This window comes from Notechis scutatus, chromosome 2 (assembly GCF_049901735.1).
Source record: "Notechis scutatus isolate UNSWTSFEM ecotype Mainland chromosome 2, rNotScu1.2, whole genome shotgun sequence".
Lineage (NCBI taxonomy): Eukaryota > Metazoa > Chordata > Lepidosauria > Squamata > Elapidae > Notechis > Notechis scutatus.
In genome coordinates this window covers 247,194,020-247,338,198 of record NC_142010.1, presented here as the reverse complement: position 1 = coordinate 247,338,198, position 144,179 = coordinate 247,194,020, and the positions used below count along the sequence as shown (strand labels likewise).

Genomic DNA, 144,179 nt, shown 5'->3' with positions numbered 1-144,179 from the left:
CATATTGTTGCCACAACCTGGACATATCTCTGTCCTTATATTCACCATGAAGATGCTAAGGTGATTTTACTTCAAAGCACTAGATGGCAACATCTATTCAATCTTCACTGATCTTGCAAAGTTATGACCAGACCTATTTTGTTCTTGGATGGGAGACAATATGGCAACCATGATTGTACGGGATGTTGACTGGGAAAGTGGAAGAAAGTTCCTCGGAGAATCATTTACATATTGGAGAAATAGAGCTCAAACAATGAGTTTGGTAGTTATCAAAAATTGTGAGGAGATTGTTACCACAGTATCTGAATAACCAGGTCTGTAATCCATGGCTGGCTGTTAGCTCCATTCACTAGGATAGTGGCATCTCATATCAGTCATTATACATCTGATTCTGATTCCATAGAATCAACTGCCTTTGACTTTTCAAGCAAAGCCTCATTTAATACATTTTAAAGGGAGATTTTAAAAAAGTATGTTACTTATAGCCTTACTCTCATGAAATAACTGACACTATCCACTGGAGATGTTATACCATTAAAATGCATTTTTTCTATTTTATGGAAGCTAGTAGCTTAGGAAAAGTTTGAAATTGATTGTGTATATAAGTTTGAAATTGTGTGTATATTGTGTTACATGTTCATTTTTACTAGCATATGTATGATATGGTATCTCGCTAAGTTTATTGCGCCAATTCAGCTAAGGAACTAGGCATGTTGCTACATTATTGTGTTGAGGAACAATTTCATTGTTCCTGTTTTATTTTCCGTATGATATGGAGTAGTTGATAAAATAACTTTTATTACTACTACTAACCCTATTTGGACATTCTAATTTTCTCCTTCAAAGAAGAAGAACCTTGTACTCAAGCATTGGTTTATCACAAAAAGACGTCTTTCTCAAATTTTGGAGAGCACTTGCTTACCTGAAATGAAAAAAAAAAAAAAAAAGATGGACAAATATAGGATAATGGAATGCCATTTGACAATACATTGTTATGGTATGAAGGGGCAGCATTTCATCCTGGATAATGAACTGCAGGACTCTCTGCCCGTGTTATTTGATTATCAAAGTACCGCAGTTTCATTGCCTTGGCTACCGTTCTTATATCTCAACTGCGTCTCCTGATAACATCTATTGCCTGGCTGGAAAGACTAAAACATTTGTCAAGGCAAAATGCTGTAAGTGAAACCAGGCATCTTCAAAAAGGGAAGGCGGTGCAAGTTTTCATTCCTCCCAATAAAATTAACCACTTCAACATCACTCCAAAGGGTAGTAGTACATTCTGCTGTATCTTATCCACCATGGACTAAACAAAGACACCAGTTCATGTCACCATTACTTTATGCTTAATTATAGCTGCCTTGAAGTAACCTTTGGGAATAATATATCCACTATAATCACATCTCCATTATCTTTCCATTCCTCCTATGCAAGATTAATTTTCATTTTTTTATATACTGCATCCTGCATTTGGTCACCATGACATAAAAAAATATATTGAGCCTCTAGAACAGAGGTGTCAAACTCATGGCATCATGTTGTCATCACGTGATATATCAAGATTTCCCCCTCTTTGCTAAAACGGGTGTGTGTGTGGCCAGCGTGTGATGCATCTGGCTCGTGGGCCATGAGTTTGACATCCCTGCTCTATAAAGAGTGCATAGAAAAGCAACAAAGAGGATTAGAGGACTGGAGGCTAAGACATATAATGAATAGTTGCAGGAGCTGAGTATGTCTAGAATAGCCAAGAGAAGGACTAGGGGTGACATGATAGCAGTGTTGCAATATTTGAGAAGCTATCACAAAGAAGAAGGGAGCAACCTATGGCCCAACAAAAAGTAACAGATGGAAACTTGTCAAAGAGAGATCCAATGTAGAACTAAGAAGAAATGTCCTGACAGTGAGAACAATTAACAGAAGAATGGCAGAAGTTGTGGCTGTTCCATCCCTGAAAGTTTTTAAGCAGAGATTGGACAGCCATTTGTCCAAAATATATAGGATCTCTTGCTGGATCAGTGGGTTGGACTAGAAGACCTCTAAGGTCCCTTCCAAGTCTGTTAAGATGTTATTTCGCAGAAAATGAATACAGTAGAGTTAATTCATTCTGAACAACTCTGGAATTCAATAAAGCCTCCAAGAAGCTTTTGAAATATCATAAGATCAAGAAAGGGATTTTAGGAAAAAACGTCGTTTTTCATGTTTGCCTGGAAAGGGTAATAATGCAAGAAAAAGTTGGTTGCAAGTTCTAATCAATACACCATTAAGTTACCAACAGATTTCTGAGATAAGATTATATAGGTAAGAAATTATGAAACCATTTAGTTTTCTTATTTTCGGGAAGAAGAAAAATAACTTTGGAAAGTTTCAGTTGTGTTTATTTTTCAACTTTACCACTCAAAGTAATCTTAAGTTCTTAAAACCACCTACCTGAAATCTGTCCATCCTATTTTGCAAAATGACTTGAATTGTCAGAGAGTCCTATAAAGAGATATTGGTTTTTGATGTTTAGAAAGTATATATTTGTTCAGCTGGCTGTTTTGTTTCTTAAAATGGAATTTCTGTGTGTGCTTTTAAAAATTGTATGAAGCCACTCCAAATTGTTTGCCATTGGGCAGTCTAGAAGTTAAATAAATAAAAAGGTACCAGGAACCAAACTTGCTTCAGTTTATCCTTCTTGAATCAACACACATTAATTCAAAGGCTTTGACAGAGAAGGTCATTATACTATAGCTTGGGATGGATGATTTCAGGCCTTTTCAGTATGGTAATTCTTGATATAAAGCAAGTTATTACAACTTGTTTTGGGATAATGACCCTAGTGGTTTGGAAAGAACCAGACAACCAGCTTGGTCTCAGGGCTCTCTTAATTCATGGGCCTGATGGACACTTGCCTGTGGACCCCACAAGCATAGGGGCCCCAATGTATGTTAACCCTTCAATGCACCTTGTATCATATAAATACAGCAACATATTCATTATATTTTACTACATTTTAAAAATTAATCAGTGTTATTTTATTAAATAACACCAATTTTATTGGAAGTGCCAATAAAATAAATATATGTTTAATATTATCAATCGTTTACATTTTTATTCCTGTGAGTAATTGTCGTAGGGATCCCAGTACACTGCTTTGCCTGTGGCCCATAATGGTGTTAAGATGGCCCTGCTTGGTCTAATGTAGGGTCCTACAAACTTGGCAACTTTAAGACTTGTGGACTTCAACTCCAGAATTTCTCAGCCAGCACAAGTCTTGCCAAGTTTGGAGACCCTGGTCTAGTGGTCTAACCAAGCTAGAAACCAGGGGACTGTGAATTCTAGTTCTGGCTTAGGCATGAAAGCCAGTTGGGTGACTTTGGGCTGGTCAGTCTTTCTCAGCCCATGACATCAGGTTTGGACAACAAGCTGGTCAATCAATTCCTGTCACAATTAATGGATCAATACTCAGTTGATCTGAAAAAGTGAGCCCTGTATTTGTAGGGAAAATGTTGGGGAGAAAAAAGAATCTCTCTCTGTATAGGATTATAGTCTATCAAATCATTGTGCATGGCAGAAGTGTTATTCAGCAGGTTCTGACCACTTCTGGAGAACCAGTAGTGGAAACTTTGAGTAGTTTGGGGAACCACCTCTGACTGGCCCTTCACCCATCTATTCTCTGCCTCCCGAGTCCCAGCTGATCGGCTGGGTCTTCTTTTGTTGCCCTGCACAGGAGAATGAAGCTGGAAAGCAGGTTAGTGGGGTGGGGAGGGAATGGGATTTTGCAATAATCTTCCTCCAGGAGTGGGTGGGAATGGAGATTTTACAGTATCCTTCCCCTGCCGCGCCCACCAAGCCACATCCACAGAACTGGTAGTACAAAAATTTGAATCCCACCACTGGTGCATGGCCCATGTACATATAGTATAACTAGTGTTTCCCTTGTTTGCATTTTGTAAAGTGGGACACCGTAATCATAATGGTTTGTAGGTTTGCAGCTTCAAAGATTTAGAGCAGGCGTTATAGAAATCTAATGAGAAACAGTGAATTTAACAGTGGATGTTAAGCATGTGATTTTCTATTTGCAAATAGATGGGAAAATTGCAAAATACCATTAAGTCTCTTCATTGACTTTATTCAAAGGAAATTAACCAGAGGCTGCCCAGAGGCTGATCTTCAAATGCTAGAAATAAACTTTTGACTTCAATCCAGGTGTAGACCTAGAAATTAGAGGTAAAAGTGGAAATGCCTACACTGCCATTGTCTTAAGAAAATAAGCAAGGGGAGGATAAAATGGCCATAATAAACCTGTTATTTTTCATGAGAAAATATTGACATTCTCTTACCAGACTTTTCTTCAGTCACCCAAGAAGGAAGGAACACGGGAAGATAAATTTTTGCTGGCTTATTACATTCAGTCGGATGAGGAGCATTCTGAAAATGGGTAGGGTCTGCTGAATGCTAATTATCACCATAATCATACGTTCAAAACAGTATATTGAATGTCTTCCAAAGAATTTCTTGTACAGTACTAGGACATTACATAGATGTAAGGAAGAAAAAAATAAAGATAACAGCACCAACAATAGACAAGAGCACCAATAGAAAACAAGATCCTTAGATGTTTTCAAATCCATGTTGAAAAGAAATAACAGAGAAGCTTTTTTGAGTCTTACATCGCTGAGATGTCACGCTGTGCTTTGGATGAAACTAATTTGAAATTTATTGAAACTTTTATTTTCATTGCTGTTGGTACATCTAAGCACAGGCCCTATAGACCCAATATTCTATCTCTTCCAAGGAATTGTCATTCTTTTTGTGTTATTTCTCCTCATGCAGTCCCAAAGGTATTGACAGCTCCTCTTTTCTTTTTTCTTTTAATCCAACCAGTTTTGTACTTTCGTTATAAATGAAAGTTGAATTTTACAGCATCTGAAGACATCTACAAATGTTAGGGGCTTCAACTGCATTTTTTATTCTCAGTCGCTCTTCTCACATTCATCTGCTGATTTGGGAATTCCCCCAACACTGATGTTTCCTCTGTTACATGGATAATGTGATGAAGCCAAGAATGCTTGAGGTACAATTTTTTTTCCATTTGGGAATGATGTCGATAGCCATTTTGACCAAGCATATGTCTCCTAAAGAGTATTTTATTCAGTTAAATGATAGTGCATTTAATGTTTTAATATTGAATATACTAATTTTGGAGATGAACCAGGAATGTGTAAGCTGCCCAGAATCATATACATGAGATGCATGGTCATATGAATGTGAAAATAATTAAACTCATTTTGAAAATAGTAATTCAATTAATTTTGTGGTGGGATCTGCCTTGCAGTTTCTCAGATCTCTTCTTTCCTTGCTCTTCTATCTTCTGCTCAGAACGATTGGCAAGTTAATTATAGTTGATTTGGGAAGAATCATGGTGTGGATTTTATTTCTTTAGGTGGCACGGGACGCAGGTGGCACATGTATTTCTGGTGTTATTGTGTTCTGCTCTGCGTATCTGCATCATTCTGCAACCTCTGGACTGCGCTTACCTGCCTTCCTGGAAAAAAAAAAATTCCATAGGAGCAATATATCCTCCTGATATTGTCTCTTGAGATTTAATTGATGCAGCTGAAAACCAGGGAGGGTGCAGAGTTTAAGATGGAAAATTCACAAACCTCAGCCAGCTTGTAATTAAGTAAGTACAAGATCATCATCCCTGAACATTTCCCCAAAGTTCTCTTCTCCTTCAAAGCTCTTTCTAAAGCCAATTTTTCTCATCAGAGGGAGGGAGAAATACATTAGCAGAATATTTTTGCCCAGCATGCATGCACATATTAACATTATCTTAAATTTATAAAATTCTCCAGTCTGCTGCTATTCTAATGCTGCTTCATGCTCCGTGGGGGTTGACTTTTAAGCAAACAAAATCAAAACAAATGATTTTCAGGAGAATGGATGTGATGTCTGGGATGTGATAGCATTTTAACTGCTGCTATTGACAACGCTGCCGACTTTTTCTGAATTAGAAGTATAAAAGGAAATATCTCATTTTACATGCCCATTTTGCAGCAGTGATCCAGATTGTTTTAAACTTGCAGGTCTGATGTTAATGAAAATATACTGACCGTTCATAAGTCAAATTTTATTTTAAAGATATTTCAGGTGTGTTTACAGAGCTTAGAGGAACCCAAATATTGTGCAAGCATCACAACAGATTCTACAGAAAATAGAATACTTTATTGGCCAAGTGTGATTGGACACACAAGGACTTGGGAACAGAGAAAAGTGGAATCTAGAGTCAAATGATAGTGAAAAATTATTGGTTCAGCCAGGTGTACCCGTTTCCAGGATTCTCCATCTCATGTACCCACCTGACCTAGTTTTTCAACAACTACAGTCATTATTCCATAACTACAGAGTTCACCCATTCAGTTGTTTTGTTCCCCTTAGATTTTCTGCCTATTTTTATATCTGTGGTATTTTACTTCCAAACATTCATGCTTTGCAAATTTCTAATTTTTCTCTCTTAGATGTGAATGCTGCCATTTTGGCCATAGTCCCTATACAGCTAAATCACAAGGCCTGACTCCAGTGGTGGGATTATTATTTTTTTACTACCAGTTCTGTGAGCGTGGCTTGGTGGGCTTGGTGTGGCTTGGTAGGCGTGCTTTGGTGGGTGTGACTTGGTGGGCGTGGCAGGGGAAGGATACTAAAAAATCTCCATTCCCTCCCCACCCCACTAACCGGCTTTCCAGCTCCGTTCTCCTGTGCAGGGCAACAAAAGAAGAGCCAGCCGAACAGCTGGGACTCAGGAGGCAGAGGATAGATGGGGGCAGGGCCAATCAGAGGTGGTATTTGCCAGTTCTCTGAACTACTCAAAATTTCTGCTATCGGTTCTCCAGAACTGGTCAAAACCTGCTGAATACCACCTCTGCCCAAGTCCAACAAGGGCACATTTGTTTTGTTACTGGTTTTGCATTTTTTTTCTCCAGGAAAAAATGGCTCTCTATAGGTGGGAAGGCAGTGATATTACATTGCTGCTCATTGAAGAATTAACAGCCAGAAACCCTCGTTCTCTATTGCAGTAAGATATATAGAGAAAGTGGAGAAAGGCAGCTTGTGGAAGGAATGGTATGTCAAAAATAATCCTTGTCAAAAATAATTCTTGTCCCCAAAGGACTACTGATCTCAAAGGAGATAAATAATCCTTTTTTTCCTTCCTGAGCCAAAGATGCTTTTTCAAAAGGCAACTGGACTTCGTTTTTGTTTTTTTGCTTGAAGATGATTAGCTTCTCATCCAAGAAACTTTTCAGTTCTGAATGATGGTGGAGAATGGAAGGATTTATATTCCTTGCAGTCATCTGGCCATCAGCTTTTATATTTTATATTTATATTCCTTTTATTAAGGAATATAAATCTTTCCATTCTCCATCATCATTCAGAACTGGAGAAGCTTTTTGGATGAGAAGCAAAATGTCTTCAAAGGAAAAACAACATCCACTTTGCCTTTTTAAAAAGCACCTTTTGGACAACCGTTACCTGGATGACTGAGAATCTCATAGACATTTTCTTCCTCATGAATAGGGGATTATCCTTTGTTTATTTATTTAGTGTATGGCATAGACCGCCAGGGAGGCTACAAAATTATGCCCACAGTAGAAGTCCTGCCAGCTGACAATTGCTAGTCTGTTTGTTGCACCAGTGCACCACCAGAGGGAGAACTAACTTCACACCAGTTTGCCTGCAAATGTCCTCAGAGGATATTGCTAATCCAAGACTTTCCTCCATCACTCCTCCATCGATCACATCCAGGTATATCTAGTTCCAGCTTCCTGTGCAGAATGCAGCCAGAAGTTTCCCACTATGTATCTACTCGCAAACAATATTTTCAAACTGTTAGGTGGGCAGGTGTCAGCAACCCGCGGCTCTGGAGCCGCATGCAGCTCTTTGGGACCTCTGCTGTGGCTCCCTGTTGGGTGATCCCACCACTGGCTCGCCCTGCCACTCACCCACCCCTCCCAGTCACTTCTCACTTGGCCTGAGAAGGTAAAACACACACACACACACACACACACACACAGAGAGAGAGAGAGAGAGAGAGAGAGAGAGAGAGAGAGAGAGAGAGAGAGAGAAATGAGAGGGAGGGAGGGAGGGAGACCCATGTCCCACAGAAAACACCGGGAGCCACAAAACCTGGGTAGGCATGGTGGGGGTGGATGGGTCATGTGACTGGGTGGGAGTGAAATCGAGTTGGCCATGCCCACCCAGGTTTTGAGGCTCCCAGTGTTTTCTGTGGGAAATGGGTCCAAATGGCTCTTTGAGGGTTTAAGGTTGCAGACCTCTGAGCTAGGACAAGACACAGGAGGTCACCAGGTGGTGTTCTGGGTTGTACTTGTATTTTGGCCACACACACATCTCACACACACACTATTGATGTAAAAAAAAAAAACAATGGTTAAAATAAAACATTCTTAGAAGGAGCATCCAGGTTCCGCCAAACTCTTTCACAGCAAAGATTCTATAAAGCTGTTCAAAGTTATTTTTCCTGCTGGTAGGAGACATTGTGTGGGAGGAAGATGTAATGGAATGTGTGGCTGGCCTTGGGGGACAAAAGAAAGAGATGTTGCCTAGAAAAAGATCAGACAACAGAGGAAGGAGCCTGCAGTCACTTAACGGTCAGAGAAAGAAACTAAGGAAAAACCTGCCCTAATTGATGAGATGGTGGCGGAAGGAAGTTTCTATTTCAGACTTGCAAGATTCCGTCAATCTAGCCTTACAATAAAGTAGATTTAGTTCACCTCGCTGTGTTACCTGGGAGGCCTGACCAAAGAATGGTGGAGAATTCACCAGCTGCTGCATTAAACACTGGAAAGAGAGCAGCCCTGCTTGGCTTTGTTCCTGAGACACAGTAGAGCTTAGCTAGTAGGGAAGCACAATTTATATTGATATATTTTTCTGCCCACTCAAAGATGACAGGAAAGTATATTACTGTGGCAGCCTGGATTAACCCATTGTCTTTCTTGGCGGCAATGTTGAATTTGGAGGCCTCTTTGGGTTTGGCTAACATAGACTATAACACTCAGCTTTATACTTCAGAAAAGAAGGAAATATAAGGAGCAGAATATATCAGCTTTTTTTATGATGGGGTAAGGACAGGCAGGGTATGGTTCTTTGGAAAGCTTCAGTGGTTGCACCAGACTTCCCCACAGATTGTATATGACCCACAGGTTGCCCATCAATGATGGACTCATTACGAAGCTCAGCAGGCCTGTTTAATTTTTGGGAACCTTATTCTATAATATTACGCCCAATTATTTGCAAAACGTAAAGGATCTGTTCTGTATGTTCTGAGCCAAGTAAATCTAAAGACCATTTCTCATTTTGCATTTTAGTTTGGTTATGACAACACAAAATCACTTAAGACTAGTTATCTTACTCCCCATACTTTATGAATAACATAAAAGGAATTAAATATTGTCTTCATGGCACCGACTCAAATATCTTTTTCATCTAATTCATTCTCAAGACAGAGATGTTCCTGTTTTTCCATCTATCATGAAGTAAAAATTCTGTTAAGCCCACAGGACCAATTGCTGTTCCTTTTAAGCCACAGGCTGCTTACTTATCCACCCACTTCCTGATACTCATCAGGCAAATTTCAGCTAAATATCCTGTTGTGTGGGATTAACAGCAAGCCCTTCCCAGAACAAACGGTTGTTGGAATGGTGGGGAATAAGACCTGATGCACAGAATTTTAAATAAAACCATCAAGTGACAACCAGATTATAGCTCAACCGTCCTGACTTAATGGAAGGCAAGTTTATATAGAATGAAGGAGAAATTAGGGGTCCTTGGCACTTTTTGCCTTCCTTTGAAGAAACTTCCACGTTTGTAAAAGTTTTTATTTAAGGCACTGAGCATTGATATTTTTGAATGGTGAAATATCTTCTTGCACAATAGTTACTATGCTCCTAATGCAATTGGACTTACTTCAGAGGACATGAAGGACCTCTATCTATAAGACATTGATCCTAGAGCAGGAGTGCTGAGAAATTTACCAACATATATTGAATGCTCCTGTGTTTCTATTGTTGTTGTTGTTGTTGTTGTTGTTGTTGTTGTTGTTGTTGTTGTTAATCTTTGGTGAGATTCACAGCCTTTGGGGTTGGTTGGTAGCTCAACAGCTCGAGTCCTAACCAAGGACCTAGGAACTGTTAAGGTAGCGTCGGAGGATATAAGCTGTTCCAAGTAGGGTGGTTTTTTGTAGAATCAGGCTATTCAAGTCTGATAAATTCAGAATTGCCAAATAGCGAGGTAGCCCTTTAGGTATTGCTCCAAGGGCTTCAATTACAATTGGGGTAACACATGATTTCTTTTTGCCAAAGTTGCTCAACTTCAAATTGTAAGTCCCAGTAATGTGTGGGTTTTTTTCTTGCTGCTTGTCTTCAATTCGTGCATCACCAGGTATTGCAATGTCAATGAACCAAACCTTTTTCTTTTCAACTATTGTTATGTAATTGTGTTGTGGGCCAACTGCCTGTCGGTCTGAATTCTGAAGTCCCACAAGATCTTGACTTTTTCATTCTCCAGAGCCTTCTCAACCTGATGTTCCCAGTGGTTGTTACTATACTCAAATCCAAACTTTTGGCACAGTTTCCAGTGAATGGTTTTAGCAACTCGTTTATGGCATTCTAAGTAGTCAGTTTGTGAAATTTTGCTGCACCCACTGATGATGATGATGATGATGATGATGATTATTATTTTTATTGATTAGCCCTTGGACCATATCAAAGTGCAGAGTTCCAGAAACAAATTATTACTAAAATTTGACAAAAGCAATTTAAAATGGAGTTGGATAAAATACAATTTAAAATGAAATTGGAATAAAATACAATAATTTAAGATGTAGATAAAACATGATAAAATTATATCTACAGTCTACCCCAATCAGTCTCACATATGCAGATCTCTACTGAACCATTTTGCTTAAGTACTGTGCTGTGTTAAACGTTATTTTCAGATTTTGGCCACACATAAGGTAAGTTGTTTTGATATGGGGGTCCCAATGGATCATTTGTTTGGTATATAGACCAAGGTACCTGTCTCTCACATTCTTATACAGGCAACGATCAAATAGGTCTTCTACGTCTGCTGCTCCACAAATACAGAGACCTCCATTGTAGGGTATAGTATGGAATCTCCCATATTTGACCATTGTGTCAAGCTGTTCGAATCTTGCTCATGTAAATATCTCCCTAAGATGTTTTGGCAGTTGTAACTTCAAGTAGTAACATTCAATTTGTGAAAGAGACCATTAGATATTGGTTATCTATATTATCTATAGTTATTTTATCTATACTACCCAACTGCCCCATCATCAGAGCAATGTTTTTTGGAGGAGAGAACTGGATATCCATCACCTTCTATTAATCCATCCCTCACTATCAAAATGATCTCAGGGTGTGTTTTTCTGCTCTACATCCAAAGCAGTGGTGGGATTCAGATTTTTTTTACTACTGGTTCTGTGGGCTTGGCTTGGTGGGCGTGGCAGGGGAAGGATATTGTAAAATCTCCAGTCAGAGGTGGTATTTGCTGGTTCTCCAAACCATTCAAAATTTCCGCTACTGGTTCTCCAGAACTGGTCAGAATCTGCTGAATACCACCTCTGATCCAAAGTAGTTTTTTGTGTTTTGTTACATGAAGGGTATAATTTCAGATAGCGCACTTCAGTTCGTTGCAAGCTAACCATAGTTATAGACAGACTTAACCCTAGATTCCATTGGGAAAATGTGACCATCTTAGATCAAGCCAAGTCCCACAACACCAGGGAATTCCCAGAAGCTTGGCACTATGACAAATCAGCCATTAATAGACGCATAGACATCAACAACGTCTATAGACTATGCAAAAGAAACAATCAACCAGCCAAAATGGGAACGAAAACACCCAAGCACCTCTCCACCAGCAACCAGCACCCAGATCAACATAGATTAACTCCAGGATTAACATCAGACACCAGTAAACAAAAAAGAAACAGCAAAGGAGCCAACAGTAAACAGCCGAACCAAAGAATCTCTAAGGCCAATCCCACCAACATTGACAGGGCAAGCCATTGGAATATAAACTGACAGCAAACTGCATTTCTTACTGAGCACTGATGATGTTACCTAGTTTGGGTAATGAAATGTCTGCAAGAAAACAAGCAAGCTTAGAGAGCACCAAGGATGCCCCCTAAACATAGTTATTCATTGGCTATTTTGCAGAGGAAGAAGCACCTCTGCAATCACTGATACTTAACATCAGGGGTGGGATTCAACCGGTGTTACTACCGGTTCGGTGACTACATTTTACATGTTCTGATGCATGCGCGTGTAAACAAACCTTAAGCTGTGCCGCCCAGACAGCTGAAAAGCACTGCGCGCAGGTGCGCAGCATTTGAAAAGCCACTTTTCCTCTGCTTTTTCAACCTCAGCTGTGCCACGCAAAACAGCTGAGGTTGAAAAAGCAGGAAATAAAGGACAGGTAAGAGCCCAGGCCAAACAGCAGCAAACACAGAACCAGTTTGGTGTCTGCTGCTCTTCAGAGCTACCTGATCTATAGAACCGGGCAGAACCGATAGCATACCACCCCTGCTAAATGTGCATTCTAATAGTTTCTCTACTTATTCCCATTGATGTAGAAATAGCATAGTGGTTGTGAACCTTGCATGATATATACAAGATTGTGGTTCAAAACCAGGCAGGATTTCGATTTCATTATATTTTTATTTGCCTCGACAAGCTTTTTTCCACCTGTTTCCCCCTCCCCCCTCCAATACCCAAGGATGCACCATTTTATCCTTTTTTCACTCACCCTCTGATCCCAATGGAAATCACCCATCCAGCTTTTTTCATCTATATATTTCATAGAAATAAATGTTCATAGTGAAAAGGACATCCTGTCTCAGTTAAGAGCTTGACTGTACCTCCTGCAATATTGGTTAGGCACAATGATTGAATTCAAGCAAGATAGCTGTGGATGGAGCAGATTTGACAGCATCTTCTATCCATGGAAAATTTATGGTGTTCCAAATGTTGCTGTGCAAAACTTTCAAAATTCCAGCCAATATGACCAATGTAACAATCTAATTCTGGTACAAAGACAATAGCAATAGCACTTAGACTTATATACCGTTTTACAGTGCTTTACAGCCCTCTCTAAGTGGTTTACAGAGTCAACGTATTGCCCCCCAACAATCTGAGTCCTCACTTTACCAACCTTGGAAGGCTGGAAGGCTGAGTCAACCTTGAGCCTGGTGAGATTCCAACTGCCAAATTGCAGGCAGCCGGCAGTCAGCAGAAGTAGCCTGCAGTACTGCACTCTAACCACTGTGCCACCATAGCACCACAATGAATTATAATGGATTGGCAATGCATGGAACACATGTGGTTTTCAGCCTTTCCCCCAAAAAGGCAAGACTGAAGATTGGGGGCTTTTTCTTTAAAAGAAAAAAAAAACATATTATAGGACATCAAGGGACTGTGGTGAGGGTAGGTGTTGTTACCAGCCAACAGAATATATCTTTAAAGATGTTCCCTGATACTATCTGAAGGACACGTTCTGGAACAAGAAAATGGAGATCCATTTGCATGATAGTAAAATGTCCTCCATCACAGTTTTACATCTGTCTTTCCTAAAGTAAGAAGAAGAGTTTTTAGATGCTCACTGGAAAAAATATGGGGCAGAGGAAGCCTCCATTACAACAACATTCAGCTTTCTGTGCAGAATAATTATTACAAAGTTTACATCTGGCCACCAGCTGGATTTTCTGCTCAGCAATGCTGTGTACATTGATTCTTTAGGATGTTGCTTTGCAATTCTCCACAGGAAACAGCGCTTTTCAAGCTCCAGGAGTTTATTCCCATGTTATCTTCAGTGCTGAAATACTCTACTTCTTTGCTGTTTACAAATGGCCATTTCCTTGGAGCATAAAAGAACTGCTGTTATTGTCAGCATGCAGCAATACCTGCTGAGAAGAAATCTAGTCTATCTTTTTGTTCCTTCTTGTTAAATAAAAATATATGGGAAGCAAATTCAGTTCCTGAAAAGGATACTTGGTGCATCAGTTCATGCTTGGAAGTACATAAGACAGAGATTCCCCGCCTCCTCTCTCAATCATGTATGATTCTTGGAGATGGCCTGAACAGATCCCTGAGCTTTTCTTGACAAGGTTTTTCAGAACTGGTTTGCCATTACTATTTTCCTAGGGCGGGGACACAGTGACTGGCTCAAGGTCACCCAGCTGTCTTTTTGCTAAACTAGGACTAGAACTCACGTCTTTGAGTTTTCAGCCTGATATCTTAAGGGAGAGGGGGGGGAGAGAGAGAGAGAAAGAGAAAGAGAAAGAGAAAGAGAGAGAGAGAGAGAGAGAGAGAGAGAGAGATGAAATGGTAGAGAACTTCCTTACTACTTTAGCTTATGTTAAAGGAATGTTTTGTTCCAGTGGTGGTATTCAATTTTTTTTTACTACCAGTTCTGTGGGCATGGCTTAGTGGGCATGGCAGGGGAAGGATACTGTAAAATCTCCAGTCAGAAGTGGTATTTGCTGATTCTCCAAACTACTCAAAATTTCCGCTACCAGTTTTCCAGAACTGGTCAGAACCTGCTGAATACCACCTCTGGTTATGTTCCCGGCCATTCTTTAGCAAACAGAATCTCTGACCTAGGAAACAATATGGAAAAAGGCTTTGGCAGAAACAGCCTTTCCATTTTTACTGTGGGATCCTTTTCTAACTACCCCATCTGGAGGACAGCACATTCTGTCTCTTCCCTTGGGATCATGTGAATGGATACAAACATTCTAGTTGAGTTGTGAGAGTTCAAATTACAAAAAATATTACTTGGGGATTCATTCATCTGTGTATTCTGTATAAGAACCAGTCTATTGATGAAAGACTCAAAATCAGAGGTGGTATTCAGCAGGTTCTGACCAGTTCTGGAGAAGCGATAGCGGAAATTTTGAGTAGTTTGGAGAACTGGCAAATACCACCTCTGACTGGCCCTGCCCCCATCTATTCTCTGCCTCCCGAGTCCCAGCTGATCGGCTGGGTCTTCTTTTGTTGCCCTGCACAGGAGAACGGAGCTGGAAAGCAGGTTATTGGGGTGGGGAGGGGATGAAATTTTGCAGTAACCTTTCCCCAGGTGTGGGGAAAGAATGGGGATTTTGCAGTATCATTTCCTTGCCACACCCACCAAGCCATGCCCACCAAGCCACGCCCACAGAACCGGTCGTAAATTTTTTTTTGAATCCCACCACTGCTCAAAATGATGGTGCCTTCTAAATATACGATTACAACTTCAATTATCCCAAGAAGTATGGTTAACAGTAGGAAATTCTGATTATAACCCTCACAGATTTGTAGGTATCAAGTTGGGGAAAGTTGGGTAATATTGTAGCCAATGTAGCTGCAGTTAACTTTTGAATACTGACCTAGGAAGGGAAAGGACACTAGAATGTTAGCTTACAAATTGATTAAAACATTTTTAAAGGCAAATGTTAATGTTGAAAATATTGATATTAAACCACGTTATTAGATTCACAGCTTTTGCATTCTGATTTTTTTTAACTGCCAAGGCTAACACATATATTGCAGGTCAATCCATTTGTGCACATTAATTGTTTAGGATATAATCAGAAGAGCTGTGACTCTACTAAAAAGAATTCCTGCTCCTCGCTGCAATTTCCCTGGGTCTACTTGGAGTTGCACTTGTACTGCTCTTGTTTCAGAGGTCGGCAACCAATACATAAACCATCTTCTCATAAGGAAAGCTGTTTTCAAGTTACAGTATAAGCATCTGTTTCACTCTGCTTATCTTAATACCTTTCAACAGTACACCTAAATCATGCTGAACTGAACATTTATTTGAGCAATATAGAACTTCATTATCCAGGTAGGTTTTATCATTCAAGGAAAGATTTCAGCCCTAAAAAAAAGTCCCCCTGGAGCCAAATTTTGTTTTCAGAAACATCCTGCTCTGAAATTGTTTAAGCATTTCAAAACCTCCAGGTAAAGTGTAATGAAACGCTTCTCTGATTTATCCACTTAAAATGGAGAATTTCTATATCAGGATCAAGTTATAATGAGTTATTTAATACTAGCTCTATACCTGTGCTTCGCTATGAAACTATGTGGTTGGGCTTAGTTTTTGGGGAGGAAAATAAGGGCAAAACAATTCTGCCTCTGCCTACCAGCATCCTTCGGTATTCATCTGGCTAGTGTGTGAGAGAGTTGAGGGCTGAAACTGAAACAGTATTTGCTGTGTGAGCAAGAAGGAGACAGCAAGGAGCCTGGGTGTGGCTTAGCTCAACTGTTCTGTACTAAAGCTGGTGCTGCTGTGAAATTAAAACTGAAACTGAAACTCCTCTCCTCTACTTGTGTTTTGCATTTGGAACAGATTTCTTTTCAGCTCGGGAGGTGGAGTAGAACTCCGTAGCATCAAAGTGTGTTAATAAGAATATACGAAATACTAATGCTCTGATGGTCATTTCAAAAAATCCTTTCTTAGTGACCACCTAGAAGCCAAGAGGCCAAATTTCAAGTTTGTAGGTATTACAGTTCTGGAGATTTTGTGATGATGCATGAGTAGTATTTCGCTTTTATATATATACCATTGCGTTAGTGATGTTGGGATAAGCCCCTGTGCTTGCTTTCTTTGATTCCGATCCTGCCCTTCTAATCCATTGATTTTTTTTTTTCAAAAATGAACTAGACATGTATGAAATTCAGTGTTTAAAGAAAGGAAATTTTTTGAAACCAATTAAAAAATTGTAAAAAAAAAAAAAAAAGCTGGAAAATTTAGTTTCCCTTCTGGACTGTGCTGAACCCCTTCACACAAGATCAGTTTAGTGGTTTCAGCTAGAAAGTATCCCAAATTGGAAACGTTTTGAGATGTCCTTGAATTGTCAGATTTTGCTAGAATGATCAATATTCAGTATTAGTGGTGCCATGTTTGTCAACAAGAGAATTTACTGACAATTCCCAGTTCCACAAGATTTTTTCCATCTTCTACTTTAGTTGTGGCTTGATAGGTCTTGAATAATGGATCACAAGAAAGAGATGTTAATACACAAGGTGGACATGTTTACAGTGCTGCCGTATCTGTCAAGCATTATACCTAGGCTTGGCAGTAAATCACCAATCTCCAGACACTTAATCCTTGGTTCAACTTCTCATCTTGATTTGATACAAGATTTAGGCACAACTCTGCTAGTTTAGAATCTTTGTCATAGACAGGCAGACATGCACATCTACAACAGTAGGTTGCAGTGGGGCTTTGAGAGTAGACATATAATTACAATAACTGCCAAAGTTAACCTGGGACCTGTTTTGTCTTGCCTTGCCATTCTCAACCTGTACCATATATTGAAAGTATTATAGATTAAATGTGTAAACTATTAAACGGTGTGATGTTGCAATAATCCAGCTACCACTACATGGCAGCAAAGGGTGACAGGTTTCTCTTAGGTCTTTGCTGACATCTAGTGGTGATCCAGTTGAGATCTACTTGCCATAATGTAATTCTCATGTTAAAAGGCCATCTTCCTTTTTTCATCTTTCAAAGTGGCAGACTGCTCTAAATAAGGCAGGAGGGAACCTTGTGATCAAATTATCTCGATGTACAAAACTCATGGCACGTAAAAAATTAAAGGTCAGGAGGAAAAGTAAATGTTAATAAGAGTTCTTCTTGGGGTGATAATTTCTGCAGATTTCCCCTCCACCAAATGTTTTGGTTTATACCCATGGATGTAAGCACTGTATATGTATAAATCTCTACATTGTTTTAATTCTGTATTAGTGTGGCAGTCCAGTTGATGCATTTCAAAGAAATCAGCTGTGTTATCCCTGTTTTTATTTGCAACTTTCTATCAGAAAGCTTTTGTAGCCAACTTTGTTATTGTATCACGTTTAATGAAAATTCACTGATGAACCTTTTGTTCTATATCAAAATTTGCTTAATAGCAATCTTTTCCTTCTGATAGAGTTTCCTGATTGCAAGGTATTTTCCTTAATAGAGCTATTTTTTCCAGAAGCATATGTTCTTTTTATACACCTCTCTCACAAAGCCATATATGGCATTTGAATTTTTTAAAAAAGATAGACTTTATCTAATGCTATTTGTCATAACTGACTTTATTTTGGAGGAACCTATAAACCTGTCCTAATTAATCTAACTGATTCATTTTACACTCATACCTGTAAGATAACTGCAATCTGGTCAATGGTGCAATAAAATGGCAGACAAATTAGCTTAATTTTAATTAAAGCATCATTTTCATTCAACTTATATCAACTACTTAGATTTCTCAGGGATTTTTAATAACTGTAAGATAGGAAAGTGAATGCAAACATGAATCATTTTACATTTTTGAATCAATATACAAGCTGAAACATAGCATTCAAAATTCATTTCTGTAAAATTACAATTAATCTATATTTACATAAATACATTCATTAATGCTTACAATTTAAACTTCAGTTTAAATTGTGAAAATGTACAAAATGAATTGCATTTGAGAAATTCTTTCTTGTTTCCCCTTTTATTTAAATATACTAACAATTAATGATACAGGGGGATATAGAAGAAAAATGCATATAACTTTAATCAGATTATTTAGGAATCTGGAATTCTGTAGGAGGCAATTATTATGCCTTTTTTTAACTTATAATTAAATTATTTGCAAAAGCTGGGCAAAATCACACCCGCAAAACCCCTTGCATTGAGAAATGTATACCCAAATGCATATTAAACTTAATGAAAACTTTACATAATCAAAGTCAAGCTTAAGAAATTGAATGTGAGAGCCTGAAATGGACTTTACTCCTGTTTCTGTATGAATTCATACAGAGTTAACTCATTGACTCATTATTCTCCTTTATGAATTAACTCTTGCTACTTCCCTCCTTTTTGTTGAATGGCATTGCCTATAGTCATGTATAAAACAAGTACCCTCTTTTTCCTTCTCAATGGATGACTATTCCCTTCCCCCATTCTCCAGCTCATCCTGTCCTCTTCACCACTAATCCTTAGAAAGGTTGCTATAAAGGTCAACCATCTAGGAAGATTAAACCACATTTATCTGCTTAACTTAGTATCCTCTAGGACACTTACGTTCAGTTCTCTAACTATACTAACTTGGACATAAAGACACATACACATCCATTTTCAACAAGACTTATATTTGGAGAGCATGTACTTATGGTGACATCTGTAGTCTTCTTCTGCTCTTGGTCTTTCTCAGAAAGAGACTGCTAGATTAGTTATCAGAATTTCCAAACCATAATGAACCCCGGATGGATAAATATGTTGATATCTTTTCTCCCCTTCAATTATTTTTGTTCAGTACTCTTGTACTGTATATTTTACTTGGGTGGGAAGAGGCTGTTCAGTCCAATCAAAAGCACACTATCCTATTATAGGATCTTAAAGACAGAATATCTGTTAATTCATTTTGAGCTTTCTTACTCTCTTCAAACAGAAAAGTATTGACTTAGGAAAATCAATATGTGCAGAGGGTTTCAATTTTGTGGATGGTCTGCGACTTGTATAACAGTATTTGTCTATTTAATTTATATACCAGTTCTTTTGTAAAAATAAATTGTACATGCTTGCCAAAATACAGGAAATCAAAAATTCAAAATGAAAACAAAAAAATTGGAAAGACAAATACACAAAAAGTGGCTGTTTTAAAATATGCCTAAAGCACACCAACACTGTGATTTGGGTTGTCACCCATTGGCAAAGCATGTGCTTCTGTCTTTAGTGTAAAAAAGATTTTATATGGAAAAGAAACATAATGGGAGTCATTGGTTTCATTGATTAGAAGCATTTGCATTCTAAATGTAGCTGTTTCTTTGAATTTATTTTACAGCTCGGGAGAAATGGCTTTTCAAAAGAATATAAACATGCACATTTATTTATCTAGCTATCGCTTTTAAAATTTTTGGAAGATAAATAAGCTGGACGAGTTCTTCAAATTTGAGTAGAAGACCAAAAAGGTACCGTGTTTCTCATATAATAAGGCTGGGTCTTAATTTTTTTTTGAGCCCTGAAAAAATGGCTAGGCCGTCTTTTCGGGGGTGACTTAATTCCCCCCCCCCCTTGCATCTTCGGGCGGGCAGGCAGCGACGGCTTGGATGTTGACCTCGGTGTTGGTGGGGCACTTCGTATCGGGGTCAACGCAGGCAGCACCATATCCGGGTGTGCAACAAAAGTACTTCCTAACGGCAAGCCCCCCCCCACCATTCCCCCCCCATTTCGCATGTTTTAATATAGGCCTTAATTTGGGGGGAGGGGCTTAATTTCATTTCATGCCTATAAAACATGCTGGGACTTCCTATTGGGGGAGGCCGTATTGTTGGAGAAACAGGGTAGGACTTTTCTTCCATTTGTCAGTCCTTCAAGGCTGTATAAGGAAAAGGCACAACAGTGTACACTAACTTTATCTATTGTAAGGATTCATTATAACAGAATCTTGCAAGCCTGAGATATTTCTTCCTCTTTTCTTACTGGAAAACTAGGGAGGGTCCCTTCTAAAATGCTTCCTGTGTCAACTCTTAAAACATTCCTATGCCTGTTTTCAAGTTGCCATAAACAAGAGGGGGTGGGAATCTAAAGGAGCAGCACAGCTGCAAAACCAGAAGTACATCCCACCATTATCTTAAAAAGATTGTAGCTAGGCTACCAAATCTTCTGGCTGAAAAAAATCCTTTATTGGAGAACGTGATTGATGACACCCAGCCCGAGAATCTGATTTATGATACACCTGGGGGGGAGGAGGGAACAGGGTCACAGGTGACTATGAATTATGTATGCCAGAGTTGGCTTCATTTAGGTTAATGCTGGCATGTTGCTCCTAATAAATCTTTTGAGGTGTTTTTTTTTTTTTTTTTTTTAAGCTTGGCTTGAGGCTCATGATTTAATTAGAGCTATTGCCGGAACCCTGACATCCTGTTTATTCTCCAAAGCACCTGAAGGCTGGACAATAAGCAATGCCTGGAAACTAACCAAGGAGAGAAGCAACCTGAAACTAAGGAGAAATTATCTGACAGTTATAACAATTAATCAGTGGAACAACTTGCCTCCAGAAGGTATCGATGCTCCATCACTGGAGGATTTTAGGAAGATTGGCCAAGCATTGGTTTGAAATGGTTTCCTGCTTCACTAGGAGGTTGAATTAGAAGACCTCCAAGATACTTTTCAACTCTGTTATTCTGTTAAATCTTTTACATGCTGGTTATCCAGTCTGTGGAAATTCCTCCTGTTTCCCAAGATCACTTGCACATACCATCACCTGATAAAAGAGTAACACCCCTCCAGCAGAAAATCCTATGTGGCAAGTTCTCTTCTCTTAAGGTTTAATTGAAGCATTGGAAGTGAGGGAGGCTACAGACTACTGCACAGCTGAACTTGTGGGACAAGAGAATTAAAACCAGCAAGATGGAGAATCTGTGACACGGCACAAGCATTGCATTAACATCATACCTGCATTCCCAAGGGGAGGGGCTTCTACCCTGTTTCTCCAACAATACGGCCTCCCCCAATAGGAAGTCCCAGCATGTTTTATAGGCATGAAATGAAATTAAGCCCCTCCCCCCAAATTAAGGCCTATATTAAAACATGCGAAATGGGGGGGAATGGTGGGGGGGCTTGCCGTTAGGAAGTACTTTTGTTGGACACCCGGATATGGTGCTGCCTGCATTGACACCGATACGAAGTGCCCCACCAACGCCAAGGTCAACATCCAAGCCATCGCTGCTCGCCCGCCCGAAGATGCAAGGGGGGGGGGGGAAATTAAGTCACCCCCGAAAAGACGGCCTAGCCATTTTTTCGGGGCTCAAAAAAAAAAAAAAAAAAAGACCTGGCCTTATTATATGAGAAACACGGTATCACCACACTTTTTCTACCATAACTTGAACTTAATCCCCATAGATGATACTCCCATTGATTAGAGAAGTAGATGGTGGCAAACAGGACATTCATGCACACATTTGCAGCCCTCTGTGAGTTATATGGTTGCAAGAACACCACAGAGCAGCATGTGAGAAATTCTCCAAAATTCTCCCCTGGAAAAAGAAAATCTAAAAAAATCTAAAGCACATATTCTTTTACCCAATTAAATAAGAAACTGGTAGCTGGCTGGTGTGCTGTTTGCTGACTGTTTTTTGTTTCTTAATCTCATTTTCTTTTGTGATCTGTTCATGAAGTCCAAGATGGATCTGGTTTTTTTTTATCCCTTGGACTAAGGATGGTCAATCCAATACTATCAATGAAGCTGTACAGATATAAGAGGAAGTTGTTTACAGGACTACAGAGAAATACTTAGTGGCCAGCAAGAGAATAAATGGATTTTCTGGTAAAGAAGACAAAGCAACTTAAAAACAAAAACAAAATCAGAATCTATAAAAATACCAGAGTAGAGCTTTTGTGACATATAGGTTTATGAGTCTATGAGAAGTTTCCTTATGTGAAGGGCAAGGAAAAATGAAAAATAAAAGTACAATGCAGTTAGTTCTCAACTTACACCCATAATTGAGCCCAAAATTTATGTTGCTAAGTGAGACGACTGTTGTCAATTTTGCCTCATTTTACGACCTTGCCACAGTTGTTAAGTGAATCACTGCAGTTGTTAAGTCAGTAACACAGTTGTTAAATGAATCTGGCTTCCTCACTTGCTTTTTCATGTCATCCTGGGGCACTGCAACCGTCATAAATATGAACCAGTTGCCAAGCATCCAAATTTTGATCATATAACCATGGGGAGTGCTACAATAGTTGTTAAGTGTGAATATCAGTCATATAAGCCACTTTTTCAGTGATGTTTCAACTTCGAAGAGTCACTAAATGAACTGTTGCAAGTCAAGAAGCACCTCTAGACATTTATCACAGACTGGAATAACACTTTTCATTTATTGTTATTTTCTGACTAAGTACTTATTTCCTTCAGTACTAGAATACTTTTTAGCTGCTTAGGAGTTGTTTTCAAGCAAGAACCATTTAGCATCAAGCTCATAAATGTTCCTTGGTTGCCTGGGAATTAAAGTCACACCCTAATTCTAGGATATAAACTCAGGCCTTAAGTTACACATTCACCAAAACGCTGGGCTGGAGTCATGTCATTTCATGAGCTACAACTTTTAAAAAATTCTCTCCTAGAGAAGAATAGAAATCCTTTCTATTAGGGAGAAAAGATTTTTCCTGGTTTGCATTTTGCCATGTTAGGTATCTTATCTGCAGATCCTTTTCAGAAAAGTAAAATGCACTTTGGTCTCACAGGGGACATGGAGACATCATTCTCTCCCCTTATAGACCTTTCTGAGGCTTGCATAGACCAGGCCTCCAATGAAGCCCAGGGGAGATAGGGGGACTGATGGTGCATTCCACCCCCCACCCCCCACCCCAAAATATATTACATCAGATCTTCTGTAGATACAAATGTAGTTGCAAGCTTATGTTTCTAATAGTGTCCTCTGGGAAGTGAACTGGTTTTGTCACATGAAGTTGGAAGTTCTTGACAAAAATGACACAATTTTCTTTCCATATGCGGAACAATAGCTACTTTCAGGCAAGGTTGTTTGGTGCCCCTTACTTTAAATAAATTGTCTAGCTGGAAAATAGGCCTCCTCCATAAAACATCTATATTAATTGCAGCCTGATTCATTGGTCACTGCAAGCTAAAATTAAGGGTTTTTTTTCCACTCAGGAACAAAAAGATCAGTCTTTGGAATTTCTAAATACATAAATCCTACTTGAGCTAGTGTTTTAGTTTCCCCCACCCCCTACTTACTACATAAATAATGTAAGCCCTTGGACATCATAAGCATATTTTTAGAAAAAGTATGTGAAAAAATGACTACTTTGCCCAGGGAAAACAAAAAAGTGATAGATACAGGATATCTATATCTATATCTATATCTATATCTATATCTATATCTATCTATCTATCTATCTATATCTATTTATTTTATTTATTTTATTTATTTATTTGATTTGCCAATTGTTTACAAGATAATAAGTATAAGAGTATACATAGTTGTGAATACATGAAATATATCTATAGATAGATAGATAGATAGATAGATAGATAGATAGATAGATAGATAGATAGATAGATAGATATAGATATAGATATAGATATAGATATGATATAGATATAGATATATAGATATAGATATAGATATAGATATAGATATAGATATAGATATATAGATAGATACTGATAAAAAAAATCTATTCCAGGTTGAGGCTTATTCCTTCCTAAGGTAAACCTCACCTGGTCCCTTAGAAGAAGAAGAAGAAAAAAGTTGCCACCCTCCCCCAAAAAGGGGATTAAGAAAGACTTGAATTGCAATCCGTACCGGGAAAGTTTCAAGTGAAAAATCCAAAGGACTTTTAAAAGAGGCGGTTGCACGTCCTAGAATTAAAATCGAGAGAAAACCGGACGAAGGGCCGAGAGCGGGTGTGGAAGAGACGGCGAGGGGGTTCCCTCAAAAAGGGTTCCTTCGTCCACCTTTTGGGCGTTGGCGCGCTCAGCCCGCCCGCGCCTTTGCGCTTTGCGCTCCGGAGCGCGGAGTCTTGCCCGCCTTGACAACGACGCGCAGCCCCAGCATTTTCCTCAGGGGGGCGTCCGCCGATCGCACCGCAGGGAAGACGGGGCGTCCTCCCCGGGCTCTTTCCCTTCTCGGGTGAGAAAGAAGGAGCGCCGGTCTCGCTCCTTATCGCCGTGCGCGCCGTTTCATTTTACGCGAGCTTCTCCTATTTATACAATCCCATCCAAAGCCAGTCTCCGCCCCGTGGCGTGTGTGGGAATCCTTTCTGCTTTAGCCCGTGTCAAGCTCCTCTTAAGCGCCGTCTGGCTTCTGCACACTCATCGGCCTCTCTTCTCGTCCGTCTCCCCCCTTTTTTTTTTTTTGCTCACTTAGAAGCTCCTCCCAGATCATCCCTACTTTTTTTTTTTTAAAAAAAAAAATTATTTAGTGGCGTTGCCTCGGATTGCAAAGCCAACCTTTTACGCGCTCCAAGTCAACTTGCCCAAACTTTGATTGAAACAATATCTGGGGAGGAGGGGGGGGAGGAGGGGGAGAGGAAGGACTCTAGAGGCCGTCCGACCTGAGCCAGAGAAAAGAACATGGGTTTCAACGGCCGAGGTGGTCGCAGCTGCCCCCGCCTGGCGCTCCTCGCGTTGGTTTGTTGCGTCGGACCTCTCGCTGCCAACCGGAGAAATATCCCGAGGCGACAAGGTAAGGATGGGGTGGCTTGATCAATCCCGGGCGTGCGTGATCCCCTAGCCAACAAAATTGCCAAATCCCTCCCCCGCTTTCCCCCAAAAAGTGCCCGGTGCGAGACCAGGGGGGTGGCGGAAGGGCAAAGGAGCCGCGAGTAGTTGCAAAAAAAAAAAAAAAAAAAAGGAAGGGCAAGATAAATGCTTCCCTCCAAGCAGTGTGTGTGTGTGTGTGTGTGTGTACCCGCAAATGCACTCACGCGGGCGTGGAAGGGCGTCCTGGCGTTTATCCGAGGCTCGCTCTTCAATCCGTTATCCTTGCACACTCCTCACCTCCAGCTCAGTTTGCTCCGCTACTATATATCTCCCGCTGGATAAACCTCAGCAGCTACTGAAATCCGCTGGAGCTGATTCCATGTGGTCTCAATTACTGGGCGCTAGGGGAAAAAAAAGACAGACAGACAGACAGACAGACAGACAGACAGACAGAAAGAAAGAAAGAAAGAAAGAAAGAAAGAAAGAAAGAAAGAAAGAAAGAAAGAAAGAAAGAAACGGGGGCGGAGGAGAGAGGTGGGGGCGGGGAGAGAAGGAGAGACTACTTAAAAGGGGGAGAAGCGTTTTGGAAAAACAAGATTTATTTAATCCACATTGACAGAACGGGCTGCTAAGCTTCCTGCGGCGCGAGGCGCAATCCGAGGAGTTTTTGTTTTGCTTTGCTTTCCTTCTCCCACCTCCCAGCCCCAGGGGCTGGAGACCAGCCGCGGTTCGTTACGGACGAAGCCAATTCAAGCGTCCAGAGACACATTGCTTGGAGATGGCACATTGAAGATGTGGTTGGAGATGGCACATTGACTTCCGACATTTGCCTCGAGACGACATCTAGGGGGTTTAACTCTAATGGCGCTTTTTTTAAAAAAACAACCCAAAAGGCATCCGTGGACATATGTGTTTTATGGTATTTTAGGATTGATCTAAAAGCACTGGGGGGGGGGGAGAGAATCGATCCTCAGTTCTTTGAGAGAAAAGGGGGAAAAAAATCAGGCTGCCTCCAAAGTAATTTGACTATCTTTTTAGGGGGTTGACGAGAGTTAAGAGTCAAAGCCCTCCCTGGGCTTTGAAGGCAGAAATTCAACAAGTGTTAATTTCCCCATCACTGTCTCCTCATGCTGGGGGGAAAAAAAGGTCAGTCTTTCTGAATTATGGCAAAATACCTATTTGTCAAAGCCTAGATTGGAAAAGACTGTTTCCAAGGAAGTTATTGCAATCTGAAATCTAAAATAGTAGGCTAGAATCATTCACCTCTGTAACCCCATTAATTCCAGTGGAGCACTTTCTTGACAGTAGCTGATCTTTGCGTTCAAGCAGGGTGCAGGGTGAACAAAATTATTAGGCAGTGCTTTTTAGCAAAAACAACAAAAGATTTTAAGAGGAAGCAAATAACTTGCTATATAGTTTTGGAAACTCTCTTCCTAATACAGCTGAAACAAACTTTTCTTCCTGTTCTCTCATTAGAAGCTGGTTTAATTATACAACTTTATCATTCATGGTTGGGATTCAGTGCAACAAACAATTGGGAGAGATGTCCGACATTCTCTTCGACTACTTAAAACTTGATGGTTCATGGGATAACAGGGCTGCATGCAGATCCTTGACCCTGATACTGCACCAAAAGGGAGCATGGTACTTGGATAAGGCCTTCTGGCTTTATTTATTTTATTTAATTGGCATATTTTTATCCCACCATTATTGTTTTATAAGTAACTCAAGGTGGCAAACATACATAATACACCTTCCTTCTCTTCTTTTTCTTCTATAACTACAACTCTGGGAGGTGGACTGAGCTGAGAAAAAGCAACTGGCCCAAAGTCACCCAAACAAACTTTCGTGCCTACGGTGGAACAAACCAACAGTCTCTAAGCCTACCACAACAAAAAAATGGCTACAGAAATTGGCCAGTGTAGGTGTCCTCCTGTAGATTCTAATCTATTGTTCTTTTAAAAATGAGATGATAAGACAAGTATAAATAAGACAAGTAAGGTACTGTAGAAATATGGAACTGTTCATTGGGAAGGGGTGTTTAGTTAACTCAATATTTGAGTAAATGTTTCCTCTTTAAATGATGTTATACGCTGAAAGATAGACCAAAGATGGTGTATGCAGAAGGCCTCATCTCAAAACCAGTATCTTCAGATCAAGTGGGAAGGTCAACTACTTCCCAAAATCTTGGAGAGCTGTACTAATGTGCCTTATTCACTCAGCCCAATTTAATTGAAGACTTCTAGAATGATTCTAGACAACCTGCATATATTTAAAGAAATGTGCAAAATCCCTCAATGTGCATCCAGCATGAGTGATAGAGGGACCTCTTTGTGTGCTTGTTTCACTCCCCCCAAACAAATCCCAATTTCCCCCTGCGGGGAACCTGGTGGCCAGGCAGGTTGATACTGGAGAACCAGGTCATCCAGCTCAAATCTGCATTCCCACATATTCATTCCATGCAAGGCAAGTCGATATGAGCTGCCCTGATCATTAGTCAAGAGTTAATGAGAGTTATATCCAATGATATTTGGAAGGCTACATGTTTTGGAATTAGCTTCATCCAGAGTGAACTGTATTTTTTAAACCATGCTCTATGGATACGCCTAGCATCAAGTTCTTCTATCTATAATAGCTTATTAATACTTAAAGCGGCTTTGTAATATAAACAGGAATTGTACTTGGTTATCATGGGAGCTTGCTAGTAATTTGGAGTAGTAGTTAAGCCATCAGGGTAGAAAACGGGAGACTGAGCTCAGTCCTGCTTTAGGGATGAAGCCAGCTGGGTCACTTTGGATCAGTCACTTTTTCTCAGCTCTAGGAAGGAGACAATGGCAAACCACATCAGAAAAACCTTGCCAAGAAAATTGCAGGGACTTGTCCAGGCAGTTGACAAGAGCCAACAATGAAGGCGGTCTCACACACACCCAAAAAACACATTGTGTGAGTCTTTGCCTCTTGCCTTTCATTGAGCCTCAGTGGCGCAGTGGTTGGAATGCAGTATTGCAAGCTACTTTGCTGCCTGCCGGCTGCCTGCAATTTGACAGTTCGAATCTCACCAGGATCAAGGTTGACTCAGCCTTCCATGCTTACGAGGTGGGTAAAATCAGGACCCAGATCGTTGCGGGCCATATGCTGACTCTAAACTGCTTAGAGAGGGCTGTAAAAGCACCATGAAGTGGTATATAAATCTAAGTACTATTGCTATATATTTTGGTCAGTCTTGCATATGAAAAAATACTTTACATACCCATAAGCAATTCTTAAGGGACGAATATGTGAAAGCTAATGAAGGACTTCCAAAAAGGAAGGAAGCCAGGAAGGGCAGATAGCAGACTGTTCCTTTAAGAAAGCTGTTAATAAAACCGGATGCACCTTTGTAAAAGCTGTGCTGACTCTTCTTCAGTGAGATTTGACTTTCAATATTCTAGATTTTTAAAATATTTAATAATACTTTCAATCAATTTCTCAAAAATAATTGTCCAGTTCACAATACGTTCTTTTAAAACGTGTGTTATACTTTCTAGAAACTGTTAATCATCAAAATACTTTTCCTATAATTTATTCGTACTATTCCTAGTGAAATGCAAACTAAGTCATGTTTGCACATGCTGAACCACTGCCAATGATTTTGTTTTATGTTTAAACTCTGCAGTGGCATTCAGTGGGAAATATTTGGAGGTACTAATTGATGATTAATATTCTCTAGCACTGAACATGCACTTCATTTTGTCTTCTAATGTTGTTCAGTATGGCAAGCTTTGATTTGTTTTTTTTTGCAAAGTAAAATGTATTAGTTGTTTGACATCGAAATAGGTACGAGAAGAGAGGGGAGAAATAATATTTGTGAAGCCCAAGAGAGTACCTGAATTTTCTTAAGCAATGATATTCTCCTTTGTAGTTCCTATGATTTGAGTGAGGAAGAGAAGAGATCTAAGTCTGGTTATGAGCATGCTCTAAATGTGGAAGAGCTATTTTTTTTCCACCACTTTAAAGTTTTAGAGTCTAGATGCTTTTATCAAACAAGTGACTGGCAAGGGGTGTATGTGGCTTTTGAATTTAGTCGCAACAATGTAAAAAAGATGTTGAGACTCTAGAAAAGAGTGCAGAGAAGAGCAACAAAGATGATTAGGGGACTGGAGGCTAAAACATACAAAGAATGATTGCTGGAATTGGGTTGGTCTAGTCTGATGAAAAGAAGGACTAGGGGGTGACATGATAGCAGTCTTCCATTATCTCAGGGGCTGCCATAAAGAAGAGGGAGTCAAGCTATTCTCCAAAGCACCTGAGAGCAGGACAAAAAGCAATGGGTGGAAACTAATCAAGGAGAGAAGCAACCTAGAACTAAGGAGAAATGTCCAGACAGTCGGAACAATTAATCAGTGGAACAACTTGTCTCCAGAAATTGTGAATGCTCCAACACTGGAAGTTTTTAAGGCGAGATTGGATAACCATTTGTCTGACATGGTGTAGGGTTTCCTGCCTAAGCAGGGGGTTGGACTAGAAGACCTCCAAGGTCCCTTCCAATTCTATTCTATTCTATTCTATTCTATTCTATTCTATTCCATTCCATATTCTATTCTAGAGGTACATCTGTTAGATGCAAATCTATTTTACTCTTCACTCATTGATTCAACCTCCTGAAATTCCACAAAGAGAGAGAGTCTTTAAGAAATGTACTGTAAAACTGAGATTACAGGCTCAGATTGAGAAAACAGAAGGGGTTTTAAAATGAACCTTGTGCTGAAAGAAGATACTTATAATAGGGATGCTGGAGGACACTGTCAACTGTGGGCCAACTGTGGGGTTGCCCACAGAATTAGTACTACATATAACATCCAGAATGTGTTGGAAGGATCTCTCTGTCCATCCATGGACATTATTATGCAAAAAAAAAAAAAAAAAAAAAACCAACCCTTGCAATCATTTATTTTAAAAACATCATTTTGCATTCCATTCTAATGCACACCAAACACACATGGCTTCATAGCTCCCTTTGTGTGGTCATTCAGCATGGATTCTCTCAACATCAGGGTGTCAAGCTCAATTTCATTGAGGAACACATCAGGGTTGTGTTTGACCTCTGGGGGCAGGGGTGGGCATGGCTGGGGTGAGCGTGGCCAGTTTGTCGCTCGTGTAGTGGCCCAGGCGAAGCTGGGGGATCCATTGTCTCCAGTGGAGGAATGCAGAGGCACCACGGGGGCACCACAAGGCAGTCCTTTGCTGTTTCCAGGGTGGCCCCATGGGCCAGAAATAAGCATCTTGTGGGAAGGATCTGGCCCACGGGCCTTGAGTTTGACACCCCTGCCCTATATGGAAGCAATTGGGTAGAATACTACTCTATACATACATTGAGCCTTACGCTCAATTACTTGATCACAACAGGAACTCTCATGCATCCTGTTTGCCACAGGAAAATCAGTCTGGGGTTTGTTATAGTGATAAAAGACCTGGGAATTATAGAACCCAGGAGATTCTAGTCCTGCCTTAAACACAGAAACAGCTGGGTGAGTTTAATTTCCATATTCCATTTCAGTCCTAGAAGATAATGGCAGATCTGTTTTTGAAAACGGTTGCCAAGTAAACTGTGTGGACTTGTCTGTGTAGTTCCCAAGAATCAAGACACAATGGAAGCAATCAAGAAATAATATACACAACTTGTAGATGGATGGGTACTCCATTTGGACTGATGATTGAAATCCTTTGTATAGGTTTAATATGTTTGCTATTTGCTTATTTTAAGCACTGCTGTTTTGCTTGACTTAGAAGCCTGGGTCTTAATCTGAGATGAGTCTAGTTTATGCAGTTAAGGAAGCAAACAAGCATGAATTCTTATTCAGAAGCATAGCTTCTCATGTTATTTCACATGCATCTTCCTGTGGGCTCAGGCAGGGTGAGTCAAATTAAATTCATCTTTTAGAAATTTGAATTGGAAAAGGCTTTATAACATTTTTTAAAAAAGGTGATGTGTGTCCCAGAGTTCTCTTTAAGCGAATAGCAAGAGCAATTAGACTTATATACTGCTTCACAGTGCTTTACAGCCCCCTCTAAGCGGTTTACAGAGTCAGCCTATTGCCCCCAACAATCTGGGTCCTCATTTTACCCACTTTGGAAGGATGGAAGGCTGAGCCAACCTTGAGCCTAATACTCAAGATACCTTTACACCCTGCAAAAATAGAACTAGTATGAAATGTTAACATAAATTATGAACACTTAAATTAATATTAAAACCAATTAACAATTAAAAGGACAGTGAAAGGAATGTAGCTTCATATTGTTTTAAAAAAAATCCTGAGAGTTGAGAGAGCAAACACTGAATCCTTCCCCACCTGAGAAGAGGACCCTAACGTCCATGCCAGAAAAATAGCTCTGAGCATCTTCTCAAAGAATTCTTCTGTGCATCACAATCGCTGTACAATTGCAACAAGATAGAAGGGTCTTAAGAAGTTTTTTAAGCCTCAGAACTTGTATCTATCTCCCCAAGCCCTGTTGTGCTGCTTCATCATAGTGGTGGGTACTCCTGGGAGGGATGAGTAAAAAACATTGAGAGTGCACTGTATGCCAAAAATATATATCCCCAGAAATGCCACTCAAAGTGTGGCACTCATCCCGGATGCCCAGGTAAAGAAAGCAGGCACCTATATTGGAAAACAAATATAGGAAGTTGCAGAGGCAAATGATGACTTTAGTGTCAGTGGCAAGGGCATCAATTCATGCTACTCAGAAGAAAGCAATGGTAAACCACTTCTGCATATTTATCAAGAAAACCACATGGATAGAAATGCTCAAATAATGGACGATGTAGTACCAAATGCAGGCCACTCAGGCTGGACACCATTCAACACGCTACTGAGGAAGAGCTAAGGATCTTTTGGAGTACTAATGGTGTTTGTGACATGGGTGGATTGAAGCAGGAGTGTCAAACTCAATTTCACTGAGGGCCACATCAGGGTTGTGTTTGACCTCAGCCTGAGGGCCATGGCCAGGATAGGCGTAGCCAGCTCTATGGCACTCAGCATGTCTCCATTTTTGGCTGCGGTGACCTCCTGCAGCTGTCTTTCTGTGAAAATGGAGCCCGGGAGGGCCACACATGGCACTCCTGAGCTCTGTTTTCACTGGCAGAGGGCTGAAAGAGGCTGTCGCAGCCAAAAACGGAGTCCGGGAGGCCTGTGCACAGTTCTCCCAAGCTCTGTTTTTGCTGGCAGAGGGCTGCAGGAGGCCATTGCAGCTGAAAACTGAGCCTGGGAGGCCCACACATGGCCCTCCCGAGCTCTGTTTTCGCTGGCAAAGGCACCGCAGGCCGGTCCTTCACTGTTTCCAGGATGGCCCCTTGGGCCAGATCTAAACACCCCTGTGGGCCAGATCCAGCCCACGGACCTTGAGTTTGACACCCCCGGAATAAAGCCTTCAGGATGTGTATTTGCTGATGCTGACATACAGGAAAACAACAGAAGCTGCAAAGATAGAATGACGGTAGGAACATGGATTGTAAGACACATGAACACAGGAAAGTTCAACACAATTTTTTTTTCACGGTCAAAAATCTATCCCATGTGGTCACTAGGAGTCAAAAGTGACTTGATGGCACATCATCAATCAATCACTTGTATATGAGCCAGCGTGATCATTATGAACCTTCAGTTTGGAAAGCATGCAGACACTTTGGTCTCAGTGCCCAGTGGCACATGTTTGGATGACTGCAGGATTGGGAGCAGCTGGGATTTTAAACAATGGAGATTTTCATGCTCATGAATGGTAGCAGACGGAAGGAGTCAGGCAGCAATTCTATTGCAAAGTAATGATGGGCCTTTCATGAAATGGTGGTTTTGTGAAGACCACGGGTTCTGAAAGAGGGCACTTAAAAGTGCATAAAAGCCCCTCAGAGTCTTTTGCTATAGTTGATCTGAAGTAGAATTCCCCCTTACATCACTGAGGTTTTTGCATAAGTATCAAGGGCAGCATTAGAGCCTTGATGTTGAAATGTTTGAGGAACCGATTAAAACGATCTTTGTATTCCGTATAGTTCTCCCCCTGCCCCCCACCACTGCTTTTCCAGAATAAATCTGTAGAGAGAAAATACAGAGTCTAAAATGGCAGTGGGAGCACTCACTGTTTTAAGTCATAATGCAAGGGGCAAAATTACTTGCAAACTTTTGCGAGCTTAAAATGTAAGGGGGCTGTCAAAGATGTTCCTTAAAATGCAGATTAATTATGAGTATAGATTATTCATATTCCAACTGAGAGGTGATCAAAATTCTCTTTTTGTATCTGTTCTCAAACTTATAAGTATCGCTACCAGCAGAGAGTACATTTAAAGTTTCTGATGCATTTCATTCAGCCATTGTTGTTTGCAAAATTAAGGCATGAACAAGACAACTGTGGCATGTTCAACAAGTTATAGTTAAATGTGCAAACCCAATGATTGTGGAAATACAGCAGTGGTCACCATTAATGTGTCATGTTAGTGAAGAAGAATGAATCATTCTCTAAATTGGATGAATGGTACTCTTTTTAGAGATGAGGTACATTGTTCCCTCTTCAGTGGCTACATAAAGAATGGTGATAGGCCAGATGAAATGTCAGGGTAACACATAGACATATACCTTTTAAAAACACCTGGTTGCATAATTATTGCCCAATCCTAATTTATGCATTACGCATACATGTATAAGACTTATCCTAAGAACTCAGCTGAAATATGCCTCCTGAGAAGAGAACTCAGGATGAGTGTTGGTCTCACACATTCTCCCTTAGTTTTCTTAGTTTTTAAAACATGAAGAATGGTTACAGGAACTGGGTATGTCTAGTCTAGTAAAAAGAAGGACTAGAGGAGACATGATAGCAATGAATGGAAACTAATCAAGGAGAGAAGCAATCTAGAATTAACAAGAAATTTCCTAATGATGCGAATAATCAACCAGTGGCATGGCTTGCCTTTAGAAGTTGTGACCCATCGCTAGAGGCTTTTAAGAAGAGAATGGATAGCCATTTGTCTGAAATGGTATAGGGTTTCCTGCTTGAGCAGAAGGTTGGACTAGAAGACCTTCAAGGTCCCTTTCAACTTTGTTATTCTATGTATTCTATGTTAAAAATCCAATTACAGTTAGTCCGCTGTACTGTGTGAACATATTCATAATATCTGAAGTCAGGAAACTGATTCCAATTAAAGGCTGTGGAATTATTGCCGAGGAAATATTTTACAGAGGAATAAGTTTAGATGTGCTATTCATTGGGAGTACTTATTAATCGAACGCATCATAATTTGGATGACCCAGTATATCAAAACTTGTCCCTAATGTAGTAAATTCTGCTCATGATACACTTGCAAATGTCAGATTAGTTCATTTGGTCAGAATGCAGTTTTCAGAGTAACACCTGGATTTTATCTTTGATAATATTTACTGTTGCTGCAGACTGCACAGTTGGGGATATAATGCTTAAGAATGGGCAGAGCTTAAAGCTTTTATTAGACAGATGGCTAATTTTGTTGGCCTGACCTCAAGGATCTATCTGAGTGATCCCTGTTTAGCTCACTAGCTGCCAATAAATTCTAAGATAATTGTGATGGACAAGTGTATTTGAATTAAATGACCACCAGCTGTTTCTAGTCAGGAAGGCAAATGAATAAATGACAAAGTGTGTCTTTTATCAGCTGTGGCTGATTATGTGGCTCAGTTTCTATCTTGACATATCTTACCATAACTGGTCATCTGACAGCAAAAACTTAGGAGTTTTCTTGTGCCTTCTAGTGGTCATTCTGATTTTGGCCACAGGGTCTGGTAGCTCTAGTTATAGATCGCAAGATACTATGTAAGGTTACATTTGAAACCGATTTGGAATTTTCCACTGGGCCTTATTACTTGTATGTACAGAGAAATTAGATCATAGACTACTGATTTTGTAATCAGCAATGGCTGCCTTGTGCTTCTGAAGCTAATTCAAAAGGTTGTGTGAAGCACAAAAAGTTGAGAGACTACCTTCTACTCATCCATGTCTGTGTTCCTGCTAGGCACAGGCGGGATTCTATTGGTTCGGGCTCAGAAGATCAGCTGGCAGCAAACTGGTTTGCTGTGACGAGCATGTAGTCCCACCCACCTCTGCTCTTTCCTGTGCTTTATTTCATTTTTTTAGAGCACAGCTGATTCGCGCGGCAGAACAGTTTGCCACACCTCACTGTTTTATTCACGGGGACTGCAGTAGAAGATTAAGTATTAGAGCTTTTTAAAACATGGAGTGCACGCGCAGAGCGTGCTATCACCAAGCCAGTTGTTATACCAGTGGAATCCCACCCCTGCTACTAGGTCAGGGTGCCAAACTCACGTCATTATGGCGGCATCATGTGACCTATCAGGACTTTTTTCCCCTTCGCTAAACTGGGCGTGGCCAGGACATGATTCATATGGCCTGCGGGCCAGGACTTTGACAGTCCCCATGCTACGTTCTCAAGATGGCTTTACTGAGCTGGCAATTGTAAGAAGCAGGAAGTTCCCTGTCTTTAAAAAATTATTTCATGGGACAACTACTTAGTATTAGCTTTCTTATTGTGAAATTTAAAATGGATTCTCCAGACCTCCATACTATCACCTATTTTCCTGACTAACTGAAAGAAGACCCAGACCTTCAAATACTTTTTATTCCAAATATATTATAAAAACCGTAGCTGTGAACATGACTTTTGTTTCTTATTCATGCATATATGTTATTTTATGATTGGCTTAACATGCAATTAATATGTCAGTCTTACAGAATCTCACCCTATTCTGAAAGATAGTGTGCAACTTTTAAAAATAAGTAACATGCATATTTTTATGGAACGTTAACATATCCTACTAAACAGTTTAGGAACAAATGTCCATACTAGAAATTTATTGATGGCCTCTAGAGGAAAAGAGTTCTACCATTTTCATTTTATGGCCAGATAGGTCAGTTTAGTTTTACTGCAGAATCATAGAGCTGAAAGGGGCCATTTACATTAGTAGGGCTGTGTACAATTCAAAACTGATTTGCAAAAGAAAAAAAAGAGGACCTTGCATGAACTCAACACCGGTCTGCTATTCATTAAAGTCTCCCAGCATTTTTTAGACGGCTAGGTGTCCTTTAGGTAAGCTACTCATTAAAATGAATGGGCTATGCAACACTGTCGATGTGAAAAAGAAAAGGGTATTTCGGAGTGCGTATGGGTGTCAATAACTCATTAAACAAATACCCATTTTCTGGCATTCTGATAACAACGGCAGAAGGCAACTGCATAATGCTGGCCAAAAAAATATCAGCTCCTTTAAAGAGCTGCTGCTGACTAGGCATTATAAGAACGCTGCTGAATGTTCGTAAGCATATTTTCCCCTTTGAAATCAAAGCCCTGCTAGTTAATAGACTGAGTGTTGTGGCCTGTTGGCCGCTGGCCCCTCCAGCAGCCGAATCAGAGGAGGAGGCGTGGGAGTCAGGGTCAGCATGAGAGTTCCGAGGGGGAAGAGGGAATATTTATTTATTTATTTATTTATTTATTTAGTCAAGCGATTATAAGATTACAGGTATAAGTATAGACATAATTATGAGTACATGAAATGGATACATATAAGAAAAATAAAAAGAAACAATAGAACAGGGACGGTAGGCACATTGGTGCGCTTATGCACACCCCCTACAGAACTCTTAGGAAAGGGGTGAGGTCAATAGTAGACAGTCTAAGGTTAAAGTTTTTGGGGTTTGGGGAAGAAACCACAGAGTCAGGTAGAGTATTCCAGACATTGACCACTCTGTTGCTGAAGTCATATTTCCTGCAATCAAGTTTGGTGCGGTTAACCTTGAGTTTGTATCTATTGTGTGCTCTTGTATTGTTACGGCTGAAGCTGGAGTATTCATTGACAGGACATTGCAATATATAATTTTATATACTATACTTAGATCGGACTGAAAGCAGCATAGTTATAGGCTTTCTAGGTCTAGAATTTCAAGTCTGGTGGCATAAGGTATAGAGGAGTGGAGAACTCTTCTTGTGAAATATTTCTGGACTCAACTGTATTAATATCAGATACATAATACGGGTTCCAGACTGAAGAGCTGGATTCAAGTATTGGTCTAGCAAATGTTTTGTATGCCCTAGTTAGTAGTGTGATATTACCAGAGAAAAAGCTACGTAGGATTAGGTTAACAACTCTTAATGCCTTTTTGGCTACGTATTTACAGTGGGCTCTAGCACTTAGGTCATTAGAGATGAGTACTCCAAGGTCCTTGACAGAGTTTGGATCATCAACAAGGTCTTGACTATTCAGCATGTATTTTATTTTCTGAATTTTTTTGCCAATATGTAAGACAGAGCATTTATTTGTTGAGATTTGAAGTTGCCATTTGTTTGACCATTCTGATACATAGTCAAGGTCTTTTTGAAGGGTAGCAGATGGTGTGGGGAGAGAGAGAGAGAGAGAGAGAGAGAGAGAGAGAGAGTGCTATCCATCAGCCCTCAGATGGAAAGTCTAGAGGTAGTTGTAGTTGAAGAAGAGGAGGAAGAGCTGGGTCTAGTGCTTGACAGGTGGCTGCACAGAAGGCAAGGGAAAGCCATGGGCCGATCCTGGGGAGGAGGAGCCATTGCTGCTAGCGAGGCCCCACCCTATGTCTGGGGATACAAGGCATGGGGTGGAGATGAATAGGTCTGGCAGACAACTAGTTAGCCTGCAAGAGAAACTTTTTGCCCGGGCTGCCAGCATTCCTAATGAAGGAATCTGTTGAGTTCATGTCAGAGGGTTGGGGAGCTGAGTCAGAACACATAGTTTCGATTTCTCTGATCATCTTTGTTGACCATATACACATGTTTCTATTGATCTGAATCTTCAAAATGTGGTACCCGCAAGTAGATAAGCAAGGTCAAGGTAAGGTCTGGCCAATGCAGAATAATGAGGAATCTCCATTTCCTATGATTTAGAAATTAACTCTTCTCTTGATGTAGCCTAAAATTACATTTACTATTTTTTTGTGCAGAGGTGACTGATAGGCAATCTGCAATCAACTGCTATTCACAAAGTATTATTACCAAGGCAAATATCCCTCATTCTGTACCTGCATCTTTAATTTCTGTTTTCCAAGTCAAGAACTTTCCATTTGCCTCTATTAAATGTTCATTTCTGACATTTTTCAGAGCCTGTCACTGAATCATTCATATCATTTTGATGTTATTGTATCTTCTAGGGTAGTAGCTCTTCCACTCAATGTTCTGTCAGTTCGATGAACTCTGAGAACTATTCCCTTTATCTTCTGGTAATAAAACGGTTGAAGAATACAAAATCCAGGACTGGACCTTGTGGCACCCCAGTTCACGGTCAATGTTATGAAGAACTGATGATGATCTCTCTTTAAGTATGAGTTTGGTGGTAGCTCTATTGATTTTATTGTCATGCCATCCAGCAGATCCTTAACTAGCTTGCTAACATCAGAATGTTATGGGATGGAATACTTTGTAAAATGCTTTGCTGAAATCGAGGTATGTCTACATCTACAGCATTTGAACAATCTAAGGAAGTAATCTGATTTTAGAGATTATTATGGCCAAACCTAATTTTTTTTTTTATAATTTCATGGTAACTTCTGGCAATTAAGATACACCTTTTTCTGCTCTGCTGAAGAATCTGTCAATCTCTTTTTTTAAGCCGGAGCTTCAAATTCTCTAGTCTTCTAACACTTTATCCATTCTCTACAGCAGGGCTGTCAAACTCCCGGCCGTGCCCTTGCCCAGTTTAGCAAAGCGGGGGAAAGTCCCGATACATCACATGACGACACCGTGATGTGAATTTGACACCGCTGTTCTACAGTAAAGCATAAAAGTTCTGCTAATTCCTTCCATAGCCAAGGACACAATTTTTCCTAGCCCTAGAAATTTAGAGAAACTTGATTCAGAGGAACGGGTTTTCTCTGACTAGGTTTCAATTAATATTGGGGCTAATAATTCCCTGGTAGAGGCTTTATTTCATGATGGAGAACACTGAAGCAAAATTGCTTTGCATGCTTGTAACATTTTTATTAATTGTCCTCTTTCTGTTCATTTGAACTAATCTGAAAATTCTACTATTTGTACCATCACTGATCAATCTCAGCTCATCCTGAACATGTGTAACTCTGGGGAAATGATATACAAGGTCCTTATAGATACTGGGTCAACTTACCACATACAATTCTGTCAGCGTTATCTAATTGTTTCTTGATATCATTTTTGCCTTTGATTAAAACAACACAGTATTTCCCAATTCTGGTCCTCTATAAGTCAGACAGCATACTGTATGTAGTATGCTTTTGGATAATATCTCCATATATAGAATAAACCACATTCCATTTCCTGACACATCTTAGATGGATAAAAATGGAATTTTGCAAATAACAGCTGACCTCTTTCTTAGAAACTAAGTTTATCCATCACACTAAGCTTAAGCTTCCTTCAACTGTGGCTGTTCTAAGGAACAAACAAACCATGGTTTACAACCTTAATAGCTGGGTTTGGTCTTGGTTACTTGAGGGACCATTTCTTTCCCAATCTCTAGTGATCCAATCTGCCAGGGTTTGCGTGCTCTGGCTTCTTTCAATTAAACAATGACATCTGTTTTGACCATGCTCTGCAGCTACCTTTGCCAGGAATTAAACCTGAGTTAAAGAAGATCTTTCTCTTTAAACAGGCAGGAGTTAATCTGACCTGTTTAGTCATGTTATAACTATAATTTAGTTGAAGTCATAGAGAAGAATAATTTCTATATGATCTGCAGCTTGAAAAAAAAAACCCACCCAAAATTCTGCAGTAATTTCCTCTCTATCTTTTTGGGATGGGCTTCTCTCTTATTTTATGGACCTTAAAAATATTGTTAACCTCCTTAGCAAATTGTTGGTCTCCAGTTTGTGCCCAGTTCTACTCCTGACAATAAACATCCAAAAGAGGCAACTAGGTACATTTCAGATGCTAGGGTCCCAAATCCATGATGGTACTGTGCAGAATCAACTTCCAAATTTCAAAATGGGAAGAATATGTGAATTTCTCTCAGAGGTATTTTCTTTTATACTCTGCATTTAACTCTGAAGCACTCCATGTATTGATTAATGTTTATAGCACATGGTTTTTCCAAAATCAGCATTTGGTGGGGTTGCTTTTTCTTTTTTTTTTTGCAGCTGGACTGTATCTTGGCTGAAGCCCATTGCAGAGACAGCCAGTAGGAAGGAAATATTTAGAAGCTTCTGTGAAGCTCCCAGTTGCAGCAAGATTCAGAGAAGGCAAATGGGGTGATGGTGGTGTCTCAGTTTGTAGTTTAAGCCTCTGGTACCCTGTGCCAATGGCCATTGCAATTGCAGCGTTGTAGAAAAGATATTTTTTTTGCTGAAAAACATTCTATGAAATATGTATTTTTCAAAAGATGCTGCAAACTGGCATTGTTCTAGGTAGCGTATATCTCTGTTTTGGTCCTGCTGTGCATTAGAGCTCAAACAGTTAAAGATGAAAGGCCACTGTGATCTTCTCCAACAAAAGACCAGGAAAGGCAATGCTTGAAAGCTGAAAATGAGTGAAGAGACACTTTCCCACAGGCCCTGTAAATAAACACCGCATTTGAAAAGAGGAAAAATTAGGCATTGTTTTTTTAAAAAAATCCTTTACATTCCTCTTAAATCTATTGGGTACCACTTTGGTCTAGTGCAGGGTTGGGGAGCCATGGCCCTTTTATGATTTGTGGACTTCAACTCCCAGAATTCCTGAGCCTCCCAATTCTGGGAGTCCACAACCACTCCTGGTCTAGTGGTTAAGGTACTGCTGGAAGAAATATCCTTCTGGGTTCAGTTCTAAGTGGGGGAAAAGACACTGGAATCATGGAAGTTGCTGGGAAAGAAGGTTTATTGATGAACAGGATCATATGCCTTGGAGATCTTGGGTGAAGAAAAAGGGCAGAGATGCTGGGTTTTATACCCTCTCTGGGCTTTGAACTTCCTGGGGCACAGGAAGAGTATTCTGATTGGTTGCTATCAGAGGTCATAGCTAGCTCTGTAGGTTGTCTGTGTGCTATGTTTGGTTGAAACTTGGTGGGTGGTACAATGAAGGGCAATTAAATGGCTCTGCCTGAAGGAGGTAGATCTTTGTTATATAGAATAGACTGGCCCAGGCCTTAATGGCCCATTAACAAAGATGGGAGGGCTGAGTTTCTGCCTTTTTGAGTTTCTACTTCTGTTTTAGGGGAAATATTCTGCCTTTTTAATATATCCTAAAATATTTCATTTTCCTAGGAGAGGGGTGGGTTTTAACTTCCAACAGTACCAAGCAAGAAACCAGGAGACTGAAGACTTCTAGTTCCACCTTAGCCATGAAAGCTGGCTTGGTGACTTCGTGCCAGTCATTCTATCTCAGTTCAACTCACGTCACAGAGTTGTTGTTGTGAATAAGTAAAAATAAAACAAATATTGTGGATTGCTTTTGGACAGAAGCTGTTGCTTTTTAGCCCTTTCTCCCCTCCCCCACTTTTATTGATTTTTTTTTTCAGATATTGAAAAGAGAATGGTAGAGAACACAAGAACACAATAAACAGGGTTTCTCCCTCCCGCGTTTAATACCAATAGTCAGCATAATGCAAGAATTGGTCATCCTGAGAGACCAGTGGTCTATCTTATCCCTTTTCCATGATGAGAAGGGAACAAGAAGGATCTGGAAGGGATCAGGAATGAAATGGTGGCCAAACTCACCTTGTTTCTCTCTCTCTCTCTCTCTCTCTCTCTCTCTCTCTCTCTCTCTCTCTCTCTCTCTCTCTTCCATTTCTTCTGCTGAGAATCTTCCCAGTCTAAACAGATCAATTTTGCTTCTTCTATGAAAGATGTAACTGAGGGAGAAATCTATTTCTGAAGCTGGGCCGGTGGTGGAATCAACTGTAAAATGAAATGCCACAAACGCAGTTTGCTATAATTAAACACCATGATCAAAGCCCCTTGTGGGTCCGATTAGAAACCTCTTGATGACCGTTGGACTCATTTAGAACATTTATTTATAGTCGCCTTTGAAATGCATTATGGATGAGAAAAAAGAAAGTCAAGCCCAATTTTGAAAAGGGCAGAATTAAACGGTAGCTGTCAAGAATCTGGCTGTATCAATAAATGGTTCCTCAGAGACTTGACTATTTCTATCTTATTTCTGCCATTTCTTTCTATAATTGCTGGGAGGACTCGTTGCTTTAACATTCATGCTTTTTCTTCACCCAAGCTTTGTACCACAGTACTGCTATTCACTTTCATTCCAAGGCAGGTTGGACTGGTTTGCTGAAATGGCTGAGCATCACAGCATTCGCTATGCGCAAAAATGATCATAACAATCATAATAATGAGGCTTAATTGTGCCATACCAGTAAGTAGGCAGCCTAGAGACCAGAGTTCCTTTTGGATGACTTTACCTAAATGCTAGTTTTTACCTTGCAGCTCATTGCCATTTCTTCCCTACTAAAATACTGTATTTTGGGGAAAAAAACATGTCAGGATAGAATAAATAAAATCTATCTTAAGTATGTCAGAAATAAAAGGACAGACATCTCTGGAATGGGGTCTTCCAATAGCTACTGTGAGAAAGGATTGTAAAATTCAAAATGCCCACAGCCTGGCTTTGTCCAAATTGTACCTGAAAAATTGAGGAAGGATTTCCTTGTTCCTCTGATGCTTTATTTTTAAAAGTAGGGCCATTCAAAACAACAGGCAAAAGTGGTAGCATCTTTTTCTAGTAGACTTTTTCCAGTCTTGGATTTTTTCCTGTGCAGTTCTAAGCTTCCCCATTAAGGCAGTGAGTTAAAAGTTAAAGAACACACATTCTCCAGCATTGTTCATGCTTCCTGATTTCCTTGTCCTTGAATTGCTTTGCTTCATTAAGATTTCTAACTGCGTACTTGCTACTCAATCAGTTTAATTATTCTGTGGTTTATTTGGAGAGTTTTAACATGTATATTATTTGGCTGCCCCAAGGATCATTTAGAATATGATGATGATATATTACTACCACTAATTATAGTGGAAACTGCACCAAGTAATAGGTGGAGTTAATAGCAATAGCATTAATGGGACTTATTGGGGATTATTGGAGTTGAAGAAGAATGCTATTAAGCTTTTTGATTCACAAGGAATTTTCTATTTCTCTCTTTTCTGGCTGTTTTTCCCTAACTTTCTTTGTCCCACAGTGCAATCTAATGCCATTTTTATTCCTCATAGGAATTTAGTCTTCCATATACTCCACCTAGGACTGTGACATGGTAGCTTCCCCCTTACCCATTGTTCTGTATATTAAATTTATTACCAGGAGTCTCAAAGGTTTGCACATTGGTTTCTGAAACTGACATTATCCCAGTGTTTCCCAATGTAGGAAATTTCTTGTGGACTTCATCTTTTAGAATTACCCAGCCAGCATGGCCACGGCTGAGGATTATGACTGTTGAAGTCTACACATTGGGAAGTAGACCTGGATTCAAAACTGATTTAGTCCAATTTTGCCTGAATGTGCTCTTCCATGGATAATTTGAATATTTTTGCTCCTTAGCAAAACTTGCGCATGTTGCTACCTGCTTCTTAGTTTTCAGTCTGTCCTTATTAAGTCTGTTGGTATGGGGGCACTGGATTTATGACTGGAGAAATTATTTAATCCATTTAGATTAATTTATACTGCTTTAGAATATAAGCTGCCGTTTTCAACTGGTGTTGTGATCAGTGCTGCATTCCAGCATCCATGGATATTGAGCAGATGGAAAAGGAAGAATAGAATAGAATAGAATAGAATAGAATAGAATAGAATAGAATAGAATAGAATAGAATACTTTATTGGCCAAGTGTGATTGGACACACAAGGAATTTCTCTTGGTGTAAATACTCTCAGTATCCATAAAGAAAAGGTACATTTGTTAAGAATCAAGAATCATAACGTACAACACTTAATGATAGTCATAGGGTACAATCAACAATCAAATCATACTAGGAAACAGTCAATATAAATCGTACGGATACAAGCAACCAAGTTACAGTCCTACAATCACAAGTGGGAGGGGATGGGTGATAAGGAGTGATGAGAAGATTAACAGTAATAGTAGTGTACACTTTGTAAATAGTTGAACAGTGTTGAGGGAATTATTTGTTTAGCAGAGTGATGGCTTTCGGGAAAAAACTGTTCTTGTGTCTAGTTGTTCTGGTGTGCAGTGCTTTATAGCGTCGTTTTGAGGAAAGGAGTTGAAACAGTTTCTGTCCAGGGTGTGAGGGGTCTGTAAATATTTTCACAGCCCTCTTTTTGACTCATGCAGTATACAAGTCCTCAATTGAAGGCAGGTGGGTAGTAATTGTTTTTTCTGCAGTCCTAATTATCCTCTGAAATCTGTGTCTTTCCTGTTGGGTTGCAGAACCAAACCAGACAGTTATAGAGGTGCAGATGATAGACTCAATAATTCCTCTGTAGAACTGTATCAGCAGCTCCTTGGGCAGTTTGAGCTTTCTGAGTTGGCACAGAAAGAACATTCTTTGTTGTGCTTTTTTGAGGATGTTTTTGATGTTAGGTGTCCATTTTAGGTCATGTGATACAGTAGAACCTAGAAATTTGAAGATCTTTACTGTTGATACTATGTTGTCTAGTATTGTAAGAGGTGGTAGTATGGGAGGGTTTCTTCTAAAGTCTACCACCATTTCTATGGTTTTGAGTGTGTTCAGTTCCAGATTGTTCCGGTTACACCACGAGGCAAGTTGTATAACCTCCTGTCTGTATGCAGATTCATCGTTGTCTCGAATGAGACCAATCACTATTGTGTCATCAGCAAACTTCAGTATTTTAACAGATGGATCGTTTGAGATGCAGTCATTGGTATATAGGGAGAAGAGAAGTAGAGATAGCACACAGCCTTGGGGGGGCCCTGTGCTGATTGTACAGGTATCGGATGTGATTCCGCCTAGCTTCACCTGCTGCTTCCTGTCTGTTAGGAAGCTTATGATCTACTTACAAGTATGTTCAGGTATCGCTAGTTGGTTTAATTTACTTAGAAGAGTGTCTGGAATGATAGTATTGAATGCTGAACTGAAGTCTACAAAGAGGACCCTTGCATAGGTATTTGGAGATTCAAGGTGTTGTAGGATGTAATGCAGAGCCATGTTAACAGCATCATCTGTCGATCTATTTGCTCGCTGTGCAAACTGCATGGGATCTAACAGCGGATCCGTGATGGTTTTCAGGTGGGACAGCACAAGCCTTTCAAAGATTTTCATAACTACAGATGTTAGAGCAACTGGTCTGTAGTCATTCAGTTTCTAAATGGAGGGCTTCTTTGGCACTGGGATGATGGTAGAACGTTTGAAGCAGGAAGGAACATCTCTAGTGATCCATTGAAGATTTGGGTGAAGATGGGGGTGTTTGAAGCAGGAAGGAACATAGCACATCTCTAGTGATCTATTGAAGATTTGGGTGAAGATGGGGGCCAATTGGTCAGCACAGACTTTTAAGCAAGAAGGAGTTATCTTGTCTGGCTCTGGTGCTTTCCTGGCTTCTGTCTGTGTAATAGATCTTGCACTTCTTTTTCTGTGATCACCAGAGGTTGTGAGCCCAATGGATTGGGGCCAGTTGTAGGAGGCTTGGCTGTTGTTGGTGTGTTTGAGATGTGGGTTGTGGAGATAGGTGGCTGTCATTTCTTTTCAAACCTGCAGTAAAACACATTCAGGTCATCTGCTAGTTGTTGATTTCCTTCTGCTTGGGGAGGAGGTTTGCTGAAGCCAGTGATGTTTTTAAGAGTTTTCCACATGTTTTCTGGTTCATTGTTGAGAACTGATTCTTTAACTTTTAAGAGTAGCGTCTTTTTGCTGCTCTGATCTCTCTTGTTAATATGTTTCTGGCTTGGTTGTATAGCATTCTGTCACCTTTTCTGTAGGCTTCCTCTTTGGAACGACGTAGCTGCTTAAGTTTAGCTGTGAACCAAGGTTTATTGTTACTATATATATGGACTTAATTTGGACAATTTTGGGGTTTTACTGAAAGGGATTGCTGGGGAATGTTAATAAACCCACTGAACTATTATTATTATGTGTGTGAGTGGGACAGTACACTAGGAGACCCAAATTATTAGGAGCTGTTCTGAGTTTTAGATGGCATATTGGAAGTCATAAGGATGCTTGATTTTCCCAATATATTCCCTCCTGAAAATTTTTGTAATAAATTCTTCACCTCTGGCAAAGAGGGCTTCGCTGTGGTGGAACCATAGCTTTTTATACAAAACTCAGAGAAAGAGATGTCACATTCATAATGTAGGTCTCCATGTTTCTCAGCAGTTTAGAAGATTGTTTTCTTTTCCCTACAGTAAATCCACTGGCAACATTCTTTTATGATGACTTAATTAGAGTTTAGTCAGGCTGCTGGGGTTAGGTGAAATTGCTTCGTAGGTTGGGGTTTGAACGTTTCTACTGTAAAGAAAGGAAGAAAAAAAGAAAAACGACCCATTTCATTATCTGCCACTTTATTTTTTTTTAATGCAACATTTTCCCACCCATTTCCTTAATACTATATTCTGTTCCATCCCTATTTTTTCCATGTCTTCATGCTTTATTTATCAAAACCACCTTGCATTTTCCTGATTCCTTTGTACACTGCATACATTGCAGGGTTTTTTTACATATTGCTTCTTACATGTTTTCCTCTTATCTTCCTTTTTTGCAGCAGTTTTATGTTAGAAATCTTTAGGTTTAAACCACAATATTTGTAAGTTTTTTTTTCTAAGCAGTTACTCAACAAAGTATTCACATTTATTCTTGGATCTCCAAATGCCCAATAATTTCTTCTGTACTTTCTCCATTCCTTCCCAACCACTCATTTCATTACATTGCATAATTTTCTCCAAAACTCATCCCTGGTTTTTCTGTTATTTCCATTCACTGGGGGAAAAAAGTATGTAATGATCACCATCTTATGACTTACTACTTTCATACACAACTTTTAGGATCTCTCATCTAGAATCTACTTGTTAGCTAATGTATTGCTGTTGTGTACACCAATTAGTGCATGTGTACTGACACAAAATACTTGGTAAAAAAAATCAGAATTAGAAATGATCTGAAATGGATAGATTATCCATAGGCCGAAATCATACAAACTATAGCATAAGCTATGGTTTGGCATACAGGTGAAACTCGAAAAATTAGAATATCGTGCAAAAGTTCATTTATTTCAGTAATGCAACTTAAAAGGTGAAACTAATATATGAGATAGACTCATTAAATGCAAAGCAAGATAGTTCAAGCCATGATTTGTCATAATTGAGATGATTATGGCTTACAGCTCATGAAAACCCCAAATCCACAATCTCAGAAAATTAGAATATTGTGAAAAGGTTCAATATTCTAGGCTCAAAGTGTCCCACTCTAATCAGGTAATTAAGCCATAACACCTGCAAAGGGTTCCTGAGCCTTTAAATGGTCTCTCAGTCTGCTTCAGTAGGAATCACAATCATGGGAAAGACTGCTGACCTGACAGTTGTGCAGAAAACCATCACTGACACCCTCCATAAGGAGAGAAAGCCTCAAAAGGTAATTGCAAAAGAAGTTGGATGTTCCCAAAGTGCTGTATCAAAGCACATTAATAGAAAGTTATGTGGAAGGGAAAAGTGTGGAAGAAAAAGGTGCACAAGCAGCAGGGATGACCGCAGCCTGGAGAGGATTGTCAGGAAGAGGCCATTCAAAAGTGTTGGGAACTTTCACAAGGAGTGGACTGAGGCTGGAGTCAATGCATCAAGAGCCATCACACACAGACGGATCCTGGACATGGGCTTCAAATGTCGTATTCCTCTTGTCAAGCAGCTCCTGAACAACAAACAACATCAGAAGCGTCTTACCTGGGCTAAAGAAACACAGAACTGGTCTGTTGCTCAGTGGTCCAAAGTCCTCTTTTCTGAGCAACTTTTGCATCTCATTTGGAAACCAAGGACCCAGAGTCTGGAGGAAGAATGGAGAGGCACACACTGCAAGATGCTTGAAGTCCAGTATGAAGTTTCCACAGTCTGTGTTGATTTGGGGAGCCATGTCATCTGCTGGTGTTGGTCCACTGTGCTTCATTAAATCCAGGGTCAACACAGCTGTCTACCAGGAGATTTTGGAGCACTTCATGCTCCGCAGACGAGCTTTATGGGGATGCTGACTTCATTTTCCAGCAGGACTTGGTACCTGCCCACACTGCCAAAAGCACCAAAACCTCGTTCAATGACCGTGGGATTACTGTGCTTGATTGGCCAACAACTCGCCTGACCTGAACCCCATAGAGAATCTATGGGGCATTGCCAAGAGAAAGATGAGAAACATGAGATCAAACAATGCAGAAGAGCTGAAGGCCGCTATTGAAGTCTTCCATAACACCTCAGCAGTGCCACAGGCTGATAGCTTCCATGCCACGCCGCATTGAGGCAGTAATTGCTGCAAAAGGGGCCCAAACCAAGTACTGAGTACATATGCATGCTTATACTTGTCAGAGGTCCGATATTGTTCTATGTACAATCCTTGTTTTATTGATTGCCTGTAATATTCTAATTTTCTGATATTGTGGATTTGGGATTTTCATGAGCTGTAAGCCATCATCATCACAATTATGACAAATCACGGCTTGAACTATCTTGCTTTGCATGTAATGAGTCTATCTCATATATTAGTTTCACCTTTTAAGTTGCATTACTGAAATAAATGAACTTTTGCACGATATTCTAATTTTTTGAGTTTCCCCTGTAATTGTTAATAAATAAATAAAGCAAGGAAAACTTCTAAACATTCCTAAACAATGTCTATATGCATCATGGAAAGGCAACACACTTTGTAAAATGAAGTTCAAGTTCTAATTATTATCATTTTTTAAAAAACCAAACATTTTTAAAATTTGAAAATCCTCGTGGCTATTTGAAAAATCTCCTGCTATATGTTGTATTTCAAGAACACTAAGAATTCTTATGGATTAAATTTATTGCCTCAAAATAACACACAGTGGAGGTTCATGTCTTGTTTTCATATTCAGTACAAACAATGAAAGATCAAAGACATATAGCCAAGACTCTTATAGTAAAACATTCAGTTATCTTTTTTATCCAAAACTTACCAGCAATATTGTTGGATAAATATGCGTTTATAAACACAAAATACTGATGGGTAAAACTCTAGGAATTTAATAATGCAACAGACAAATACAGCAATGGCAAATTGTAGAAATCAGATTTGAGTTGGATACTCTGTTTGTATGTTTGATGTGATTGTGTTCAGGTTCTCGGAGACTTACACAGAGATACTTCCTGGGTTTAAAATGGGGGTTGGATTGTTCTCCCCAAACTGTATGACATTTGAAGACTTCCTGCTACAGAACCTTTTCAAGGATAGCAATATAATTAAAGGACTTCAAGTTGTATGAAAGGTTAAAACATTCGCTGCTTGTTTTGTATTGCACACTTTCTAGTTGCACACACAATAAAACTATCCAATCATCTTTTCAAGTCAACAATTTCACCCTGGCTGATCACCATCATCTTTAAAATAGCTAGCTCTGAGACAATTGGCAGGGGGAAGGAGATTGCCTTACTGGATTGAGAAAGTATGGATTTCACAAATAAGAGGAAAATGTCATCTTTCCCCCCCTCATTTTGGCCTCTTTTTCTTTTTTAATCTCCCTGTTTCTCTTGTCATGTTTGTCTTTCCTGACTGTTTCTTTCATCCAGATCTCTCTGAGAATATCACATGAGCATTTGGGGTTAGAAATACGAAAAGCACTTCAGTGCCTAGAGCAGGTGTCAGCAACCTGAGGCTCTGCAGCCGCATGCGGCTCTTTGGACCCTGTGCTGTGACTCCCTGTTGGGTGATCTAACCACTGGCTGGCCCTACCCCTCACCTTCCCTTCTGAGTCATTCTTTGCTTGGCCTGAGAAGATAAAACACAAAGAACAGAAATGAGAGTGGGGAAGCGAGACCCATTTCCCACAGAAAACACCGGAACCACAAAACCTGGGTGGTGGTCATGTGACTGGGTGGGAGTGACACTGAGTTGGCCATGCCCAACCAGGTTTTGTGGCTCCTGGTGTTTTCTGTGGGAAATGGGTTCAAATGGCTCTTTTAAGGTTGCAGACCCCTGACCTAGAGGAATCAGTGGCTGGGTCTGCATATGATACTAAGCACAACCATGGTTTTAATAAATCATGGTAGGCAATATTCAGAAAGCATACTACTCTATAAGCCAGTGTTTCTCAACCTTGACAACTTTAAAATGCGTGGCCTAAAACTCCCACAATTCCCCAGCTGGTATTTTGGCCAGATGAATTCTGGAAGTTGAAGTCCACACATCTTAAAGTTGTCAAGGTTGAGAAACACAGCTATAAATCATGGTTTGTGAACTACAGTGCATACTTGCAATAATATTTTGTTTTGGTATATTGTGTTGCATTAGCTACATACGTCAACCAAGCAGTCTGCCTGCATGTTTTCTTTTTTCTCTCATATTTCCAAAGGCTTTCCCATGAATTAATGGATTTTACTTCAGATTTAAGAATGAAAACCATGTTATCTTTTTTCTTTTACTTTTAGGAATACATTTGAAACATAGGTATACTTATCTGGATTGCTTGAATTTTAGGATCTAAAATGTGCCTTTTTTTAAAAAAGTAAACCATGCGGGTTGATTCCCCTATTTCTTTATTGAACAATTTGTAAAATTGTCATTAATAAAAAAATTGCAATTTTATAATTATTTCTGGAAATAGGATCCTTTGATCTTCCAATTAGGCAGTTACACTTTTAGGTATTGAGCAATCAGAATTTTCAAGGTAGCTCTAAAGAAGATCGTAATTTTAAAAAATCCTTTAAGTAAGCTTTTAATTTTTCAGCTGCTTCTTTTAAAACCTGTTTCTGATATCGATCAAATTTAGAGAAAAAGCCTGTTTTTATTTTTTATTGTTTTGTTGGTGTTTACACCCGGGATAAATGTAGTCTTCCTCAATAAGATCCTTCCAGAAACATTAACTATGGACTAAATGAAGATCGTTATAACATCTGAAATCCCTGAAAGAAACTCAAAGTTGTTTTCTCTCAAGGACTATGTAATGATTTTATATCACAAGAAGGTAGATTCTAAGGAAACATTTAAAAGAATATACATTTTAAACAGTATGTGAATGTTAACGCTGAAACCAGCCACTCAGAAATGTGTTGGACTTTTAAATTTATTTATTTATTAATTAAATTTTTATGCTGGCTATTTCCATTGGCTATTCCACTCTGGGCAACTTACAATTTCATAAAAACAGCAATATAAAAGATTTATATTAAAGAAATGAATTCACTGAATATTAAAAGTTAACTTGTGGAGTTTGGTAGCCTTAAGCATTGGATGAATAAATAAATATTAGAAATATTCAAGCAGAAATCTAACTGCATCTTTCTAGGACAGGGGTGTCAAACTCATGTCGTCATGTCAAGATGTGGCGTATCGTGACTTTCCCCCCTTTGCTAAAAGAGGGTTGGGTGTGGCTAGCGCATGATGTATCCAGGCTGTGGACCATGAGTTCAACACCCCTGTTTTAGGAGGTCTGAATTTGGATTTTCACACTGAGCGATAGATTGGTCTAGATCTAAATACAGGTAGTCCTTGACTTACAACTGCAATTGAGCTCAAAATTTCCATTGCTAAGCAAGACAGATGTTAAATAAGTTGTGCCTCATTTTACAGCCTTTTGTTGTTAAATGAATCACTGTAGTTGTTAAGTGAATTATGTGGTTGTTAAGCCAATCTGGCTTCCCCCATTGACTTTGCTTGTTGGAAACTGACTGGGAAGGTTACAAATGGTGATGACATGATCCTTGGGGATGCTGTCATAGTCATAAGTGTGAAAACCGGTTATAAACTAGCTTTTTTTTTCAGTGCTGTGGTAACTTTGAACAGTTACTAAATGAATGGTTGTAAGTCAAGGTCTACTTGAACCTCTTTTCAGCTGTCTGATTCTATGATTCATTTATTCTTCTCCAAAACATCTGGAGAGACCCTCGCTGAACTAGGCTGCTCTAGAGTTAGGCAGATTAATAGGGAGTAGAAGACCATGGTGGCGCAGTGGTTAGAATGCAGTACTGTAGGCTATTTCTGCTGACTGCAGTTCGGCAGTTCGAGTCTCACCGGCTCAAGGTTGACTCAGCCTTCCATCCTTCTGAGGTGGGTAAAATGAGGACCCAGACTGTTGGGGGCAATAGGCTGACTCTGTAAACTGCTCAGAGAGGGCTGTAAAGCACTATGAAACGGTATATAAGTCTAAGTGCTATTGCTATTCTCTGGAAAAGCAAGATGCATAGTTCTCCTCTTTAGCAGACCCGAAGAATGTGTAAATCTATCTAAACGAAGGATCTTTTCTGGTTTCTGTATAGAGATGCAGTTCAGTTGTTTTGGCCCTCAGTGCTGTATCTTAGTCATGCCGGATCAATGCTGGAGACTGGGATATATGCATTTATGTAAACTTTATTATACATAAACCATTCATATCCTTATTCACTTCAGACTTATTGGAACAAGAGACTCTCATTTTCTCCATAGCAGCCGGCCTGCTTCAAATCACCACTTTTTCATGGGGCTGCTCTGCTTCATTCTTCGGTATTGAAAGCAACGATGGCAGTTTGTTATTCAGATGATTGACAGATTGCAGGGTGGCTACATATTGGGTTGCGGTTCACACAATGTATTGTACAGAAGATCATTATAGCTGGTAAGGCTGCCCACACTGCTTTATATGAATGCTTCTCCCCCCACCCCCCAGTGTGAATTTATTTGCTAACATTTGCATAAAAATTTGTGAAGTTTGAATCCAACCAAGCAATTGCATTTTCTTTGTCCTTCTCCCAATTTTTCCATAGCAGAAAACAGTCAAACGAATTGTTTGGAAATCCTGAATGACATTTCCCTGTTTGCTTTTTTTTCTAACCTCCTAACATCTTGTTGCTGATCAATACTGGCAAGTATTTTAGGCTGTTCAGTTTTGTGCTTAGCTGCAGATCAAATGTTTGTGAAAATGACAAGAGCAAACTTGATGGAAGCTTGTCTCGCATTTTCTGAAATGACCTTTAAGATAACTTCCTCTCACCTGGCATTTTTGTCAGAATTGGTTGAAAACCCCTCTTTTTTACAGCTTTTCGCCTCCATCACAACAACTAAGATCAGCAATATTGTTTGCTTCCCCAACATAAAAGTCAGTGTGCATATATAGAAACATCAATGCATGCACAAATTTGTTTACTTGGAAAATTGTTGTTGCACCCTGATTGCATATTATATGCCTTTGGTTTAAACTCCTTTAGAGAAAATACACATCTTTCACTTATCTTTTTTCTTTTCTTTTTTTTTTGTCTGGGAAGAAATGATAGAAAGTCTTCCAATTTAACAGTAAGTTCTGCTCTTGATTCTTTAATTCCAGAATATACCAAGGAACAAGAATGTTCTGCCATAGCTAATGAAAGTTTTAGAGATATCCCCAAAGGTCAAATTTTGTAACAAGATTTCTTTATGCTAAATTTGGAAGAGAACTGAACCCTTTAATTTTATACTGGAAAACACATTTAGAGAGAAGATGTTTGTTCCTTAATTTGAAGAGGGAAATAAGTTCATATGCACAGTCTTTGCTTGAATAGGCTACCTAAATAGCCTACCTATCCGTGCAAAATTCAGTCCAGGTAGGCCAATACTATGCAGCTGATTCCTCTGGTAAATCAGCCACATAATTTTGTAGTAAGCATATTAGATTTAGAGTTGAGACAAAGTTCTCTGGGTGACCAAGCCCATGGCAATCTCTCTACTCAGTCTACCATACAGGCTTTTAAGGATAAATTTGAGGAAATACTATATCAGAGGTGGGCAACTATGGCCCCTTTATGACTTGTGGACTTCAACTCCCAAAATTCCTGAGCTAGCATGGCTTGCTCAGGAATTCTGGGAGTTGAAGTCCATAATTCATAAAAGGGCCATAGTTGCCCACCCCTGTACTACGTCATCTTAATTTCAGTAGGAAATGTAGTATGAATGCAACATTTTAATCTGTTTGTACCCTTCTGTTCACTATGATGATGGCAGAAAACAAGCAAGCATGTATATAAATCTCAGATGTCACTTAGACTCTAGAAAGAATGAAGAAAAGAGCAACAAAGATGATTTGGAGGCTAAACCATGTAATGAACAATTGGGGGAACTGGAAATGTCTAGTGTAATGAAGAGAAGGACTAGGGGTGACAAGATAGTAGTCCAACAACTGAGGAGCTGTCACATAGAGGAGTGGGGTCAACCTATTCCCCAAAGCACCCGAGGGCAAGACAAGAAGTAGTGAATGGAAGCTTAACAAAGAGAGATCCATCCTAGAATTAAGGAGAAATTTCCTGTCAGTGAGAACAATTAATCTGTGGAATGACTTGCCTCAAAACGTTATTGGGCGCTCCATCACTGGAGGTTTTCTAGAAAGAGATTGGACAGCCATTTGTTTGACATGGTATAGGGCAGGGGTGTCAAACTTGATTTAATTGAGGGCCCCATCAGGGTTGTGTTTGACCTTGGGGGGCCAGGGTGGGTGTGGCCAGCTCACTGTCACTTGTGTCAGGAGCACTCTGCCAGCAAAACTGGACTCCCAAGCTCTGTTTTCGGCTGCCATGGCCTCCTGCAACTCTCTGCCAGCAAAAACAAAGCTTGGGAAGGCCACGTGCAGCCCTCCCGAGGTCTGTTTTCATTGGTAGAGGCACTGCGGGCTAGTCCTTTGCTGTTTCCAGGGCAACCCTGTGGGCCAGACCTAAGCATCCCGTAGACTGGATCCAGCCCCCGGGCCTTGAGTTTGACACCCCTGGTATAGGGTCTCCTGCTTGAGCAGGGGGTTGGACTAGAAGACCTCCAAGGTCTTTTCTAGCTATGTTATTCTGTATTCTGAATCCATCTCACTAAGGTTATATAAAGAAAATATATTCTTTTTGTGGTTTTAATGTATTCTTAATTTATTATTTTAAAAAGGAACTGTTTTCTTTTTTTGCATATCAACTGTCACAGTTGATAAAAACAAGCATGTGTTAACCAGCAAAACTATTGGCGAACTACTTTAGGTGTAACATACTGAATAGAGCATTCAGTCCCTTGAACAGGTGATGTGAGCAGCTTTAGTCTTCCTCCGAGGTGGAAAATAGAGGACAAGCTCCATTGATTCTATGCTAGTGAAGCGTATAAAAAACTTTCGGATGCTGCCCAGGTTTTTGTTCCCTTCCATATTAATTATTTCTTTGAGGATCTTGGCAAGGATAGCTAGCAATTAACCAAGAAGATATATTAGCTTCAGCTACACAGGTGCCTTAAGATGAAATATTATAACATCACAGGTGAACATCCATGGCAATAATTAAATAATTACCACTGGGCGACTGAATCAAACAGAAGGGCAACCTCCATCTGAATAAGCTACTCTTGCAAATGTAATTGATGTATAGGATTAATTGGCTGATCAGATGCATGTGAGATGTTAAGGATTAACCCAGGTCTGAAAAAAGCTGTACAAAAGATTTTAAAATTCTTAAGAGTCCATCAGAAGAATAAACATGAATACACAGAGGTTTTGGCTAGTCCAGATGAGCTTTTCCTCTCTATATCATTTGATCTCAGTGGGTCTTAGGACAGTTGTTGTTATGAATATCTCAAGAAATTGGAGTCATTGCAGTTATCAACATATAAGAATAACTAGCCAATGTTAAAATTTGAATTTATGGACCATGATTGATGTTTCGATTATGTGTCAAGTCAATTCTTAGTGATCATAATAGATTTTTCTCCAGGGTGATAATGATTTATAGGTGTGTGTGTGTATATAGAAAATAAGGATTTTGTTTAGCTAATTGAATATAGTACTTCTGTATTCATTGGCCAGGACTTTAGAAGGCAAGAACCAAGTTGGGAAATGCTTATGATAAATGCTTGCTGCTAAACATGTCAAAACATTGTATTGGTAGCTCCCTTGACAGGAGGAGCAGTGAAATTGTGCAACAGGTCATGGACCATTGTAGTCAAGTTTTTCTTCACCCTCCCTGCCTCACAGTTGGAAGCCCCATCTGTTTGTGTGTTTCTTCTGACCTTTGTCTGTCAGTTGGAGAAACAGCTTCCTGCCAGCTGCCTCCCGTTCCCCTTATGTTCTCCAGAAACTGACAAAGTCACATAGACAATTTTCAGTTCACTGTGGGTGAGAGAAGTTTGTAGGGGAGATAGTGCAGGTTGAATAGCTCATGTCCTCAACAGGCTGTTGTATTGTTCCAGATATCCATAAATGAAAAAAAAAACTTGTAGTTGAGTTCACACTTTGCACTAAGCCCCCAGCATAGCTTGCTTGGTTTTGGTTTAGTATGTTGTATGAATCTAGGCACTGCTTTTGAAAACCTATGGTTTGTGTGATGTATAATCACAGCCACTGCTATTTATTCAGAAAGCATTTTGTAATCCAGCATTAGGTTGCAATATACATACACGTTTTGCAACATAATGGAAATCAGTGGGGTTTATTTGTAAGGTGGCTAAGCCAAAGAATGACATAGAACAATTCAGGCACAGTTTAGTTTTTTAATTGCTGACACACAGTTGACAGAATCTTGCCAGATTAAACTGTTACTACTCTTACCCTAATAGATATTGTTAGGAATGATAGTCACCTAACAGTTGGGTTGGAAATATATAAACCAGGATAGTAATTTAATACTGTATCTTTAAGAGAATGCTGTAATTGTGATTGGATGAGGTTCCTCCAACGGCCATAAGATGGAGCCAGAAACCTGGTTTCTTTCTTCCTTGCATTTCCTGTTTTGCTGTTTTGCCTGATCATCGTTCTACTTGGATTATTGTAAATCTTGCAACTGTTAGCAAACTCCATTTACTGAATTTTGTTTATGATACTTGACTTCGTTTTTGGATTATCCCTGGACTGATACTAACTGCTTTAACCGTGTATGATTTGGACTGTTTGTTGGACTTTGTTTACCCATTTACTGGAAGTAAAACCTACATTTTACTATTCAGTGTTTCTGTATGCTGGTCGTGTGTTATTCAACATCACTCTCACTATGTTTCCCTGAGTGCACTCATTCTCCTAACGGGGAATACCTCAACAGATATACCCCTGGAAGATTCTAGGTAGTGGCTATCCTCATTTTCTTCCTTGCATATCCATCATCCACCTCTGGCTATGCTGCTTCTTGTCTTGACCCTCTTTCTGGAATGGACTCCCTCCTTCCTGGGAAACTGTCCTTTCACTATAGTTGATCACACTGGCTTCCCCTCCATAGGCACGATTGATCAGAGTTGTCGTGTATAGGATTGCAGTGATACTGTTTAAAATCCAAGATGAACATATCCCAGTCTTTGTTTGGTAACTTTGTTGTTTGTATCTCTCAGAGGATTTCCAGTACTAGCAATTTGGAAATAGGAGACATTGTTTTACAGTAGTCCATTCCTATATTTCAGGTAGATTTCAGTTGGTCCTTTGAAGCTATGATGTGATATCCTTTTTGGCTCCATCTTGTCTCCAATGCATTTTAATAACTATGTGAAATTTTGGCTAAGAGTTAAATGCTAGGAGCATGCTGAAAACACTCAAATATATGTTTTGTATCATTTTTGGTGACGATGTGGCTCCTCTGACATATCTCTCTGCAATTGATAACTGATTGGATGAAGGATCATATTATTTTTAGTTGATATGCCAACTTTGTCCCTCCCAAGAAGAAAATATATTGGTCTTAATCTGAAGTTGCTCCACTTGTAACCTTGAGACTTGGCTATTGCATGGGACTTTCTGTTTAGTCCCAAAATTTCAGTTGAAGCAAAATACATCAAACAAGTTGGGCTCGGAAAAACTCAGATCATATTATATGTGCAGTAAAGTAACTGCACTTTATTGGCTGCCAATTAATTTTGGGAGAAATGCAAACGACTAGTTATTAACTTTTAATGTCTTCTATGGCTTATGCTCTGGGTATTTGAGAGAATGTTTCTACCTGTATAATCACCCTCACCACTGAGTTCACCAGTAGACATTTGCTGATAGTTATCGCAAGCCCATCTCATCTCTTTCTATGAAAACACCCTTTTTTAAAAAACAGCTCTTTTCCTGTGGGTTAATGATTTTCATAGTTGCTTTTTAAATGTTGATTTTAGTATACAGATAGTCCTCGACTTACGACCACAACTGAGCCCCAAATTTATGTTGCATTTGTTAAGTGAGCTTGGCCCCATTTTACGACCTTTCTTGCCCCATTTGTTAAGTGGATCACTGCACTTGTTAAGTAAGCAGCACGGTTGTTAGCTGAATCTGGCTCCCCCATTTACTTTGCTTGTCAGAAGGTCGTAAAAGGTGATCACATAATCCCACGACATGGCAAAGGTCATAAATACGAGTCAGTTGCCAAGCATCTGACATGAGGCTGCTGCAATGATCATAAGTGTGAAAAATGGTCTCATAAGTCACTTTTCTAAATGATGTAACTTTGAACAGTCACTAAATGAATTGTTGTAAATTGGGGACTATCTGTCTTTGGTTTTTAACAGTGGCTTTATGTTTCGTTGTAATCTGGAAGACACTTCCAGTGATTGCCTAAATAACAATGCATAGATAACATTAAACGGGCGCTTGATTATCCATCTTCTGTTGAATAAACCACAGTTCATTAGATTCATAAAATATGTTGAGCCAGAACCAAATACTCCACATTATAACCTTGTACAATGAATGAACCCAGGCAGTCTTAGTGAAAGTTGTGTTAATTAAAACCTCTGTTACTGTTCACAAATAACAGGTTCTCTCTCTGAATTAAAAAGTCATTTGTGCTGGTGGTGGCGTTTTTTTGTTTTTTTTGGCATGGAGTAAGTCAGTAGACATTGGGGGAATTTAAAAAAAAACAAAAAAAACAACAACAGTCACTGACAGTTATTGAAGAAGCTGACCTGTCTAGCTGCAAATTCTTGGAAGCCCTGTGGAATCGATAACATTTCAGGGAAATGGCCTGGAACAATTATGTTGTCTCATAAGACATGTTGAGAAGGCTTAAGCAAGGATGGCGGAATAGTCTTATCATACTGATGTCTTGGGGGCATGGCAAGGAATGAACAACTCATTTCATTTCTGTGCACATACAGAGACACCTGAATGATAGAATAGAGTAGAGTAGAGTAGAGTAGAGTAGAGTAGAGTAGAGTAGAATAGAATAGAATAGAATAGAATAGAATAGAATAGAATAGAATAGAATAGAATAGAATAGAATAGAATAGAATAACAGAGTTGGAAGGGATCTTGGAGGTCTTCTAGTCCAAGCCCCTGCTTAGGCAGGAAACCCTACACCACTTCAGACAAATGATTATCCAATCTCTTCTTAAAAACTTCCAATATTGGAGAATTCACAACTTTTGGAGCCAAGTTGTTCCACTGATTAATTGTTCTAACTGTCAGGAAATTTCTTCTTAGTTCTAGGTTGCTTCTTTCCTTGATTAGTTTCCATCCATTGCTTTTTGTCCTACCTTCAAGTGCTTTGAAGAATAGCTTGACTCCCTCTTCTTTATGGCAGCCCCTGAGATATCAGAACACTGCTATCGTGTCACTCCTAGTCCCTCTTTTCATTAAACTAGACATAACCAATTCTAGCAACTATTCTTTATATGTTTTAGCCTCCAGTTCCCTCATCATCTTTGTTGATTAGAACAAAGAACATGTGGTTGTACTCATTTCTGTCCCATCTAACACTTCCCCATTTCTATATAAAGTTAAGGCAGATGTATGTATTGAGGAACTTTAAAAGTCAGTCCAGAGAGCTTATTAACACTTAACAATAGCACTTAGACTTATATACTGCTTCACATTGCTTTACAGCCCCGCTCTAAGCAGTTTACTGAGTCAGCATATTGCCCCCAATAATCTGGGTCCTCATTTTACCCACCTCAGAAGGATGGAAGTCAACCTTGAGTCAACCCTGAACCTGGTGAGATTCGAACTGCAGGCAGCAGGCAGTCAGCAGAAATAGCCTGCAGTACTGCATTCTAACTACCACTGCACCACCACGCTCTTTCTGTATTGACAAAATGAACCAGATTTCCCACAGTTCTTAGCTTTGCACAGTGGCCTTACACTGTAGAGTTCATGGAAAGGGAAGACTAGTTTGAGAATAAACCCCAACCAAAGAGTTTGCTTCTTAGAAAGCAGAACATTTTGAGTTTTCATTAAGTCCCATTGATTTTTTTTTTCCAGTGGGGAGTAGAGTTTCAACTAAGGGTCAAGTACGTTTGTTACCTTCATGATCAGACCTATTTTCCAGCCACTGCAAATGTGGGCATTAAATTTCTGGGCCCAATTCAGAGTGCTGGTTTGACATTACATAGCTTGATCCTAGGGTTATTTTAGGAATTGTCTTCTCCTGGGGGAATCTTTCTGGTCTGTTCATAGAGATATGGAAAGGATACTTTTCCGTAATTCAGGGAACATGAGCTCAAAGGTGATAACTTCATCTACAGCTTGTCCACCTGGAACCCACGCTGTATATCAGACATTAACACGATTGAGCGGAGGTATTTCAGAGGTATTTCTCGAGAGGAATACTCCACTCCTCTACTCACAGTAGAATTCCCTATGCCTCCAGGCTTGAAATTTTGGGCTTGGACAATCTGGAACTACGCTGCCTGCAGTCCGATCTAAGCATAGTACACAAAATTGTCTGCTACAACATCTTGTCTGTCAATGACTTCTTCAGCTTCCACCACAATAATACACTGGCAAACAATCGATACAAACTCAAAATAAAGTGCTCCAAACTTGATTGCAGAAAATACGACTTCAGCAACAGAGTAGTCAATGCCTGGAATGCCCTATTGTTACAGCCACAAACCCTCACAGCTTCAATCTCAAACTGTCTACCGTGGACCTGACCCCATTCTTAAGAGGTCCTTAAAAGGGGTGTGCATAAGTGCACCAGCGTGCCTACCGTCCCTGTCTTACTTTCCCCATTTATCTGTATTTACTTCCTTTGTTCATGTTTACGTTCATATCTACACTTGTTATCTTGTACATGTTTGACAAACAAATAAATAAAATAAAATAAATAAGACCATGCCCCCAGAAGATTGTTTGGTACAGCACTCTTCATCCTAGCTTTCTGTAAGCTGGTGAAAACTGTCTTGTTTGAACAAAAATTATAGGTTGCTCAATTTTTATTCTACATCTCTTGTGCTTTTTGTTGCTGTTTGAACAATTGAACTGGGTGATATAAAAATACAATAAATAAAGTATATTTCAGTTTTTTTTATTGCTTTTTGTTGAGGAAAAGAATGGCAATTCTAATCGGGTTAATATAACAATTCATGAAAAACAAAGATGTAAAGATTTCTCTCTCTGGTCATGAAAATCTTTTCAAAGTCATAGCACCTAAACCACATACCATTATCTATCACCAAACATCCTTCTCACTGGTTCTCACAACCTTTCCCCTATTTTATAGGTTGTAGTTAGGTAATCTTTGCGTAAGGAGGGCACGGGGAGTAGCAATTAAGCTTCCTTCCCTGCAGTTCCAACCCAGGTGGGATATGCCCTTTTTTTTAAATAAAAGAGAGAAGAAAATAAAACAGCATAGTGTGGTTTTAATACACTATAAAGCTTGACCATTTGAAATCATTCATAGGAAAAAACAAACAAAAGCCATGTGTGCATCTGCAGTCACTTTATATTACTGAAGATGTTTTTGTTTCTTGCAACTCCTTAATGCTTTGTCTTTTTTTTTTTTTTTTTTGAAACAGATAGGTTGGGGCCTCCTGTGGACATAACACTGGATTCTTTGAACTGCACCGCACTTAGTATTCAATGGAGAATGCCTCAGCAGCATGCAAACGCCATCACAGGGTACACTGTAAGTATGTGTTGATTTTATTTTTCTGCCAGACATATGCAGGTAATTAAAAGCGCTTTTAATTAGATGGGCAAAGTCAGGAGCATCCACTAGGGGGAGTGGGAGTGTTTCAAAAGGTCAAGATGGTGCTTTGATTATGCAATAGAATGCAATGTTCCTGGTCACTTTCTTCATCTTTTTGACCATCCATGGTCAAAAGTACTAAGTAGGTGCATGACTTAGATCAGGGGTCTCCAACCTTGGCAACTTTAAGCCTGGTGGACTTCAACTCCCAGAATTCCCCAGCCTTAGATTGATTAGATTCTAAAGTGCATACCTTAGATTGCTTTAGTTATAAAATTCTAAGTTGAATTTTGCTCAAGTGGGGTGAACAACTTTTCCTCTTTGCAGAAGAACTGGCTTCCCTTGTACTTCCATTGTTGTGAAGAAGATGAATATTTTCCTCTGGATTTTATGATAAATTATGAAACCAGTTTCTGTTTCCTAGTCTACCTGTCCATGGGACTGATTGGTTTACTCATAGTTTCTTCTTTAAGAATATATATCTTTATAAAACCAATTAAGAAGGTACTTTCCAGGGCTGTCACCTGAGATTCATCCTGGTTATTTTAAATAATAGAATAAATGTTTAAATAAACATTATAGAAGAAAGGCATATGAGAAAGGTGAGTATTAATATCAGAGTTACTGCATTGGTACTAGAGAAGGAAATGTACCCAGTTTTGGGGATTGCTGGAAACTCTTGGATAACCTTGCCTGAATTTTGATATTTAATGTATTCAGGCCTAGTTAGTACTTAGATGGGAGATCATTAAAGACTACCAAAGCCATAAGGATGGCAGGAAGTTGAAAAAATATCCAGAAAGATAGCAGTAACAACCCATTTCTATACTGTTTCCAAGACAACAATATGCAGGTCCATGGGAACTTCAGGTGTTAAAGTTGACCTGAAGGAAACTTTATTTTTCATTTGTTTTAGCTTTAGCAGGTCTCTGAAAAAAAGGTATACAATTTAGTGTAAAATACTCATTGCTGTTGGAGAAGACTCTTAAGAATCTCTTGGATTGCAAGGAGATCAAACCAGCCAGTCTTAAAGGAAATCAATCCTGACCATCCTTTGGAAGATCAGATACTGAATCTGAAGCTCAAATACTTTGGCCACCTAATGAGAAAGAGGACTCGTTGGAAAAGACCCTGCTGTTGGAAAGGATTAAAGGAGAAAGGGGAGGGAGAGAATAACATGATTAGAGAGTGTCATCTATGCAATGAACATGAATTTGGACAAATTCTAGGACACAGTGGAGGACAGAGGGTCTTAGTTCATAGGGTCACAAAGATTTGGACATGACTTAGTGAGTGAACAACAACAGAGACATTGCTAAATACATGCTCCACTACATTTTGCTCTATTGTATAAATGAGAAGGTGATATCTACTGCAATGGGTGGCTTTCAGTGGATATCCGCTTCAAACAAGTATGCAATTTCTCAGACTGAATGAGACCAAGTGGTGCCCTAAGCACAACCCAACAATGGTGCCCCTCAATGACTGTGAAACTCTCATGCCATGAGACCGAAACCAAGGTGATATCTGCTGACATCTTCCAACCAAACTTTTAAACTGTAGTCATTCACCTTGACAAAGAGAAAGGTTTTAATTTTAAACAATACAGATTAAAATCAAACACAGCAGATGAGGACAATTGCAAAAAAAAAAATCAACTAAGGACCAATGTGACAATGAAAGAATTAAAGGTGTGATAGCTGGGAGGGAAAACAATCCAATGCCCCGCTTCCCTTGGTGCCCTAATAATAACATACTTGCTTTGCTGAATGGTTAATCCAGGGCTGCAACCACTACAAATGTGGCAGTAAAATTCAACAAGGTATTTTATAGCAAATTGAAGAGGGGCTAAATGTAATATCAAGAAGACATGAAAGCATAATGCAGTGGCATGCCTCATGGTTCACCTGAGTAACTTTGCTGCATGAGCTGCATTGGCTTCCAGTTGCTTTCTGGGTGCAATTCAAGGTACCGGCTATCACCTTTAAAACCACTATATGTCACAGGTTACTTGCAGGACAACCTTTCCCTGAGGTACCTGCCTAGATAGAAATGAAGTTGCCACCTGATGAGATCTCAAAGGCATGCCTTCTCAGTAGCTGCCCCAGTGCCTTGGAATAACCTCCCACCTGAAACCAGTGGTATTCCTACACTTGTAGTCCCTTACAGGTGTAAGGGAAGGAGTGGCAGAACCTGGGGGTAGAAATAAAAGAGGGATGAGCCTAGAATTTCAATGTAGCCACAAGTGAATCAAATCCAAGTCACCTGGCTAACTCCTAGCAGTTGCTAACCATCAGTTGCGAATATTCCTGTGCAATATTTATTGCATGACTAGCAATAAATCAGTTTAATTGGACTTTCACCTGTCTTTTGCACCTGACAAGAGGGTTGTGAAGACCTGGCTCTTTCCAGTGGTGGAATTCAAATAATTTAACAACTGGTTCATCCAGGGCAGGTTGGCTGTCGTGGGAGACGTGGCCCATCCCTTCCTCCAGCTCCACTGCACAGGTGGAACGAGCTTCCCACGACAGCCAACCTGACCCTGGGTGAACCGGTTGTTAAATTACACCCCCCAACACACACACACTATCAAAGTGGATCCTGGGTGCTGCGCTGCAATGGAGAAATGGGAAACAGTGGCCAGCACAAGGAAAGGAGGAGGAACAGGGAGGAAAAAAGAGGAAAAAAGAGGGAAAGCGGCCCCCTTTCCTCATGCCGGCCGCTTCACTGCCCATTTCTCCATTGCAGCACAGCACAGCGCCTAGGATCCACTTTGATAGTGGGGGAGGGGGAATTTAACAACTGGTTCACTCAAACTGGTGCGAACCAGCTGAATCCCACCACTGGCTCTTTTCCCAAGCACTGGCATGGCTAGGCTAGGGTTGAGTGAGAAGAGGTTTGGTCTGTGTCTGGGAGAAAGGGTACTTTTATTTTTAGACATGTTTTTGTGGATTGTTGTAAACCATATAGAATCAGATTCTGGAATAGGCCATGAATTATTGGTATCAAATATATGAGTTAGAATTATAAAATTAAAAAGACTACCTGTGTTGAAGATGAGAATGTTTTTTATTGCTTTCTATTTTTTCTTTCTATTTTCTTCTCCTTCTTTTCTTTTCTTTTCTTTCATTTGTGTATGTGTTGTTGGTTTGTTTAATTGTAAAATTAATAAAATTTATTTATAAAAAAAAAGACTACCTGTGTCATCAAAATTTGACTTGAAGGAGCTAAATATTTATACTGTCCAATATACAGTATTGCCTCAATGTCCTTGTGTGTACTCTTTCCATGTAAGGTAAGCAACTTCCTGTCATATATAAATCCAAAGCAGGAGGCAAAAAACATTCCCAGAATTTCAAAGAGGAATTTATTTATTTATCTCCCTGCTAGAGAAGCACCATGTGTGGATTAGTTAAACTTGTAATAAAGTGCCATCATCTCTTGATCAACAAAATATGGAACAAGACTATATGGTTTAGACCTTTTCTCAATTATATCTGCAAATATCTGAAACTGAAGAAGGGAGGTGTGAAAAATTTCTTCTTGCAAGTAAAAGAAAAGAAAAGTCCAATACATGGAAAAAGAAATGGTGAATTAACTAGTAGGATTCACAAAAGGAAGAAGGACACGGGATCCGATACCTGTCATATAAAGAGTAATGGAGACAGCAAGAGAATATGAGAAGGAGATATACCTTTTTCTTTATTAACCACAACTAGGCCTTTGATTGTAGGTCATGCCAGAGTGTGGAATACATTAAGGGTAATTGGCATGCCAGAACATCAGATTATTCTTCAGAGGGACTTTACAATGAGCTGCTGTAAGAAATGAATTTTGGAAAAATGAAGTGGTTCAGAATAAGAAAGGGAGTGAGATAAGAATACATATAGTCCCCATATATTTAATTTATATAGTGAATATATTATAAGAATGGTAGGAGCAGATGAAATGACAGCTGGACTCAAATTTAGAGGCTGACATGCTAATCCTTTGAGATATGCAGATGATATCCCGTTATTAGCCAAAAATAAAGGAGATTTAGCTAATTATTAAAGTAAAACTGGAAAGTTAAAAAAATCCTATCAGTTGATCTCAGAACAAATCAAAACTGATTACTACAAGAAATAGAAACTTACATATTTTGGGCATGTGGCATGAGCAGATGGTGGGCTAGAAAAAATGACTCTGCATGACAAGTTGGAGGGAAGTAGAAGGACAAGAGAACTATGGATAAGGCAAGTGGGTAATATCAAAGTGTGATATAAGACCATTCTTGGAAGAGTTATTGGAGACAGGATGTAAGGATTACTATTTTTCCATGTAGTGGAAATATAATATACCCATGTATTGATTTCTTTGCATTTTTATTGCTTTAATATCTGCTCAAGGTGTTCTACACTGAGGTCAAGGCTGATGAACCAGTTAGGCAACAGTCTCTTGATGTACCTCTCAGTTTGGATATGCTTGACATGGTGAGTGGCAATATTTTTATATTTATTATACAAATATTCATATATTTATTCTCTGGATTTTTGACAGACACCCATAACCATATAAATAAAAATATAAATCAATTAAAAAGGCACAGAATTTCAGTGTACCATCCTATCATTTTCCATCTCACTGTGGTTCTCATCAAAAATCTGGTGGAAATAACAGTGCTTTTACTGCCTTCCTAAACATTAATAGAGTGAGGTCTATCCTAATGTTGGGCTTAATAGTAATAGCACTTAGACATATATACCACTTCATAGTGCTTTACAACCTTCTCTAAGCTGTTTACAGAGTCAGCATATTGCCCCCAACAATCTGGGTCCTCCTTTTACCAACCTCCGAAAGATGGAAGGCTTGAGTCAACCTTGAGCCAGTGAGAATTGAACAGCTGGCAGTCAGCAGAATTAACCTGCAATACTGTATTCTAACCATTGAGTCACTATGGCTTTTATAAGAAGGCTACAACCGAGAAGGCCATTTCCAAGCCCCACCCTCCTAGCTCTGTTATGCATGTGAAGTGTTGAAGCTTCTTGTATATAATTAAAAGGACAACGTTATCAACATACATGACCTCTCATTTGATGTAGTCCAGTATATGCAGAGAAGTAAATTGAGGATAAATATATAAATCAGGGCTGCAAAAATCCATATGATCATAGGACACAATCTCAATTAACTTTATTCCATGTATTGATCAACTGAATTTTTGCAGCCCTGATTTGGTAGTCCAGTCAGATATATCATAATTCTTATTAAGGACTTCTCATTAAAAGCTAATATGGTTTTCTGTCCTATCTGTCAGAAATTACACAATAGGCTTCCTCATTATGAACCACAGTTTACTGAATTAACTTTTATAGGTTTGCCTGAGACTATGAATGATGTACCAATTGCACAGGCTATATTTATATACCACACTAGGCTATTGAAAGCAAGCAAATAATATGGTACAATTTTGAAGCATATAGGATTTTCAGCCAAAGTGTACCAGAATCCATGCCAGTCTTTCTCAAACTCCTCTCCTACAGTTAAGACTGTTAACTCCCAGAGTTCACATCAGCTTTGGCAATAATGGGACTTGTAGTCTCCACATATCCGATTAGGATAGGAAGCCTGGCCTTGAGTGTCAGTATTCCTGGTAAGCTGATATAGAGGAAAATGTCTTCCATATATACTTTTTGCAGGGGTATCAAACTGGCAGCCCGCGGGCCGGATGCATCCCGTGCAGGCCACGCCCACCCCGGCTCCACAAAGGGAAAAAACATTGTTATATTCACATGACATTATGTGACATGATCAAATTTGACACCCATGTTTTAGAGGATCTAGCTCCATGGTTGATTTTACAAAGTTAAGCAAGGGGCACCAAACCTGATTAAGATTGACGATTGCAAGAAAATCTCAGTGTTAGAAGAAGAGAATTACAAATATTTTTAGTGCTATGATTTGGTTAGTGGTTAAGGCACCAGGCTAGAAAGGAGAAGACAGTGAGTTTTAATCCTCTCTTAGGCATGAAGCCAGCTGGGTGACCAAGGATGCAGAAAGAAGGCAAAGGCAAACATTTCTAAAAATCTTGCAAGAAAACTGCTGTCCAGGTAATTGCCAGAATCAATGAGGACTCAAAGGAACACCCCCCCAAAAAGCTACCTGAACTGAACTACAAACTCCAGGTGACCCCAGGATGATAGCAAAATGATTCAGACATAGTTTGATGCCATCTAGTTTTGCCCAGGTCCCATATCTGGTAGCCCTGCTCTACGTATTGTTGCCAAGTAAATTACAAGGGCCTGCCCATGAAGTCATGATAAATTGAGTTACTTGGAGTTCTAAATCACTTAGGAACTAAACTATAGCAATATATTTAATCTTGGGTTTCTCTAAATCTTATCTTTCTCATTGCCAGAAGATTCAAGATGGAGTGGCTATTTTCCTTTCTCTTGTCAGTATAGCTGTATTACTACTGCCCAGGGAGAAATTCAGCAGGTGTAATATTTCCTATCACAGCCTTCCTTTCTATATTAGGAAAAGCTGCACCTGTTGCAATACTAGGTACCACCCAGCTGTTAACCCAAACTCTCAGAACAAAAGGGGGATAACACAGCAGAAAATGTTTCTTCCATTTTGGATTTAAGAAACGGAAATATTGCTGCCTGCCTAAAAACACATGTGCCTGTTTTCATACTGACTGTAAGCATGATGATTCAATTAGGGAGAAGTTTGGATACAGGAGGAGAAATGTCTAACAGTGACATCTTTCATTCAGAGAGAGCTGTGACATGTGGAACCAATCTGAGCCATTCCATGTGCAAGATCTTATTTAAAGTGCAGACATACCATTTATATACAAGCGAACAGCTCTGTGCTCTAAAAAAAAAAAAAAGCAGGCTCCAAGTTTCCTTTTGCAATTGAATAATTTGGGTTGATATGTTTTTAAAACTCAAAAGAGGACTAAAATTGAATTTGCAGCTAGGTTTGGATTAGGAGTCACAATTCTCTGTTTCCCCCTTTTGGTCTTCTTTTGATCTGTTTTTCTACTTTGTGTGGGTGCTCTGTTCTGTTCTCCTCAAACCAAAAGGAGGAAGTATTTGCTTTATTCTCATGCTCAATGTCCTCCTGCTCAGATTTAGAGTTGAAGGGAAAAAAAGGCAAAAGAGAAAAAAATTGAGAAAGATGGAATAATACCATCTTTTCCGTGAGAAAACAGAAAAGGGGTAGTCCTCGCTTAAGGATCAGTCACTTAACCACCATTTGAAGTTACAAGTCTTCTCAAGAGTTACTTACAACCAGGGGTGGGATTCTACTGGTTCAGACAGGTTCGGGCAAACCGGATGTTAAAGTTACATCCACCGAACCGGTATTTCAACAGACCGGCTGGTCCTACCCACCGATCCCCTCCCAGGAGTCTCCACATGGCCCATTTTCGATGGAGGTAAGTGCAAGGTCCACACAGAGGCTCTGGGAGGGAGAAAAACAGGCCTTCCGGAAGTCTGGCAACGGACCTGTTTCCAGCTTCCGGAGAGGCTCGGATCTTTGGGAGGGCAAAAAAATGGCCCTCCCAGAAAAACCAGAAGTCATGAATGGGCTTGTTTCTGGCTTCTGGTGGGCCTCCAGAGCTCGGGGGAGGCTGTTTTTACCCTCCCAGAGGCCCAGGGGAAGCCTCCGGACGCTTGGGAGGGTGAAAATGGCCTTCCCCGGCTCTGGAGGCCCACCGGAAGCCGGAAACAGGAAGTTCCGGTAAGCCATGCCCACCATGGCCACGCCCACCCAGCAATCGGGCAGCGAACTGGTTGCTGGGATTTTTGAACCCCACTCCTGCTTACAACCTGTTTTTGAAGTTACGATGGTCACACCAACCCATGGTCATGTGATTGCATTTTGGGTGATTGGCAACCATCCTGGCTGTTTGCAGTGCCCTGCAGTCATGTGACTGCAATTTTCCATGTTTTTTTTTCTTTTTTTGCTAGTTTCCAGGGTTTACTTCTGGTTTCCAGCAAAAAAAAAAAAAAAGCCTATTTAATGAACCCATTTAACAACTGCAACAGTTTGCTTAACAACTGTACTTAACCACCACCACAGAAAAGGTCATAAAATCAGGTGGAGTCATGTGGTGATCTGCATAACCACCACCACAACTTACAGCATGGGTGTCAAACTCAACCCTGTCATATGACATCACGTGATGTTTTGTGACATTTTTCCCATTCGTGGAGGTGGACATGACCTGCAAGTGCCCGCGGGCCATCAGTTTGACATCCATGACTTACAGCTGTAGTTCCAGTCTCAATTACAGTCATAAGCCGAGGACTACCTGTATTCCAAATTATTGCAGAGTTGTGTATTTCAGATGCAAATCCTTCCTCTTTAATTCCAAAATCAGATACATGGAATACACATGGAAATAGGATCAATTGAAGATCTATTGTGAAACTGTTTTAAAAATCAATATAAAATCCAAAGCCAGGACTAATAGCAAAATACAGTTGTACAAATAAAGCAGTAACAAACTGCATGTACTCCAGATACCAATACAATCAAATGACTTCAAAAAAATATTGAATAAAACAATCTTTCCTAAATATTAGATATATCTCCTATCTTATATGTCGTGTGAGATTATATGTTTATTTTATGTTTTTTAAATGTTATTTCAAAACTTGTGAGGTTTTGAAAAGGAAGAATTTGGAGCAAAGTATTGAATATGTGGTTGTACTAAAATGACATGTTAATGAATCCTTTTTAGTTGGCAGCTGTATGGTTGCATCAAAAAAAGTTTGCTATGTAGAAATCTGCATGTGAAATTTTAATAGGATGGAATTAAATGTAAAATTTGTTATGGTATAAGCTGAAGAAAAGTGTGTATTTTCATTTACTGTTAGTATCCTGACAGAGAAATCCTGTTGAGTGCCTGCTAATAAATTAATCAGTTAGGATTAGATAAACAGGTTTGAATCTTATCACTAAGCTGCCTCACAGTTGTTTCTTCCATTTGATTTTCATGTAATTGTTCTGAGTGGATTTTAAAGGGGGGGTTAAAATAGCATGAGTGACCATGTGTGTTTTCTTTTGAAAGGATATATTTATGACTTTTCTTAAAAAAAGATTAATGGTGTACATCCTAGTGTAAAGTCTATTGGATGTTTAAGTCATCTTGCCTAATGTATTTTGGTTTCATTCGAGTGCATCATAAAGAGAATGTTGGCACTAAGATGTCTAATATTTTGAATAAATTAAATCAGCATGTTTTAAATCATCCTGTTTCTTAATTTTTTTTTTCCTGCTAGGGTCAGATGGATGGGCAAACAATTTTTGTAAGTACATGTATGTATGTATTTGTTTAAATGTAAACAATGTTTGTTTAAATGTAAATTCATTGTGAGAATTTGCCAATTACAAAACTTTGCATGGGTAACAAGGAATGGATATGCTTGATTTTAATTGCTGATGATGAAGAAGAACTGAAAAGTAACTTCGCTCGAGACAAAATCCCAACAAAATAAAAAAAAGGTTTCTGTGGAATACTGATTGAGAGTTCATAGAGAAACACAACTTAAACATTCATGTTCAGTATTTTCATTCAAAGTGAAATTTGTACAACACAAACCTGTATTTAAATATTAGAAATAAAGTCAATAACTGATGATCAAATTGTATTGAATTTGTTGTTTATTGCAGAGATTTTCAATCTTTTATTGCTATGTTTAGTTTCAGTTGTGACATATCCAGTCATAGTCCAGTGCATTTAAAAAGTTGTGATCTTCCCAGTTTATTTTTACAAAACAGGCTATCAAATCATACACTGCCAGATTCCATCATACAATTTTTAATAGATCAGGAAGAAAGTGTACATGTATGCATTAAAGGCTTCAGATTCAACATCTGATATTGCTAAACATTTTCTATTTTTTGTTCATGCCCTTATAGTTGGAAGATTAGAAAAGACATTTATCCAAAACTGCCAAAGAAATTGTCGGTTGGAAGAGATCATTTACAGAATATATCCCCAAGCTGACACACCAAAATTTAGCAGCCAAACAACAATATTCAGCCATAAAAATGAGTATGAATACAGGAAATAGGTATGAATAAATGGGGACAATAGGACAGGGACAGTAAGCACGATTGTGTATTTATTATTTTATTATTATTATTATTTTATTGTGCTTTTCCACCATTACACATCTCTTATATATTCATTACAACATAATACTGTGACATCGATACTTTCACGTATATCTACATACATATGTATATTTTAATTCTTATTTCTACTGTGTAGCCAACTATACCACTTATCCCAGACTGTGTAATATTCCAATTCTTCTCTATTTTGCAGTTCCAGAATTAATTTAACCATCTCTAACACCTTCTATATTCTAACACCTTCTTTATTATCATATCATTGGAAGAGGTATTATCCCATTTCCAGCTCTGTGCATAAGCAATTCTGGCCACTGTTACTATGTGCACTATGATATACTACATTTGATCTTTATACTAAATTCTCCTCTAATTATTCCTAACAAAAATATTTCAGGTTTAAACTCAATTTGGAGACCTATAATTTCCTGTAACTAATTTCTTATTTTAATCCAGTATTTCCTTGCCTTGGGACATGGCCACCACATATGAAAGAAGGTACCGTGGTTTTGTTTACACTTCCAACATTTTGGGCTTATATTAGGATATATCTTTGTTGGTCTTGCCGGTGCTAAATGCCAGCAATAAAGCATTTTTTTTGTACGCAGCAGACAGTGTTAATTTCTAATTTTTAGTCCATAATTTTTCCCATTCTTTCCCATTTTCCCATTCTTCAATGTTATGCCCACAATTCCTTGCCCAAGCTATCATGGCCCTTTTAACTATTTCTTCTTCCCTATCAAATCTTAATAAGTAATTGTACATTTTTGTTATGAATTTTCCTTCTGGTCCCAATACAATTTTGTCCAGTTGTTGTTGTTGTTCCCTATCAAAGCCATACTCTTCTAAATCCTTTTTGTACCTCACCTGTAGTCGTAAATATTGACACCTATCTATATTTATTCCTTCCTCTTTTAGTTCTTGATTTGATTTAAGCCTCCCTTGATTGCCTATCAGATGATGATGATGATGATTATCTGAGCTTGTGGGTTGGTTTCCAAATGTTTAGTTACCAGGCTAGGTAACATCTTCAGCAGAGTTTAGGGGATGTCAGTGTTGTTCTGTTTATAAAGGCTTCGTGTGGTCAGGGGGCTTGTGATGGGTCTTGTGAAGTCAGTGGGAGTCATCAGTGCGAATCTTATGAAGGGAAAGTTACATCAGATGAGGGTCATTTGGAGGTAAAGTGATGGGGGGGGGGGGTTTGCATGGGTTGGTTGAGGGTTGGTGTTTATATCAATTGATACCTTTCAATAAAATTAACTAGTCTGAAAAGGTGATACCAGCTCCTTCAGATTTTTGACTCTCATAGTTCTCCTCTTCCAATAAAGAGAACTATGAATGAATTATAATAAAGAGACACAAGGTAATTCATCCATATAGAGACTGCATATGCTTCTTCAGCTCTGAAGCTTCTTGGATGAGAAGCAAAACGTCTTTAAATAAAAACCAGAAGGTCCAGTTGCCTCTTGAAAAAAGCACTTTTGGGACATAGTTGTTTTCTAAAAACAGGATGGTGACTTATATATATATATATATATATATATATATATATATATATATATATATATATATATGTGTGTGTGTGTGTGTGTGTGTGTGTGTTTTCTTAAGTTTTCGCGGGTACTTACATGTATGGTATTCAGCTTTGTTTGGGTATTTTCCCACGTCATTTAAAAGCACAACTACAAAAGCCTGATGATGGCAGATGAGATTCTGCTGAAACGTTGCTACAACTTTAAAAGCACCACTACTATGACGTGGGAAAATACCCGAACGAATGCTGAATGCTATATATATATATATATATATATATATATATATATATATATATATATTTGATCTTTGGTTATTCGGGTTTTTCCCACCAGCGTAGATTGGAAGTATCTAGGCAAGCGATTTTCGTTTCGATGAAGTCTCATTCATCATCTTCAGGCTTCTGTCTTCAGCTCTGTTCTGTGCTTCTCAGAGTGATGTGAGCTTGCAGCTGCTTCTTCCTTTTAACTGCTAGTGGGGGTGTGACTTGATTGGGTGGGGGCTTGGCTGTGTTCTGATTCGCCAAAACCGAACACTTCAACAACAGAATAATCAGAGAAGCCATAGCGATAGAAAAACGCCCACACAGCATGAATAAACGAGATGATACCTCCCGCCTACCAGCTATTTGGAAACCCGCCTTCATGAACAAACGAGTGCCTAACATGAAGAATGACACCAGACCCACACGCACGAGGGCTACACAAGATGCTACCACCACACTTCCACATAGAAAGCAGACTCACACCCACACAGAAGATGAGACATGACCACGGACCAGAAGCTGTACCACAGCTGCATCACTACCCACTTCAAACCCCTCCGACCCATACATGAAGTGAACTGATGCCCACCATGAAGATGTGGCACGACCACGAACGCGAAGCCAAACAGCAGGATCACAGCTCACCAGCTCAAATCCCCCAGCAACTAAGACTAACCTGAGCACAACCAATCCCCCACCTGAACAGAACACACCCCCAGCCAATCAGAACACAGCCAACCCCCCAACCAATCAGAACACAGCCAAACCCCCAACCAATGAGAACACACCCCCACCCAATCAGAACACAGCCAAGCCCCCACCCAATCAAGTCACACACCCACTAGCAGTTAAAAGGAAGAAGCAACTGCAAGCTCACATTACTCCAAGAAGCACAAAGCCGAAGACACAAGCCTGAAGATGAATGAGACTTCATCAAAACGTCGCCTAGATACTTCCAATTTTATGCGGGAGAAAACCCGAATAACCAAAGATCCACATACAAATACCCGCGAAAACCTCAGAAAACAAATATATATGTATGTATGTATGTATGGAGGTATGTATGTATGTATGGAGGTATGTATGGTATGGAGGTATGGAGGTATAAGTATATGTATGTATATAGAATATGTATATGTGTGTTATATATGTATATGGGGAGATGTATACTTTCTTTTGAGAGCAGGCCACAGAATTTCATTTTTAATATGGACCACTGTGCTCACAGTAAAAATTGACAAAAAAGCTTATCTTGCCTTATGTGATCCCCTTTTATGACCTTCTGACTAGCACAGTCAATGTGGAAGCCAGATTCTTTAACAACCATGTCACTAATAACTGCTGTGATTCACTTAACAAATGTGGCAAGAAAGATCATAAAATGGGGCAAAGTTCACTTAGCAAATGTCTCACTTAGCAAAAGAAATTTTGGGCTAAATTGTAGTCATAAGCTGAGGACTCCCTGTATCTCTCCAGTGTGAGGAGACATTAGGTTGAGGAAATCTGTGGGATAATTTAGAAACAAGTGGCATCCTTATAATACAATGTATATCCTATGCATATCAGTGCTTTATGCATTTGGATTTATTCTCTCTAATTAAATATGTGGAATTTCAATCTAAAGTAGATTAAGTTTTCTACATGTTGGGCAGCTTAATCACATCTGTCTCCACATCAATCATAAAAATATATGCAGTTTAATATATTTTTTAAGACCAGCCTATAAAACTGTGCAAAAAAATAAATCTGAAAACAGTCTAAGTAAAAATGCATAAGCAAAATTATGGGGAAAAACATATCAGTGATTCTTTATTCAGTAAGGAAAAGTATATTTTATGACTGATTGAACCTTCAGAGTTTGTCACGGCTTTCATACATAGCTATCCCAGTTTCCTTGTAAACATTTAATTTTTGAACCAAAGAACCTGTGAAGAGAAATGATTAGACTTCCCCTAAACCATTTATGTCATATGAGCCTTTGATATGAAATGCACTGTTGCTGAGAAAAACTAATCTGAACTTTAACCAAGATATTAATATTGCATTGGTTATTTAATAACATCTAGCAAAGATGTTTGGTTTCCGACCCTACAGGGATAGTGACACTGGTAGATTATTTTATTTTATTTTATTGCATTGCATTCTGAATCCATTAAGCAACATTCTTTTCCAGTTTTGTCTCTGTGGGGTTATATGGCCAAAAAAATAAAGTTTTAGTTTAACTTATTGTCAGGCCTTAGAGTCTGGCAGGATATAATTCACATAAAGATATATGCGCAAGGGAGTAGAACCCATTTGTGAGAATGTGGAAGTTTCCCCCTGTTTCTTCATCCCTTCTCATCTTGTGCATAACACTTATGCCTCACAGCTATCTCTATCTCTAGTGAATGCCTAGCAGGACAAAATGTTTGTTGTTTTCCTGTTTTTCCCCTCATGAGAGATCATTTTATTTTAAAATGAGTGCTATTCCAGCAATAGCATGTGGAATAGCAAACTTGAATTTGGGAGTGCAAATCCTGGTCTTAGTGAAGAAAGACAACTGTCTTTTATTTTTTCTTATTATTTGTCTTGGAAGCATAAATAAAAAGGCAGTGGCTAGGATTGTATTCATATGATTTTGTCAAGGGAGTTAATGGGAGGAAAAAAACACCAGCACAATGAGATATTTGGCAGACAACTCACCAACTTTCTGCACCTGGAAATTCTATTTCAAGTTGTTCTAAATTTTGTATAATTTTCCATGTACTATGACTAAGATTATAAATATCTGTAAATGGGAAGGGAGGGGAAGAAGATTAAGGGGGGGGGAAATGGTTTGTAGAAGGAGCTGTCATAACTGAAATTTCCACACATATTATTTTAAAATGGGCTAGTTAGTTTTCTAGAAGAGAGAAACAAAATTCAAAATAATCTTGATAGATTAATGAAATGACACTCATTAAACTAGAAGAATGGATTGCCACAATTTTCAATCTTTGACCCTGCACTCTTCAATGTTTTTATTTATTACTTGGAGGAGGACATGGAGAGAATGCTTATTTTTTCTTATGAGATTGGCAGAGACACAAAATTTGATAGGAGAGTTAATAACCTAGAAGGCAAAACTAAAAAATAATAATAATATTTTAGTTGGAGAAGTGGACTGAGGACACAACTGAATAAAGACAGATGTAAAGTTTTGAACTTAGGACATAGAAATATGATGCCTAGATATGGGAGAGTGAATCCATGGAAATTATGGAATGGTAATTGGTTGCTAGCAAAAAGACACAGGAGTTAACATGGTTCCTAAAAAGACATTTGTTGAGTTATACCAGGAGAAGGGACAGCATAGTCTGCCTCTGAGTAGTGGGCATTGCAAGAGGCTCAGAAGAAACTCTGTCTAGCTTCTTGAGCTGTAAAGGAGACGGTAGGAGAATTGTACATTCAAAGTTGCAAGTTTGATATCAGCCTTTCCAGGTAAATCAGACAGGAAACATGACCAGATAAGATCATTCTACTTTATTAGAAAAATACATTGATAGAATATTGAAAGTCTGAAATTTCAATCCTACCTTCATCTCCTTTACAGCTTGAGAAACTAGGAAAGTTCCATTCTGAGCAGATTGCCCCACTCACTTTTCAACCACTCACTTTCTTACTATGTTACAGAGCACCTGATTATGACATCGAACATGTAAACAAGCTAAATACATTACTAACATGGGCTACATCCTGCCCATACCCTTTTATCTTTCTTGGTGATTTCAATCTACCTCATATTGACTGGACCCTAAATGATTGTACAACTGAAATCATACACACAACCTTCTACAATGCTATTACAAATCTGGGACTGGAACAACTAGTAACCAACAACACTAGACTAAACAACTGCCTCGATCTCATCTTCTGCAATAGTTTGAATTTAATTTACGGAATACAAACTAAAGAACCCTTTTCCAGTAGTGACCACAATATGATTGACTTTTGTCTCAACATACGTCCACACAAAAATCACCACAATGATGTAATCCCCAATTGTAACTTCAAAAAAGGCAACTATAATCTTATACACAACGATCTCTCATCCCTTGATTGGCAATCTCTATTCACTGGATGCAATACTGTTGAAGACCATTACAACATATTTTTACTTGAAGTCAAAAGAGTCATCAAACTATATGTACCAACAACAACTCCCAAAACAAAACAAAACAGATTACCCATATCAATAAGGAAACTTCAATCCAAAAAGAGATCACTCTGGCAGAAAAACAAATCTGGTCACGTTGCCAATTTCAAAAACCGATACAAAAATTTATGCCACCAGATAAAGACCGAATGCACCAATTATCACATTAAACAAGAGGAAAACCTTCTAAGCACAAATTCCACCCGTGCTTTTTACAATTTTGTAAACAACAAACTAAAAGACTCAAGGTCCATCCCTCCCTTGATAGGACCTGATGGTAAAGACTGCAACGACAACACCATTAAAGCCAACATCTTTAACACATTCTTCGGCTCAGTATTTGTAAACAGCAATGGATCATGCCCAGTATTTCCTAGCCGTACCACAGATAACAACAATGATCTAATACATATCGATTTCACAGAAGACAATGTTGAAAAAGCACTACGCAATCTAAAACCATCTCTATCTATTGGACCGGATGGAATATGTGCCTACTTCTTAAGAAAGCTATCCACTGCCATAGCCAAACCTCTAAGCATAATCTTTGAAAAATCTTTCAGAACCAGCTCCTTGCCTAACCTATGGTCACAAGCCACAGTCATCCCCATCTTCAAAAGGGAGACCCAAGCCTAGTTGAAAATTACAGGCCAATCTCCTTATGCTGCGTCACCTGTAAAGTCATGGAATCAATTATTAACCAATCCATCATCCTCCACTTAGAGACAAATAACCTACTCTCCAATAAACAATTTGGTTTCAGAAAAAAACTATCCTGTAATCTGCAACTCTTACACTGCAAAAACATATGGACGACACAACTCGACCAGGGCAAAGCAATAGACGCAATCTACATAGACTTCTGTAAAGCCTTTGATTCAGTGGTACACGACAAACTACTCCTAAAAATAAAATCCTATGGTATCTCTGGACAACTGAATAACTGGATAGAAGCATTCCTGTCAAACAGACAACAAATGGTCAAAATCGGGAGCGTCCTATCAAATCCAGTACCTGTCAATAGTGGTGTTCCCCAGGCAGTGTTCTAGGACCAACTCTCTTCATACTCTACATAAACGACCTCTGTGATCATATTAAGAGCAATTGCGTTCTCTTCGCTGATGATGTAAAGCTGTTCAATACCACAGACAATACTGCTACCCTACAAAAAGATATTGACTATGTATCAGAATGGTCAAACAAATGGCAACTTCAAATCTCAACAAATAAATGCTCTGTCTTACATATTGGCAAAAAAAAATCAGAAAATAAAATACAAGCTGAATAGTCAAGATCTTGTTGATGACCCAAGCTCTGTAAAGGACCTTGGAATACTCACCTCTAATGATCTAAGTGCTAGAGCCCACTGCAACTACATAGCCAAAAAGGCATTAAGAGTTGTTAACCTAATCCTACGTAGCTTTTTCTCTGGTAATATCACACTACTAACCAGAGCATACAAAACATTTGCTAGACCAATACTCAAATACAGTTCATCAGTCTGGAACCCACATTACGTATCTGATATTAGCACAATTGAGAAAGTCCAGAAATATTTCACAAGAAGAGTTCTCCACTCCTCTACTCGTTGTAGAATACCTTATGCCACCAGACTTGAAATTCTAGAACTAGAAAACCTTGAATTACGCCGTCTTCAGTCTGACTTAAGCATGGTATATAAAATCATACATTGCAATGTCCTACCTGTCAATGAATACTTCAGCTTCAACCATAACAACACAAGAGCACACAATAGATACAAACTCAAAGTAAACCGCACCAAACTTGATTGCAGGAAATACGACTTCAGCAATAGAGTGGTCAATGTCTGGAATACTCTACCCGACTCTGTAGTTTCTTCCCCAAACCCCAAAAACTTTAACCTTAGACTGTCTACTATTGACCTCACCCCTTTCCTAAGAGGCCTGTAGGGGGCGTGCATAAGCGCACCAACGTGCCTACCGTCCCTGTCCTATTGTTTCTCTTATTCTTTTATTTTTCTTATATGTACCCATTTCATGTATTCACAACTATGTATACATTTATACTTATTATCTTGTAAACAATTGGCAAATCAAATAAATAAATAAAAATAAATAAATAAAACTGTGGTTAGGCTATCTCTTATCTGTTGATTCCCTAGGTTGAAAAACTAAGTTTACAACTGGTCCTTGCACTTAGTGATTGTCACGTGGCTGAGGTTTGGGTGCTTCTGAACTAATGAGTATTTATAACCAGCCGTCATTTGATTGTCATGTAGTCACATGATTGCCATTTGTGCACATCACAACTAGCTTCTGACAAGTAGAGTGAATGGAGAAGCAAACAGTAAAATAGCAAGTTGTGTCCATGTGATATGAAAATGAAGTCATAAATCCATCACAGTCATGTGATGATGTCTTGCTTAATGACCTCATCACTTAGTGATGGAGTTGCCAGTCCCAGCTATGGTCATTAAATGAGCACTGCCTGTAAATTTAAATTAATAACATTCCTTTTTTTTTTTTTTAACCTTTTGGGGCAACATGGAACTATTTGCTCTGTGTTTTGTACAAAAGTCCAGGAGAATTTGGAAACTGCTGTCATTCATCCCTTTTTCTCTCTGAAATATGCCCGTCTGTTTTACTTGCTCTTCATAGGACTTGTTTATTTTTTCCATTCTGTGGAAGTTTATTTCTTAAAATGCAGAGACCAGAACTAGAAACTTTAGATGCATTCTGACTAATACAGAGCAGAGCAAAACAGGTACTTCTAATAAGCTTAAAACAGTATCTCTTCTTCTCTATTTTCTTCTGTTTGCAAGTTGAGAAAAATAATAAACCCACACAACATATCCCTCTCATGCTAGTTAAAAGTAATTTCAGACATATATTCATGTCTTGTCATAAATTATTCATATTTAGGTTTACAGTATTTACTTAACAATAGTGATGAAATGGGAACTCGGAGATAAATACAGAAGTACAGAATATCCATCCCAGACTTTTGAGTTGTTCTTCCAAGTGTGACATTCAATGATAAAATATTTTTCATATATAGAAAAAGTGATGCTCCTCAGACTATTGCATTGTCTCTTTGTTTGCTCTAATTGTTTGCTTGCAGTCATGTACGGTACCTGTTAAGCTCTTGGCAATCATTTTATTGAAAGTAATTCTCCTAAGCAAGATTCTCTTCTTTAGCAGAATAGAATTGAGATGAAAGATAGAATTACAAGAATTTCAGAAATGGAATTGTTTCTAGTTTGGAACCTGTTTATTCCTCAATAATTAGGTTAGGGAATTTTTCCCCAATATCTAATCAATTTCTAAAGAGTTTTTTTTTTCATAAAGGAGGACCTTGCAGAAGTTTGGTTACAAAACCCTTATACGACTATGAGCCAAGCATTAAAGTCACTCATTCTGTTGGTCTCTGGTTAATTTCCAAATCATTCATATATAATTCAAAAGAATATGATCAACTACTAATTCTATAAAACTTTCTAGAACAGAATTAATATATAAAACAACTTCTTTTCAGAAGGGAGATAATATATCCTACTTCTAGATCATATGAACCAGAATTGAATTTTGGACATTCCCTCTTCAGCAGTTTATATGAACCTGATAATTTACTCCTTATAAGGTATTTCAACAGATATGCAATAATATTGTGGTCAACCAGTTGCAATTTTAGATCTACAGAAATATATTTTACTTATTTATATAATTATATTGATAATTGGGGGTGCGATGGCTCAGTGGTTAAAGACACTGAGCTTATCGGCTGGAATGCTGGGAGCATACAAATGTGAGTAGATAAATAGGTATCACTTCAGTGAGAAGCAATAGCATATCATGTGCCTCAATGTATAGTCATGCTGGCCACATGACCACAGAAATGTCTCCAGACAATGTTGGCTCCCTACAGTAAGCACTGCCCCTTAGAGTTGGATGCAACTGGACAGGATAAATGTTTACCTTTATATCAATGGTCATATTTTAATCTCCAAATTGCTCCAATCCTGACTAACTCTGTGTGAAAGCAACAGAACAAGACATACAATATAAAGAAAGATAAATCTTAAATTTTAAGATTTAGCCGACCCCTACCAGGGTGCCAAACGCAATTAAGGGACAAATGTTTGAACGAATTAAACTCGATTGCAAAAAGTAGGCAAGATTGTGGCCCTCTATACCTTTAAGTAAGAAGATCCATCCATCCATCCATCCATCAAATTTAGGTACCATCCATCTCAATCTTAGAGTGTTCTCAGCCATCACCAAGAAAGCTTGTTGCTGAGCTCGTAAATCTTGTGAGGAGAAGAGATTCTCAAGAGGCACTTTTCTAGATATCCGGACTAGATGGGAAGATTCAATACTGGAAAGGTGCTGCCTAACACACTGTAATGCTGCACCATTTTATAGTAACTAAAATGAAATTCTACTGACAGTTGTGTGGTAGACAAGATGTTCCTTGTGAACATCTAATTTTTTGTGTTAAACATCCTAGTGTGTTCTAACATATGTTGTAAATTGATATGATTAGCTAAAATATAATTTTAGCTTTTCATTAAAAAAAAGCTCTTCATCCTTTTCTATATTTTTATGCCAAGCAGGAAGTTGTTATTGGAGATCTGAAGCCAGGGACTCTCCATAGTGTCAGCATAGGAGCTTATGGCTGGGCCGGAAGAGGCAAAGCCAGCATGCCTAGAAATATGACAACTCTATCACAAGGTAAATATTATTTGAGTAGCTTTCTATTAAGTGTGCTGACTGAGATAGAATTAATTGCAGACACTGTAAGTGTATTTCAGAAAGATACATGGGAAGTCAGGAGAACTTCAGTATAGTGCAGAAATAAGAATGAGAGAGTTATGGGAATTTCAAACGAGTCTCTGGCCAGGAGACAGGATGCAGTTACAATTGCAAATAGAATGATGAGGATTATGAAGGAGTTAAAGGAATAAATGTATTATAATATAATTTAGTATGCTTTATTGGTGCCAGTAGGGATCTCTTCAAAATTCTTCACAAGGGCATTTGGAAATTAATTCATTTTAAAACATAGGGCCATAACTATATCAATTCCTTCAGAGCAACACTTTCACTTTTTAAGTATTTTCTATATTGAATAGCAGTAACCATCCTGAGATTGAAGCAAAATTAGGAAGAAAGTTCAGTGTTGGATTATCTTTAGCATTACAATTTTACCAACGATTTCGCTTCTGCAAGCAGTTCTGAATTTTCCAAAGTGTCCAATAATGCATATACTTACTTTCTTTTCTCTTAGATAAGTGTATGCCGCCAGCTCCACCTAGTCAGCCTCAAGTCATTGTTGTTTCAGATTCAGAAGTTGCTTTATCATGGAAGCCAGGACCAAGTGAAGGAGGTTCTCCAATTGAGTACTACACCGTGGAATTTATCAGGTGATCTTGACTATGATATTTGTATGTGAGCACTTTTTCCATATATGTGGGTTCACATTTGTTTCAATCTAATGTCATTAGACTAGTATAGAATAAGTGAGTTGGAAGGGACCTTGGAGATCTTCTAGTCCAACCCCCTGCTTAGGCAGGAAATCATATACCATTTCAGACAAACAATCTCTCTCTTGTCCAATCTCTTCTTAAAAACTTCCAATGTTGGAGCATTCACAACTTCTGGAGGCACGTTGTTTTACTTATTAATTGTTTAACTATCAGAAAAGTTCTTCTTAGCTCTAGGTTATTTCTCTCCTTGATTAGTTTCCACCCATTGCTTCTTGTCCTGCCCTTAGGTCCTTTGGAGAATAGCTTGACCCCCTCTTCTTTGTGGCAGCCCTTGAGATATTGGAACACTGCTATCAGGTCACGCCTAGTCCTTCTTTTCAGCAAACTAGACATACCCAATTCCAGCAACTGTTTTTATATGTTGTAGCCATTACATTCATTAATGTAAGTGAAGCTGGTTCTTATTTAATCATTAGTTTAAATGGTTTTGCTTCAGCACAGCTTCAGAGTTCCTTTTGAGTTTTGGATCAAGTCAGTCTTGCTTCTACGTTGTTGTTTATGAAACACACATATGATACACACTGGACCTCCACAGTAGCTCATACAGAGATCTCCAAAACTCCAACCTTACTGTTACAGTGCAATATGGAAAGGTGGGCTTCTATTTAATCTGAACTCATTTCTGAACCTCTCCTGGCTGTAACTATAGAATTTTTTTGCTTCTACTTTATTTATTTATTGGTGGCCCAACTCTAGTAGACTCTGCTTAAGGATGAATCAGTTGGGTATATAGAAAATTCCCATGTAAACTCATACCTATATTTTATGTTAAATTGGGTTGTTCCACTGATGGGATGTTCTCTGAAACACTGGAGGATGAGATCTTTTGTCAGTTTTCTGAAAACAGGAATACCTGTTTTAATACCAGTGTCAGCCATTCAGTTCCATTTCTTCTTTAGTGGCAATTAAAAATTTAAAAAGTATATAAATGTAGGCAGATTTTTTTTATCTTAATTAAGAATGCCTGGTTTCATCAAATTTTTTAAATTAGAAGTGTTTATTAGATTTATTAAACAAAAATGTTAGTGACTTAAGTTGTTTCATTATGGTTGTTGGGAAAAGTCAGCGTGGTTATATGGTCTTCTTCAATTCTATGCTCTTCAGCTGGCTATATGTTCTGCAGGTGAATTTAGCTGAGTGGTTTTCAATTTCTTTTGTGTGTGTAATGGTTTTGCTAAAAACCTGAAGTGTCAGTTTTTAGAAAAACCATCGTAAAACATAGTTATGCAACCATAGGATGTTGCAAATGGTCATAAATGTGGCTATGTTGTCAAGTTCCTGAAATTCGAGAACCGACCATTGGAACTTTGAATTCCCATGTTGTAAGAAGCCCCAAGTTAGATCTGTCATAACTTCAAAGAGTCACTCAATGACCAGGTGTACATCAAGGGATACCTGTATTGCTATCCTTTGCATCACTCAAAGTCAGGTGTGGCTGTTGGATTGAAGAAAGTTAAACAGCCCTGCCCAAGAATGTATTAGAATTTCCAAAACTTCCACAGAAGGTCTTCCTTATATCTCGGTAAAGATCAAGTATGAGGAGGGAGAATACAAAAGGCTGTAACAGAATTCTTGCCTATGTTATCCTTTTCTTTTTCATGTTTTGCTGTAGCAGGGAAATTCAAATGAATGCCAAAGTATTGTAACTGTGCAAAGTATTGTATTGTGCAATTGCCATTGTAGGTTCCTCTTGCCAGCAGGGAATTTTTGTAGCTTGTTTGGTATCATGTCTAAACTGGAATCCTCTAGGATTGTTGGATCCTTGGGAGTCAAGCAAGGATTCAGAATTGAATGTTTGCTTATTGTTTCCCAATTGGGCAGGATTCTTCGTAAGTTCAATATCATTTTAAGAATAGAAGTTTTCAGTAGTGAGAGGAAATGAATCACAATCCTCTATAAAATGAAGAGAACTATTCAAAGAGTTTAAAGAAAAGGGAACAGACATTTTTAATTATGAGAAACAGAGGAATCCTTTGAGGTTTGGATCCACATGAAAAGCCAAGTAGTCAAATAGTTAAGTGGCCCTTAGTGGATCAAGGGAATTTGTTAGGAGAAATTTCTTTAAGAAAAAGATGACAATATTTTGCAATTGAGTCAGTTTTGTTAGTCTGTTTTACAGAGATTTAGGTTTATTTTTATTTTTTTACAAAAATACTTTTTGTTGTCTCCTGTAGCTGGAGAAATTGGTTTCTCAAGTTCACAGAACTGGACAAAGCTGAAACAAACAGTTCCAAATTGCTCTCTTTTTTATTTCAGAGTACACCCTTCTTGCTCAATAGAAATGACCTTCAGATGATTAAATCATTTTTATATTAACTGATTAGAAAAAGCCAGATGAGTCTATTTTGACAGCATCTCTGGGCTACAAATAAAACAAACACACAAACAAAAAACCCCACACAAAATATCTCTCTTGTGCTACAGTTTTTATTAGAATGCTTCCAAAAATGTTTGCAGCTGGTTTCTTATGTAAACAATAGTACATTTAATACTTGAAAGTTATTTCCTGCAGTAAATATTTCAGGGATGTCAGACTAAATGGGACAGCAATTTAGTCTTATGTGTCAAAGTCTTTCAGTCTTTGTTATGTTCAGCCATTTCCGTAGGAAGGACTTCAGCAAGTTCAAGGGAGTAAAAATTGCAGTTGTGTCATTTATATTGAACAATGATCCCATGGGAATCTCTATTTATCCCTGGAGTGCTCAGCACTGGTAGGATGTTCACATGTCAATAATTTTGTTTTTCCTCTGCAAGTATCCAGCAAGTTTGATTCCTATATCCTTTGGGTCTGCTTTTGATTTAGCGTTCTTTCTGGACACCAGAAATTTAAAATATAGAGTTCAGCAAACCAAGGAAAGCCGTAGCAGAATTTCTTGTTGGAGTGAGAATATAGCCAGAGAACTAAAGATACCCTGACATAAAAGTCACTGGAGAAGACATAGCCACTTATTCATCACTGGAGGACAGAAATGTTTCCCTTAAAAAAAATTAATTAAAAAAATCCTCAAATGAAAATGACCATGATAATGCAAATTTAGGGTTTTTATTTTCTTCTGTATTACTGTAATTACATTGTTGCCTGCATTGAAGCAGAGCTATTTTAAAATGCTTTGATAAGTTTAAAAATAATAGCTAAAACCTAAATAAACAAAATCTTCTCTTGAATGGCTATATAAGCATAGTTATGCTTCCTAACTGGATCTTGCCAATCATCTTGTCAATCAATTAGAATAGAATAGAATAGAATAGAATAGAATAGAATAGAATAGAATAGAATAGAATAGAATAGAATAGAATACTTTATTGGCCAAGTGTGATTGGACACACAAGGAATTTGTCTTAGTGCAAATGCTGTCAGTGTACATAAAAGAAAAGATACATTTGTCAAGAATCTTAAGGTACAACACTTAATGATAGTCATATGGTACCAATAAGCAATCAAATCATACTAGGAAACAGTCAATAAAAATCATTAGGATACAAGCAACAAGGTTACAGTCATACAAGGTTACAGTCACAAGTAGGAGGAGATGGGTGAAAGGATGAGAAGATTAATAGTAATAGTAATAGTAGTGCAGACTTTGTAAATAGTTAAACAGTGTTGAGGGAATTATTTGTTTAGCAGAGTGATGGCTTTCGGGGAAAAAAACTGTCCTTGTGTCTAGTTGTTCTGGTGTGCAGTGTTCTATAGCATTGTTTTGAGGGTAGGAGTTGAGACAGTTTATGTCCAGAATGTGAGGGGTCTGTAAATATTTTCACAGCCCTCTTTTTGACTCGTGCAGTATATAGATCCTCAATGGAAGTTAGGTTGGTAGTAATTGTTTTTTCTGCAGTCCGAATTACTCTCTGAAGTCTGTATCTGTCTTGATGGGTTGCAGAACCAAACCACACAGTTATAGAGGGGCAGATGAGAGACTCAGGATTTGGTTTTGGCTAGTCTAAAGAAAAGAAGGACTAGGGGAGACATGATAGTAGTATTCCAGTATTTGAGAGTCTGCCACAAAGAGGAGGAGATCAATTTATTTTCCAAAGCACCAGAAGGCAAGACAAAAAAACAATGGATGGGAAGTAATCAAGGAGAGAAGCAACCTGGAATTAAGGAGAAATTTCCTCACAGTGAGGACAATTAAGTGGAACAGCTTGTCTTCAGACATTCTGGGTGCTCTATCACTGGAGGTTTTTAATAAGAGACTGAACAGTCACTTGTCTGAAATGGTATAGGATCTCCTGCTTAAGCAGGGGGCTGGACTAGAAGACCTCCAAGGTCCCTCCCAGCTGATTCTTCCTATTCTTATTCTGATCTAGTTTATAGTATATGACGTGATTAACTTAGCCAACAATCATTCTGTTAGGTTGCAACAGAAGAAATTGAAAAGCAAGGCCATTGCATCAGCTTGGTGGAGAATGGCAGAGCCCTTCCTTTTCTTGATAAGTTTCCATTCCAGCTGACCAACATAACAGGAGTGTTGACCAGAGGTGGTATTCAGCAGGTTCTGACCAGTTCTGGAGAAGCAGAAATTTTGGGTAGTTCAGAGAACCGGCAAATACCACCTCTGGCTGGAGATTTTACAGTATCCTTCCCTTGCCACGCCCACTAAGCCATGCCCACAGAACTGATAGTAAAAATTTTTGAATCCCACCACTGGTGTTGACTTGGCCTTTGACTGGCATTTTGCTCTCAACAGTACATGGGACCAGCAAAAAGAGGTTAATGACGTGACATTAAAAAATATTTAATTTAATTCACTTTCAAATATGATTTAATTCAAATTAATTCAATAAAGTTAAACATGATTTTGCCTCATATGTTTAATTTTTTTTCTTCTGTTACATAAAAATGGTACTTTGTGATGATTTATTTAAGGGTTTTTGGAAATGCATAAAAAAAATCTTGGGGCTGATATCTGTATTATGATAACTATTGTAAGAAAACCTCAATTTGACACACTGATGCCCAGAGCCGCCTCTTTTCCCCTTCCTCTTCCTTTTCCTTTTTCTGTTGGCTAATTTAAGTTTTAGGTCTGTGGACAGGAACTGCCTTATTGTACTGATTGCATGCAAATTGCTCTGAGAGCCTTTTCACATGGCAAATAGGTTATCAATGTTTTAAATAAATAACTCTTATGTGGTTGTTGTTCCTGTTGTTGTTTTGCATGAAGTAGGAATGGGATTCTGAGGTTTAATTTTTCATGCTTACCAAAATCAAAACAATCAAGAGACACCCAACAAGCATAAAACCCTTAAATTATTTAATTAAATTTCACATTCACAATTCATATTAGAATAGCAAATTTAGCAAATGTTCGATATTGGCAAATGTTTGGCTCTTGCTGATTGACTAAACTCGTTTTAATTACATTTTGGGCTCTTCGTTTCATCCCAATCAGACCCGATCTTGATACCAATTGGACAGCAATTAAAGAGCAGATCCAGATGGACTCTATGATCCTGAAGGGGCTGACTCCAAACGTCAAGTATCAGTTTGCCATCCGAGCTACAAATTCATATGGGCCCAGTTTGCCAAGCATTGCCAGTGAAATAATCAGAATGTTCCGTGAGTAGACAATCTTACATATATTGCTGAGCGCTGAAAATGTTGTGGCTGATCAAAAAACTTTCTCTGGCTACTAACTATTTTGAAAAATCAACTTTCCTTGCTTCCTTCATTGGCTCAACATCTGAGTTCTGGAAAAGCCAAACATAGGTATAATTCAAGAAAATGCAAGCCCCATCCTTCTTCTTTCACTACATAACTATATTTCATAGTTAAGCATGGCACATGTGTGGGACAACAACTGTTCGCTGGAACAGATTAAATATTGCATAGGATCCATCAGAGTAACGATTCCTTAGAAATAAAAGATAAAATAAAAGCAAGTTCCCAAATAATTAGCATTAGCATTAAGAATCTGCTATTTTTGTGTGTGTGTTGTCGTTTAACTAGTTTTTAATCCGTTTATACTAGTTTTTAATCCAAACCTTCTTTTCATTAGTTTCTTCATTTTTTTATTTCCATTGCTTTTTATTCTGATATCATTAGACTAGGTCTCATAATATCATGAATTGTTTTGATTATTTTGGTGTCTTGTGCTTAAATTAAACTTTCAAAGAGAATGTTTATGGAAACCTCCTAAAGATATAATAGTCATTTATAGTTTTGGCCAGAAGGTCATAAATCCTTGTTACTGGGTGCACATTTTTTTCCTGACATCCTGTTTATCTGTAGATGAAAATATTTTCAGAACTTTCACAATTAAGGGTGAGACATTTGATGTACTACAGTTGGTCGGCTATTTTCTAAAGCAAGGAAACAATGGTTGGTGGTTCCCACAATATTGATTTGTTACTGAAAAATCCAATGTAACCTTCATTACTCTTTCCCTGAACCAATCCCCTTGAGGGATCAGAGAAGCAGATTTGATTCACAGTGACTGGTATTACGCAGAATAATGGACAGCTAAGAAGTTTAACCTGCCCTAGTGACATTTCTACTTCAATCCTTCTTAAAGAGATTATTAATTCCCATGTATGCCTATGGAGAATAGTAACAATCACCTTTGGAAACATTACCTAACAGAGAAGGAAAAAACTGCCATTCCCCAGTTATTCTGTTTCATTCAGTCTTTAGCATAAGGGGAACGTGAGTGCAGAAAAATATCAATATTCAATTAAAAATGCCTTCATATTTACAATATGAACACTTAGCCTTGCTGTATCTAAACTTCAGGATAATGTCAGTGTTCCAGCAAATGTCATTCCAATCAGTAACTCCGACACAAACATATCTCAAAAGTACCTTTATTAGAATAGCACCTGGCACATCTGTGTAATCCCGAATGTAATAGTTTTTGGGCTTTCCACAATTCCCCAAACTACAAATCTATCTGCCCTTGGTTGTCATCATATCACATGGCCCAATCACGATCCATCCAAAAGTAAGATCCTTACTTCATCCTGCGCCATACTAAATGACCTTGAATTAACGAAAGAATGTTATTTTGTCTATTTAGAGCTACTTAATTCAAATCACCCCCCTCCCACTTTCTCAGGCTATATGGCAGCGTGGAATATGGCTTCCAAAGCTGACACCATCGTAATAAATGGCATTTTGCAGATAATAATAGCAAAGAAAGTAAAATACTTCAGTGAGCACACTTTCTAGTATATGGGATAAACTTTATTTGGTGACAGATGCTACAGGACATGAGCATAGCAGGGCTGTTACACATATCCAGTGTTTTAGTAAAACTAATTAGTAACACTAATGTTTCCATTCCCAAGGCCAACAAGTTAGTCACTGGACACTGAGACACTTCTTTTCATTTTGTTATAGCCATTAGACAGAATCTCCTTGTGTAGACCAAGAATTCAATTACTTTTCAAATATGACTAACTTCTGATATTAACTCTTTTATAAGATGGCTTCAGGACTTTTTGAAGTTCTTGAACTGAATTGCCACCTAAATTAACAACAGCAAAAGACTTAACCAGGTTCTTACTTGTTAGAATTGGATTGATTAACCTAACCTTTTATAGATGTTAAAATGGATGTTTTTCTTCTCAATACCTTCTGTAGAGTCCCTCCCTCGCTGTCCTTTCAATTTCATTGTACACATGTTGTGCATTGACAATAAATGTTTGTTTGATTGATTGATTTGATTGATACAGAACTACACAGATGGAAGTATGCCTTAAAAGTGGTAATGTTCATTGCACACTGAAGATGTGTACCAAAATAAGTTCCAGTGAGCTATGGGATGTCCTTCATGGCACTTTTACAACATTTGATATTTCAAGAATGAAATATACTTCCCTACAATTGGTCTGTTAGGCTCATAAATTATTTCTAATATTGGGAATGCAATATCTATATTTTAAATATTCAGCTTTAAAGAAAACCACAAAACAACAGAACTAAAAAAGGAAAAGGAAATACAAAAAGACGTTTAAAAAAACACCAATAATATACAGGAGGCAAACAGATAAAAACTTGTATTGCAATAAAAACACAAGAACATAAAATTAACCCAATCTTTGCCTTTATCCACAAACTGGATAAGGGCAAAGGGCCAAATTTTTACAAATAATCACTGCATAAATGCTAAGCCAACCTTTTTGATATCAGGTACCAGTTTCATGGAAGACAATTTTTCCACAAATAGGGGCTGAAGTGGTTTTGGTTTCACCCACTCGCTCACCACTCACCTCCAGCTGTGCAGCCTGATTCCTAACAGGCCTCAGATCTTTACCCATCTGGGGATTGGCGACCCCTGCCCTAAACTATTGTAAAATGAAGAAATAAAGTGATTTATTAAATGATTTTCATGATACATGAATTATATTCATATTCAGCAAAGAATAATAATCCAGCATTCTAATGTACAACTGTTCCACCAATGTCCAAAAGGATATGTTGACTTGACTTTCATTTCTACTGTGTACATCATCTTATTTGTTATAGTCTAGTATAATTATTGTTTTCTGAAATCATATCTGGAACTTCTTCTTTGTTCCCACAACTAAATTAAGGTTTATCTTGCCAATGTTTTGGTATTATGAAGTAAGAATTATACATTATTTAGTGAAGCATGCAAACCAGCATTTGCGTTTCCTGCGTCGAATGAGGAGAACACCACTTTCTCCTTCTGTCCTGGCCACTTTTTACAGAGGCAGGATTGAGAGCATTTTAACAAACTGCATCACTGTTTGGTTTGGTGCCTCAGATAGAAAGTCCATACAGAGAGTGGTAAGGACAGCTGAGAAGCTCGCTTCCCATCATAAAGGATATTGCTTATAACTGCTATGTGTTTGGAGACCCCACACACCCACTTCACAGTCTGTTTCTGTTGCTCCTCTCTGGGAGGAAGTTTCAAAGTATCTTTAGCAGGACTACTAGATTCTGTAACAGCTTTGTTCCTTATACCATCCGTCTTGTAAATTTGCAGGATTCTTTTTTTGTTGCCATGTATATGTATACATCCGAACTAGACTGTGATGTTTCTGTGTGTCATATATGTGTGGGTATATGCATAATAGTTATCTTTTGAGAGCTGAATGCAAAAAAAAATTTCATTTTAATGTATGCTGATTAGTGTACATTTAAAGTGACAATAAAGTTCTGTTCTGTTCTACTCTACTCTACTCTACACTCTATTCTACGCTATGCTACACTACTCTACTCTACTCTACTCTACTCTACTCTACTCTACTCACCATGGTGGCACAGTGGTTAGAATGCAGTACTGCAGGCTACTTCTGCTGGCTGCCAGCAGTTTGGCAGTTCGAGTCTCACAGCTCAAGATTGAGTCAGTCTTCCATTCTTCTAAGGATCCAGATTGTTGGGGGCAATATACTGACTCTGTAAACCACTTAGAGAGGGCTGTAAAGCAGTATATAAGTCTTATGCTATTGCTATTCCATTCTATTCTATTCTATTCATTTCTCAAAGACATTTCTCCAGTAATGCCAGTTTTACTGCATTTACCTTATATGAAAATGACACTATATCAAAAACATACATTTGTGACTATACCAGTTTTATCTTCTCAGACCCAGAAGTGTTAGGGAGTGGAAGCTATGGACATCCATACATGACTGAGTCTGGAAATGGAGATGATGACGGAATTGACATTGATGATTCAGACTATGACATTTATATCGATCAGGTACATCCCAATGTCTCACTCTGGCATTTTGGTTGCTTAACATTTTCAGTGCAGTATTTAATCAAGAACACCTAAATAGAGATCAAATACAAGTCTATCGACAAATATATGTTCTGAGGCTATCTTAAGTATTCGTTTGCATTTGACTCAGTCTGAACATTTTCTTCCTTCTCTGATGTTCTGAAGCCTTTGATTTTTTTCCCCCAGACATATTTGTTTTCACTGAAACAAACCAAATGAGGGGGAAGAGAGTAATTGCTTCAAAGGGAAGCTGAGCAAAGTTTTCCTTTACACAACTGAAGCCTGCCTTTTGCATAACTTCTGTTTCATTTATTCCAGGGCTGCATCAGGGCTGTGGTTGCCCTCAGGGGGCCAGGTGGGTGTGGCCGACTGGGCGTGTATGTTGACTAGGTGGGTGTGGCCAGCTTGACACCACTCCCCAAATCGCTGGCATGTTTCCTCTTTGCACTGGGTAGACCGGGCCGAAGCGATATGGGTAGACAAGGGCAAAGTGGTATGGGCCAACCCTTTAGATTTTCCAGGACAGCCCTGCAGGCCAGATCCAACTACATCACAGGCCAGATCTGGCCTGTGGGACTTGAGTTTGACACCCCTGATTTATACTGATTTTATTTCAACCAAAAGTACCTCAACATTCTCCTCCCCTTCTAGTAGCTGAAGAAGCTCATTGTTAGTAGAGGAAGAAAAACATTATTATTTTTTCTTCTTCATATTTTTAAAATTGCAGTAGTATATTGTGGCAGCTATCCAGGCCACCTCTGTCATTAGACAGAATGAGGCAGTAGACTCAGGTGATGGATGCTAATGGGGCAGGAGCAATACCAAGACTCCAGAAGAAAGAACAGCCTGATTTGGTGTTAAGCTAGTGGGTTAACTTCAGGTATACGTAGTAGAGGGCACTTTTCCATTGGCACTGTTGAGTAGTCAGCTCGGTTGCTAACCTACTGGGCTCTAGAGGTTTTAATTAACCTTTGGATTTAATCCTTTGCATCAAAGGCTTTTGTTATTTGCATCAAAGACCTTCTTCCTGGGAAATTAGATAGTGGCCATCATTTAAATACAGGTAGTCTTCGACATACAACAGTTCATTTAGCGGATCATTCAGCACCACTGAAAAAATTGACTTATGACTGTTTTTCACACTGACAACCATTGTAGTATCCCCATGGTCACGTGATCGAAATTCAAATGCTCGCTAACTGGCTCATATTTATGACGGTTGTAATGTCCCAGAGTCATGTGATCCCCTTTTGTGAACTTCTGACAAGAAGAAGGAAGCCAGATTCACTTAACAAACGTGTGACTAACTGAATAAATGCAGTGATTCATTTAACAACAGTGGCAGGAAAAGTCATCAAATGGGGCAAAATTCACTTAACGAAGGTCTTACTTAGGAACAGAAATTTTGGGCTCAATTACGATTGTGAGTTGAGGGCTACCTGTATAAAGAAAAGTATGTAAAGAAAAAATGTACCGAGTGCCTTTTCCTTTGTGGGGATGGGGTTTGTAAAAAAAAAAGGAAACTATCAGGGGAAAATAAAATAGAATAGAAATAGAATAGAACAGAACAGAACAGAACAGAACAGTATAGAATAGAATAGAATACTTTATTGGCCAAGTTTGATTGGACACACAAGGAATTTGTCTTGGTGTAAATACTCTCAGTATACATAAAAGAAAAGATACATTCGTCAAGAATCATAAAGTACAATAGTCATAGGATACAATAAGCAATCAAATCATACTAGGAAACAGTCAATATAAATCATAAGGATACAAGTGACAAAGTTACAGTTATACAGTCACAAGTGGGAGGGGATGGGTTATAAGAAGTGATGAGAAGTTTAACAGTAATAATAGTGCAGACTTTGTAAATAGTTTGACAGTGTTGAGAGAATTATTTGTTTAGCAGAGTGATGGCTTTCAGGAAAAAACTGTCCTTGTGTCTAGTTGTTCTGGTGTGCAGTGCTCTATAGCGTTGTTTTGAGGGAAGGAGTTGAAACAGTTTATGTCCGGGATGTGAGGAGTCTGTAGATATTTTCACAGCCCTCTTTTTCACTCATGCAGTATACAGGTCCTTGATTGAAGGCAGGTGGGTAGTAATTGTTTTTTTCTGCAGTCCTAATTATTATTAATAATAAAAAAAGTCTTTTGGGAAAAAAAATTCAGGTTAGCTTTGCATTCCAAAACATTTTCACTCCAAAGTTAGAGATTGCAGAGAGCATCCCGATCTCCGATCTCCCTATTCATTCAGAGAAAATATGAATAGACTGTTATCTTATCATAATATTCCTGAAGGACAGGCCAAACTTCACAGCCATGGGAGGTGATTCATGATAGGATAAGGGAGATGTGTGAAGCTTCTTTACACTGAGTGTTGGCACTGTCATTTCAAGATCTTGGACAAAAATATTTCCTATGCTTGCTATATGAGATGCTTTGAATAGAGATATTATGGTTGGAGCATACGGCTTTTTACAGGCGTGTGTTTTCCTGAGCTATATCTCTTCAGTCACATCAATAGAAGATTCATAGTTATTGTGCTTTGTAAGAAAGGATATTCCTTCCTTGACTGCTATTGCTTATGTTCCACGGGAATAAAAACTGCAATAATTTTAGCTTTTTTGAAGTCATAGTCAGTAGGCCACATTGAAGTGCTATCCATCACTTCTTTAACTGACAGAAATATGTAGCCCAAGTTGCTGGATCTTATTCTGTCACAATAATTAGACTGGTAAAGTGACACTGTCCTTAAATTTTAATGCAAAACAAGTAAGGAAAGCAGATGCAGATCTCATGGGTGTATGAAACCATACGAAATAATGGAAATGTGCTCACTGGGGACAAAACCAGCAAAGCATACTTGGTAGAACCCTGATCTCTTTCCCATGTCTAACACAGGCCTAATGCTCTCTCAAAAGCCCCATGTTTCTAAAAAGAACATTAAAATGTTATTTTTAAAAAAAAAAAAAGGTGTTAAACTGGTGTATATAAAGTCTTCTTCATAAGCTTTTGAGAAAACACTGATCAGACATTACATGGTCAGATATGTGTCAGGGTTCCATGTAATACAGCCATAGCAATCAGAACTCTGAGGCAAGCAGATTCCTCAAAGAACAGGTTTATTGGACATATCATACTGGCACATACTGGTGAAAACCGACTCTAAAAATCCCCCTGGTTTTCACCTAATTAAAAGTAAAGTTTCCCACCCTCTCCCAAACAATCAGTCACATGGTCCAATCAAGGTGCTGTCCGGTTGCTTGGCAACTTTATTCCTCCTCTTTTCAGCCACCTATGGGAAAGTCATTCATTCTCAGGGGAAACTATTTTGTTTTGTCTACAAAACCCCAGCTATCTCTATTCCCTCCTCCCTGACTGAGGCCATCTTGGAGGCTTCAGTGTTGCCAATATGTCTATGAAAGCCAAGTGCTTTCTCTCTTCTTGCAGTCCCAGCCAAGATAGTTATGAAATCCAGTGCCCCAGTGGTTGGAGGAGAGGGTATTTAAACTGTGAAATAAAGGCAATGTCATGAGCCATGTCATATAAAAATAATTACCAGGACATATTTCAGTTATGGTAAAGAGGATGTGAAGATGAATACTTAATCAATATTCTGGCTCAAATTAATTAAAGCTTTCTTCTCCTTAAGAGATGACACAGTAGGGCACTATTATCCTAGATGTTTGGCAGCAAATCATTCTACTGCTATCATATCAGATTGAGTAATTATTGAATATTATTATCCTATCCATGATTAACATTTAGCTGTAAGAACAGCACTATTGAGCTTTGGACTTACTAAACACATGTTTTAAATAATTTTTTCATTAGCTCAAACCACTTCCTACCATCAAAGGAGACAATACAAATTTTTTGGTTGAAACCAACCTAATACAAGGATCTAATGCAGAAGTCCTTTCCGGGCTGCTTTCACCTACTACATATCCTGTCACTTCTATGGCAACAACTACATTCCTACCACGCGCTACCATCCCTTCCAGCATTACTGCTAAGGCCATCAGGAGGAACAGCGGGACTTCAGTTGTACGACAATCTGATCAGTCCTGCGATGAAACCATCTGCTCCACCAACAGCTTTTGCATCAATGATTATGAGCGGAGCGGCTCTCGTTGCCACTGCAACCTTGGCAAAGGAGGGGAGAGTTGCGCAGAAGGTTGGTTTACTTGGAAAGTGTTGGTAACTGTCTGTACATTCTGAAGATTTCCTTGTTTGAGGACAGATTTGCAGAGCAGCATTTCATATATTTGATTTGACACTTTAGTGCATTTACAAGCATGGAGGAACCATAACTGGAAAAGACACAGCTGGCTTTTGGGCAGATGGTGGGTTTCACAAAAATCTAGAGGGAACTTAATTCATATCTACTATCTAGGTTGAGTAAACAGCATACCTTTTGAGAGGCAATATAACTTTAATGACCAGCTGTTTAGGTCAAAAAAAAAACAAGAAATGACTTCTTTTAATTGTATCCTGATTGTGAGTTTCCTAAGGGCCTCTATTTTGTGAATGTTCAAAGTCAGCATCATAGTTTATTGGGGTTTTTTTCCCCAGATTTGGTTTCGTTTCTGAATTACCCTAATTTTTACTACTATTTTTCCATATATTATAATTTGGCCATGCACTTTTTTTCCTTAAAACAAAGTATTGCATTGAAAGTTTGACATTTGAATGAGGAATGGACTGAAGCTGAAACTACACTTAGAACAAAAAAATGGGGAAAAGAGGCGATTCTTCAAACTTTTGGAAGGAAGGGACCAGTTAGGAAAATTTAAGCAGTTGGCAGTGACTGTTAAAGTCTAATGCTAAATATACCAAGATTATATTGTGATCTAATGTTTAAAATTGATTCTGTTATTTGATGTCCCAAAGGTGCTTTTTCAGGAGGCAACTGGACTTTCTCGTTTTTTTTTCTTTGAAGGTGTTTTGCTTTTTATCCAAAAAGCTTTTTCAGCTCTGACAGGACTGTGGAGTCTTTTTCTCCAATATAAATATATTGATATATAAATATATATTTATATTGACTAAAGATGCTTCTTGGATGAGAATTGAAACGTCTTCAAAGAAAAAACAAAGTCCAATTGCCTCCTGAAAAAGCACCTTTGGGACAACCTGGGTGACTGAGAATCTCTACAGTGTGTTATGTGATGATTAACTGCTAAGCAATATTTTTCGATTGACTTTCAGATATTAATATTCAGTATCCTCAATTCTTTGGCTATTCCTATGTCTCCTTTGAGCCTCTTAAGAATTCCTATCAGACATTCCAAATTACTGTTGAATTTATGGTAAGTGTATGCAGCCTTGAACTAAAAGGGGCTTTGTTAAAACCTATGCAACATTTGAATCAACATTTGAACTAAAAGAAAATCTGTTAATACATTTTTTTTGAACAAATTTTTATTAATTTTTAAAAACATACAAAACATACAAAAATACAAGACATAAAAACATAAAAGATCTCTTTTCTGAAAGTTGCTTAATCCCGGGTCAAAACTCTTGGTACAGACACACATTCAAATTCATATTCATTTTACATACCATTCCATATCGTATTACATTTTCATTTTTCTATATAGCTTCTCCTTTCTTTTAAATTTTCTCAATTTTATTTTATTTATCTCCTCTCAATTCAAATCATAATATTTATTATTCTTTGTCTGTTCTATTTCCAACTATCCGTTTATCTTTCTTCTTAAAAGAAAAAAAGAAAAACCTTCTCCTGTACACTGATTGGAGTATGACGCCTATGTCTCTTTCCCCTATATTTATAATACTTGATTTAAAGTACATAACTTACGTTGGGATTCTGTCTAGTACATTCTGACATTATACAACATCATCAAAACCAATACAAATCTATTCATTAATATTAATATTCATTCATATCTTAAACATCTAGCACATTTCTTATCAATTAGGTCACATATTTCTATGGGAGCACCTATTTGCCATATTAATTCCGCCCCCACATCACATATTATAAATCATTATTACATTACATGTTCCCCTCTCCTTCTTCAAACCTCTCCTTTCACGAATAGTTTCACTAGTATAACATGGCCTAATCATTGGTATTAACAATCATTTATATCTTTAGACATTTTACCCATTTCAATTAATTATCATACCTTTATGGGAACACTTCTTATACTTTCCAAAATTATTCCCCCCACATTACCGATCTTAAATCATTATTTCATTAAAGTACTCCCCTCTCTTAACAAAAATTTCACTGAATTATACTAAATATTTTATCACATTTTAAATTGCATATTATTTCCAGTCTTCTATAATTATTTCTAAATACAAATATAAAAATGCAATCTTATGTACCCTTCTAGAATCCCTTTTCCAATAAAATCTATCCTTTATCTCTAAAAAACTTTTGTTTTTTTGCATCTTGCTCCCCACCATTAAAGCTTCTCATCCCTTCCTTTCTCCCTTGCTTCTTCTTCTCCTTATCCTCTTTACCCCCTTGTCTCTCCACCTCCCTTTTATTCTGTTTTCCCCCTTTCTGTTGTTTCCTAACACGATATCCCCTTTTCACCTTATTCTTCTCTTTTTGGATTGTTTTCCCAGGTCTTAAAGTCTTCTTCTCCTTTTTCTCCTCCTTCTTTTCTTCCCCAACCAAAGTCACCTGTTCTTCAAAAATGGCTTCTTCTTTATCCTGCTCATACGATTTTACATAAGCACAGACCGCCATTTCTATAAACTGAAAAAGAGTGCCAAAGACATCTTTCCCTCCTTGCTTTTCTCTTTCATATTTTTGGTGTATAAGTTCTAGTTCATCCACAACTGATGCCATTGTACAGAGAGAAATTTTTTCAAAACAACCACCCGAGTGCTTTTAGTCTGAGATAATTCTCATAAAATCCAAAGTCATCAAACAGTCCAATCAGCTGATTCTTTTTAATACTTTCTCTTTTTCACTTTCTCTTTTTGGGATAAAGTTTGATCACAAAGTTCTCTTTAAAGTATATCTTTAGGAAGTCTTATTGCTGTTTAATAACTCTTTAAAATTAGCTCTTTAAAGTTTTAGGCAGTCTTCTCCTTATTTTCAGGTTGCTCCAATTTTTTTCCCCTCTCCCTTCCCACTCACAGCCAAAAAAAAAAATCTTCTTTTTTTTCCCCCCTTTGAATATTCAGAAATCCTTGCTCCTTCAATATTCATTTACCTCCAGAACAGATTCCCGGTTTCTCTTATGGTTCCATTGCTGTCACGTTAGGAAGGAGAGTGAAAGGCAAAAAAAAAAAAAAAACTTTCTCTTTTGAAATGTTCGCGCTTGTATCTCTTTCTAGAAACAAAGTATCCTTAGCAGCCTTCGAGGTTACAGGAACTCTCTCTCTTAGCTTTATCCCAGTCAGAAGCAACTTCCACAGCTCTTCCCTCTTCCTCCAGCACAAATCTTACCCGGCTGCTGGCTTCTTTGAGGCGGCCATTACTGACCGCCGCTCCACCACCTCAGGAAAAAGGGTTATTCCGGCTGGAAAGGGGGTCTGCGTTACCCCAAACCTCTGTCCGGATCCCCTCTCTCTTCGGCTGCCTCTACAAGGCAGCCATAGCCCCAGACCTATTTAGATCGGGGCACCTTGGCGATGCGCGGCAGGGATCGCAGAGACGCGAATTCCTGCCGCTACCGAAGCCGCGCAAAACCGGAAGCCTGAAAATCTGTTAATACATTTATACCAAAAGAAAATGTGAGCATCTTGCAGAATACCTCTGTCCCGTTCTGTATGAGAGCAACTTAAAATACTGTGTTTGATATGCAGAATGTGCCAAAGTTATAGTAGAGTCAACAAATGTTAGTTAAATCAGAACATGGTTTTACAGAGAACTTATATAACACGAAGGAAATAGAATTGGGTTCTGAAAAGCTCATTTGAGTTTCCCACTTGGCACTGTATATCTCTGGCCTTTTTAACACTGGAATGGAAATTGGTCAAAAACCATTAGATATAATAAAAAGGCAGTGGAAAATTACCTCCAATAATCTTTTCAAGAAAACTGCAGCGACTAGTTCAGGCAGTCTGCAAGAGTCACAAAGTGACTTGAAGGCAGAAACACGGGTTCTTCATACCCCACGCAACTACTTTTGTAAAGAGTGGTAGGATTCACTTTAGAACAGTATCGAATGAAGAACATGCAAATAGTCCTCATGTAATGACCACAATTGGGACCCACAACTTGGTCATTAAATAAAGTGGATCCTAAGTGAAACTGGGACTGTGCTTATTCTGATTCTCCCTCAGTCATAGGAAGCGGGCATTGGCAGAGACTAATCCAGGAGTCAAAAACTGATCCAAAATTATACATCCAAAAATTGCAACCTTTGATCTTGGGGGATCTACGGCAATCAGGACTGACAATCCAGTCCATGAATTTGTCTGGTTCTGTTTTTAAAAAACCAATCTATACCAGAGACTATCACTCCATCTGATAACACTTAATTCCATATTTTGTGTAGGAACTTCTGCCCTACTTCTTTTTAAGGTTTTAAATCACTTCATTTAATTTGAGTCCAAGTTCTAAATGATGAAAGTAGAAGAACATTTCTTTGTCTTCATTTTTCACATGATGCATAACTTTAGTCATTTTATTTTATTTCTTCAGAACTAAAAACACCCCACACTATGGTACAGTCCCTTTAAATGTGAACTGTCCCTTTTTTCCGGATGCCTCTATCTACACCTTTTTCAGCTTTACAATACACAGTGGTACCTTGGTACTTGTTTGTTAATTGATTGTAGGAAGCGTGACGAGTACCAAAAATGTCAAGTACCAAATAAATTTTCCCGTTAGGGAAAAATTTCCCATTAATTTGTCCCAAAGCTGCTTTTTCAATCAAAAGGCAACTGACACCAGCAAGTTCTAGCTTGCGTGTTGAGTACCAAACAAATGATGAGTACCAAGCAAAAAATGTTCACATCAAAATGTGTTGCCTACCAAATTTGACAAGTTCCAAAGCAGTCCAGTACCAAGGTACCACTGTACTTCTAAATGACTTTTAGATTATTATTTTTTTGCATTCCTAGGCAGAAGGAGAGGATGGTTTGCTTCTGTATTGTGGAGAGAATGAGCATGGTCGTGGTGATTTCATGTCACTGGCAATCATCAGGCAAAGTGTTCAGTTCAGGTAAGCAACAAAGAAAAAGATCCTACCTGCAGGGTCTTTTTACTCTTTCCAGCTTGTTCACTTAAAAATAAGTGGAGATAAGCACAAGGTCAGGAGATCAGGAGCCCATAACTTATAGTCTTCTTCCTTGTCAATCAACTCAGTGGCACCTTCTTTTCATATATAAAGTTCTGGAATTATTACTATAGTGCTAGTTCTTATCTAGTTACGTAGCTTTTTCTCTGGTAATATCACACTACTAACTAGAGCATACAAAACATTTGCTAGACCAATACTCGAATACAGCTCATCAGTCTGGAACCCACATTATGTATCTGATATTAGCACAATTGAGAAAGTCCAGAAATATTTCACAAGAAGAGTTCTCCACTCCTCTATTCGTTGTAGAATACCTTATGCCACCAGACTTGAAATTCTAGAACTAGTAAACCTTGAATTACGCCATCTTCGGTCTGATTTAAGCATGGTATATAAAATCATACATTGCAATGTCCTACCTGTCAATGAATACTTCAGCTTCAACCATAACAACACAAGAGCACACAATAGATACAAAGTCAAGGTTAACCGCACCAAACTTGATTGACTTCAGCAACAGAGTGGTCAATGTCTGGAATACTCTACCCGACTCTGTAGTTTCCCCAAAAACTTTAACCTTAGACTGTCTACTATTGACCTCACCCCTTTCCTAAGAGGTCTCTAGGGGGTGTGCATAAGCGCACCAACGTGCCTACCGTCCCTGTCCTATTGTTTCTTTTATTTTTCTTTTATTTTTCTTATATGTACCCATTTCATGTATTCATAACTATGTATACACTTATACTTATTATCTTTTAAAACAATTGACAAATCAAATAAATAAAAATAAATAAATAGTTGGGAGTATTCCCTTGCTGCATTGTGCCATCAGCAAGGCAGACTTTCTGAATCTTCAAATCATTTCAGGAAGTTGATAGTTTCTTATTTATTTAACTGACATTCTCTTTTTTCATGTCTACAATAGAGGATTCAAAATCCATGAAGTCCTTTGGTCAAAGAAAAGAATTAAGAAAGACCTTTCCTTTTGCTCACAGTAAAAGAAACATAAAAGAACAGATTAAAATAAGGATTGCTTTTAAAGTGCCAGATTCTGTAGCAGTACTAAGGTTATGAAAATATGGAATTGTTAACACTTAAAAGATAAGACTAGTTAATATTTTGGTAATATAGTACAGGGTTAAAAATTAAAAATGCTCAAAATCTGCCAAGGGTTTTCAGAATTTTTGTGTGAGTTGTGTGTAAGGTCATGAAATCTCAAAATTTGACAATCTTCCCCCCCACTTTAAGTATGTGGTAGGTATGGTATGGTAAGTACTGTGTTGCTGATTCCTTCAAATGATTACATTTAAAGATTTCCTTTTTATTAGAAACATATCAATACATGTCAAATGACTATGCAATTTTTGATTATAGAGAAAGCCATTGTGATGGTTTGCAAACAAACAAACTGAAATTTAGGCTCCCTGGTATCTAGGTTTGATTATCTCATATTATCCTATATTGGTCTCAGGTTCAACTGTGGAACTGGAATTGCAACAGTGACAAGCAAGGATAAAATTAAACTGGGCGGATGGCACAGTGTGACTGTATTTAGAGATGGAGTGGATGGATGGCTTAGTTTGGATAACAGTCCACCAGTTCCTGGTAAATCTCAGGTGAGTTACTGGTAATAAAAGGCAATAATATAATTTGTTCTAAAGTAAAAAACCAGAATTCTCAAAATTAGGAGCTGTGAACTACTAGGCACACTATAAGTTTCCTTAACTTCAGTTTGTAGATGCTTTAGCCCTTTTTTAAGGACATAGCTTTCTTGTGTGTCATATAGAAATGGTATTTCTCATCTTCTCTTAATTACATCCGCATATTGTTGTATTTCAACAATGACTGTGCTGGATGGCTTCTTCTTTCAGACTTCTTCTAAGGTACTTTAATCCCTGGAGCTCATGGACTCAGTATTTAATCAGATAATTTCAGTATTTAGAAAGATCCTGATCTCTATCACATAGTGAAAGTCTAGTCTGCTATTTACACATATCTTGGTCTTCTGTTCTGTTAAGGAATAACAAGATATTTCTGAAGCAAACTAAAGATTTTGACAGGTAGCTACACCTGATACTCTAGCTATCTGCTACAACTCACATTCCCCGTCTAGCACAGACCCACATTAAAGAGAAGATGGAAATTGATGGGTGTTTCCATAGTGTAAAGATTCCACAGGCTTGGAATCTGTATACGTTCCTTTGCCATGCTGTAAACCAGGAGTCCCCAACCACCGGGCCGCGGACCGGTACCGGTCCGTGGATCACTTTGCACCGGGCTGCAAAGAAATAAAAATAAAAATAAAATAAAAATGGCGGCTTTCTTCACCTTCGGTGAATGCTGCTGGGATCAGGGATCAAGGACACAAATGAAAGAAGGGGAGGGAGGAAGCAACCAAAGCCTGTCCTGTTCTCCAGCTCAGTGGCTTCGTTTTCCTCCCGCCTCGTTCCTCTCTCAGTCGCTCTCTCGCTCCTCCACCAGCCCAGGAAGAAACTGCTTCAAAGAAGCCGGCAGGGTGGCTTTTCCTGTCGGCGCAGCTCCCGGCAGTGCCGTTCACCCCCACCCGCCGCCAATCAATCCAGGTTCAATCCAGTGCTCCATTCTGCCTGCCTGCCTGCCTTCGTTTCTGGTTGTTTCGGAGAAGCTTCGCTGAGAATAATAACCATTCGCCTCTTTTTCTCAGCCGAAGCTTCTCCGAAACAACCAGAAACGAAGGCAGGCAGGCAGGCAGAACGGAGCACTGGATTGAACCTGGATTGATTGGCGGCGGGTGGGGTGAACGGGCGCTTCGGGAGCTGCGCCGACAGGAAAAGCCACCCTGCCGGCTTCTTTGAAGCAGTTTCTTCGTGGGCTGGTGGAGGAGCGAGAGAGCGACTGAGAGAGGAACGAGGCAGACACCTGGGGGATGAGGCTGAGGAAGGCAGGGCCGAGAGGTGGGGCTTCTCAGCCGTCCTGCAGGGACTTGTCCTGAGCCGCGGAGACAGCCGTTGGCCGCCGCCACCCAGCGCTCAGTTTTGAAGGCGCTCCTCAGCCTGGCGCAGTTCCTGAATCTGCAGCTGAAACCCTCCGTTTTAAATGTCCCAATAGAAGAGAGTATCTGCCGCTCAGGGTTGCAATGAGGAGGCATTGGCGCTCCTGAACTTGGTGGTTTGCTGGCAGACGTTTTATTACCCGACTAGGTAACAACATCAGATGTTACCTAGTCAGGTAATGAAACGCCTGCAAGCAAACCACCAAACTCGAGACTCCTTCCACCACCACCATCACCACCCCGGTCCTTGAAAAAGTGTTTCTGCGTGAAACTGGTCCCTGGTACAAAAAAGGTTGGGGACCACTGCTGTAAACTATTAGGATAGCTATTCTTGCTGGCCTTATGAACAAAGCAAAATAGAGACCTGCTTTGTAGACAGAGCAAATGCTTGGAGCAAACCACATTAAACGATCTGTCTGGATATGTCCTACTTCCCCAGAGGGCCAGCTGTATGTTTTGGAACCAGAACTTCATTTAAAGTGTCACTGGCTTGTACTATCCCTAGTATCATTTATATAGTCTCTCCCTTTCCTTTCCTTCCCTTGGTTTTCCAGATGTCACTAGGCTAAAACTTTAACTAGTGCTTTTGCTGTTGCTTTGTCACTTGGAAATAAAAATAGATCTTAAAATATCTCTGAATCAATGCTTCCCACTCAGGTAAGGAGGAGTGCTTCTGTTAAGTATTTTGAGTAGGGAAAACCCTTACATCAGTACCAGCTTCCAATGTTTAACCAGCTGCCCAGAAAGCAAAGAGAGAGCCCTTTTAAGATAATGCATTTAGGAGGATAAAGGTAATGATGGAAGTACAAAATAATATTAAATAGATTGACTTTATATCAGAATACATGGGTTTTCTTTTTTGGTGTATCAATATATCCAATGAAGTATTGTAATCAAGGAAATGAATAGTGAAGAGACATGATATCTTATATGGCTACATAAGCCAGATTACAGGAAATGCACAGCTAAGGACAATAACTGAATCAGACATAAAGGTCCTTTGCTCTGTTTTTCCTGGAAGAAGATGAACTATAGAATCTACATCCAGGTTTAAGATGTGTGGATTTCAACTCCCAGAATTGCTGACTGGGGAATTCTGGGAGTTGAAGCTCACACGTCTTAAACCCTCTGAGTTTGAGATACATGAATCTAGAAAATGCAGCTTCTTTAGAAAGAAGCAGCTAATCAAAATATTGGCAAAATCTGTAGGACAGAGGAATCTCTCTCCTAATTTCTATTGAATCGCAGGCCCACTCTAGTTATTTCCTCATTTCAGAAGTATTTCTACCAGCAAATCTGAAATATCTCCTGATTGACCACTGATGCCATTAATGGGACTTCTTTTGTCCTTCTTTTGCCTTTTAGAACAAAAACTGGAGAACCAGTATTACTGGTCAGAGGAGGAGCACTGCACAAAAATGTGCAGTTGTGAACAGTAGTCCAATAGCAATGAAAAACTGTAAAACAGATTTATTAAAAAAACAACAATTAAGGAATCTTGGATTCCTATGGTTGGAGTAAGACTTAATTCAGAGCAATTTTATCATAGAGTTATTACATTTACTAGTGATGGAGTGGCCTGAGACATGGTGTGAATCCCCATTTTGGTTAAGTTAAATTGTTCAGTGAAGAACTGACTAGGAACACTATGTGCTCCACTAAAATATGTGGAGGAAAAGCAAGACGGAAATGTAATAATTGAAATAAAGTGGCTTCTGTATTTACTCTTTTGCCTAATTTCTCATCACTGTTTCCTCTCTGTCTATCTTCTGCCTCTAGGGTCAATATAGCAAAATTACTTTTCGGACTCCCTTCTATCTTGGTGGTGCTCCCACAGCTTATTGGCTTGTGAAGTCAGTAGGAATCAATCATGGCTTTCAAGGGTGTGTTCAATCACTCACTATTAATGGAAATCCCATTGACATGAGGCCCTGGCCTCTGGGAAAAAGCCTTAGTGGGGCAGATGTTGGTAAGTTCAACGTAGTTACCATTAACTCATTTATCTCATACATAAATCCCAACTTACCCAATCTAATAATGATATTGCATTGACCTTGTTCTATGTTATAGGTTTGTTTTAATTTATTAATTTGTTAGATTTAGGTTCCACCTTTCCTCCATCAGTAAGATGTAGTATGTATATATAATTTCTTCCTTCAGTATTTTCCACAACCATCCTGTGAGGTAGACTGGCCCAAAGGGAGTGGAGGCTAGGAAATGTTAGGTTCCTCAGTTGCTGTTCTAGCCTTGTTGAATGGACTCCCTAGATAAATTTAGACTTGCTCTATCCTATCTAAAATTCTGGAACCTACTAGAGTTTTCTATAGAATTGCTTGAAGACTTTATTGTTGCCCTTAATTTATTTCACTTTGAATTACTTAGATTGATTTAATTGTTAATATTATTTTATTTGGACTTTTAATTATTTTTCCATTACTTTATGAATATTATAAAATTATAATATAATTTTATATTGTAATTATTTTTCCATTACTTTATGAATATTATAATGACATTTTTGTAACATTGGTTGGTTACTGATTGTTTTAATTTAATTTCCTTTATTTACCATAGATAATTTAGTAATTATTTTGTAAACAACTGTGGGTCTGTACTGGTTAATGAATGAATGAATAAATATGTCAATCCATGTAATATATTGAGCTTCTATAGTTGTAGATGGATGAAACTGGATATCCCAGTTCAACTACTATGCTACAACTTTCTTAAGTTAGATCCCAACATAATAACGTTTAGAGTAGTTTAATAGGACAAGTTAGTGAATCTACTCTAAATGTGACTGAATCTAGATCTAGCCCAGAATAATGACCTTGCAGTAATGAGTTTTCTTTGAAATATATTTCTGTGTTTTGTTTATTTATTTGTTTAGGTACAAATAGTTCTAGTTTAATGACAATTCATTCAGCAACTGTTCAACATCATGGCTGCAATGAATGAATGGTAGTTATGATCCTTGAAATTAAGGGTGATGCCACATCCTTGCAGTCACATGATCAAAATCCAGGCACTTGGCAGCCTGCCCACATTTAAGATTGCAAGGTGCTCTTCAAGTCTCCCAATCACCTACAGCAGGGGTATCAAACTTGATTTCATTGAGGACCGCATCAGGTTGTGTTTGAGCTCGGGGGAGGTGAGTGGGCGTGGCTGTGGTGGGTGTGGCTAACTCAACATCCTGCCGCCATCTGCCAGAAAAAATGGAGCCTGGTATCAGCCCCGGATCCATCTTGATTCAGATTTGGGGCTGCCACAGTGGGGGAATGCTGACACCTGGGAAAGCCATGACACCTGGGAGAGTTTTGCTGGCAGAGGGCTGCAGGAGGCCATAACAGCTAGAAACAGAGCCTGGGAGGGCTGTCCATGGCCCTCACAAGCTCTGTTTTCACTGGCAGAGGCACTGCAGGCCAGTCCTTCACTGTTTTCAGGGCGGTCCAGTGGGCCAGATCTAAGAACCCCGCAGGCCAGATCTGGCCCGCAGGGCTTGAGTTTGATACCCCTGACCTACAGTATCTTTCTCCCATCACTGCCCTTTTGGCCTCCCTACCTTCCAATGGCTCTGCCACTCTCACCCACCACCATCCCCGCCAGCCCCATTGCTCTGCATGTATATTGCCTTCACAAAGCATCCCTAGGCTGGGCATGCCTCACAGGCAGTGGAGAAGAAGAAGACAGCACTGTCCACTCATTCAGCAACTATTTGAAGTTACAGCACTGAAGGAGACGAACTTACGACAGATCCTCACAGTTGCAGCCGCTCTAGCATCCTTATGCGATTGTGATTCAGGCACTTGGCAACGGTTACAACATTGCAGCATCCTGCAATCACAGTATTAAGTACACTGCTGGCTTCTGAAAGCAAAGTCAATGGAAAGGCTGGCAGGACATCACTAATGATGGTCACATGACCACGCAATTCTTGGACCACAAAGATTTCACCTAACAATAGCAACTGGAGTTACTGGAACTGCTTATTGTGGTCACATGATGTTGTGCCTTAGAACCGCATCACTTAGTAATGGAGTTCTTAGTTCCAATTACTATCAGCTAGCACCGTCTGTATAAAATCATACGCTGGCCAGGTTCCTTTCTTCACTCCCATCATGTCCTCCTTCCATGGATTCATCATAATCATCATTTTAGCCATTGTCTATCCACTGCAGGATGAAGGCCTCTTCCACTTGTTTCCAACCTATATGGTCCTGAGCTCTCTTTTGCCAATTGGGCCTGCAATACTTGCTGATGTTGATCTGTCTTGTTTTAGGTCTCTTTCATGGATGCCTTTTATCAAGTGGGATCAACTCCATGACCTCTTTGGTCCATCAGTTCTTCTTGCTATGTGACCAGCCCATTTCCATTGCAATTCTTTTACTCTCTTGATGATATCGTATACTTTCATTTGTTCTCTAATCCATGTGCAGGTCTTGCCTGTATCTTTCCATGGCTCTTTGTGCCACACTGGTCCTTCCATGGACTGTGTCTTGTAATTTCTCTCTTGAAACCTGGTAGGGAAGGAACAAACCAGATTTCGATGGGGAGGGAGTGAAAAAATTGTGAGGTCCTGTCAGATGACAATGCCTTATATATATGGGATCTAGAGGAAGTTATTAAATCAGCTTGGACAGGCAGATGCATATGAGAGAAGTTGGCCCTTCAGAAAACCTGGTCCAGGACCTGCTTGTGCCTACAAGTAACAAACAACCTTGAATCACAGTTACTTGCAACTCTGAACCATTGAATTCAGGTAGAAAATATAAATGACGTCATAGGAACAATCTATAGGATTGTGCAGGTCCCTGTGTTGTATCAATGGTAGAAGTAGACACAAAGTCAGTTTTCAGGTCTAGTGTAACTTAGATAAGAGGTCATCCTTTTGTTCTTTTTATAACATATATCAAAAGAGGGCAGTAACTGCTATCGACCACATTCAAAGTCGTTGAACTCTCCCCTGGATAGAAATACCAGGTTATCTGTGGGATATTAAAAAAGCTAATAAATTGGCCTAGAAAGCAAGCACTGAAGGAAATAAGGTCTTGGGGAAGCCTACTGTGCAATTTCACAATAAAGTGAGAAGCTATAGAATACTATAGGACTTGAAACTTAAAAAAAATTATCTCTGATCTACACTGATTGTTGGCTACCTTTACCATATAGCTTATCAAAACCCATCATATTAAAATCCTAGTAGTATCTTCTTACAGGAAATGTTTAGGGCTGTATAGGTTATTTTTCAAATTCACACAGTTTTTAGTTCCTTTTTCCCAACTCCTCTTGTAAGTAGAATATCATTTATGCTTTATGTTGCCTTATTTTGAAGATAAGAAGGATAATGCTGATTGAATGAACAGATGGGAGCAGAAGTGATCAGTCGATAGCATCCACCTCAGAATGTCTTTGATTGGATGAATGGGTTTTTATTCCTGAAGCTGGAGAATTCCATTTGATGTTGCCTTTTGAACGTATGATCAAGGCTGTATTTCATTTTGTAGGATTTGCTGCTTGTGGCATTTATATCAAGTTGGCTCATCAGTCTTTTGTGGTATTGTGTCTTGGACATCATAAGTAAAAAAGTCAAAATATTTTATCTGCAATGCTATACTGCAAGTAGTACGTAGTAACTACGTACTAGTACTGTACATTCTTACATAAAGTAAGACATACCGAATTTATTTGGACTTCTGTCTAAGTAAGCATATTAAATGTAAAGTTGTTTAGGAAGCACATGATATGGTTGTTAGACTCAGTTATTCCACAGTACCAGTAGTTTCTGCTGAATTATATGTTATGCATAGGAAATTCCCCTAGTTTCTGATGTATCCATTGTTTGATTTTCTCATTTGGATTCAGGGTTACAGGGTTCAGGGTTTTTTTCATACATGCCCATCTTCGCACCTTATTTTGTACTTATCTGCATCTTCTAAAAAAAGTTTCATTTGATGTATTTGACCACTAACGGATCTAGTGTTTTAAGACATAATGTCTCTAGATAATTGGGAATCACTATCTTCTCATATCCAACCAAAAAATTTAGATCTTAGCTAAATCAGGGCATGGTTCAAGAGAACCCACATTTTGGGTGGAGTTTATGAAATCAAATTTCCAGAGGAAATTTCCCTGTATATGCTGCCTGTATCTCTTCTGCTTGTGAAGACCTAAAAGAGGGGAGCGTATTATCATTTACGGAACATAAGAGCTTAGCATGCATTTTGCGATCATGTCATTTAGTGATGCAGTTCCCACTCCCAATTACCATCATTAAGTGAGGACTGCCTGTATAGAAGTCCTCCATTGGTTTTGTGTGTGCCTGTGTGATGTGTTTGCTAGAGAATTACTCCTCTCCTAAAAAATTCAGTTCAGACTTAGGTCTGATTTGGAGATCACATATCAGGAAGTATGAACTTGATTGCTGTTATGTATGCGTGCAGGCAATTCCTTAGATCAGGAGTCCCCATCTCCTGGGCTGCAGCCTACTACCGAGCCATGCCCATGTGGAATTGGGCCACGCGAGTGGCGGGCCAGTGGACACACATGCAGGTTGATTTGTGCAAGAAGTGGACCAGTTCCCCTTTCCCCTCCACCAGGCTGCCAAGCCGTAAAGTTTGGGGATCAATCAAAAATATAGAGTTCCACTTTGTATAGCTGACATGGGTAGAGAAATAGTCCCCTTCCCATTGCAAAGGTCATCATGTGTTGTCAATGTTTTTTTTTTTAACTGATTGATTGACTCATTGACAAGTATATTCCCATGCTCCTGGCATGCCAACCTTGATGGATTACCATACAACATAAACATAATGCATGCCCATGTCTAGGGCCTGAATGCATTAAGGATGCCATTTCTTGGATAGGTTTCCTGGCTGTGTTGACATTGACTTAATACCTCTTGACTGCTCTTGGCATTTAATTTCTTTTTCCCCCCGTATTATGTTCTAATGATATTAATGGTTTAAAATGTTTAAAATATACAATTGAATGAATGAATGATGAAAATTAATAACATCAGGTAAAATAATAAAACAAGGGTAATCAAGGAGCATAAACTAAAGTTCTCAAACATCCATTATAGAAATAAAGTGCTAAGAAGAAAGCAACAATTGCTTCTCAAAATAGCTTATAGGCTTCTCTTGAAATTGGCCATCAAGAACAAGGTCCAGCCAGCTCTCTCCCCTCAGTGGGGAGAGAATTTCACAATAATTGTCAAATATATATTACTGTAGCTCAAAATGGCTCTAAATTACACCTGTTCTTCCTGTGCTCATTTATCAGCCTGTTCTGTCCCATTTCTCCACTAAATTGTAGACTTTTTTCTATTTCAAATGCACATTTGGGGGAAGAAATCTATTAAAGAGTTCTAAATGTGTTTTTCTTTCATGTGTGTGTGTCTGTGTGTGTGTCTGTGTGTGAAATATATGTGTGTGTGTGTATATATATTATATACAGTATATATATATATATATATATATTTTATATATATATATATATATATATATATATATATATATATATATATATATATATATTGTGTGTGTGGTGTTTTGTGTGTTTTTCTATATATGTATGGAATGCATTTTCCGCTATTTGTTCTTTAAAGTTTAGCAACGTTTCAGCAAATTTCTATATATATATATATATATATATATATATATATATATATATATATATATATATATATATATATATATATATATATATATATATATATTATATAATTATAAGCCAATAGCTGCATTATAGTATTTCTGATCTATACGTTATTTAAGGAAACATGTTTTATAAACATTTGGAAGGGCTATGAATAACCTGGGAAATCTATCATTCAATCTCTTTATGGCCTTTATTTCATTAAAAGTAGCTCTCACCCATTGTTTAAAGATAAGGGGGGAAACAGTTTTTTTTTAAAAAAAAAACAGTATTAGGAAGAAATACTAATATTACTCTATCATTTGCTGTGCTAAATGTAGTAGGGATAAAAGTAATGTATTCTGTAATGCCTACAAGATAAATTAATAATACTGTAAACGTGTATGTCTCATCAAGTTATCATTGACTTCTGGCATCTACCTGGTCAAAACCTTGTAGTTTCTTTGGTAACATTTTTGGAAGTGGTTTGCCATTGTCACCATCCTAGGACTGAGAGAGAGTGAGTGAGGCCAAAGGTCATCCAGCTGGCTTTGTGCCTGTGGCAAGACTAGAACTCACAATGTCTCAACCCAACTGGCTCTCATAATTGTGAGACCAATGTATTGAATGCAGAGTATTCCAGAGAACTGCTTTGCAAAGCCTGCTAATGTAAGTGAAGCAGTGCATTAAAGTAGCTTCTAAAACATGCAGCTATAACCCCAGTTTATTATTTGTGTGCTTACACCAGCAACACTTCAGCAGGAACAGTTTGGTATGTGCACTCCCAGAGAGTCCAAGACAATTCTCAATGCAGATCTATAGGTCTTTCAAAGGAAGGTGAATATTTTGCAGGGCATTGGAAATCTAATAATTCAGTAATGAATGTAAACTGAACTTGAAATGTCTGTGTGAATTTTTCTGCAATCTATTTCTTCAACTTCTTTTCCCAAGTATTGTAAAAGATTAGGTTTGCTATGCTAGACATTGTCTCTTGAGTGTACACATTAAGCCACATTATTCTGTATTACATTATCCCGTATTGCTAAATCTTTAATGCCTAAAGTGGTGATATTTAAATGCTCTTCAGAACTACCTGGGAGAGAGAGACAAATCTGCCAGCTTTGACAATTGCTGTTATCTCAGCTACTTTCCCTTTAGATAGCAAGATAATGATGATGCTGATTATAGAAGATGTTCTATGCATTTACTTTATTTACTCAATTTATAAAGCTGATCATCTGTAGGCAACTCTAGGGGACTACTATCAGGAAAACAACTACAGAAATAGAAATAATAGCAACAGAAAGTGACACAAAAGAACATATATAAAATACCTACATTGCAGGAAACAAAATATACTTCACATAATTAACACATATTGATGCTTATGCACCCTGGTCCAGGGAAATGCCAGATCTTCAGGGCTTTTTAAAGGCCATCAGAATCAGTGTCATGCAGGAAGGGGGTTGCTGTTCCACAGGCAGTTATGCTGTTTATTATAGCAGAGGCCATGTGGCTTGTAGGAACATCTATCTCCAATGTTTCTGCTAGTCCCACTAGATCTGCCAGATTAAGCATTTTTTGGGTCCCCAGAATGAATCAGTGTCATCTAATGTGGCTGAGGAAGCATTTTCTTTTCTCTCATGACACTTTCATTATGGAACAGCCCATTTCAGAGATATGGATTGATGTGATGGTGTTAGCTTTCAGGGAGACCATGAAAACCTGGCTTCCCCTCCATCCCTTGGCACTGGGACCAGGATGTTAATAGAGCATTGGCATGAGCATGGGCAGTATGTTGGTACAGATATTTTTATAGGGAACATGACACAAATTTTCCTTTCATTTTGATAATTGTATTTTTTTAAAAATCTTAATTCACCATCCAATGTACAGCCATGTGAATTTGATGGACAGCCATGTGAATTTGGTCAATAAGTAAAACAAAACCATGCTCATCTTATCTGTTGTGGTTTGCTGGCAGCAAGGTGCGGATGGCTGAGGTCTCAGAGAGCGAGGACTCAGATGAGGGGCCTGTGTGTGAGGCAGGAATGGGGCCAGGACCATCAGGGAATGGAATGCTGCCTTTGGAGATGGTGGAGGCTGGAAGCAGTGATGAAGAGGTTCCTGAGGAGCCTGTGCCCAGTGTGCGTGCATGCAGGGCTGCTCGAAGGAAAGAGCAGCTGCAGCAGCATGGGCGACACGGGAGTAAGGCTACAAGGTAATGGCCTCTCCCTCAAGAGATAAAAGCCAGCTGAGAAATTGGAGTTCTTTGCAGGAAGCAAAAAAGTTTTTGCATTCAAGCCTTGTGGACATTCGAAATATCTTGGTTGGTGTTTGGAGACTCTCTGTGTTTGAAATATTTCTTAGTAACTTTATCTAGTATTCTTGGCAGCCTTGCACCACCTTGGCAAGGCTTGTTCTTATCAGAGATAATTAATTTGAAACAGCCTTTTAACCGTGAAGGAACAGAATTCGTAAAGAACCATTAAAAGGTTTTTCTGTTACCTCTATTTCGGGTTTGTTTCCTTGGAACAAGGTTTGGGTCTGAACATTATCTGATCTTTTGGAGTACACAGGGATAATTGGAGATAGGCACAGCTTTGTAGATTACACCACCATCTTGAAGTGTACTGATAACCATACTATACTTGGGCAACATGGATTATCTTCCATGCAGATGGAATCTTTAACAAGTTGCATTGTTGCTAATAAGTTGAGATCCTGCTGCTTAGCATCTCTTAGTATAGATCCTATCCAGGGGTGGGATTCAAATTTTTTAACAACCGGTTCTTTGGGTGTGGCTTAGTTGGTGGGTGTGGCTTGGTGGTCAGGGAATGGGTGTGGCCAACTCAATATCACTCACACCGAGGCACGCATCTCCTCGCCTGGACTCTCATGACTGTGGGGATGCTGCAACAGTCGTAAATATGAAAAATGGTCATAAGTCACTTTTTTCAGTGCCATTGTAACTTTGAATGGTCACTCCACACAAGCAAAGTACCAGCAAAGAAGAGGAAAAAAACTCCAGAGAAGTTCCAGAGACAGGAAGTCTAGTCCTTCCAAGAATGTAATAAGGATTAACAGAGAGGCAGTTTCTGTAAGCAACACCAGAATGTTTCCTTCCTGCCTTCCTTACAGTATTAGGCCAGTAATTTCTTCTAACAACCGGTTCTCTGAACTGCTTAGAATGTTAACATCCGGTTCTAGCGAATAGGTGCGAACTGGTAGAATCCCACCCCTGGTCCTATCAAACATAGAAAAAATAAGACAACTGAAGTAAATATTGCACTTAATCTAGAACCAAAAGAACAAGAAAGAAGCTAATGAAAAGTATAAAATTTGGCAAGCTGTCATTTATAGAAAAATGTTGCAATTATTGCTTCATTGCTTTCATTTTGTGAAACTTCTTGTAGCCTGAAATATACTCTTAATTGGTTTAGGCATTACCTAGAAGGTGACACATTTATATGTCTACTCTCATGTTTATATAGGGAACAAGACATTATAATGGAAAACAAGAACTCTTGAGATAGTGCGCACTTGTCCAATCAATCAATCATGAAGTGGCATCTATCAAATCTAACCTAACTTACTTGAATGATAAGTCACTGCTTTATGCTTTTCCCCTGCTTTAGGTGAATGTAGCAGTGGGATTTGTGATGAAGCTTCTTGCATTAATGGTGGTACCTGCACAGCCAGCAAAGCAGATCGATACATCTGCCTTTGCCCACTTGGATTTAAAGGCCGCCACTGTGAAGAAGGTGAGCAGATGTCTATGTCAGCTAGAAATAGAGTGGTACTCCAGAATTTCTACAGAGCACCTGATTCAGGAAAACACCCATTTCAATTCATACTTACAGAATATTTGTTGCATATCAGTGATCCTGTGGCTTCCACGAATAATACCCTATTGTTGAATTGATTAGTGGTTCAAAGGGTTCTTAGGACCTCACGATTCTATATGAAAGTGAAGAGAACATTAGGCATATACTTTTCCCTCTCCCTTTCCATAACTAAGAGAAAAAAAATGTTCCTGTTCATGTTCACTGTCTGAACTCAGTGATTTGAACCAAGGACCTTGGTCTGAGGAACATGTTGTCAGATAAGAGAACTACAGGTTCAGTAATCTGTTTAAAATTAGGCTCTTCGTTTTACATCTTAAATGCTACAATATTTAAAAGTCAAACTATTTCTGCCAAAATCTTCTCCTGGCCTTGAAGAAGAAGTAGATGGGTGTGGGGAAGAATGGAAGGCCAAATTCTGTTCTAGCTTATTTCAGCTTTGTCAGAAAGGCTATGTTTTAACAACCTGTGTGAAGTTCTCTAGTTGTTTCTTTGTTTCTTTTCAATTATTGTAAATTCCATTCCGTGAATGAAAACAAATATACGTGTCCCAGAATAATGTTGCAGGATCCAATCTAGATTGGTCACCAGAGGTTTAGTCTTCTGAGCTTTCAGATTCATTCTGGAACTCATCCTCTCTCACCAAAATGTGGTGAGAGAGAAATTCCCTGAGGATGGGCTTCAGCATGAGACTGAAAGCTCGAACTGGTCCTGGTGACCAACCCAGATTGGATCCTGCAACTTCATTCCATCTTGTTTCTGTTAGCTCCCAGTTCTTCCTATTGTGGTTAGATAGTAACAAAAGCCATATCACTTATAGCAGGAAAGTCTTTAACAGATAATAAATAATCAGAGTCGGAAGGGACCTTATAGGTCATCTAATCCAACCTCCCGCCCAAGCAGGAGACCCTACACCATTTCTGACAAATGGTAGTCCAATCTCTTCTTGAAAGTCTCAAATGATGGTGCTCCCACAACTTCTGAGGGCAAGCTGTTCCATTGGTTGATTGTTCTCAATGTCAGAAAGTTTCTCCTTATTTCCAGGTTAAATCTCTCCTTGTTCAGCATTCATCCATTGTTCTTTGTCTGGCCTACAGGCACTTTAGAAAATAGATTGACCCCTTCCTCTCTGTGGCAGCCCCTCAAATATTGGAACACTGCTATCATGTCTCCCCTGGTCCTTCTCTTCACCAGACTAGCCATGCCCAGTTCCTGCAACAGTTCTCCTTGTTTCATTCGTAACCCTGTGAACCATCACTATGCACACTGTCTTCTTTGTTGTATATTACTTTATGGCAATGAATGAATATTTTACATAAAATAATCTTCTGAAAGATTTGACTAGCTTGATCATGGATTTACACAACAGTTTCTTCCTGTAAAAATGCCACAGATATTTAAACATTTTATCACTGTGGCATAGACAGTGAACCAATGTTACATCAAAATGATAACCTGTGGAGTGATATCATACAGCAAATATTGTTCATACATATTTGCATCCCAAGTTCTAAGGCACATAGCTAGTATTTCTTCACTCCTCTTCCACCACAGCAAGTGCCCATGTCCTGACAATTGATTAATAGCTTTCTGTGAATAAATCAAGCTACAAATGGTTCTCACATTTTGGACTGTCAACTAGGACAGTAAATGAAGAAGTTGCTAAGTGAAACAACCACCTTGCTTAGGATCTTACTTCAGTTCCCCTTGCTTTACCAACCTGAGAAGGTCATAAATGTGAGGATTAATTGTAAAGCTACTTGTAAAAGTTTGCCACAAAGGCCTTCACTGCAATCGGTTGCTAAACAAGGCAGTCCCTAAGTTTGTTGTTTGTTGTTAAACATCCATAATGTATTTTACCTGATATAGTCTCTAGCATTAATTCCTGCTAAGAAATGTTGATTTTTTTAAACCACAAATAAAGAGATGGAAGTTATAAGTGGCCATTTTAAGGATTAATATGCTTTTTTTTGTTTTGGCCTTTCAGTTTTCACCCTCACCATACCTCAATTCAATGAGACACTGAAATCTTTTGCTGTTACCCCCTGGCCATTAGACCCAGTCAGCTATCTTTCTTTCATGGAATTTGAGATCACATTTCGACCAGATGTAGCAAACGGTGTCCTGTTGTATAGTTACGATACAGGCAGCAAAGACTTCCTGTCCATTTCCATTGTGGACAGCTATGTGGAATTCAGGTTTGACTGCGGCTCAGGAACTGCTATTATCAGGTAAACATTTTTTTAAAAAGTATTTGTCCATGACATTCCTTATTTCAATTCTTTCCCATAAGGATCATCCAAAAGAATAGGTAATTAAAGTGAACCATTTGTAATTTGATGCAATCCAAAAACCAAATGTTACGAAGGTAGATGTATTATGGATCAGGTTTTCATAATTTGTTCCATAAGTGATTGATAGTTTTGTGGCACCCTTAATGGCTTATGGACTGATCTGCAATTTAAATAGTTTTCTGTGATCATAGAATTAAACATGGGTAGTCAGAAAAAAAGAATCACACTGGTTTCAGTGGAATTCACACACAGGGAAATGACATTGAATGGTAACCTAATTAATGAAGGCAGAAAGCATTCAGCGACTAGGACTTGCATTATAAGCAGGATATAATGTGCATATTTTTTCTTATTACTCAAGGTCTTTATTACTTATTGATCCAGTGTGATGATTACCCTAATATCTATTGATTTACCCAGGATAATTAAACCCTAATTGTTCATACAATCCTGAGCGAAAGGGCATGAGTAGATAATTTGGAAAAGAGGCAGCCAAGAAGTTTGGTTTATTGTTTTCCCAGTATTTTAAAAAGGTATTTATACTTGGAGAAATGTTAAGAGCTCATCAATGATAAAAAGGAAAGCATGACAGGTATTTAAAATTTAAATTTATGCATTGTTAGAATTGACATGACATTTCTGCCTCTTCTATAAAAATTTACCAAATTTACCATGTCTGGTGGGGGGGGGATTTAATTTACATTTATCTATTATATATTGGCCGTTTTTCTCTTCACAGATTAGTGACAGTTTATAAGGATTACCTTTATACTTTTCACATTCCTCCTGTGGGAAGCCACACACATCAATTGTGAATAACAGTCCTTTCTCAATGCCTCTTTTCATAATTAGAATTGTGAAGTAATTGGATATCCTTAGAGAATACCACATGGGCAAAAAGAACTGATACTGATTTAAATAATACAAGTTATTTAAAATATCTGTTACAATCCACCCATTTTAAGAGATTCTTCATAGCGGAGCTATTTAACTCTTTCTACATTTTTTTTGGCCTTTGTTTTTAACATGAATAATTTAGTTCAGGATGGACACATTTATTTTACTTTCATCAAGTTAATTTTTTTTCCAGACGCAAATTTATTTCACTTTGTTTCCTGGGGTCCACATAGGCAAACCTTCATCTGGGTAAATCGGGGATGGAACCCTTTTATGACTTGTGGATTTCAACTCCCATGGGCTGGGGCTTCAACTTCAACATGGCTAAGTCAGGAATTCTGGGAGTTGAAGTCCACAAGACATAAAAGGGTCATCCTTCCCCACTCCTGGTGTAAATGTTTTTTTTTTTAATTTTCCTGCAGTGTTTTTTTAATGTATGCATTTTTTGCAATCACTTTTCCCAATATATATCTTTTGCAAATAATTATTTCCAACCTAATCAATAATCAATTTCCCCTTAATATTCTCCTTATGCATTTATAATTAGATAATGCATTGCAAAGTTTAAAAAAAGAAAAATAATCAGTGGATAATTGCATTCTGATGTATGCATTTGCTTGGGAACTTCAGGTTTGATCAGGTTTCATATGAAAATTTGAATGAAATCAATTTCATTCCCATGTCTCATGGTATATGTTTATTTCATGATTCAGATGAAGCTCTCCAGCTGCTCTATTTCCTGTGGAACTTTGACTGATCTCTGGGAGATTGATAGTTGGTTTATTATACTTTTATTAAAATAATTTACTTTATTATTTTGCCCGATTATTTAAAATGATTGACAATTGCAGAGCCTCTTAAACTCTAGAAATCATGGCTAGAAACTAATCATAATAGTATAATATACTATTATCTGAGTATCTGAAATTTCTATTTTAAAATAGAAATCCTAAAACTAATCTGAAACAGTGATGGTTAAGTAATAGCTCTTCTGCTGTACCTTACAATGAAGCAATTTCAGTTTCGCATTGTTGGAAATTCCACCCGGCAGTCCAATTCTAGCACACAATTGACCCATCATTTCAGAAGTTTTTTAACTGCAAGCAAAACAATTTATTTTTATTTATTAATTTGCATTTATAAAGCTGCCCATCTCACCAAATTTGGGTGGCATACAATATAAAAATCACCATAAAATAAGCATTCTAAAATTAGAATGACCATAAAATAAACATTCTAAAATTAAAAACATCCATTTTTAATATTAACATCTCTTCTTTGTTTTGCATATGAAGCCTTGGCCTCACATAATAGTGGCACTGTGGGCATCATAACTATGAAATTGACAAATGGTATAAAGTCATTGGATAGTGATACATATTTCTGGGCTCCAATAGATTGACCAAACCCTAATCATGTCCTTGTTGATGCTTGTAATATCATTTTTGTGAAGAGCAGGTAGTAGAAATATTCAGAATGAATTCTAGAAAGGCCTTTCCTTGATCTGAATAGTTGGGCTTCGACAGACTGCATGTAGAGAGCACCAGGAATCAAAAAAAGAAAGTTTTGCAGAGTATTAGGCACCATTGGATTAGACTTGCCATATTATGCTTCATCCCTCATTAGAACAATCTTTATGGCATTTTGCATAAGACATGTATATGCCTTCTTTTAAGTCACAGCATTAAACTGAATATTACAGTATTCTTGTTTAGGCTTCTCTAATATTTCTAGTATTTTTGTTTAGCCTTCAGATATGGTGGAATTCAGCTGACATTCTTTATGTCCTAGCTTGAGTCTAATAGATTTTACTCCCACAGATCTGAGAGATATTAGTTTGGGGAAATTCTTTCCTTCTTAATGATCACAGGACTCCAAGTTCTCAACAGCAGTCATTTCTACTGTATGAAATTCTTAAAACTCGAGATACCAAGACCTAAATACTCATCTTATGCAAATAACATCTTCTACGTCAAGGGTCTTCAAACTTGGCAAGTTTAAGACTTGTAGACTTCAACTCCTAGAATTCCTGAGCGAACATGACTGGAGGAGGAATTCTGGGAGTTGAAGTCCACAAGTCTTAAAGCTGTCAAGTTTGAAGATCCTGTTCTACATGATCAATCTTAGAAAACTGATATCACTGTGTATTTCACTGTGATTCCATTCTTTGGATCAAACATCACTGTTTCATTTTGTCTTTTAAATAGAAGCGAAGACCCCATCAGTTTGAACCAGTGGCATGAGCTCAAAGTGTCACGCACAGCAAAAAATGGCATTTTGCAGGTTGATCAACAAATTCCAGTAGAAGGAATGGCAGAGGTAAGAAAATATCTCATCTGTATATTCACAATATAGAGATTTATTTAATTTTGAAGTTTGGATTTTTGGGGGGTGGGGTTTAAACTGTTTGCTCTTTAAGTTTTCTAATTTGATACCAAAAATTTAAAAAGTCCTTCAATAAATTTTAATGAAATACTAATACTTATTGGCTAAATAAGGCCAGTGACTTTTTTAAAATAGCTTTTTTATTTTTAATAATAATTTTATTACAGTTTAAAATTACAGTAATAAAAACTAATACAAAACTAAAAAGTAATACAACTGAAAAAATAGAAGAATAAAAAGAATGAGTGGAAGGCACAGGGAAAAAAAGGGAAAACAGAGTAATAGAGAACAAAATGAAATAAAAATAAAGAAAAAATAAACATATAAAGAAATGACTTTCCACCTTAATCCCAATGAGCATCAACAATTTTAGTAATTTAGTAATCATCTCTTAAAATAAAATGATCTCTTTTTCCCATATCCCATCTCTTATTTATAAACAAATCCATGAAGCATTGTCACAGTCCTGATATCAGCGAAAATTCATTAAGGGATACCAGAGATACAACATGTCTCTTTTGACCCTGATCAAATAAACCAACTTTATATTCTAATCTTTAATCCATTCAAATAATGTTGTAGAACGGAATTTCTTTTCATCTTTTCTTTGTCCATTTTTACAAAATTTTCCAAAATTTTAACAAGCCTCTTTTGTAAATCCAGTGTAGAAAAATCATCCAAGCCATTTCAAAGTTTGTTATTTGTATATCCCTTTTAATTATTAAGACATAAACCAGTTTCTTTTGTATGTCCAGTGTAGCATCTTTTTTCATGTCATTCTTGTAGAAATCCGCTTTCAAGCCTTGATTTTGTCAGCTAGAACTCGTTCCTCTACCATAACATCATTTCAACACACTCTATAGAGGCAAAAGCAACCTTAAAATTAACTGCTGGGTCCATTATTCAAAAATATCCTTCAATATATCCAATGTTAAAATATTTTACTTCATTCTGTAATTGTAAATCAAGATTAAATGTTCTCTTTTAATTGTTATCTTTATTTCCTTCCAGTTCCTCTAATTTTTAAAATCTTATTTTTCATTTAAAAATAATAAAAAACAAAAGCATTTTCTTATGGGAAGGATTCATTATAATTAATACCAATTTGTTTCTAATTTCTTTGGATGCTTAGTCCTTTTCTAACTTTCTAAAATCAATGTTTTAATCACCCTTTTGCTGTTTATAAAAAGAAAAAGTTATTAAATTGTAGTTAATATATATTTTGCTAAAACGTGAATTCATCTGGAGTTAAAAAAAACTGTCAATTCACAGCTCCCTAACAACTAAAAAGCAGTTAACAAGAAATTTCCAAAATGATTAAACAAGGAAGTATGCAAATTTAATGTTCTCTGAAAGCACTCACCATGGTTTAAGCACTTGGTTATTTCCTCTCCTCCTAGAGTTGTACATCAATCAGAGACAGCTATCTTGTGGTCTCCTTATGAAGGATAGTTACCTGGAGTACTTCTGGGCAATCTCAAGTCCACTCCTTGTCCAGAGAGGAATTATCAAAGAGTGGTCTACTTGCTGACTCTTCATTCTATTATTGTGATTGGATCTGCTTTTCATGGAGTCATCTTCAGTCCAAAATTTTATCATTTTGTGTGAAGGAAAGCCAGACATGTGCCCTCAGTGTCCCATTTTCATTTTGCATTACTTCAGTATCCTAGAAGCAACCATTCTCCACTCTACCGCTAGAGATATATTTTATTTCTCTTGCATTTATTTTTATGTTTGTTATTTATTGGCAGGGAGCTTTCACACAGATTAAATGTAACCCTGAGATCTTCATAGGTGGAGTACCAAATTATGATGATGTGAAAAAGAACTCGGGCGTTCTGAAACCATTTTCTGGAAGTATTCAGAAGGTATCTGCTTTTCAAAACAATGTATTCACTATTGACTATTTACAGTTGTAGGGTTAATGCTAGATCTGAGTCTGTTTGATTCCGTTGCTTTTTAAAGGTCTCTTAAGAGATCCAAATATCATAATTTGTAATCAGAGATCAGGATGGACTTTTTACATGGAATTACATGCAATTCTGAACTGGGCATGTAAACATTTTCAGGGTGAAGAGAATGTAGGCATCTGGCCATGATTTGAGCATCTTCCAGTTTTAATTCATTTTTTTTATGTTGCTCAATCTGCAGCCAAAGCCTCTGATAAATCCAAAATCTACTGACAAACATACAGCTGAGAAGATAGGAAGGAGGGCCATAGCTTTTTAAAAATTATTTCCCAGCCTCTGAAAACCAAATGAAATCATTTGGCTTTATTTTACACAGTCTTTCTGAAGTTAGAGGATGGGAATATTTTGGTACCTCCTCCAGGATTAGCACAGATTGTCAATTTGGGGATGAGAGTCTGCAGGGGCTTTGGTAATGCTTTCTTGATAGCAGGAAAGTACCACCATAGAAGCTTATTTGCTGGGAGACATTTGGCCCACCTTTTAGAAACATATGATTGCAGCCTAAAATTTCTTAATCCATCATTTCAGAGTACCCAAAGCCAGTCTATTGAACAATAGTTTGTTCAGTATAAATTCTGAAAGAAGCAAATGGTGTACATGGTTGCTATATTCCCTTTTAAATGCACACTTCCCTGGAAATGATGACTTAAATAAGTGTTGGGTCAGGATTCAGGAAGATTCTGTTTTGAAATTTCTGTTGAGAAGGTTGCTTTACATATCTGATGAACTCTTGCAAACTTCTGTCTTGCACAAACTCTTCTACAGTTCAGGGATCAAATATCTAAGACTGATTCAATTGTTTTTTTAAAAAAACAAACAAACAACCCTGGAATTAAGTCAAGGCTTTTTGATTACTTAGTCCCAAAGTGCTCATTCATATTACATTCTTGTCTCTTATTAAGGATAAACAGTGGAATCCTTTGGAAGATCATTTTCGGGTAATTTACTAATGAAAGTAAACAGATGTTAGGCTGACCTCTCCAAATACTCATTTCCTCTTCTAGTTTTGATTGAATAAAAAAGGCTTAACATAAAAGATTAACTTGATGGATAATAAATAAAGTAATAGAGTAGAAACTTCAAGTAGAAAACTTTAAAGCTTCTTTCTTATCTCTTAAACAAAGATAGTTTTGAATGACCGGACGATAGACACGAAGCAGGATTTCACAGCTGGAGTCAACTTAGGGAACACGGTCCATCCCTGTGTGAGTGCCCCCTGTGACAATGGGGGCTCCTGCGTGCCCAAGAAAGATGGGTATGAATGTGATTGCCCTTTGGGTTTTGAAGGACGAAACTGCCAGAAAGGTAATATAGTGCTATAATCGTACCAATTCCATGTATATGCACTCATTCTAAGAATGATTTTACTTCCCAACCCTTACAGGAAAATGTTAGTCATACTATTCATTTTTTGCTGTTGAATCATATACAATATGCTTTGTGTTATGAAAAACAGAGGACTACAGAAGAGGCACAGAAAGGTTAATAACCACTGATTAGACATAAAGTTCACAAATAAATTCCTGTTAAAGCTGCCGCATTATGCAATAAGGTCATTCATTTTTTAAAATTTACTTATTTTTCAAATTCATATAGTCACCCATCCCACAAAACAAGAGATTCTGGGCAGCATACAACAAAGCTGAAAACAATCATTCACAAATAGCAACAAATATTATCATAGGATAGAATAGAATAGAATTCTTTTTGGCCAAGTGCGATTGGACACACAAGGAATTTGTTTTGGTGCAAATGCTCTCAGTGTACATAAAAGAAAAGATACATTCATCAAGAGTCAAGAATCATAAGATGCAACACTTAATAATAGTCATAGGGTACAATAAGCGATCAAATCATATTAGGAAACAGTCAATATAAATCGTAAGGATACAAACGACAAAGTTACAGTCATACAGTCACAAGTGGGAGGGATGGGTGATAAGGAGTGATGAGAAGATTAATAGTAATAGTAGTGCAGACTTTGTAAATAGTTGGACAGTGTTGAGGGAATTATTTGTTTAGCAGAGTAATGACGTTTGGGGAAAAACTGTCCTTGTGTCTAGTTGTTCTGGTGTGCAGTGCTCTATAGCGTCGTTTTGAGGGTAGGAGTTAAAACAGTTTATGTCCGGGATGTGAGGGGTCTATTTTTTTCACAGCCTTTTTTTGACTTATGCAGTATACTCAATGGAAGGCAGGTTGGTAGCAATTGTTTTTTCTGCAGTCCTCATTAGAAACATTAAAAAATGATAAAACACAGATTAAAAAAAGAAATAATAAGCAATGTTAATAATAAAGGAGCCGATTCACTAGTTGGTGTCTCCAGGCCTTGGGGCTCAACCAGGTCTTGAAGGACCTTTGGAAAGTCAAGGGTAAGGTGCCAGGCTGCCTTAGGGAACAAGGCTATTCCACAAGGCAGGCACCATAGCCAAGAAAATCCCCTAACCCTGGCTAAACCCATCAAATGTAGCTTCCTAAATGATGGAACACCCAGCATGCCCTCTTTGATGGATGTAATGGGACAGACTGATGCAATTGGGGAGAGGCCGTTCCTCAAATAAGGCAGTTCCATTCCATTTAGGGATTTAGAGGATCAAAGCCAGCAGTTAATAAAAGTAAATAAATCAATGCAATCTACTGCCTCTCTGCCTAACCTAAACCAGCTCCTAGATTGATTTTCAGGTTGACCAAGAGCATTTGTGTGCATTAAAAAGGGGACTATCTACCAAGGTTCACTTGAGAAACTTTATATTTCCAAGTAAATCTCATTGTTTTGATTTGTACCAAGCTGAATGCCTTCTCTGCCATCTTTCACAGTGACAGACAGAACCATAATGGGGGGAGGGGGGAAATCAAGTAATTTTTCTGTATCTATATTTGATTTTGCAGACAGAGATTTGATTCATTATCAATTGCAGCTGATAATTCTAAAAAAATAATAATAATTCAGAACCCCAAAGATCCGTGTTTTTTGTTGTCGCTGACATTGTTTTATACATCTCCAAATTTATCATTTTATAGGTTGGAATGCTGCCCAGAATGTTGCTTCTTTTCTGAGTTTTGCACACAGACAGACAGACACACACACAAATAGTAATTGTGGTGTGCCATCCCCCATTTGTTTAGCTTGTGCCAATCTTTCTCCAATTTCGGATAAGCCAAATTTATCTCATTACAAATTCCCATGGTTATATTGTTAGTTTCCTAAACAAATACCACCTCTGATGAATCTCAGAGCTCAGGTTACTTTGAAGCTTCCTGAGCTAGAATTAAAAAGTTCAGTGCTGCCAGAACATGAGAAGGAAAAACTTCCTCTTGTCTTATTCAGCAGAATTCAGCTCATGCCCTTAAACAAGGGGATTTATAGCCTTGTAACTTTATCCTTCTTTGTGCTAACAGCCTCTGCTGCAAATGCGGCATCTAATCCTTTGCTACTCTTTGGCTGTCTTGTAATTTGACAGCTAGAACAAATCCTTCCTTAGTCACACCTCAAAGACCACCAAAGAATTAGTTACAAAAGTAAAGGGGGAAAGGAGTCTGTCCTTTGGACTCAGGTGAACCGACAGACTTATTCTTTTTTATTTATTTATAAAAATACTTTATTAAACAAATTTATACAAATATAGTAAAATCAAACTTTCCGCTTATCGCAACTTAAGCAAAACAGTGTTCGCTCAATCTGACATCTCTCAAGTTGTGTAAAGTATTCATTCACGGTTGTTACTTTAAACATATAATACAAAGTTTCATCTAATTATATATTACAAATCTAATTACATATAGTGTTACTAGTTTCCGTCATACCTTTTTATTTGACTTTATTTATTAATTTCATGTCTGTCTTCTAGCCAATTATACCAACAATTCCAAATCTCGTAATATTCTGATTCCTCTTTGTTCTTAAGTTCCAATGATAGCCTGTCCATTTCTGCGCATTCCAAAATGTTTTTTATGATCATGAAGTCAGGGGGAGTATTTTCACATTTCCAATTTTGGGTGAAGGCAAGCCTTGCTGCTGTTAATATGTGAAGTATAATATATAATAATTTTTACTAATTTTTTGTTTTAGAATTCCCAATAGAAATATTTCTGGTTTCCATCCAATTTTAACTTTAGTGATTTCTTCAAGCCAATTACTAATTTTCCTCCAATACTTTTTTGCTTTTGGGCAGGACCACCACATATGGTAGTAGGCGCCCTGCTCATATTCACATTTCCAACAGCTTGCTGAGTTATTAGGAAACATTTTTGAAGTCTCGCTGGCGGTAGGTGCCAGCGATAAAACATTTTGTATAAATTCTCCTTGTAAGTTGCAGGTAGAGTTAATTTATAATGTATTTTCCATAGGTTTTCCCCATCTTCCAAATTTATGCTACATCCAAAGTTTTTGGCCCAGATTATCCTTGTTTCTTTCACAGTTTCTTCCTCCAGTTTATATCTTAACAAATAATTGTACATTTTAGTAATCATTTTTCTATCTGGTTCCTGTAAGATTTTATCCAATTCCTGTTGATCCGAATTTATTCCACATTGCTCTACATCTTTTTTCAACTGGAGACCTTGTTAAGTGAGTTCAATTTTCCCAACAACTAAACTGCAACACGGGTGTGCTCCAGTAGATGACAGTATATTTCTTCTTACTGTAATTATTTCTTCAGTTCAGGAGACTTAAGTGGCTGTTTTCTCTTCCCCATTCTTTTCAATGGGACCATCAGAATGAATGCCCCCAACTATATATTACAGGTCTACTGGCGATATACTGTAATTTCTAAACATATATTCTCAGAAATGTTATGCACAAGGCATATTCCTGTAATGCAGAGATGGGCAAATGTTCATGGACACCAGCTGTTCTTTCAGGTAATGTGCTGTGTTTCTCAACCTCAGCTTTAAGATGTATGGATTTCAACTCCCAGAATTTCCCCAGCCAGCCATGGGAGTTGAAGTCCACACATCTTAAAGTTGCCGAGGTTGAAAAACATTGCTCTAGATGTTTGCTAGTTTCTTAAGATTTTAATGTTTCCCTGGTTTTTAAATGCACTTCTAATTTTGTAAAGGATAAGTGGCAAAGATGTAGAACAGCCTGCAAGATCACATTTATGTGTAATCATAAGTCTGAGCCTACCTGGACTTTTCTATACCCCAGAATCATGTAGAATCAGGTTTTTTAAAATCAAATAAAATGAAATGAATGGGTGATTGTTGCTTGGTGCTCTATTTAGAGGCAAATCCTCCTATCCAGAAAAGAGGGGGAGAGAGAAGGAGAGATGGAGAGGAGAGAGGGAGAGAGAGGGAGAAATGAGAATATAAGTGTGGATGCGTGGATGTAATTCCAAAGCAGTAAAAGGAGTTGCAAAAAGAAACTCCTAGTTTCCCTTCTGAGTAAATGCTTGGCCATACTTATTTTGGGTAGAGAAAATGACATGTCTTGACTAATGGAAGTGCAAAACCCATTATCCATGTGAAACCAAAGCCAGATTTCAGATGAATTAATCACAATGGAAGCTTTTTATCCAACAAATGATTTTGAAGAGTGTTAGCCAGAGCCCATTGACTTAGAGAAAGAATATTCAGGAATCTTGACTGGTCTTCTGGTGTGGCATCGTTTACAGGCAATGCAGAGCCACCATTCAAATCTGATCATACCAATTGCAGCAGCAGATCAGGGGTTTGCTTCCTTACCAATGACATCTGTGCATGCGTACAAAGCCACAACTTGCAGTAACGTTCAGGAGAAGTGTAATATTTATCTGAGCTGGACTGCCTTTTTTTCCCCTTGAAAAATTCTGGGTTAGAATGATACAGTCCATAAATGTGTGAGCCAACCTTCATTAAGTGTTGCATGCATAAAACTTCAATAGAATATAGAAGGTTTTTTTTTACTTCTGAAAAATAAAATCTGTATGTTTTTCTGCTTTATGCTGTTCCATTGAAGAATGTGGAAATTACTGCTTGAACAGTAAGTAAAATCTCTACGAAATAACTGTGCATAGATGTTCACTTTTAGCTACGATGGCTCCAAAATTATGAAAGCTCAACATTGATGCCACAATGCTTTGCCACGTTGTATTTTTGTATTGTTGTGATGCTGTTTGCATCACAAGGCATTTTTCATCACCTAAGCTTCCCTTGTCCCCTGGGGCATGCCTATGATGATATGTTTGATTGTGTTTCTATGTGACTCTTTTGCAAACTTTGCCATATGATTCAAACCTCTTTTTATACCATCTGTGGATAGTATGATTCATAATCATAACCTGGGTTACAGGTGTATTGCCCAGTACATTATTATTATGAGTTGGTTTATTGTAATCCAGATACTTGTTCTCTTATTTATGATCAGTAAAAATGTTCTGCATATTAACATAACTATATGTAGACAAATAACTTAAAAAACAGGGTAAGGGGTAGTGCCATTTGTAAATTGGCTTGCACAACTGATTTAAAACACTAGAAACAAAAATTTAAAAAACACATTTATAAATCAGGAAATGACTAGATTGGGATTAGAGCATTTGGCGCCACCCCAAAGTTTCGCACTTAAGCCCTCATATGCTATAATCCAAGGGTTTTCAAACTTGGCAAGTTTAAGTCTTGTGGATTTCAACTCCCAGAATTCCTGAGTTAACATAACTGGAGGAGGAATTCTGGGAATTGAAGTCCACAAGTCTTAAAGCTGTCAAGTTTGAAAACCCCTGCTGTAATCAGTATGTTCAAAGGTTTGAAGAACTCTTTTCCAGAATATTTGGAGAGGTCCAGAATATTTTAGAGAGGGTCAAATGCACAAGATCAAATGGCCAAACCCTGGTGTGATTATGTGAACTGTTAGTGATGGTAAACATAGTGTAGAATCTTATGGAAATAAGGAATCAAGCTTGCACTGAGAACTTGAATTACTGCAATGAAAGTCCCAAAAGTGCTTTTTCAGGAGGCAACTGGACTTTCTTGTTTTTTTGTTTGAAGATATTTTGCTTCTCATCCAAGAAGCTTCTTTAGCTCTGACTGGATGCTGGCCATTTGCATTCTTTTAGAGGGTCGTTGAGGCCACTTGATGGTTTATTTGTGTCCTCAGGGTCACCTGAGTAGTGCAGATGGGTGTGGAGCCTTCTTGGCTGCAGGATGTTTTCTGTCCTGTGTCCCTTCACTGTTGAAGACAGGTGCAGGCTGTTGGGGAATGAGTCTGTGTTGCCTGCATCTCAAACTGAAGTACTAATGGTTCCTGTAGTCTGCAATTTTTCTGGAAATTCGTTCATACTTCCATACCATTTGAAGAGTGTTCATCCCAAAGTACATCGCTAAATGTATATGGAGATTCTCAGTCATCCAAGGTCATTGCAATGAAAGATTTTGAAATCATCTAGTTTCCACTTTTCAAGCATCATTTAGATCCTCTCAACTCTCATGTTTATTCTTGCAAAAGTATTCAGAATCCAAATTTTGGGGTCGTATGGATTCCCTGGAAGTAAAGAGGAAGAGAATGCTGCCAGGGGCATGGATATGAAAATTTTAATTTAATTAATCTTGATATTGAGCTGAGCCCAGCAAATCCTGGGCAATTCCCAGCTCAGCATCAGAAAGTTTCCACCTCTTTTAAAACAAACATAAACAAACAAAACATAAAAACATCAGGCCATCTTCCATATATGTACACACAGTGTGCCGGTTGGTTTACAAATTGTTTTGTGCTTCCATTTCGTAGTCTTCAATTACAATTACATTATATATGATCTCATATTTTCAATCCAATATTAAATACATTGGTATCATTATTAATCAATCCTTTGACTATACTTTTATTCATTCATGCTTTAGGAAATAATCATATTTTACTTAATTTGTTTTGTGACAATTCATATTATCATCCCAAATCTATCCTAAAATCATTTTGTAGATATAATAAGGAAAAAATACATCTTTATATATTTAGTATTTTCTAAAAGTCTACATATTTTGTTACTATACTTTATTGTCTAACCATTGATAGAATAGATCCCAAACTTTATAAAATTGTTTATCATCCTGTTCTCTAATTTCAAATGTCAATCTGCTCATTTCAGCACATTCCAATATTTTCTTAATAATTTCCTCCTGTGATGGTGTTTTCTCATTTTTCCAGTTTTTAGCAAATACAATCCTAGCCGCCGTTAATACATTTACAATCAGGTATCAAGTCTTTACTATATATTTCAGGTAAAATTCCCAATAAAAATATCTCTGGTTTCAAATCTATATGTTTTTTTATCATTTTTTCCAACCACGTGTGGATTTTAGTCCAGTATTTTTTAGCATCCGCACAAGTCCACCACATATGGTAATATGAACCAGGTGTCTGATGACATTTCCAACATTTTTCGAATTTATTCTTGAACATTCTTGCTATTCTTGTCGGGGGAAAATGCCACCTGTAAAACATCTTATACAAATTTTCTTTATAAGCTGTTGACATTGTCATTTTATAATTTTGAGACCACAATTTTTGCCATTTCTCTAGATCAATCCCATATCCAAAATTCTTCCCCCAAGCAATCATAGTTTCTTCAACTTGTTCTTCTAGTTTAATTTCTAATAAATATCCATACAATTTTTTAATCACCTTTTCATCAGTACCTGTCAAAATCTTATCTAAATCAGTCAGTTTATCATAGAAACCTTCTGTTTTAGAATCTTTATCATACCTTGAATATATTTGTGCATATGAAAACCAATTCATCTTTATACCTTGTTCCTCTAGTTTTTGTATAGATTTAAGTTCACCCTTTTCATTTAATATTTCTGTTTGTTCCTTTTTGTATATTATAGGATAAGAAAATGCTTCAATAGTCGATAGCTAGACTGGAATTTTCAAATAACATTGTATTTTAATCTTCTCCCAGTTTAACCACAGAGACTCCCGTATATAATGTCTTCTAAAGTACCCCTTGTGTTTTAGTTCCTTTATACCATAAAAAAGCATGCCACCCAAACAACAGATCATGTCCTTCTAATTTCAACAATCTAGTATTTCTTAATGTTATCCATTCCTTAACCCACATCAAATTTGTAGCTTGGTAATACAACTCCCAATTAGGCAAACCAAATCCTCCTCTTATTCTAGCATCTTGCAAAAGTTTTAGCTTTATTCTCGCTTTCTTACCTTGCCATATATATTTCAACACAATTTTATTTAAATCTTCAAAATAGTCTTCTCCAAGCCTACTTGGAATTGTTTAAAACAAATATAAAATTCTGGGTAATATATTCATCTTGATTGTTGATATTCTCCCTATTAATGACAGTTGTAAATTTTCCCATTTCGCCAAATCTAGCGCTATCTGCTGTTTAAGTTTGATATAATTATTCTCTTTTAGTGTACTGCATCTTGCTGTCAAGTATATCCCCAAGTACTTGATCTTATTTGTGACCTGAATTTTCAATAGGTCTGCCAGTTCTTCCTTTTGTCTTGATAGCATATTCTTTATCAAGATCTTTGTCTTATCTTTATTTATTTTCAAACCAGCCACCTTTCCATATGTCTCTATCTTTTCTATCAATTTTGATGCTGTTTCTAATGGGTCTTCTAAGATAAAAACCAGATCATCTGCAAATGCTTGCAACTTAAATTCTTCCCTTTTAATTTTCATCCCTTTTATATTCTTTTCATCTCTAATATTTCTATTTAGCACTTCCAAAGTTAATACAAACAACAGAGGTGATAGTGGGCACCCTTGTCTTGTTCCTTTTCTTATATTAATAGAGTCTGTCAGTTCTCCCTCTATCATTACCTCTGCCATTTGCTTATGATATATAACTTCTATTGCTTGAATAAATTTTCTAGCAAAGCCCATCAGAATAAAAAGCTTTAAAAAAAGGAAAAATTCTTCAGGTTCTTCAACACCTTAATCCAATTAAGAGGTCTCAAATATAAAAGGCTGTATAAGAGAAAAAGAAAAAAAAAGCCAGGAAGATAAAAAGAAAGAAAAAACCAATATTGGAGGTAGATGGAAAAACAAAAGTACCAGAAAGGCAGAAAGAAAAAAAGAAAGAAAAAAGGCTACTCCCTTAAAAAGAAAAGGAAGGGAATCATTAATACTAAAACTTTTCTTTTAAAATAAAAAGCAAAGGTAAAAATTTAACTTCCAAAGACAAGCAAAAAAAAAAAGCAAAGACAAGTTCCAAAGAACTAAAAGTCCAAATAGCTATTTCAAAAAGTAAACTGTTGAGGAGGGGTAGCACAGCTTAGGAAAAATCAAGAGAACACACTGCACTTTGTTTAGTTATCCAAGGCTCTTGTTATAACTCTTCTCCAGAAACTTATCACCTTTTCTTTTCCTATAAACTTCAACACCAGCCTCCAGCTGTTGATAGAAACCCAGAAGAGCACCTGCAGTAATACTCTCCCATGCTGTTCCCTCTATCTTATCAAATAGCAATGTCCTTGAAAAAAAGTCTCAGTTCTTTCTTTCTCAGCTTTGTCTGGTCACAAGGGAAATAGAATATTTCCAAGCCTCTAATTGGCAGTGTTACAAAGTTTCTTTGCTTTCACTTTCCCCCTCCTTTTCCAAGCAAAATATAATAAGAATTAATAAAAAGAAAGAAAAAGATATTTTAAAAAAGAAATAACTAAAAGGGAGTCTCTAGCCTAAAATGTTACAAAATGAAAAAGGAGAAAAAAAATAGATGGAAAAGAAAAAAACAGTCCAGTTTCAAAATATAAGATCATGTATAGAAAATCCAGCAATGAGAAAAAAAACATTACTTTGACATTCCTGTTTAAAATAGCCGCTTAATCACTTCTGTCAAAAACTTTTACAGATTCTTTCTTTTCCTTAGGGTGTCCTTTCAGATCTTAGAATAAAGAAAAAGTTCTCACCAAACTGGCACACTCTCTCTTTCTATTCTCTTTCATATCGGAGCTGTCCCAACTTCAGCAGCTTTAATGGCTGCCTCTTTGCCGCTGGCAAGAAGAGCTTCTCCTGGATCTACCAGGGACTTTGCAGTATCTCTGGGATCGACAGGATGCGCTCTTCACTTTCACCATCTCTTCGGGACGGTTTAGATCCGATAGGACCGTCCAGGAGCAAAGATATTGGCAGCGATCTCAGACCTCCAAGATCGCATGTCGTATCATCATGACGCCATATATGTACATATATGGAAGATGGCCTGATGTTTTTATGTTTTGTTTGTTTATGTTTGTTTTAAAAACCAATAAAAATTTTTTTTAAAAAGAAAGTTTCCACCTCTTTCAAGTGATTGTTTAAGAGGGGAGGGGCTTGTTTCATTTTTGCCCTTACTGTGTACTTTCCATGCTGGCTTGGTTCTGCCAGCTAAAGATCACCCACCTCAATCCTGAAATTAATATTGGAGGATCAACTGCACGTGATTGAGATGATCCAGTAATCACTGGTGCTATCTTGAAATGTTCTACACAATGTTTGAATAAGTGCTGTAAGCAATGTTGCTCCTTGGTAAAACTGCAACTGTGCTGTGCCCAGAAGTTTGATAGACAGATGTTGAAAAGCTTCAGTGTGAAGAACAACAGGGAGTTCTCACTGCTATTGGGATGTATATATTTGGGGAAGGCTGGGGAAAGAAAAATCAGGCTTGGCTTTGCCCTGGCCTCGGAAGAAATGAACCACTTCTACATAGGCTTTTATCTGAAATAGACAAACGGGAGAACTGAAATAGATGAACGAGAGAACTGAACATTTAAGTCATGGGTGTCACGTTGCTGTCACATGATGTTTCATGATGTTTTTCCCCATTTGCGGAGCTGGGGTGGGCCTGGTCTGTGTGTGATGCATTTGGCCCGTGGGCCACCAGTTTGACACCCCTGGATTTTAAGTGAATGAAAGGTTATTTTCTGTAGAATATTACAGAAGAATTTTTTTATAAAAAATAAAATAGAGGATGAGATCTGGCATTACAGGAGCAACATACATGGCATCAAAATTACTCTTGCCTCCTTCTCCAAGGAGCTTCCACTTCTACTTTTCTTAGACACAGTAGTCCATAACATGATGTTGTATTTGGGGTAACAACACAACAATACAACAATCAAAAATAAATCTGAAGCATATGAAGCATATGCAGATCCTCCTACCTCCTCTATTATATCCTTCCTTCAGCTGAAATTCAGACAATTCTGTGTTTATTTACACAAGTGATAATGTCTTGTTTTCCATCTAATGGTGTGATGGACAGCACAGAAATGAGGATTCTACTTAATTCATATTTTATCACTTATTGTTACTGAAATAAGAGAAGGACCATAAGATCATTCTCCTTTGACCTGTAGGATTACGAAGTTTATCCTATTACTGTGAAGATGGAACTTTGAATCATAGCTAATCAAAAATTATTGACTCTGAATCTTCTGAAAAATACATGTTTTTAATGTTTCCTTATGTTTGTTGATACAAATCACTGAATATGTAAAACTTGAATTTTGATATCAAGTTTCCCTTAACATTTTAGCTGTGATGGAAGCCATCGAAATTCCACAATTCATTGGTCGCAGCTATCTTACATATGACAACCCAAACATTCTGAAAAGGTAAATTCATGCAATCAACACCTGAGTTTTGCTTGTAGTTCTGACATCCAGAAATCCCTTTTGGATTTGTGAATGGTTGTGGTTTTATGCAGGGACATGGCAAATATTAAAAGCCTAAGAACTCTCTTTCCAGATTTAGATTAAAATCCATTTTGTTGTATTTTAAAACAGCCAACAGATACCATATAGTGTTATGCAATATCTTCTGTGTGTTTTTACCCAACTGCCATAGGCCATGCTAGCAAGAAAAGGTGGGTGTTGAAGTCCAAATTGTGTAAAAAAAACAACAAGATCTTATCTAGGGGTGGGTTTCTACTGGTTCTGTCCACCTCTGTAGAACCAGTAGCTCTGAAGAGCAGCAGACATAGAACTGGTTCTATATCTGCTGATGTTTTTGCCCAGCCGCCCACCCAGGCTCTTACCTGATCTTTATTTCCTGATTTTTCAATTTCTGCCAAACGAGGCACAGCTTCAGTTAAAAAAGCAGGAAAAGAGGGCTGTTTCAAAGGCTGCTTCTCTGCACACAGCATGCTGATGACGATTTATAGGTGCGTGGCTGGCATCGTGCAGGGAAGCTCATAAATCCCGAACCATTAGTTAACCCTGTCTTATCCCACCCCTGATCTTATCCCTGCTAAGTAGGAAAATATGGAAGAAAGGGAGACATAGAAAACTTCAGTGAGAGCCAAAATCTAACTTAGATTTCTTTAAACTGATGCCTTATAGTTGTGCTGTTAACTGTCTATGACAGAACTATTTTTGATATGGATATGAACCACATTACAAAGGGTTTACTCACATGTAAACAAAACCCAGTGCTTTTTTTCAAACCAGCTGTATTTTTTTAAAAAATGTTATCTGACACTTTACAAATCAACTAGTTATTTGTTATTTCCCAAAGCCACTTTGAGGTAATACTTATCAGATGTTTAGGAGAAATATCTTATCAAAATTCATGTTATGTTACCAGAGGGGGGAAGTTATTGCAATCAAAATTATGTTATTTTCCCCACGCCACTGAAATCTTATTTCATACACCACGCAGAGTGTCAGGATCAAGAACAAATGTGTTTATGAGGTTTAAGACTACATTGATGGATGGTCTATTGCTATGGAGAGGTGATAGCCCAATGCGATCCAACAGTGACTTTATCTCCCTTGGTCTTCAGGATGGTTTCTTGGTCTTCAGGTAAGCAATCCTTTAGCTTGGAACAGGCACAGCTGTGATATTTGCATAATTCCTACCCTGAGTTGTGAATGAATGCATTTTTCCCTGTGTAATTGATTTTTTCCCATTTCTTGAAAGGAATTGCAAAACTCCTGAATTTCTTAATGCTCTTTTTAAAAAAAGTGTTAGTTTCACAGAATCAGCAGACAGGATCCAGCATTCAGTAGAAAAATTTGGGGATGGTGGCTCATTTCTCAGTCTGATGAAAGAGGAAGTACTAGTTATAATAAGTCCTAGATATCTGTTCCTAGTCCCTTCCTGGAAGGTATAATCCTTTAGAGAGGAAAATAATAAGTGCATGGATGCATTCAGAAGCTCTGGATAATAGATATAAAGATATAAATGTAAAACAAAAAAAAATCCTGTTCATACAAATCCCATATAGCAGAAAATATGAAACAGACAAAAAAGATCCAGAATGTATAGTTGTTAAAGAAGCAGGTGAAGATGAGATACCCCTGGTTAATTTTATATGTTATTTAATTCATTTCATGTCTCAGTCATGCACCAAAATATTATCATAAGTTAATATGACAACCTAATTGTAGAGCAATATTTCTCAACGTTGATTTTTTTAAGTCGTGTGGATTTTAACTCACAGAATTGCCCAGCCAGCTGACTGGGGAATTCTGGGAGTTGAAGTCCACACAACTTAAAGCAGACAAGATTGAGTAAAACTATTGTAGAGTGAATCATATCATTTATTACTTTGAAAATCTCATGTTGTTTCCTATCCAAGTGTAATCTCTTTGGTGATTCTTCTGCCTTGGCTCAAGCTGTACAACTAGTTGAAACAGATATTTAGAAGTCAAGGCCATAGTATTACAATATGTTGTCTCCCTCACACAGGGTGTCAAACTTGCAACCTGTGCTGGCCATGCCCACCCTTATTTTAGTGATGGGGAAAAATAGCTGCGATATGTCACGTGATGACAATGTGTCATCATGAATTTGACATCCCTGCCCTAACAGAACTCCCAAAATCCATCTTGATTTTGGGAGTTCTGTTGTATAGTTAATATTGCTGCCAAAGGAACGATTACTAAGTAAAAGTGTTTCAGTCATGAAAAGGAAGGAGGCATCAATGGGTTACAGATCTTTTCCTGCTAAAACTTTTCTACACAATCCTACGAATATGTGTTAGGAAATGCCATGGGATTTGTGTAATAGTGCAGCCTTAATCTCAAAAGAATGCTTATCCTGGATCTATGTCAGTTATAATTCATATTTTGTCATTTTTCTTTCTTTCCTTTCTTATTTATTTCACTGCTTTTGTTTTTATAATTGTTATAGTTTTACCATTCTTAATGCTTTTAATAGCCTTGAAATCTCCCTGAAGATTCACAGTTATCCGAACAGAATAAAGAAAAATAAGTAATTGTTGTTTAGTGAAATGGACTGAACTTAGACATGATTGTATGTTCTCTTTCCCTTTGTTTTCAGTTACAATTTGGGCAGTGGCATTGCTTACATAACAGTGAATGGCTCTTTCAGTGATGGCAGGTGGCATAAAGTTAAGGCAGTTCGGTAAGTTGTGATTCTTGTTTCTTGAATAGTTCTGTCCTTCATTAAGCATCAATGTGTAAACCCACTTACAATATTCTTTTTTTTAATAAAAAAATAAAAATGCAAGCCCTATTTCCAGCATGGTAGCCACCATATTTTACATGGTGGTCTGAAACGAGACATCTAAATTTTTCATACAGATGTCATGATATTATGTCTCAATGAGGCATCTTTGCTTTGCTTCATCATAACATTGGGAATCTGATTTCTCCAGTGTGTGATTGCTAGTATCAGCAGAAGGCATCTGAAACACGTACAACCATTTCTACACATTTAAATTAAGATACATTATGATAGCTTTTGAATGTGGGAACATACCTTTTTTATCAATTTAAGGGATGGACAATCTGGGAAGATCACAGTTGATGATTATGGTGCCAGAACTGGCAAATCACCAGGAATGATGAGACAGTTGAATATCAATGGGGATTTATTTGTTGGTAAGTCCTGCTAAGTTCTTTTTTAAAATTTTATTTTTGGATTGTAGAGAAGTTTATTTAATACTGCATAATTGTTATATTTTTAATTTTTTAAAATATTGTAATTATATATTTAATATGACCTATATAATTTTTAATGTTTTATAACCCTAACCGTCATTGATAACCAAGAAAATAACTTTGGCGTTGTAATGAAACAGTGCAATCTGAATATTTTTTCTTCCTTGGCTTAACATCTAATCTGAAAAAGAAATCCCTGAAACGATTATCTTACTGTAGGGATATGTACTTTCCTTATTGTCAGATACATAGTACTTTTTAAAGCACCTGAATAAGTGTCCTGTGATATCATATTACTAGAATGGAAAAGCCAGTTTGGCTCCAGTTAAAGGTAGAGGGTAAGGGGAAAAACCATGCTATTTTTTTAAAAAATATTATTTTCCAGAGAGCCCTATGTACCATTTTTTTCTGATGATACTCCCAGTTCCAGAACAACAACAACAAGTCTAAAAATTAAACCATTGCCTTTGAAGTCCAAAAGTGGTGTCCTGGTTGCAGGTTATCCTCATGTTTATTGTGCTGCCTTGATGGTTGGGACAAGAATGGAAACCACATTCAGTGCTCAGTACAGCTGTGAATATGGGATGGAATCCAAGAACCACTCCTCACAATCCCTTTTCTGTTTTCCGTATTTTCCCTAGAGCATTGCGGTTTTTCTGGAAAAAGATTTGGATAGATGTTGGAGCTGAAAGAGAGTCAATTAGGTGGAGTAGTTAAAAGCACTGAACTGAAGCAGAAGAGAGAGGGAGTTCTAATCCTACCTTATGCAGAGAACTAACTGATGTCTTTAGGCCAATTAATCTCTCCCAGCCCTAGGAAGAAGCGAGAAAGGACAAACCATTTCCAAAATCAGTTCCAAGTTTCACTCTGAGTTGTATTTTTGCGACATTGTATTTTTCCTTCTTTGTGTGTGTGTGTTTTAAACAATTCCTGATAAAACCAAATATAGGGAAAACTCTGGTCTTGGAATTGACTGCCCTCAAGGACAAGATGTTCCCTGTAAATTTTATGATGATTTTTTAAAATAACATTTAAAGCAAAACACTCCTATATTGACTACCTTCTGTTAGGGGAAAGATTTATGATCTCCCCTTTAGTTTTTTTTTGTCCGCCTACTGAAAAAATGGAAGTTTATCCAGAAGCAACTTCTGATCATTTTCAGCGTTTCCCATCTATCTGGGAGACACTGACGGGATGAAAAAGTGGGCAAAGACCTTTGCTATTCCCACTGATCTCCACCCTCACTTTTAAATGCTGATAGAAAGTGAGGGAAATTGGCAGGATTTCTAGGTCAAAAAAAAAAGAGTCCCTTTCAAAGTTTCTCTGTGTAAATGGAATGACTTGTGCTTCATTTGGCTTTCGGCCTTATCGTATTAAATGGAACCTGCTGCCATTTAATGAATCTGCTTTAGGAGCCTCTCTAAAGGCGCCAGAAGAAGCCTTGCAGAAATTTATCCAAAAAGTTGTCTTTTTCTCTCTTGCAGGGGGAATGAAAGAAATAGCACTGCATACAAACAGACAGTACATGAGAGGTCTGGTAGGTTGTATTTCACACTTCACCCTTTCTACAGATTTTCATATTTCACTAGTTGAAGATGCAGCGGATGGGAAGAACATTAACACTTGCGGGAGAAAGTAGCAGACAGAAATCCATCACCACGCAGAAGATAACATTGTGTAGCAGCGACAGCAACATGACTGATCTTGCACAGTGAGGACTTCTCCCATGAAACACCTGGAAGAGTGAATCAGAAGTGAAGTGAAAGCAAAGCAAAAGGGGCCATTCGTCATTTCTCTTTTCCTTTGGATGTTGTGCTCTTTCAGTCATACCAAATATATAGGGACCATCACAATTTTTGCTACTTTACCTACAGGACAATCTCACCAAACACTAGCACCATTGCAGATGGTTGGTGCTTTTTTTTTGACATGCCCAGGGCATAAAATTTACAGCTCTGGCAGATCTATCAGGCATGTCTGGTTCATAGGTGAGTGGCATTTACCAGGGCCAGTTTACCCCCTGACTAAAAAAATGGCTCAGATGTGCAGGAGTTTGCACTATTTATTTTGTTTATTTGATAGTTTTCTATATTGCCTTTCCTCAAGAGCTCAAGAAGGCACAGCACAGGCCTCCTTCTTCCAATTTTCCCTATTCTATCAGATAGATTGGGTTTAATAAAAGCGACAAGCCCAAGGCACCTGTGGATATCCAGCCGTGGCTTAGAGGCGTGAGCATTTCTGGTCTTAGCCCAATATTTTCAGCATTACACCGTACTGACCCTAGTTATGGAGCCCAGGGCTTCTGAGTGTGGGAGCAATTCCTGCCTCACCTTACTGTGCTTTAGCAAAGAGCAAATTTTAAGGTCTCCATTTATGTTTCCCACATCTGTGCTTTTTTTCGCTCTTGCTCCTCAGTTCTTCTTTAGAAATAGCATTGTGGATTGGCCCATCCATATTAGAGGGTAGAGCAATGGTAATTAAAGCTTAATGCTATCAACAACCATAATTGTATGGTAGCATGAACTAAAAGAGCTGCTCCCCAAATATATGCCAACTTCTTTGAGTGTGGTGCTAAAGCCAGAACCACCAGCTTAATTGTCACCTACAAAGGGGTGGCGGTGAAGTCCACCAGCAGAGCACATGGAAGTTATGTTCAACAGCAAGACCAATGGGACTGAACATGAATGGGAAAATGTTCTTTGGGTCTATGTGTTCTATTGACCACAAGGAACCATGGGAAATTGCTTTCTCCCTTATTATGTAGCCCAGGCCCACAAGTTAGATAGGGTTGTGCTCCATAATAGGTGCTATTTGCCATTGCAACTTTCAGAAAATTTAGATGGGTTGGTTTTTAACAAAGGTTTTGAAAATATTAAAATTTGTTTGGATTTAGAATCCATTTTCAGAAAAGTTTTCATGGATTGGTTGATTTATTTTTGAAGAAAAATTTTCTCCTCCTCTTCCTTCTCCTCCTCCTCCTCCTCCTCCTCTCCTCCCTTTTTCAGTCAAGATACTTGACTTGTTTAACAAAGTCAAACACATAGACTCATCCTTCCCACCTCCCCTGGGGCACTCGTATCACAGGCCCACCGAAAGGAAATGTGTTGCTTTTTGATATTGTTTTTACTTGCAAATGAGGAGCTTGCTGCTACTTCCTATTTGCATAAATAAAATTAATATTGCAACAAAAAAACCCTGAACTTTCAGAGAGCACACATCCAGAATCTTTGCAATTTTAAATGCACCCTTAAATTTTAAGCAGGACAGAGGGCACATCCACACAAAACCTTAATAGAACAGCCACAACAATGTTATGCTAGCAGTTTATATTTACTGCTGGTGTAACATGACAGCTTGTGCATGAAACACAATAGTGCATGCACACTCGCTGTTGCATTATCAGCTTGCAAAATAAAACACAGCTCTTCATATGTGCAACATTGCCTATCTACCCACACAAAAATCTCCATAGCCATTCTTAGAAAAATATATAGTATAGTATAGTGTAGTATAGTAGCTTACCAGGTAACCTGTCA

General features: G+C 38.2%; 1 protein-coding gene across 2 annotated transcripts; it reads left to right on the top strand.

Moving 5' to 3' along the window:
• The first annotated feature begins 24,847 nt into the window (after positions 1-24,847).
• Positions 24,848-143,553, top strand: EGFLAM (EGF like, fibronectin type III and laminin G domains). 2 transcript variants are annotated; one of them, XM_087958502.1, is made up of 24 exons: positions 24,986-25,247; positions 62,036-62,145; positions 66,597-66,680; positions 71,484-71,510; positions 82,906-83,023; positions 83,580-83,715; positions 89,226-89,392; positions 93,388-93,503; positions 97,359-97,701; positions 98,733-98,833; positions 102,582-102,682; positions 104,232-104,376; positions 107,571-107,760; positions 117,065-117,190; positions 119,259-119,502; positions 122,670-122,781; positions 124,599-124,715; positions 125,942-126,122; positions 130,750-130,773; positions 137,271-137,349; positions 138,395-138,538; positions 140,021-140,104; positions 140,480-140,583; positions 142,128-143,553. In XM_087958502.1, the coding sequence occupies exons 1-24, from the start codon at positions 25,136-25,138 to the stop codon at positions 142,280-142,282; spliced, it is 3,120 nt and encodes a 1,039-aa protein (XP_087814628.1). In that variant the 5' UTR covers positions 24,986-25,135; the 3' UTR covers positions 142,283-143,553. The 2 variants fall into 2 exon arrangements, with proteins under 2 accessions (XP_026522202.2, XP_087814628.1); XM_026666417.2 differs by lacking the exon at positions 130,750-130,773 and having other exon boundaries at positions 24,848-25,247.
• The last annotated feature ends 626 nt before the right edge of the window (positions 143,554-144,179 follow it).

What these genes read in the sequence shown, in the direction of transcription:
- EGFLAM (XM_087958502.1), top strand. Translation starts at nt 25,136, where the DNA reads ATGGGTTTCAACGGCCGAGGTGGTCGCAGCTGCCCCCGCCTGGCGCTC. An exon ending in AGGGGAGAGTTGCGCAGAAG is followed by an intron (nt 97,702 to 98,732) that starts GTTGGTTTACTT and finishes ATTGACTTTCAG; the next exon opens with ATATTAATATTCAGTATCCT. An exon ending in CAGTTCCTGGTAAATCTCAG is followed by an intron (nt 104,377 to 107,570) that starts GTGAGTTACTGG and finishes TTCTGCCTCTAG; the next exon opens with GGTCAATATAGCAAAATTAC.